General features: G+C 37.3%; 1 long non-coding RNA gene and 1 pseudogene across 1 annotated transcript; both read right to left on the reverse strand.

Annotated features, from left to right (window-relative positions):
- Positions 1 to 26641: 26641 nt before the first annotated feature.
- Positions 26642 to 94370, reverse strand: LOC143639202 (uncharacterized). The gene is made up of 2 exons (XR_013154670.1): positions 94249 to 94370; positions 26642 to 26783 (listed from the first exon to the last, which is right to left on the reverse strand). It is a non-coding gene; the product is annotated as an uncharacterized LOC143639202 (long non-coding RNA).
- LOC143638452 (mitochondrial nicotinamide adenine dinucleotide transporter SLC25A51-like) lies at positions 38995 to 39874 on the reverse strand (annotated as a pseudogene).
- Positions 94371 to 144179: the final 49809 nt, after the last annotated feature.

The following is a 144179-nucleotide window of genomic DNA, read 5'->3' on the forward strand; positions in this document are numbered from 1 at the left end:
AGCTGGTAGTCTGAAAGGGCGGTGAAACAGCTCAATGAGCATCTCCAATGAGCATCACCGCAGAGGAGCCAATCAGCTAGATGTTGCTGGGGCCGCTGTGAGCCAATCATCAGCTGGCAGTCTGAAAGTTTGCTGGGGCCCCTTCAGCTGTGGCTCTCAACAGGGAACATGGCATTGTTGTATTTTCTCCAAAGGACTTGTGTAGCTCCTCCTCTGAGGTCTTACAGGTAGTACTCCACATGCCCTCTGTATTGGCTTATCTCTGTTCAATTCTTATAGCTTTTCTTGGCTGACATTCTACAATGCTGGAATCTTATAAACTTGAGGAGTCTCCACTGCAACTTTGGTTTCTACCTCACATCTCCATGCATCACCCTTTCAGGGGTCAGCCTGTAGGGAATCTAATCCTGCATCAATTTGCCTGGTCTGTCCCCCTCTCTGAAATCTCAGTGAAAGCCACCATGGTACCCTGACTCCAGCATTCTGCAATCCTGCAGAACCAACACCACATGTTTGAAAGTAAGGTGTGCCACCATCTCAAGCAGTAGCAAGACCTCCTGGGACCACAACTACAGCAACCACTGAGTGCTTGGGTGGCTGAGCATGGTGAAAAAAATTCCTAGGCTCCCATTTGCAAGCAGCATATCCCACTCATCTCTTCTCAAAATAATTTTTACTTTTGCATCCTTGAGCCTGAGATGGGTGTGGTCTTGCCAGTTCTTGAGATTCCCTCAAGCCATCTTTGCTATTGTTTCTTTTGGAGCATCTCTTTGGTGGCTGTTTTCACCTTAACTACCACAGCTTTATTAGTCCCAGTTTTGCTCACAGCTTTCTGGATAAACTGCAAGTTTTTTCAAATCTTTGGTTCTACTTTCTGCTCTTGATTATCACAATAAACTTGGCTAAAGCCTGCCAGCAATATCTGTCTTGAGCTACCAATGGGCTGTGTGTGTGAGCTATGCTCATTTGAGCATATGAGGGGACTGATCTGCTGTTGCTCCCTGATTGGGCTGTATGACACAAAAGTGCCTTTCCTCTCACTCTGCCTGCAATCCCACAGAGCACCTGAGATGGGTGTAACTTGCCAAGATGTCAATCAATCTGCTGACTACAAGACACCATCAAGGAAGACTCCACCCTTTGAAACCCTACCCCTTGCCTTATTTGGGTGGAATATTCTATTTAATGTCTTCTCCCCTATAAGTAGGGGGGTTGGGGTGTGTTCACTCTTTTGCCTCCCTTGCTCCTCTTGCCCTATAGCACAGAAGCTGACCCCTGAGGTCACAGAGCCATCCCTGACTCCCGAAAAAGCTATGTTGTGTTTGTGTGGTCTTTTTTGTTGCCAGCCCAATTCACATGGGATGATCCTGATTTCATTGCCAAGGCAGGATGTGGGTGACAAATATCATGCTACCCCCTGAAGGCTATGCTGTCTTGAAATTTCTTCCACCAGATTAATTAATCTGTCACCTTTAATTTGTGCCTCACAGAAATTCTGAGGACATGGGCAAAACGTAAAAAACTTCTAAGCTAGAATGTAATATGAATGGCCTCCAGTCCAATTTCCAGTAGAGTCCTCCTTCTTTTCTGAAACTTCATGAGTCCAGTATGTACAATCAACAGTCCTCTTGGCATTCTGGCAGTCTAAAATTCCATCAGAATTGCCCATTAAGATCTACTTATAACAATCTAAAACTTTTCCAGATTGCAACTGTACTTTTTTTTTTCAAAATTTCTCCCACAAACTTCAAAAAGGTCCAAAAGCTTCTTAACCACTTAGTCAGGTTAGTCTCAGCAACCACCCCTTTTTGCAATGCCAGTTTGCTTTATTGGGCACTTTTGTTGCTGTGAACAGAAGATCCGATGAGAACAATTATCACAGGAAAAGTTTAGTTGAGGTCTCATGGTTTTGGTACTAGAGGTGATAAAAATCAATCAGGGCTGAGTTCCATTTCCTTAGATCTGAAAACTGAATATCCAAGAAACACCAAGATAAGCAAAGAATGCAAGTTTTATTTAAAGAAGAACAAAGATAGATTTCTCCACAGAGAAGGGGCCCCAGAGCTGGATATCCAAAGAAGTGGGGGCATCTTTGACCTTTTGAGGTTTTAGAATTTCTTTGTTCTCTGCTCTCCTTCTACCCTTACCTTGCCTTTCTCCTTTCCCCATCATGCCTATGTGACAAGTGACCCAAAAGGTGGGCCAAAAGGTAGAGTAAGCCAGGCAGGAAGGTAGAAGTCCAGTAGTCACTAATTAACAACTCTTACAACTCCCTGCATGGAGAAACAATCCCTGGAGCAGGTTACCTTGGCAACAACATTTGATTTCCTTTCCTTTGCAACCAACCTCCATCTTCCTGATTATACACAATTATTTATTATCTTCCTTTTGTCCTCTAGCTTCAGTTTCAGAGGTCTCAATCCATATATAGATTGATCTGGCCTGGAGAGGTGGCAAGCCATGATGGCAGAAGTGTGAGGTAAAGGAAAGTGGCTTAGGATATGGCCACCAGGAAGCAGAGAGAGAGAGAGAGAGAGTGCTATTCAAAAAAGACAAAATATATACCCCAAAGCCATACCCTCAGGGACCCACCTTGTCCAGCTACACCCCACCTGCCTTACAGTTAATCCCTATCAGAGGATTAATGCACTGATTAGATTAAAACTAATTTCACCTCTAAATGTTCTTAACACTGTCTCACACAAGAGTTTTTGGAGGAAACCTCATATGTAAACCATGATACACTCTGACAGTTGATTTATGAAAATTAAATGTTATCTCATCTGAATATATACTCAATTTCAGTATTGAACTGTTTATTCTTTAGCTTCTGTATTTTATTTATCACAATTATGGATTCACTCCATTTGTTTAATTTTTATTCTGCTTTCATATGTGCGGTTCTGTTGGTTTCATTCTAGGACTTAAAAATCAGTGACTCATAAATTACAGCATGACTGTGCAAACATTTAAAAGTAAGATGACTAAAGGACTGCCTCACCAACAAATAACAGAGCACCACTTCTTTTTTTTATTTTCAGAAGACACAAATACACACACACACACACACACACACACACACACTCATGCACATACCCCTGTCTTCCTCTATATATTATTAATTGTAGAAATATAACATTTTTCCACTGAGGCTGATCACTATCTGTAAAACTATATAGCGTAAGTGAATTTTGGCATTGTTGGATGCTGAAATAGTGATGCAAGTATATGTATGGTATACATAAGGAATACAGTTCTATCATTAAGAGCCTTTCTTTCTGTTGGGGAAGCCTCAAAAGGGAGCAGAAATACTAGTGTATCTGAATAATTATGCCCCAGGTAACTAGCTGTGATATAAATACTGGGGCCAGTTTTTAGTTCTAATCCATATTGGGACCTCAGTCTTATAGAGACTTAGTATAAATCAATTATATAAGTTGTGTACTATGAATGCAGACTACTTTAAAATTGGTCAGCTGGCTCATGGAAGTAATGCATACTAGTCACAAGGAGAACAGAGAGGAGAGTCCTTAGTTCAGGCCAACTCATCTTAAATAGGATAAAAAAATGACTACTTCTGAGTGAATTGCCTCATTTCTATTTATGAAAAAAAAATTATGTAAAAAATGATTAGTTGCTGGAAAATTAGGCAAAGATTTCCACAGAAACATTTTTGCCTTTTCATTTTCATTGAGAATTCTCCAATTCACAGAACAGCATTAAAAACTCAATTTTATAATAAAATTGCAAAATAATTGCTAAAATTTTTGAAATGTTAATAATGATGAAAATACCATTAACGGTTTATTTGTAACAATTCTGTATAATAGGAAAGGTTTCTATCTCCATAAGACACATACCAACTAATTACATGTGTTATACAACCTGTTTCTTTTTTTAATATTTTAAGTCGATTCTGCTGTTCAGTTAAGTAGCTTTATTTAATGTGACTTCTAATAACAAATAAACATATGCTTGCTTATTTTATCATTTTCTGCTACCTTGCTTTCACTTGCTGTTCATTTTTCTTGCTCTCAAGTGAGATGATGATCATTTAGCAAGCCCAACTGTAGAAATCCAGCTTCTTAACCTATTCAGATGTTCTTATCAATTTAACTAATTGACTCTGTATTAATTATTCCCTAATTACCACTACAGTCACATTGTTAAGGGAAAAACCAAGTAGAAAAGCAGCTTTTTAAATATTCATTTTAAACACTGAAATTGTCTTAAAAGGTGAGAAATATCTGAAAATTTTTATACTGTACTAAAATTATACTTTATAATATTGGTGGAATTAGATATATTAAGGATATGAACAAATTAAAGTATTTGATAGATAATATAGCACTTGCTTTTAAAAGCTGCTTTATTTTAAATTTTTCTTTCAGTGTGTTGGTTGCCCATTGAAACACTCGGAAGTTAATACAGTGTATATCTCAATAGCTTGACCAAGAAATAACTACTAAAATTTGCATGAAATATATTCATTTGTTTACATAGTCATTTATAAAATATTTGAAACATTTTCTTAAGTAGAATTTGCTTTAACACTTTAAAAATGGTTTGCAAATATTTTTATTAAATTTGTTCAGTGATGAGCTAGCTAGAAAGAAACCTTGTTACAGTTGCAGCATATCAAATCTGTGCACCATTTGCTGACATTAACTACCTTTTATCTTCCCCATTTCAGTGAGAAATGTGAAAACTAAACAGAATTTTTCTAGAAATTAATAGTTTACTCTATGAACCTGAAAACATGCTATATTATGCTCACTTTTTTAATATGACATTCCTCAAATGATTTTATTTGTAAGTATAATTCTGCAATAAAGGAAAAACTGGATTGATGGTGAAAGGAAATGAACTTTCAGGACTTGCCATAAAATTAATCTAATATTTCACCATAAAAAGCATAAAAAATGTAATCTCTCATTTACAGTTAGAAAAAAGAAAATGTTGATTACATTCATAAAAAATAATAAGAATGAAAAACTTTATTGCTGCAATGTATACTAATGAATATTAAATTGATATTCAGAATCCTTTACAAAAGTTATTTCTTTAGCTATCAAATTTCCATTTTATTTCTATATTATCAAAAATACTGAGGGTAGTATTAATTCTGGGATGTTTTAAAGGCATTTGTAATTCTTTATACTAACATTAAATTTATTTTTATGAGCTGACTTTCATTGTCTTTGGAGTATATTTTTAAAGATTACCATTTTTATGCAAATATAATGGAGTAAGGGTTGTGTTAGGGTGTTATAGGAAAAATATGAAAACTAATTTTCTATAAGATCAGATTTTGAAAGTATATAAAATAAATTATATATATATATATATATGTAAATACATATATGTTAAATTAATTAAACGAAAGCACAAATGAAATTTTCTGAGATACATAATCATTATTTATATTACTTCATTTAAAATTAAATGTTATATATTACAATATATGTTAGATATCTGCTTGACTATTTTTAATAAAAAATAAAAGCTAAATATAAGATACTATTCAATAATATGAATGGATTCCAGTCTTCATTTTGACATCCTAACATGTCTATTACTCCAAGATTTAATGGCATTTCTCTGAAAATATTAAACATGTTTGTCAGTTGAATAATTATTTTATGAAAATTATATACAGTAAGTTCATTTTATGAAAAAGAGAATGTAATAACTAGAAATGAAAGGAAACAGTGAGATAAATGATTTTAAAATGTTATATGTTAATTATTTTTCTGTAATTCACTTAGGCAAATTGCATAGCCTAATTTAGAAGGTATTGTAAGTTGTCTGCTTTAATTATTAGGATTTCTGTAAAAAAGGAAATTTCACTTCTTTCTAATTGTCCCTTTTTACCTGGGTACCCTACTGTCTAGCCAATTTCTTCAAAGATTTATGGAAACTTCTGAAATCTCAAAAAGCCTGCCTAGGTTAATAAATTTCTGATTTTGAATAATACTGGAAAATACATTCTCAGAACTATGAATAATGCTATCATTCTGTTCTTCTATTTGAACATACATATCTTTGAACATTTTCCATGTGTGCTGTTTAATTGTAAGTTAGTCAGCGCATAAAAAATTTTTCTCCAAATTTTTGCAACATCTTCATCAGACTGACATGGGCATATTTAATTGAAAATCAGACTTCTTGGCCAGTATCAGAGTCTACTGCTGGAGCTGGGATGTAGCTCAGTGATAGAGCATGTGCCTAGCATGCGTAAGGTCTTAGATTCTTCAATCCCTAGCATTAACACTAATGTTGCCCCCCACCCAAAAAAAAAGAAGAAAAAGGAAAAAAAAAGAAACCTGCTGAATGAAAATCTCTGTCTGGTGCTTTTCAAGAGTGTACAGTTTTAACAAGCTTCCTGAATAAGTCCAGTGAACAGTAAAATTCAGCATCAGTGAAGCTGTGTTTGATATGAACAGATCTGAGTTCTGTTTAACATGAGTGGTCCTTTTCCATGCCTGTAGTTTCTTATGCTTTGCTGAAAATAATCAAAATTGTATCCAATGTTTCTCTTAAAAAATAATATTTAACAAATTAAAATTTTAAAAATAAATTTTAAAAATTAGAAGGGCATTAGAAGCATTTATGTGTTCAAATGTATTATCAAAATGTAAATTCAATTTTAGTAGGAAAATAAAAGTTTATTTTGGATTCACACTTTTAGTAGTTCTTTCTATGGTTGGCCAACTCCATTGCTTGGACCTGAACTAAGGCAGAACACCATAATTCAAGGACAGTGGCATAAAAAAGCTGATTACCAAACAGGCCGCTCAGCGGCCCGCGGAGGGGCAGAGCCCAGAGCCGCAGCCCGCACCTGCAAGGTAGGCGGACCTGCGACCGCCAACAGAACAGCCCCAGCGGCCCACAGAGGGGCAGAGCCGCCCACCGCACCTGCAAGGTAGGCGGAACTGTGACTCACCGGCAGAACAGTCCCAGCGGCCAGCCAGCGTGGTAGACACATCTCCCCGGTTAGGAGAGAGGCAGAGCCGCCGCCCACGCCTGCAAGGTAGGCGAACCTGCAACTGACCTGCAGAACAGGCCCAGCGGCCTGCGGAGGGGCAGAGTTGCCGCCCGCGACTGCAAGGTAAGCGGACCTGCTACCGACCTGCAGAACAGGCCCAGCGGCCTGCCAGCGTGGTAGGCACATTGCCCCAATTGGAGGAGGGGCAGAGCCGCTGCCTGTGCCTGCGAGGGAGACTTTGCAACTATATAAGAGCACTATAAATAAATAGGGGGAAAATTCAATAACACAACAGTTTCACCAAGCAGAAAGAAACACGAGCAGTATGAAAAGACAAGGAAAGAAAGGACCACAAGCAATGCAGGTCAACTCAACATTAGAAGAGGTAATATCTGCAGCAGATGGAATGTCAGATAAAGAATTCAGGATATACATGCTTCAGATGATCTGGAGTCTCAAGGAAGACATTATACAGCAAAATCAGACAATGAAAGATCACTTTGACAATGAATTACATAAACAAATCCAAGAAGCAAAGATCAACTATACAGGGAGATAGAGGTTATAAAAAACAAACAAACAGAAATACTAGAAATGCAGGAAGCAATAAACCAACTTAAAAACTCAATTGAGAATACTACCAGCAGAGTAGAACACTTAGAAGATAGAACATCAGACAATGAAGACAAAGTATTTCAACTTGAAAAGAACATAGACAACTCAGCAAGACTGTTAAGAAACCATGAGCAAAACATCCAAGAAATATGGGATAACATAAAGAGACCAAACTTAAGAGTCATTGGGATACAGGAAGGTATAGAGGTCCAAACCAAAGGAATGAGCAATCTGTTCAATGAAATAATACGAGAAAACTTCCCAGACATGAAGAATGAGACAGAATCCCAAATCCTAGAAGCCTACAGGATGCCGAATGTGCAAAACCATAAGAGATCCACACCTAGACACATTATAATGAAGATTCCCAACATACAGAATAAGGAGAGAATTTTAAAAGCTACAAGAGAAAGGAAGCAGATTACATTTAGGGGTAAACCAATCAGGATAACAGCTGATCTTTCAACACAGACTCTGAAAGCTAGAAGATCCTGGAACAACATATTTCAAACACTGAAAGAAAATGGGTTCCAACCAAGAATTGTGTATCCAGCGAAATTAAGCTTCAGGATGGAAGATGAAATTAAAACCTTCCACGATAAACAAAAGTTAAAAAATTTGCAGCTTGAAAACCATCTCTTCAAAACATCCAGGGCAAAACATTACAGGAAGAGGAAATGGAAAATAACAATGAATACCAACAGTGGGAGGTTGTACAGTAAAGGGGAAAAAATAATCAAAGAGGAAAAACAAACCATGTTAAGCAACAAATAAACAAATATGGCTGGAAGAACAATCCATATCTCAATAATAACCCTAAATGTTAATGGCTTAAACTCACCAATTAAGAGACACAGGCTAGTAGAACAGATCACAAAAAAAGAGCCAACAATATGCTGCCTACAGGAGACACATTTGATGGGAAAAGACATACATAGACTGAAGGTGAAAGGTTGGGGAAAATCATTTCACTCATATGGACTTCGGAAACAAGCAGGAGTGTCCATACTCATATCAAATAAAATAGATTTCAAGCCAAAGTTAATCAAAAGGGATAAAGAGGAACACTACATACTGCTCAAGGGAACCATACACCAACAAGACATAACAATCATAAATATATATGCCCCAAACAATGGTGCAGCTATGTTCATCAAGCAAACTCTTCTCAAGTTCAAGAGTCTAATAGACCACCATACAATAATTATGGGAGACTTCAACACACCTCTCTCACCACTGGACAGATCTTCCAAACAAAAGTTGAATAAAGAAACTATAGAACTCAATAACACAATTAATAACCTAGACTTAATTGACATATATAGAATATACCACCCAACATCAAGCAATTACACTTTTTTCTCAGCAGCACATGGATCCTTCTCAAAAATAGATCATATATTATGTCACAGGGCAACTCTTAGACAGTATAAAGGAGTAGAGATAATACCATGCATCTTATCTGATCATAATGGAATGAAACTGAAAATCAACGATAAAAGAAGGAAGGAAAAATCATGCATCACTTGGAGAATGAACAATAGGTTACTGAATGATCAATGGGTTATAGAAGACATCAAGGAGGAAATTAAAAAATTCTTAGAAATAAATGAAAACACAGACACAACATATCGGAATCTATGGGACACATTGAAAGAAGTTCTAAGAGGAAAATTCATTGCTTGGAGTTCATTCCTTAAAAAAAGAAAAAACCAACAAATAAATGACCTCATACTTCATCTCAAAATCCTAGAAAATGAAGAGCAAAACAACAGCAAAAGAAGTAGAAGGCAAGAAATAATTAAAATCAGAGCTGAAATTAATGAAATCGAAACAAAAGAAACAATTGAAAAAATTGACAAAACTAAAAGTTGGTTCTTTGAAAAAATAAATAAGATTGACAGACCCTTAGGCATGCTAACGAAGAGAAGAAGAGAGAGAACTTAAAATACCATCATACGCGATGAAAAAGGCAATATCACAACAGACATTTCAGAAATACAGAAGATAATCAGAAATTATTTTGAATCCTTATACTCCAATAAAATAGAAGATAGTGAAGGCATCGATAAATTTCTTAAGTCATATGATCTGCCCAGATTGAGTCAGGAGGACATAGACAACCTAAACAGACCAATATCAATTGAGGAAATAGAAGAAACCATCAAAAGACTACCAACTAAGAAAAGCCCAGGACCGGATGGGTATACAGCAGAGTTTTACAAAACCTTTAAAGAGGAACTAATACCAATACTTTTCAAGCTATTTCAGGAAATAGAAAAAGAGGGAGAACTTCCAAATTCATTCTATGAGGCCAACATCACCCTGATTCCTAAACCAGACAAAGACACTTCAAAGAAAGAAAACTACAGACTAATATCTCTAATGAACCTAGATGCAAAAATCCTCAATAAAATTCTGGCGAATTGCATACAAAAACATATCAAAAAAATTGTGCACCATGATCAAGTAGGAGTCATCCCTGGGATGCAAGGCTGGTTCAATATACGGAAATCAATAAATGTTATTCACCACATCAATAGACTTAAAAATAAGAACCATATGATCATCTCGATAGATGCAGAAAAAGCATTCGACAAAGTACAGCATCCCTTTATGTTCAAAACTCTAGAAAAACTAGGGATATCAGGAACATACCTCAATATTGTCAAAGCAATCTATGCTAAGCCTCAGGCTAGCATCATTCTGAATGGAGAAAAATTGAAGGCATTCGCTCTAAAATCTGGAACAAGACAGGGCTGCCCTCTCTCACCACTTCTGTTCAACATAGTTCTCGAAACACTGGCCAGAGCAATTAGACAGACGAAAGAAATTAAAGGCATAAAAATAGGAAAAGAAGAACTTAAATTATCATTATTTGCAGATGACATGATTGTATACCTAGCAGACCCAAAAGGGTCTACAGCGAAACTATTAGAGCTAATAAATGAATTCAGCAAAGTGGCAGGATATAAAATCAACACGCATAAATCAAAGGCATTCCTGTATATCAGCGACAAACCCTCTGAAATGGAAATGAGGACAACCACTCCATTCACAATATCCTCAAAAAAAAAATAAAATAAAATACTTCGGAATCAACCTAACAAAAGACGTGAAAGACTTATACAATCAAAACTACAGAACCCTAAAGAGAGAAATAGAAGAAGATCTTAGAAGATGGAAAAATATACCCTGTTCATGGATAAGCAGAACTAACATCAAAATGGCGATATTACCAAAAGTTCTCTATAGGTTTAATGCAATGCCAATCAAAATCCCAATGGCATTTCTTGTAGAAATAGATAAAGCAATCATGAAATTCATATGGAAAAATAAAAGACCCAGAATAGCAAAAACAACTCTAAGCAGGAAGTGTGAATCAGGTGGTATAGCGATACCAGACCTCAAACTATACTACAGAGCAATAGTAACAAAAACAGCATGGTACTGGTACCAAAACAGGCGGGTGGACCAATAGTACAGAATAGAGGACACAGAAACCAATCCACAAAACTACAACTATCTTATATTTGATAAAGGGGCTAAAAGCATGCAATGGAGGAAGGATAGCATCTTCAACAAATGGTGCTGGGAAAACTGGAAATCCATATGCAACAAAATGAAACTGAATCCTTTTCTCTCGCCATGCACAAAAGTTAACTCAAAATGGATCAAGGAGCTTGATATTAAATCAGAGACACGGTGTCTGATAAAAGAAAAATTTGGTTACAATCTACATATTGTGGGGTCGGGCTCCAAATTCCTCAATAGGACACCCATAGCACAACAGTTAATAACTAGAATCAACAAATGGGACTTACTCAAACTAAAAAGTTTTTTCTCAGCAAAAGAAACAATAAGAGAGGTGAATAGGGAGCCTACGTCCTGGGAACAAATCTTTACTCCTCACACTTCAGACAGAGCCCTAATATCCAGAATATACAAAGAACTAAAAAAATTAGACAATGAGATAACGAATAACCCAATCAACAAATGGGCCAAGGACCTGAACAGAAATTTCTCAGAGGAGGACATACAATCAATCAACAAGTATATGAAAAAATGCTCACCATCTCTAGCAGTCAGAGAAATGCAAATCAAAACCACCCTAAGATACCATCTCACTCCAGTAAGATTGGCAGCCATTAAGAAGTCAAACAGCAACAAGTGCTGGCAAGGATGTGGGGAAAAGGGTACTCTTGTACATTGCTGGTGGGACTGCAAATTGGTGCGGCCAATTTGGAAAGCAGTATGGAGATTTCTTGGAAAGCTCGGAATGGAACCACCATTTGATCCAGCTATTCCCCTACTCGGTCTATTCCCTAAAGACCTAAAAAGAGCACACTATAGGGACACTGCTACATCCATGTTCATAGCAGCACAATTCACAATAGCAAGACTGTGGAACCAAACTAGATGCCCTTCAATAGACGAATGGATAAAAAAATTGTGGCATTTATACACAATGGAGTATTACTCTGCATTAAGAAATGACAAAATCATAGAATTTGGAGGGAAATGGATGGCATTAGAGCAGATTATGCTAAGTGAAGCTAGCCAATCCCTTAAAAACAAATGCCAAATGTCTTCTTTGATATAAGGAGAGTAACTAAGAACAGAGTAGGGACGAAGAGCATGAGAAGATTAACATTAAACAGGGATGAGAGGTGGGAGGGAAAGGGAGAGAGAAGGGAAATTGCATGTAAATGGAAGGAGACCCTCATGGTTATACAAAATTACATACAAGAGGAAGTGAGGGGAAAGGGGAAAAAAACTAGGGGGAGAAATGAATCACAGTAGATGGGGTAGAGAGAGAAGATGGGAGGGGAGGGGAGGGGATGGGGGATAGTAGAGGATAGGAAAGGCAGCAGAATACAACAGACACTAGTATAGCAATATGCAAAACAGTGGATGTGTAACCGATGTGATGCTGCAATCTGTATATGGGGTAAAAATGGGAGTTCATAACCCACTTGAATCAAAGTGTGAAATATGATATGTCAAGAACTATTTAATGTTTTGAACAACCAACAATAAAAATTTTTTAAAAATCCCTCAGCAAAAAAAAAAAAAAAAGAAAGAAAGAAAGAAAGCTGATTACCTCATGGCAGCCAGGAAGCAAAGCAAGAGGGGAAAGGGCCACAGGGAAGATGAACCCTTATGGGGCATGCTACCATTGACTAATATTCCCCAGCTATCCTATACCTACCTACAGTTACCAGCCAGTTAGTCTATTCAAACTAGGATCGACTGATTAGTTTGCAATGCTCTTAATCATTTCCTGTCCTGCATTTACATAGGATTCTAAGCAAAAGAAACAATCAATGAGGTGTAGAGAGGATACCTTATATCCAAACCAAAGAAAACACTCCAGAATGAAATAAAGTTAATAAACATGAATCCGCATGCATGGATGGAAAGACTTATTATTATTAAGGTGTTGAGTTTCCCAACTAGTAGATCTAGAGATTCAATATATCCCACTCAAAATTCTAAGCAAGTTATTCTTATGGATATTAACAATCTGATTCTAAATAGAGTTGAATTATGGGATAAAAGGACACACAACAGTCAGTACAGTATTAGTTGATAACAAAATTGGAGGAGTTATGCTATCTGACTTCCAAACTTTTTATGAAAACATGGAATTGATGAAGACATAAACAAATGGAAATGGAACAGAATAGAGAGCTCAGAAATGGGACACAAATATAATCAACTTAGCTTTGAAAAAGGAATTTTAAAAAAGGTGGAGGAAATACAGTCTTTTCCACAAATTATAAAACAACTAGTAAAAAAAAAACTTGAATCTAACCTTAGACTTTATATCTAAGACAAAAATTGACTATGGATTGACCATTAACCTAAAAGTAAAATTCAAAATTATAAATATCCTGGAAAAATAACATAAGAGAAAAACTATGAGTTTATGGTTACTTTAGTATCCTTAGGTTTATGATTGATTTATATATATAGCACTAAAACACAATCCATAAGTTTGATGAACTGGGGATTGGGGGAGACATCATGGCAGAGAAAAGAATTACCTTAGAGAATCTCATCAGCATCAGCATCAGCAAGAAGACGGTTTCTTGGCCAGGTGAACAACTAAAGTCTACTCACTGAAACTTAATACTGAGCTGGTTAAAAAGAAAGAAAGAAAGAAAGAAAATGCACAAAGTCAGAAACTTGACCATAAGAAATAATAAGAAAAACACCAGCTCAGGTGTCAATGAAGGGAAGGGACAGCACAAACAAAGAAAATTGCATGGCCAGTGGATAAAAATAAGTAAATAAATAATAATCACAAAAAGATTGGTTTGGAAAACTTGTATATTAGAGAGGAAGTCTGACTTAATAGAGTTGGTAAGGGTAGTGGCTAAATGTAAGCAATCCAAAATTAGTTCCCCTGGTTTGGCAAACACTCCAGGCATGGAAAATGTGCCTAAGCAGGGAAAGAGTACACAGGGCTCTGAGCACTAAATATGAAAGATGCCATGGCTGTAGCCAGACTCTACCCATGTGCCCAGTGAGGAAAGCACCTGCCCCAGTAACCACACTTCATGTAGGCCCCTATGGGGAAAACCACCACCTGCATCATCACTGGCATCTCTAGTGCAGTCCCTGTGAATACCGGACAGGAAAAACTGGCTCTGGTGTTGCTACACATCCAGCACAACTGCATTCAGTGACAGGAGATGTATCACAACCAGCTTTGTCTCCTAACCACAAGGGCAGGCAATAACCCCTGACCTAAAGGTTACAAAACCAAAAACAAATCAAATATTGAAATTCCTTCATAACCGGGCTGGGGATGTGGCTCAAGCGGTAGCGTGCTCACCTGGCATGTGTGCAGCCCAGATTCAATCCTCAGCACCACATACAAACAAAGATGTTATGTCCGCCGAAAACTAAAAAATAAATATTAAAATTCTCTCTCTCTCTCTCTCTCTCTTAAAAAAAAAGAAATTCCATCATAACCATCATCGGCATAAATGAGCTTGTTATTTCTCCACAGGATTTTTCCTCATTTTTCATTGTTTTATTTTTTCTTCTTTTCTCACTTTTCCTGTTCCTTTTGCCCATACTCCCATTTTTATTCTATTTTTTCTTCAGCTTTAAAAAATTTTAGCTATTTTAAAAAAATTGCAAACAACATTTCATCATATTGGCTTTTTTCTATTATGCATAATTTTGTGTATGTATATGTGGGTACATATGTGTGTGGGGGGTGTACTCACTGCATGGATAAATTTGAAAAAAATATATGTATTTTGTTTATAATTCTGCCTTCATATTAATTGCTCCCCTCTGCACTTGTTTATTATTTAGACTTGATTTGTCTTAAATGAGATGAAATACACATGGATTGGAGTTAATTTGATCTTACAGTTGTTAGTTTGCTCATACTTAAGTTCTGGCATCTTATCCCCATTCTTCACTCTCTTCCCCTACTAAGAGTCAAATATTTTTGTTCCCACTTCGTCTATTTCTTTATTTTATTACTTTTGGTTGATATTTTATTCCTTCTTATTTGTAGCCAACATCTGCTATCTACCTCCTGCCTCTCCTCTGATTGCTTTTTAATAACTGTTTCAAACTTTCTCTCACCTTCCAAACCTATCTTCTTTTTACTTAAGAAACTATAACTTCATTGAACAATAGAATTATATAATTCATACAATTCATACCCCTTTCATTTTTAGGTGATTATTACAGTGGATTACATAGTGGAAACTTGATATTGAATGACGGATTTTATTCACCATCATGTATTGCTAGTACTGATGTCAATTGCCGACCCCACCATTCCTATATAGATGACAATGAATATGTAAAATGTTATAGTGGACACTGGTCATTTGTCTTTACACATCACTCACTGATATTAGTGTTTTTCCTACCTTCCCTTCCAAGTGAGGCTGGAGAGTGATTGGGACACTTTAAGATTGGAGACCCTTCTGAGGATATATTCTTAAAACCTAGCCAAACAACAATGAATTGCATTCTTCACAAGATCTAACCACTCCTGAACCTAAACAAAACTCAAATAATTAAATTAGAAAGACCAAATCTTCCCGCCCCCACCCCAAAAAAAAACAGCTCTGAAGAATAACAAGAGAGGGGAACTTCAGGTTCTTCTTTGGCATCTACTTGTAAATCAAAACCAGAAAAATCCTAGAATTTTTTTTTTTAAATCTTCACATGTAAGGATAATGTATAAAAGAGAAAGGGGAATCCATCTAACTCAATGTGCAAGTACAGGTCCTCTGAAATAGGAGGAAACATGCAAAATATCTCCCTCACAAACTTACAATCCCTCAACAAAGGATCCCATAAACACAGATATGGATGAAACTCCAGAGGAAAGTTATAAGCAACTGATTATTAAAATGTTCAATGAACTAAAGGAAAATATAAGAAATAAATTAAGACAACAAATTCTGGAGATGAGAAACCATTTCAATTGTGTCCTTCATTGCCAGAACTCCTGGCAATGAAGGACACAATTAATCAAATTAAACATTCACTTGAAAGAGTCATCCACAGATTAGCTTGTATGGAAAATAGAACTTCAGTCTTTGAAGACAGAATCTCAGCCTTGAAGACAGGATATTTGAGTACATGAAATACAATAAAGGAAAAAATAAAAGCAAATGATCATAATAACGAAGATCTCTCGTACAACATCTGGAGACCAAACCTAAGAATCATTGGGATATAAGAGAACATAGAGATATAAGCTAAAGGTTATGAAAATCTTGGTTGGCACCCATTATCTTTCAAGGCTTTATATATGTTTTTCTAAGCTCTACTAGATGTTAGGGTCTGGACAGAGAGATATGTCAAAGGTCTAATTGTCTTAAGGTTTAATGTGACCTGTTGTCTCTCCCTATAGGCTTTTAAAATTTGATCTTTTTTTCCTGTATATTAGGCACTTTAATTATATTATTCCTTGGAGAGAATATTTTTTGATCTTGTTCATTTGGGGCTCTAAACACATCTTATAATTATATTTCCATCTCATTCCTAAGGTTTGGAATTTTTTCTATATTATTTTATTGAAAAGTTTCTGCTTTATTTAGTTTTTATTTCAATGCCTTCTTCCATGCTCATGATTCTTATATTTGGTCTCTTAATGTTACCCCAGACTTCCTGAATATTCTGTTCATGGTTTCTTTTTCTTTCTTTCTTTTTTAGTACTGCAGATTGAACCCAGGGGTGGTTTAACCACTGAGTCACATCCCAAACCCCATTTTTATATTTTATTAGAGACAGAGTCTCACTGAATTGCTTAGTGCTTCACTTTTGCTGAGCCTGGCTTTGAGCTTGCAATCCTCCTGCTTCAAACTCCCCAGCAACTGGGATTACAGGCTGGTCATGGTTTCTTAATACATTTTCTTTATTTTTTACTTTTTCAAAAAAACATATACTTTGTTTTTGAGGAGTGAGAATCTGTTCTCTCTGGGGTCTAATCTATTGGTAATGCTTTCAACTGAATTTTTAATTCTATTTATTGAATCATTCATTTTTAGTAATTGTTTGGTTCTTTTTTGGGGGGCGGGTAGTACTATGGATTGAACTCAAGGGCACTTGGCCACTGAGTTACATTCCCAGCCCTATTTTGTATTTTATTTAGAGACAGGATCTCACTGAGTTGCTTAGCACCTCTCTGCTCCTGAGGCTGGCTTTGAACTTGCTATCCTCTGGTCTCAGCCTCCCAAAACACTATTATAAGAGTGGAGATCAAGCCCAGGTCTGTTTGGTTCATTTAGAATATCTTTTTATGGAAATGATCTTTAACTTCCTCTGTTTTCAAACTTAGTTCATTCCTGGTAGTTCATTTTAGTCCATTGACCATTTTAACTATGACCTTTCTAAATTCTGTATTGAACTTTTCTGCCACCATGTTATCAATGAGATCAGTTGTTGAAGTGTTGTTGGCTGTTTGAGGTGGTTCTTTCCTTGCTTTTTTCATATTGTTTGTGTTTCTACCCATCTGCTGGCATGATTGTCTATTCTACTTTTATGCAAAATACTATTTAGTGAGCTTCTCTCTCTTCATTGCCCCAGGCTGAGAAAATATCCAATTATTGATAATCCTTCTTAATGTGTATCTTTTTCCATGCCTAGTGTCAGCACCATATTGAGGGAAGATACTAAACCCTATTAACTGCAGTCATTTCAGAACAAATCTATGTGCTAAAAAAACCTTAAACAAAGCTTATTGATAATGTTTACACTTACTCTAATTCAAATATAATTGTAGTAATGTTTTTCAATAGGTTGAGAAATTAATTATTAAATATAATATAATTACTGTTACACTATGCATGAGTTGCATAAGTTAGAAAAGAAGAAATGGCAAAGAAAAATAAAGGAAAAGGAAAACATAGATAAATAAAACAAACTAAGATAAAAATAAGAAAAATGGGGGAGTGTTTTGAGGCAAAAGTCAATAATGCAAGAGGGAAAAATAGAGAACCAAGTGTAAACTTGTGCTAGAAAAGCAAATATAGAAAGGATTATTCCTGCTAAAGCTTTAAAACATTAAAAAATATAGTCAATTGGTTTGAGTGCTCCAATGTCAAATAATAATATAATGTCTATCTATTCAATGTTTAAAGTGATATTGATAAAATCAAACTTTATGTTAAAGCTATTTATGATATTCAATTCTGAGTTGGATAGATTGGGTCTTCCTGATTTGGAGTTCATCAGTATACAGGACCTTTAGAAGATTCCCACTACTCCTTTGATTTTCTTCTACATTTCCCTGGATATGGAAGTAGTGATCACACCAGTACAACTCTGATACTATTGTATGAGGCCCCTCCAATCTGTTCAGGTACCTACTAGCTTTGTGTTAGGTCATAGGAAAGGGTCTCTAATTTTCTCTGACTTAGCAGCTCTTTTTTAATGAGTGCAGGCTTCTGTGCCCTCCTGAACAAAAGCTCTATGTAAGTACTATTGTCAAATCCAGTATGGGCTCCCCCATGTATATCTCATGGTGTGTTGGTGAGGTGGTTTAAGGTAGAGGTATTATAGTTTAGTTGATGTGGTGGTGGTGGCCTGTGGAGGATAAAAAGCTATTGCTCCCCTCTGGAGCACACAAGTTACAGTTTAGTGGGCTTGTACTTGGGTGTACAGGGAGATTGTTGGTGTCTTTGGAATGGTCCTCTGTAAGACCCTCTGTGGGGTGTACTGCTATTGTGTATGCACTGAGCTTCTCCAACAGCTTCCTAGGGTTATTATCAGAAAACACCTTCATGCATCTGAGTTAGAATTTTGATAACTGCAACTCTGGGACTTGTAACTGTGGATCATCATAGGGTTGCTGAGGACCAACAACAACTTCCCTTGTTGCTATAGTTTTCTCACATTCTGGTGTTTGTTTTTATTTTTCCTCTGGACCTAAGTGTACATGCTTGCAGAGTGCTTGTATCTGCTAACTGTTGCTGTGAGATATAGAGATGCAAGGTACAGGACTAAGGATTGTTCCTGACTATTGTGTAACACTGAGTGCCCACTCCCCTCTGCAAGGGCTACATTATAGTAGCATAGAACTTGGTAGCTGTCTACAATTATGGTGTCTATGATTGCAGACTCTCTGTGGGTGGTCTGTTCTATGGTAACTTCCAAACTGGCTGATGCATATCACCAAGGTATCATCCCTATGTCTGGGATAGAGTGTCCATTGACCTGCCTTCATCTGACCTCTTATGGCTGGCAGTTGTGAATTTCTGAGTGCCTATTCCTCTCCACTGGGGCATCTTTATGGTAGCACTACTCAAACCCTTGGTGACTATCTGAAACTTTGGGGCATATGGATGCAAGCTTTCTGTGGGCAGTCTCTTACACAGATGTCTCTAATCAGGCTACTGCAGATCACTAGGGTTTAACTGTAACTGAGTGGAGAAGCATGTCAATTGACCTAGTTTTTTCTGAGCTTCTGGGGAGGCTCTGGGAAGGGTTGGGGTGGGATTAGTGCTCCACTGAAGTGATTTATTCTTGGGTCATCCCTACCTCACTCTCCCTGTCTGTGGTTAGGAAGAAGTGGTTTCAGTAGCCTTTAGTTAGCAGTAATTCCCTATACAAGATCCTTCTAGAAGGATTAGTGAGAAAACCTGTCAGGTGCATTCTCTATGGATTTATTTATTGCCATACATAGGTGGGGAGAAACTACATTGATTTAATTTCTTCTATGGAGGCTGAAGAGTTGTGAACTCTATAAAATGACTGCCCAACCTGGCACAATTTCAGCTCACAATTTGCTTTAAACTCTGTTAACTCCTTCATCATGTTAGCATTCCTGTCCTTCTTTATTTAACATGGTTAGCTTTTCTTTCCAACTGTTGTTAAGGGAGTAAGTTTGTGAACTTTTCCACTCCCTTTTTCTCTCTTTGTTAGCTCTCTCCCCAGGCCTCATCTTGGTCAGGGTTTGGGGTCATAGAATTCTATCCTAATTTTCTTCTCCACTAACAAAATTCCAAGTCCCTCTAATTCTCAAACTCTCCATTATTCAGTTTTATAGTGTCTTTTTCTATCACCCACACCTCTGGTCAACTGTTATTTCACTGCCTTATTTCTGGACTATGGAAAAATTAAGGGTTGATTCCTAGATCTGCCCAACTATCTTCCAAGTCCCCAACTTTGTGTTTAGTTAATATAATTTTTAATATAATAAACACAGTACACATGTATATGTGTTAACATATACCACTCTATCATTGTTAATATTATGTATCAATTCGACTGGGACACATATGCCTAGATATTTAATCAAACCTATTTCAGATGAAATTAGCACTTGCATTGGTAGATAGAGTAAAGCAGATTCTGAGAGGATCTCAGGAAATTAGTTTAAGGACAAATTATAGCAACAGGGGAACTCTTCCTGCCTGATGGCCTTTAAGATGGGGCATTGTATTTTGCCTGATTTGTGACTCAATCTGAATTTGTCTCTTCCTGGGTTTTGAGTTTGCTTCGCTTTCCATTAGAAATAATCCATCACATTTCTTCTTTCTTTGGAATTTGGACTCAGACTGAGACTACACCATCAGTTTTCCAGAAACTGCAGATTGTTGACTATAGGCATTGTGATTTGTCAGCCCCGATATTCATGATAAATGTCTATTTATCATCTATAACCTATCCATCTTTCTTGTTTGTTTCTCTGAATAAACCTAACTCATACACCATAATAATAGATCTTAAATAGTAGAATCAGCAGATCATATATCATATTTGAACATTAAAATTCTTTACTGAAATTGGATTTTTTTTCATTTTCTTTCACATGTTCCATGATGTTATTTGAGCTCATAGAAGGCTTAATAGGCTTGATACAACTATTAATACTTTTGACATGAAACATGTTCTTAATTTGCTTGTTTACAACAGTTTCAATACCTTGCTAAATAATTCTAATAGACTCCCAATTTTCCATGGTAGGGTTTGTAGAACATTTCTTTTTGAATAGTATCCACTCCCTTTATATCTACAAAATCACTTTTTTGTTGACTTGCATATATGTGACAAAGGAACAACTCTTGTTCCTCATCTTTCCATTTGGTTCATCATTTTGGTGAATTATTAGAAGATGACTACTCTACTCAAAAGGTGAAATTCACATTAAATATATAGATGCAGATAGATAAAAGGGGAAATGGTGGAGAAAATATGCCAGACTAACAGTAATAAAAAGAAAGGTAAAGTAGCTGTGTTAATTTCAGACAACATAATTCAGAGTTAGGAAAATTATCAGGAATAAAGGTGAATACATATGAAATTGGAATCAGTTCTTCAAGAAGACAAATATCAATAATGTCTATGCACCTGAAAACACAGCATCAAAACATATGAAGCAAAAAATTCAAGGAGAAATAAACAAATCCATGATATTAGGTGGGTGTTTCAATATTTAATAATAATTGCCAGATTCAGCAGGCAGAAGACCAGTAAAGCGTTAGTTGTAGTCAGCAGCACCATTAGTCTCAAATGGACCTAATTGTCACTCATAGATTACTTCACCCAACAACTAAATACTATGTGTTCTAATCAAGCTCACATAGAACCTTCTCCAAAATGGACCAAATGCTGGACCATAAAATACATCTTGTCAAAATTTAAAAAAAAGCATAGACTCATTTAATATCTACTCTGAAATCATAATGTAATTAAATGAGAAATAATCACAGAAAGGTAGCTACAGAAATCCCCAAATACTTGAAATTAAACAAAATATTTCTAAATAACACATAGATTAAAAAATTATCTAACCACATCAATGTTTATAGCAGCACAATTCATAATAGGTAAACTGTGGAACCAACCTAGATGCCCCTCAGTAGGTGAATGGATTAAAAAAACTGTGGGAGATATACACAATGGGATATTACTCAGCCATAAAAGAGAATAAAATAGTGGCATTTGCAGGAAAATGGATGGAATTGGAGAAGATAATGCTAAGTGAAGTTAGCCAATCCCAAAAAAACAAATGCCAAATGTTTTCTCTGATATAAGGAGGCTGATTCATAGTGGGGTAGGGAGGGAGAGCATGGGAAGAATAGACAAACTCTAGATAGGGCAGAGGGGTTGGAGGGGAAGGGAGGTGGCAGGGGGTCAGCAATGATGATGGAATGTGATGGACATCATTATACAAATACATGTATGAAGACATGAATTGGTGTGAATAAACTTTGCATACAACCAGAGATATGAAAAATTGTGCTCTATATGTGTAATATGAATTTTAATGCATTCTGCTGTTATTTATTAAAAAATTAAAATATAAAAAAGAATTTATCTCATGAGAACTTTTTTAATTTTAATTAAATTATACTTAAAATGTACTAGAATGTGTGGAATGTAGTAAAAGTCATTCTTAGAAAATTCAAGGGGAAATAAACAAATCCATGATATTAGGTGGGCATTTCAATACTTAATAATATTGGGTGACTGTATTTGATTAAAATCAATAAGCCAAGATTTCTTCTAACAAAATTATAAAGAGAGTAAATTGAATCTAATGTAGCAGAATAAAAATATAATGACAATTAAAGAAGAAGTCAATTAAATTGAACATAGGAAACAGAAAAAAAAAGTTCATTCTTTGAAAACTTTAATAAATTTGCAAACCTCTATTTAGGCTAACAAAAAAAAATCCTAATTTCAGAAATGAAAGTGAGGCTCTTATCATTGAACCAATGAACATGAAAATTATAATAAATGAGTATTATTAGTAACTTGATGCCTAAATACTTGATAACCTAGATGAAATTGACCAACTCCTGGATGAATGCTATCTACCAATATTCATACATGAACAAATCTGTGTAGGTATAGATCTATTAAATAAATTGAATCAATAATTAATAACCTTCCCAAGAAGAATGTATCAGATATAGATAACTTCAATATGGGTTTTGCCAAATATTTAATTTTAAAAATACCAGTTCTCTATAACCTCTTCCAAAAAATTAAAATCAGGATGATAATTCCTAAATGATTCTTACAAGGACATTGCCTTAACCCTACAATCAGATAAAGATATTCAGAAACAAAAAGAAAAAAAGACTATAAACCTGAATATAAAAATCCTTAAAAACTATTAACAAATAGAATTTCACACAGCACAAATAATTATATATCACTGCCAAGTAGGATTTATTGGAAATATGCAAGGCTGATTCATTATTTCTAACTCATTAATGTAAATTGAATTGAAAATGCAAAGAATGCTGTGTGATCATAACAGCAGGTACATAAAAAGCTTTGGGAAATAGCTAACAACCTTTCATAATAGAAGCTTTCAGCAAACTGGCAGTGGTGAGAAATTCATTACTTTGAAAAATATTGTCATGATATGCTAGATTTTTCATGTAAGATGAACATCAAGGCAAGGTTATCCTGTCTCATCACTCTTTTGTAATATCATGCTAGAAGTCTTAGCTAATGCAGTAATACAAGAAAAAGAAATAGAAATACATTAATAGAAAAAGATAAAATATAACTGTATTTTCAGACAGATAATCTATGTGGAAAATACCAAAGAAGAAAGAACTCATGAAATTATATCAAGTTTATACATTATAAGACTGTCATATGAAATCCAATTACTTTCTTATATACCAACAATACACTACTAGAATTTGAAATGAAAAACATGCATCATTTATATTATCATTAAATATGAAGTATGCATAAATCTAACAAAAATATATATAAATTTATATCAGAAAAAGTACAAATCTCTGATTAAGTTAATCAAAGAATATCTAAAGGAAATAGTTAATATGAATGAACATGAAGACTCAGTATTATTAACATGTCAGTTCCACCCCACTTGATTTATATACTCAATATAATCCCAATTAAAATATTAGCAAGTTATTTTGTGGATATTAACAAAGAGAGTTGAAAGTTTATTTTGAAATGCCAAAGAACTTAGAGTAACCAATACAATAGTGAAGAAAATTAAAACATGACAGGATTAATCTTATCTATATCCACTTAAAGCTATGATAATCAAGAATCTGAGATATTAACAACAACAAAAATAGAAAAGTAGATCAATAAACAGAAAAGTTAGCCCAGAACTACACACACACAAATATAGTTAACTAATCTTTGACAAAATAGCAAAGGCATGGAAAAATGAAAATATTTTTGAGAAGGAGGGATCGTGTGGAAATAGAAAAGAAAGCAATAATATAGAGGAAGGGAATTGAGGGAGATGGAGGAGGCATAGGAAAAAGGAGGAATCGTGGAATGAAACTGATCAAGGTATCATATGTACATATATGAGTATACAACAGTGAATTTCACCTTTGAGTATATTTATAGTGCATTAATTTTAAAAATAACTATGTATAAATTGAAGAAAGACCAGTAGAGTAGAGGAAAGGGAACAAGTGGAAGGAGGAGGGGAGGGAAAAGGGAAGTACTGGGGACTAAAGTAAACTTTATTCCATGCTTATATAATTATGCAAAATGATCCTCAATATTATGCAGAACTATAATTACTAATAAAATTTAAAATATAGTGCAATTGGAAGTGAACAACTACATTAAAAACATATATATGAATATGCACATATATAGACAAAGATCTTACAATTTTTATAAAAAGTATTTAGAAAATGTATAGATGTACATGTAAAAAGAAAAAACTCTAAAACTCAATAATGTCCAAGATAATCTAAGTGATGATTTTGAAATGATTTTTAAAATACAACACTATAAGCAAACCCCCTAAAAGAAAAAGTAGAGTAGTGATGTTAATTAAAATTAAAATCTTCTATTTTGTGAATAACACTGCTAAAGGTCTAAAAAATCAATAATAAACCAGGAGATAATTTTTGTAAAATATACATCTGAGATTGGATTGATATCCAAAATATTCAAAGAAACTTTAAGATTGAAAAATAAGAAAAACTAATATGCTGATTAAAAAATGGGCAAATGGGAAGAAGACCTGAACAGATATCTCACCAATGGAAAAGCACAGATGAAAAATAACCATATGAAAAGATTCTCAGCACCATATGTCATTAGAGATTTGTTAATTAAAACAATAACAAGATGTTACCATATACCCATTGGGATAGCTAAAATTCTAAACAATGACACCATTAAGTAAATTGCAAGATTTTGGAATAATAGGTACTTTTATTCATTGTTTATGAGAATGCAAAATAACATAGTAGCTTTGAAAGACAGTTTTGACAGTTTCTAACAAAGCTAAAAAGAGAGAGAGACTTATTACATATCCAATGATTGCACATTATGATATTTAAACAAATAAGTTGAAAACTTAAACACAAAAACCTGCACACAAATATTTACAGCAGCTTTATTCATAATTACTGAACTTGTATGTAACCAAAATATTCTTCAGTTGGTGAATGAATAAACCAACCATGGTATAGGTATACAATATGCCACTGGAAAATCATTCAATGATAAAATCATGCCACAGAATAATATGGGGGAACCTTGGACTCATTGCCAGGTGAAAGATGACAGTGTGACAAGGGTATATACTGTATGATATTCTGAAAATTAATACATATAATACAGTATAAAGGCAATAAAAGTTAGTGATTGCAAGGAATTTGAGGGGAGGGACAGTTGAATAGCTGAAGCACAGAGTTTTTAAGGTCTACATAGCTATTATATATGGCACTATAATCATGGGTACATAAAACCATACAATATAAAGATTGTACTCTAAACTACGAACTATGGTTGAAAATAGAATGTAATATTGGTTGATTAGTTTCTAAAAATTCAGCATACTAATGCAAGATATAATAGAGGAAATGTGTGATGTGAAAGATATTAATCTGCATGAGCTACTATAACTATCACAGATTAGGTGACTTAATCAACATAAATATATTTCTCACATTCCTGGAGAACAGGAAATTCAAGATCAAAGGGTTGATTTGGTTTTTGGTAAGCACTCCCTTTCTATAAATGGTTGCTTTCTCCTTGCCTTTTCATATGATGGAAAGATGAGAGTGAAAAGGAAAGGGACAAAAACACCACACACACACACACACACACACACACACACACACACACCCTCACACACACCTATCCCTGGTGTTGCCTCCTATAAATATGTGAATGTATACTTTCAGATCAGATCCTTACCCTTGTGACTTTGTTAACTTAATTTTTTTCCGGATACTTCCTATCTTCAGAATCACAGGAAGGGTTAGGAAGTTTGGGGTTTGAAAAATTTTGTCTATAAAAAGGCATGTAAAAATTCTGTACTTTCTTTTTAATTTTTCTATGAATGTAAAACTACTGTAAAAGACTGTTAAATATACATATATAATATAAACATTTACATCTATAACAATGTAAACATGAATATATATCTGAGATTTGAAAAGGGAGCATATAATGATTATCTTAAAAAAATTCTATAATTCCTTTAAATCTCAATGCTTATAAGTAACCAGAGTGTTTTAGTCAGCTTTTTCGCTCCTTTGACTAAAAGATCTGACTAGAACAACGATAGAGGAGGAAAAGTTTATTGAAGGCTCATGGTTTCAAAGTTCTTAATCCATAAAAATCTGGCTCCATTCTTCAGGGCCTGAGGTCAGGTTTAACATCATGTCAGGAGAATGTGGCAGAGGGAAGCAGCTTACATCATGGTGACCTGGAAGCAGAGAGAGACAAAGACTTCACTTGTTGGATACAAATATATATCCCAAAGCCATGCCCCAATTTTTACCTCCTCTAGCCACACCCTATCAGTACAGTCATCACTTGGTTAATCCTATCAGGGATTAGTTTGCTGATTAGCTTAAGACTCAAAGAACCCAATCAGTTCTTCTCTGAACCTTCATGCATTGTCTCACATGTGAGCTTTTGGGGGACACCACATCTAAATAATAACACTGAGAAAATCCAAGTAATGTGGCTAGTATAATAGTCATGTGCTACAAATTAATCATGTATTTCAGCCTTTATTTCTCATGAAATAAAATACTTTTGAGACTGTCATTTCAGGTTCAAAATACATTTTTTCTATTTACATTTACTTGTATATAATCCCTATCTCCGTTATATCATCTTTATACTACTTGCACAGTTACACTTTGTCTTGGGTATGGAAGATATTTAATTTCAGATATTATTCTTTTTCCCAAAAACATAATGATTACTCTTTAGGACACAGTTAATTGATCATATTACTTAATTATTTGTTTGAATAAAGCTATGTTATTTAACCAGAGAAACTTTGATGGTTTATAAATACATTTATATAGATGGGAATCCCTCATTCTTTGTCATTTAGTGTGATAATAAAAAATAAAATTAAAAAATGCAACTTTTTCTTTATTCTTCTATTCAAAATATTTTTTTTAATTTACACAAAGCTCCAAACTAGAAAAATGTTTTCTCATTTTCAATGTTCTACATTGTTGCAATTAATAATTGCCAAGAAATATAAAATATTAGTCATAGCAGAAGCAATAGCAACAAATTTCTTTCCTGCATTTAGTAACAAGTTGCTGTGGAAGAAATGAGAATATTAATTTTAATAATATCAAATATTTATCTCATATTTATATAAAATGTTTAAACTTTTGCAACCTTAAAACATAACCCTATACAAAGAGAAACTCATCGAGGATAATGTTTCAAGCATTTGGTATATGTAATGAAACTTGAACTCTTGACAGTGAAATATGGCCAATACTTATTAAGCAAGTACTTAAGTCCCTTCAATGTGAACTTCCAAACAATTGTAATCACCTAACCTGTAATTCTCAGTACACACTTTCATACTTATTTATTTATCATAAATTAATGATTTATATATTTTGATCAAGGCAAATTATATAAATTTAGATATGAGTTGGCATTATATTTATATACTCTGTGGCCATATATAAATTGGTGTCTGTCACACCCCTCTAAAGTTCCCAAATGTCTGTCACACATTCCTTCCTACATTTAATAATGTGCACATAAAATATCTATACGCTATAGATATAGAAGTGAACATAGCAGATAAACATCCCTATCAATGGAACTTGCATTATAGTTGTTGAAGAGACTGATAATGAAAAGGTAAACAAGTAAAATACATTATATATTAACAATGATAAATTTCAAGGTGAAAAATAAATCAGGAAAGTGAAGTATGAAGTGGAAGATGTCAGTTTGAAATACCGGGGCATCAAGGAAATACCTTTTAAGAACAAAAATAATTGAATGAAGAGCTGAAGAAAGGGAATATTTGAGTCATGAGAATATCTAAAGGAAGATCATTCCAGGCAGAGAAAATAGAATATGGAAAGACTGAGTTAGAATTCAGTCTGATCTGTAATGAAACAACAAGGAAGCCAGTAACATTGAGTGGAGTGTGCAAAAGGGAGAGTTACAAAAGATAATGAGAGAAGTATTTTGTCTTGGTTTTTTGAGGGTAGGGGAATAGGTACATTACATAATGATTTATAGTTCATTATAAAGAATTTAGCTTTTAAGAAGCATGAGAAAATACCCAAGTGGAAGATTCCGAGCAATAGAGTCATGACCTGATTTACATTTTAATATGAGCAATTTGGTTAGTGCACTGAGAATGATTAGAATAAAGTGTAGTGTCAATGGATGATAGAAGGAATCCAGTTAGAAGTCTATTGCAATAATCAAGTTCATTTGCATTAAGATCATACCAGTAAAGATTGAAAGATGTGCCTCAATTCAAAATATATTTTGATAGCAGAGTCAACAAAATTTACTGACAAATTATATGCAGACTTTGGATAAGTAAGAGGAGTCAAGAAAAACACAAAGTATTTCTTCCTGAACAACTGGAAAACCACTACAAAATTACAGAGATGGTAAAGAAAATAAGAAGACAGTATGAGCTAACATTTGTACATGTTAGACTTCTGAATTGTGTTATATAATTAAATGGAGATGAGGAATAGGCAGTTGTGTACACAATCCTGAAGATTAAGGGCTAGATATGAGTTGGCATTATAATTTGGAGAGTCATCACCATATAGGTGATATATAATACTACGATAGTAGAAAAGGTTCCAAAAGAGTACCTGCAGTTCTGTAGAGAAGAGTTTCAAAGACAAAGCTCTAATATATTCCAACTTGTAGAATTTAGAATAAAGAGAAAACACTATCTTGTAGATTGAGAAGTGATTAGAGGTAAGAGGAAAATAAAAAAAAAAAACAGAAGATTCTTACATTCCAGTCACAAAAGTAAGGAAAAATATATTATTTATGCTTTATCAGTTTATTATTAGTTTTGCAACTAAAAACAAGTAACAATGTCTTATTAAAAGGAGAAATATAAATCATTATTATTAGTATGGTTTTTTGGCACTTTAATTTCAAAATAATAAATATAGGAAATGATTCTGGGTAACATTACTATACAGGTATTACTATATTGAACAGTAGCTGTAAACTGGGCATGTTGGCACATGTCTGTAATCCCAGCAGCTCAGGAGGCTGAGGCAAGGCTGTTCAAAAACAGCCTTGGCAATAATGAGGCACCAAGCAACTTGGTGAGATCCTGTCACTAAATAAAATATAAAATAGGGCTGGATATGTGGCTCAGTGGTTGAGTGCCCCTGAGTTCAATCCCTAGTACCCCAAAAAACAAAAACAAAAAAAAGTTGTAATTATCATTTTATCTGCTATCCTGCCCCAATGAAACCTGACTTGGAATAATATTACAACCTATTAATAGAACATAAAACTGCCTTCTAGATTCCAATTTCCTACATGGTAACAACTTAATTCACTTCACACAAAAATGAATATGAGCTTTAAGAAATCAATTGATATGGTTGACTTTAGGACTGTATGATGACTACCAAGAGAAAACATCTTCCATATTTATCCCTATTACTTCATAAATGTTTCTGACTTTCATTGAGTCCCTTATGATGTCTTATTAGCAACTACTTTACTGAATAGATGTTAACATTATGAAAAGAAACATGATATGATCGTGTGTGTGTCTATGTGTGCTTGTGTGTGTGTGTGTGGCATGTAATGGATTATAAGAATGTCATCTGTTATAAGATAGAAAACTAAAAGAAAGTAGGCTTACACCAGGGATTCATAGTTAGAGGACTCCCCTAGAGTACATGAGTAAGGTCATAGTAGTAAAATAGAATGGGAAACTCCATTACCTTTCCTATTAGAGCTTAAGGCTTGATTTACCATTTCTTCTTTTACTATTGGATTTGCCTCTAATATTGAGGGCCTGATATAAGGTGAATTCGATCCATTACCACTAATGAAAATTAAGCAGCTAATTTTCCATGCATCACACCAAATATTCTACTCCTTAATGTCATTTTAATGTGGTATTTATTTAGTGAGGCTTTTTTTTAATCAATGGTCTCTGAAATGTAATTTTGTTTACATGGTTACAGCTGAAGAAATGAATAGCTACCATTCAGAAAATTTACTTTACAAAAATGAATATGAGTTTTTTAGAAAACAATAGAGATGATTGATTGAGCATTAGTATCCTCTGGTGATGATCAGGGGAAAAAAATCTTCAAAAAGTTTTACTATTACTTAATTAATATTTCTGATTCTCAGAGTCCCTTACTACTTTATATTAGCACCTACTCTACTGAATTGATGCTGATTTACTCTAAATAGGATAAAAAATGTGCATTTGTGTGAATGTACATATGTGTTGTCTAGCTGATTTTCAGACAATATTACTAATTGAGGTATTTCTCAAATTTCAATCATGTGCTTATCATCTCCACATTTTTGGGGGTATCAGGAATGGAAGCCAGGCGTGGAAGCCAGAGGCACTTAACCACTAAGCCACATACCTAGCACTTCTTATTTTATTTTTTATTTTGAGACAGAGTCTTATCTAGAGCCTCACTAAATTGCTGAGGCTGGCTTTGAACTTATGAGAATCCTGCATCAGCCTCTCAAGTCGCTGAAATTACATGCATGTACCACTACTGTCAGTTCATCTTTGAAATGTTTACAGTACCTTGAATGTTACATTATTTGATACTCAATATTACCCTCAAGCTGACTCTTACAGTTTAAATACCTATATGAGCTTCACTCTCAAAAATAATGGGCATGAAATCAAATGTTTAAGGTGCTAAAGTTAGATCTATAAGTTTATCAATATGAATTAGTATCCATTATCAATTTTAAAAAATTAAAAATCTTCCAATTGGTTAATAAATCACTGTATCTTCAAGGCCCCTTAACACACACTCCTCCCTGTGTGATCCAACAACAAAAGGGTAAATGTGAATCATGAGATTTTGAGAATTTTCCTCTCTTTATCATTCATTCTTCTGATTGGTTGGTGCCAATCAGATTGTTGGTAATATTTAGCTGAACTCTTTGCTCAAGATTTTGATTAATAGCCCAATCTAATTACATTTTCATTTCATGCATTAAATTAATAATTAAAATTTAAAACTTTTATTTACAAAGTATCTAAAATCATCTTGCATATAATCAAGAGATATATGTGCTGCCCTGAATATGTTCCTGTCACTGGTGTGGTCAATTAGTCACTTGGCTACCTCAGTCATGGGGAGTAGACTGCAGAAGCTGGTGAGAAAACTGGCTGGTGACAAACCTCAGTCGACATCCAGTAGCTCAGTTTATTTTTGGAATTCACACAACTGTTATAGGGTTTGAGTGGGGCGTGCCTGTCAATCTACATAAGCAAGATAATATCCATAAGTCAATCATCCTCTGCCTAATGTAACCACACTGTGAGGAAACTCTAAATATTGCTGTCGTGGTGGAAAGCAGTCTGGAAGGGTCTTTGTCCCTAAGGGAGGGGGCTTACTGAGTCAGGGATTTCATGCCCCGAAGCCCCTGACTCTAGGTTGCCTGGCCCAGTAGTTTGGCATCGCTAACCACAAGTGCTGAGGATGTGGTTTCACTAAGGGCTAGCTAGAGCAGAGCACCCCATCCTGCAGGCATTCCTGTCAGGCCTGAATGCACGTGGATTCTTCAAGTACTCCGAGCTGCTAATAGCTGCTAACTGCAACTGAAAATTATTCTAACACTGCCCTTTGGAATGCCTGATCCATTTATAATACTTGTTACTGAAATTATATCATTTGTAATTTTTTTCAACATTCTTACCCTCAAGAAAGAGAAAATACTTTCTTTCTCAGAAGTGAAAATGAAGATGAGTCAAAATTACATAATTATTGATTGAAACAGATTCAAATGCCTCTCTTGTTTGGATTCTCATAGAATTGTAGACATGGAGGCCTGTAGAATTCATTTGCTTCTACATTCATAGCTCCCATATAAAATTTGTGTCTTAGATAGTAGTGACTTATTCAAGATCATACATTTAGTAGTTCTTAGGACTTGAATGATCCAAGTCCCTTGGAGGTCTACTCTACATCCTTCTATCTCAGAACAATAAATGTCCACTGATTCAAACTTGCCAAATTAGAGAATATGATAATGATTGTCTGAATATAAAGACAATGTTAAATAATTTTGTGTTGTTAATTATTCATTATTTCATAGCTGTTTCACTTTCAAAATTCTAAACTAAATTGATTTCGTATTCCATAAAGTGGTGATACTAGTTAGAGCTAATATTTGTTAGTGTGATTGACTCTGAAATTTAATCTATTAGGTTTAAAGCTTGGCTCTTACCATTCAGTGAAGATAGTAATTTAACCCCTCAGTGCATCAGCGTTATTTCCCTTATTTGTAAAATAAGGATAAAGCTAAGCCCTTAACTTTTAAGGTTGTTGTTAGGGTTAAATGTGTCCATTCATATGAAGTTATTATAACAGAACCTATTAATATTTTACTACAACCAGGCACGGTGGTGCACACCTGTAATCCTAGCAGCTTGGCTGAAACAGGAGAATTGTGTGTTTGAAGCCAGTCTCAGCAACAGAAAGGTGCTAAGCAACTCAATGAGACCCTGTCTCTAAATAAAATACAAAATTGGGCTGGGGATGTGACTCAGTGGTTGAGTGACCCTGAGTTCAATCCCTGGTACTCCTCCACACACACAAAAGTATCACAATTCTGGTGCTTTTTTTCTGTGATATAATTATATGAATTCACTTATCCCTTAAAATTCTGTTGTGTAGGTTCGGATAAGAAAACTGACGCTCAGAGGAAAAACATGTTCACAAATACACAATTGCTTAATGATTAAGCCAGGACTCATGTAAATGATATTTGCTTGAAATTCTGTGCTCTTAAACAATACTCAAACTTCCCATCATCAAGATTGGGAACTGTTGTCTGTTAACAGTAACACAGGAAAATTAGTCAGACCTCAGCTCCTTGATCTTAAATCCAATGAATGATTCACATATTAACTTCTCTAAATATGTTAATTTTTATGGAAAATATATTGCCAGTCTCTACATTTTGTTTATACTTATACTTGTTTATTCTTATTTTTTCTCTATTTCAGAAGCTCATCAGCGTTTTATTTTTGCTTATGTCACAGAAAAAGTGATGGTAGGATACTGAGATTGATTCTGGTAAAATAACTATCATTCAATTAAAAATTTTCTTTGTAAAGGAATAACAGTAAGAATATATTTGTAATATGTATGTATATTTATATGTATGCATATGCATAGGGGACAATAATTGGAATACTTCAGAGTCTTTGTTTAGTTATAATCACTCTATTCCTTCAATTGGAATACTATGGATTTTTTTCTTATTATTAAGAACTTGACATGAATGTTGTCTCCTCAGAGACACCTACCTTGATCATCGTATCTGAAGTAGGGCTTTCCTAATATTCTCCATCATAATAACCTAAATTTTTCCTATATAGCACATCAAACACTCTACAACCATCTTCTGTGTTCATTGTCCTCTGAATATATTAATTTTCAAGCCATATACACAAGACATAGTTGTTTTTCTGTCACTTAATCTCTCTTTACCATCTCCTAATGCTAGAATTTATAATTTCAATAATTTAAAAATTATATAATTTATTATATAATTATATATATAATTATTATATAATTTTTTGAGTTTTTTCCCCTAGTCATTTCCAGCTTAACATAAGAATTTTCACTTTTTACTCCATAATTAGAAGGTTGTTATACATTTGGTGGCCAGTATTCAGTGTTATTGAATGGATAAAGTGGAAATAGTTTAAAACTGACTTTTTTCTTATGCTGAAAATCACAAAGGTGTGCCTTCTCATTGCAATCTTTTATATTTTTTGAGTTGTAGATAGATTGTATGCCTGTATTTTATTTGTTTATTTTTATGTGGTGCTAGGGATCAAATCCAGTGCCTCACATGTGCTAGGCAAGTGCTCTGCCACTGAGATACAGCCCTAGCCTATCAACCTACTCTTAAATGTAGTTATTCATGAAGGTTGACATGATTTATTCCTTCTTGTATTATCTCTAGTTAGTGAGGTGTTTTAGTTCACTTTTGCATCTCTGTGTTCAAAATCCCTGACAAGAACAACTTAGAAGAGGGAAAGCTTATTTGGGGCTCAGGGTTTTAGAAGTCTCTGTTCATAGATGGCAGGTTCCATTGCTCTGGGCTGAAGGTGAGGCAGTACATCATGGGGAAATGGTGCAGTGACGGAGAATATGCTTCCCTGGTGTCTACAAGGAAGCTAATAGAGACACAAGAAAAGATGTCACAAGGAAAATGAAACCTTCCAGAGCATGCCCCCATTGACACACTTCCTCTAGCCATATCCCACCTGCCTATAGTTAACATCTTGTCAGTGTCTTAAAACTAGATTGGCCTAATCAGATTACAGCTCTCACAATCTAATAATTTCACATTCCTGCATTAAATAAGGAGCTTTTGGAAGACATGTCATATCCAAACCATAAGACAAGTGTAAAACATATTCTTTATTATACCCACTTTTATTACTCTAGATTCCCTTCTTCTATCACTTATTTTAAAAATTCTTGGGCTTATATGAGAGGGTTTCAGAGTCTTGACTTAACAGAGCATATGGGACATCATAACCTCTCTGACACATTCTATTTCCAATTCCATTGGTGGCATGCCAACATGGTGCAAAGACTCCTAGCAGATTGTTCAAATCCCTAGACTCATTCATTTTTTAGTAATAAATCTTCTATGCTTTTAAAACTTTCATATTTTATGGAGGTTTTATCAAAATTCTTTCTCTCATTTGGTGGAAAGCTCCAGGTCAGGGACACAGAATTCAGTCATTTCACAAAGATCCACCTATCTACCTGCCTTAAATATTTTTTACTTCTCTCAATTCTCTTTTCGTGCTCCATTATGCTGACCTGAGTTTGGAATAACTTTATTGTGCTAGCATTTGTAGGTAACAAATGAAGTGATAGAGACTGGCTTTCCCTGATCATTTATTCTTTGTGAGTAATGGTGGTGATTGTAATGAGTGTTATATTAAATTATGGCATCAATTTTTCTTATATCAGTCAACTTGAAACTCCATAATGGCAAGAATATTATTTTATATTCTCCATATTTTTCATAGTATCTGACTCAGTAAATATTGAATGTTTGTTTGTTGAATATATAAGTAACATATTATTTAATGTATATTGTGTATTGAATGTTATCCTGGGTAACAGAGTGAATTAAAAGCTGAATAACGTATGGTTGCAAATTTGAGGTAGACAGCTATTAAAGTGCCTTGAATGCTCTCTTAAGGTATTTGAATTAATTATATTAACAGTCTTCAACTGAAAGTATATATCAAATAATTTTGCTGATGTGACAAAGTGTGACAGAGTATAATACATTTTTATTTTGTTCTTTTTAAATGTACATGACAGGAGCTGGGAATATAGCTAAGTTGGTAGAGTGCTTGCCTCGCATGCACAAGGCCATGGGTTCAATTCCCAGAACCACAAAAATAAATGAATAAAATAAATAAATATAGGGCTGGGGATGTGGCTCAAGCGGTAACACACTCGCCTGGCATGCGTGAGGTGCTGGATTTGATCCTCAGCACCACATAAAAATAAAATTAAAATGTTGTGTCCACTGAAAGCTAAAAAATAAATATTAAAAAATTCTCTCTCTCTTTAAAAAAATAAAAATAAATATACATGACAGTTGAGTGTATTTTGACATATTATATATACATGGAGTATACCATTCTAATTAGGATCCCATCTACATGATGTGGAATTACCCAGGTTGTGTATTCATAATGAACATAGAAAAGTTATGTCCAATTCATTCTACTCTCTTTCCTATTCTCACTCTCTCTCCTTTCCCTTTATTCCTCTTTGTATAATCCAATGAACTTCTATTCTTTCCTCTACCATTTAATGTGTGTTGGCTTCCACATATCAGAGAAAATATTCAGCCTTTGGTTTCTTGGGACTGGCTTATTAGCAAGACAGTCTCCAATCCATCCACTTACTGGCAAATGCCATAATTTTATTCTTCTTTTTATGGTTGAGTTTAATTCCATTGTATATATATATATATATATATATATATATATATATATATATATATATATATATATATATCCTACATTTTCTTTATCCATTCATCTGTTGAAGGGTACCAAGGTTGGTTCCATAGCTTAGGCATTGTAAATTGAGTTGCTATAAACATTGATGTGGCCATGTCACTAAAGTATGCTGATTTTAAGTCCTTTGGGCATATACTGAGGGGTGGGATAAGTCGATCAAATGGTGGTTCCATTCCAAATTTTCTGAGGAATCTCCATACCGCTTTCCATGGTGGTTGCACCAATTTGCAGTCCTACCAGCAATGTATGAGTGAAACATTTCCCCGACATCATATTGTTGCTTAATTGTAGTCTTGATAATTGCCATTCTGACTGGAGTAAGGTAGAATCTCAGTATAGCTTTAATTTGCATTTCTCGAATTGCTGGGGATGTTTAACATTTATTCATGTATTTGTTGTTTTTAATAAAATCTATTTTGTAGAGAAATTTTAGGTTTTACACTCAAATGAGTAGAAACTGCAATGTTCCTATAAAACCCATCTATAGATATGCATAATATCCCACACTATCATCATCCATTATGAGAGTGGTATATTTATTTTAGTTGTTGAAACTACACTAACATATCTTTATCCCCCAAAGTTCATAGATTTCATTAGAGTTCACCCTTGGTATAGTACACTTGATGGGTTTCCAAAGATATAAGACAACATGTATCCACCAATGTAGCACCATATAGAGTGATTTCACTCATTGTATTCCACTGTGTACTGCCTGTTCCACTCTTCCTGTCTTATAATTTCTGGGTTTGAAATCAATACATTCAATTACTAATATAAATTTACGTTTCATATTTCATGGCTTGATACTCATTTCCTTTTAGAATCAATACTATTCTATTGTGTTGCTGTACCACAGTTTATTTAAGCAATTGTCTACTGAAGAACAATTTGCTTCCAAATATTAGCATTATCAAATAAAGTTTCTATAAATGTGTATAGGATTTTTGTGAGTAGATTTTCAACAGTTTTTCATAAGTTCTAAGGAGCATAATTATTGGTTGCTAACTAAGATATGTTTAGTTTTGAAATAAACTACTAAACTGTTTATGAATATGAGTTTACTTTTTGCATTCACACCAGAATGAATGAGAATTCTTGTTTGTGGGAAGCCACTCCTGAGCTATTTAGCGTCTTCACTTAGCCTTGAGCCTAGGAGATTTTAGTTTAGTATTTCAAGTTATTTTGTGGCTCCTTCCAATAATGGATTACACAATGAACATGACCTCAGTTTTCACTGGGCTAGGAAGGCTTCTCTCATAGCTCCAGAATTGAGCGTGACCCATTGGGCCTGGACAGCTCACTTCTACCTTATTTGGCAGAAGAACATTCTATGGAAAACCTTTGAAGTTTCCCCATATATAATAAAGCAAACACGGGCTATCGCCCTCTCTCTTCCCAGTGTGGAAGTTCAACCACTAAGGTTAAAGAACCATCCCACCCCCACTTTTCAAAATTGCTTTCTGTGTGGTGTGGTTTTTTCCACCTTCTTTTGTTAGCTTTATTTTGCAGCCAGCCCACTTCACACAGAGGACCCCAAATATCATTGCCTGTGTGGGAGGTGGGCAAGACTTGATGTCCACATCTCTACTAGGATGTGTTACTGTCAATACTCTGGGTATGGGCCATTTTAATATATTTGAAGAGATATCTTACAGTTGTTTTGATTTTGTATTAATTTGCATTTTATTGATGACATACAATGTAGAGCATATTTTCATATGCTTATTTGCCATATTTTTGGGGGGTTACTGGGTGCTGAACCCAGAGGTGCTTAACATCCAGTTACAACTGACATCCTCAGCCCTTTTTATTTTATTTTACTTTTATTTATAAAACAGGGTGTCAATAAGTTGCTTAGGGCCTCACTAAGTTGCTGAAGGTTACTTTGAACTTATAATCCTCTTGCTTTAGCTTCCTGAGCTGCTGGAATTATATTCATAAACCAACACTCCACCTGCATATCATCTTTTAAAAAAACATTGTAGTACTCTTTTATTTTCTTAGTTATATTTTTAACATTTTAATTAATAAACATAAATTATATATTTATATATACATTTATTGTATACAACATGGTTTTTGAGATATGTTAATGCTGAGGAATAGGTAAATAGAGCTAATTGACATGTGCATTATTTCACATATCATATTGGGGGTTAAGAACATGTAAAATCAACTTTCTTGGTGATTTTTTTTCCTACTAAAACTTTTTATTCTTTTTATTTTTGTTGTTGAGGCTTAAGGAAATTAACTTTGGCCATAATTCATGCAGCTTGGATTTAGTGACACCAACTTATATTTGAGCCAATTAAGAACAAGTTTATTTAGTTGATAAATGTCACTTCACCAATGACTTTTCTCATATAACCTTTAACAAGAACTCATAAGTAGCATTGATTATGCCCCAAGAGATGAGAGACAGATGGTAATTCAGATGGGTACCTCTGAAAAGATTTCTCAGTTTCCTGTCCCGTTCTAGTGACATTGTTTTGAAAACCTTGGAGAAAGACTGAAATTCCCCACAAAGTTGAGACTGTATGTGAATTTTAAAAACATTAACTGGAAAAAGCAAGAATCCCAACATGGCACCCAATAGACCTCCACAGATAAAGTCATTGACCAAATGAGCACTGTGAGTCACTGCAGTGGGCAGGTACTCATTAATAGGACCTTGGAGACCAAAGAAAAGGACAATGCTGAATCTATTACGGAAAAGAATGAGCATCAAACCTCAATAATACTCCAATTCCATGGCATTTCAGTGTGCTGAAAGCCTGATAAGTGTTTGTGAACTTTTCTTGATGGTTGTGGTGTTGAAGCAATGTATGAACTCTTTCCAATGGAGTGAAAATGGCTTCTGTTCTCCTTACAAGTACTGCTGCCGTGCCACATGTTGCAAACTCCAGGAGAACTGACATGCTTTTGGAAAAGGCAACAAAAATTCTTATAAAGCACAAACACAGGTGCCAAGGTGGTTGTTTTCTACATTAATGGTGGAAGGATTCCACAATACAAGTTTCTAAATCCATCCCTCCTCAACTGAAGCACTGCATTATGATTGTGATTCCATAAAGATGCTGCCAAGAAAAGATAATTGTGATGGCTACATTGTTGAAAACTGCACAGCAGCTGTACAAGTAATGCTTCATTCCACCAACATTTGTAATGTGAGGTGAGACATCTCGTTTTGAAGATGTAAAGATCAGTGGTCTCTTTTCATGAGCTTCTTAATCTATCATGTTGCTTAAGATCTTTCTTCTTCGTGAAAGATTTTTTTTTAACCTGTTATACCAGCTGAACATGGTGGTGAAGGAGATGATAGCTTTTTCCCAACTTTCCCAAATTCTTCCATTGTTACTGGTTTGTCAGTTTTTTTTCTTCTGGAGTCAATTTTGATAACTGGATTTCCAAGGCTGTAAGCACCTGGCCCCATTCCCTGAGCCCTTCCTTGATAATTTTTAAGAGTAAAATATATTGTTATGAAATATAGCTACCATAATGCACACTTGCTCTCTTGAATTTCTTCCTATTATATAACTGAAGTTTTGTATATTTTAACCAAAATCTTCCCAACCCTCTCTCTATCCCTCAGTAATCACTATTCTGTTCTCTACTTCTGACAGTTTAACTTCTTAGATTCCACATGAGTGAGGTCAAGTGATATTTGTCTTTTTGTGCTGGCTTATTTTACTAAATATAACATCCTCCATTTTCATCAGTGTTGTTTGTGATGACAGATTTTCTTCATTTCTAAGGCTGAATTCTATACTACTGTGTGTGGGGTGGGGGGGAACAGAGACAGACTTCTTTATCAATTGAAAGACACTAAGGTAAGACTGACACCATATGTTATCTTTTGTAAATAATGCTGCAATGAACTTGAAAGTACAAATGTCACTTCAGCATACTGATTCATTTCCTTTGGATATATACTAAGAAGTGGAATTGTGTGATCATGTTAGTTCTATTGTTGAATTTTCTGAGGAATATCCATACTTTTTCCAAAGTATCTGTTCTAATTGTTTGTTCCTTTGAGTTCATACTGAAAATATCATTGCTCACAACATCATGAAGATTTTTAATGATATTTTCTTCTTACATATTTGGAATTTCATTTCTTACATTTATCTCATATTCCATTTATATTAAGTTTATTAAATAGCATGACAATATCATGTTTCTTTCTTCTATATGTGGGTATCTAGTATTCACAACACTATTTATTGAAGAGGCTGTCCTTTCCCTGTTGTTTGTGCTTGACACCTTTGTTTAACATCAATTGACCATAGATATGTAGGTTTACTTTTAGGCTCACTATTTTGTTCAGGTATTCTGAAAGCATATTTTTATACCACCATCATGTTATTTTAATTACTATAATGTTATTAGTTTATTTTGAAATCCAATATTGTGATGCTTCCAGCTTCATTCTTTTTGCTCAATATTGCTTTAGCTGTTATGTCATTTGTAGTTACATGAAACTTTTAGGTCACTTTTACTATTTCTATGAAAAATGACATTAGAACTTTGATAAGGATTGCATTATATCTATATATAATCCATTGATAGATTCAAAATGTGATTAAATTATTAAAAGATGTTGGAAACTTTAGGAGTTTGGGCCTAGTCAGAGGAAGTGGGTCACTGACATATTCAACCTGGAAGGATATATATTGTCCCTGACCCCTTCTTTGGTATCTTTCTCTTTGTCTCTCTTTCTCTCTGTTACCTGGCTACAATTAGGTACACAGATTTGCTCTGCCATGCCATTCCACCATGATATACGACCTAACCACCGACCCAGAAACCATGGAGCTAGTCAACCATAGAGGAAACTTTTTCTAAAACCCTGAGACAAAATAAATATTCCTCCTCTATGCTGATTTTCATAGGTTTTTTTACAAGCAATTGAAAGTTGAATACTACGTCAACATTGCCATATCACATATCATTTTTTTCTAATATTCTTATTCATGTAAATCTTAGATTTTTAAATATGTAAGATAATTATAAACAGGCATGATAAATTTTTCACATTCCAATGTGGATCATTTTTGTTCTTTACTTGTGTAATTGCTCTACTAAAGTCTTCCAGTACTACATTGAATAAAATTGGTGAGAATGAGCACCTTTGTCTTGTTCCTAATCTTAGAAGAAAAGCTTTCAAATTTTCACTTTGCCATGATGTTAGCTGTGGACTTCTCTTGTTTTGACTTTTTGTATTGAGCTTCATTTTTTCTATATCTAATTTGTTGAGTGTTTTTAAATATGTTTTTAGTTGTTGATGAAACTTTATTTTATTATTTATTTATAGGTGGTGCTGAGAATTGAACCCAGTGCCTCACCCATGCTAGGCAAACGCTCTACCACTGAGCCACAACCCAGCCCCTAATTTGCTATTGTACCATAAATTTTGTCAAATGCTTTTATGCATATATAGAATTATTATGTAACTTTTATTCATAGTTCACTTAATATGCTGTATCATATTTGTGATTTGTATATTTTAACTCTTCATTGCATACTAGGAATATACCAATTTGTTATAGTATATGATCTTATTTATCATACCATTAAATTTTGTTTTCAGGAATTTTGCTGAGGATTTTTGCATCTATATGCATCATGGATATTGGCCTGTATTTTTATTCATATCTTTGTATGAATTTTATTCCAGGAGAATTATGGCCTTATGAGTTTAGAAGCACTCATTATTCAGCTTATGGAAACATTTGAGAAGTATTAATATTTGTTCTTTAAATGTTCTGTATGTAGTATTCAATAAACAATTCAATAGGATCTTGGTTTAATTGGAAAACTTGTATTAAATATTCAATCTGTTTATTACTTATTGATATGTTCAGATATTCTATTTCATTATGATTCTGTATTGATAGAATTTATGTGCCTAAGAGTGTATTTCTTTTATGTTATTCATTTTGTTGTCATATAATTGTTCATAATAACCTCTTATGATGCTTTGTATTCCTGTGATATTAGATGTTTTTATCTTTCACTTCTAATTTTATTTGACTCTTCTATTTTCTAAATTATCATAGCTGAATTTTTGTCAATTTTATTTATCTTTTCAATAAATGAACTCCTGGTTTCTTTGTTCTTTTCTGTTTTTTTAATATTTATTTTATTTATTTATGCTTTGATTTTATTATTCCTTTTATTATAATAACTTTGAGATTGGTTTATTCTTTTTTCTATATTTCCATGAAATGTGACATTAGGTGGTTTATTTGAAATCTTCCTTTTTGTTAGGCAGTTATTATTATAAAATTCCCTCTTAAAACTGCTTTTACTTCATCTCTTATGCTTTGGTGTGCTGTGTCCATTGTTGCTTTCTCAAGATATTATTAAATTTCCCATTTGCTTTCCTCATTCAACCATTGATTGTTTAGATGCATGCTATTTCAATTCTATATATTGCTGAGGATTTTTGCATCTATAGATCTGTTATTTACAGTTTCATTCCATTGTAGTTAGAAAAGATACTTTATATGATTTTGAAATTGATAAATTTGTTAAAACTTGTTTGGTAGACTTACATATGATCTATTTTGGAGAATATTTCATGAATGCTTTATAACAATGCATAATCTGTTAGAAAGGAGTTTCTATATATATTTGTATGTCCATATGATGTAAAGTATAATATAAATTTGATGGTTCCTCATAGATTCTTTCCAAATGGTTACTTAATGTAGGATACTGATATCTACTATACTTCTTACTATCTATCTTCTCTGAAATTTTTACATTTGTGTTATATATTTACATGTTTAGATGATCCAATGTTGGGTTCATATATTTGTAATTGTCATCTTCTCTTGCTTAGTTGATCAGTTTACCATGATACAAACACTTTCTTTTCTTCATTTTACACATTTTAAATTAAAGTTAATTTTATCTGATATAAATACAGTTATCCCTAATGATCTCATCACTTTCAACCTATGTTAGTGCTGAAAGGTGAACAGAGTTTTTTGTAGGCAATGTACAGTTAGGTCATATTTATTTTTATATTTAGCAATTATATACTTTTTGATTGAATAATCTTATGAGTTTGTGTTCACACTATTTGCTAATAAATAACAATTCACAACTGTCATTATTAATTGATTTCTGGTTATTTTGTATGTCCTTCATTTCTTTCTTCCTTTATTACTGTATTCCTTTGTGGAAGGTGATCTTCTCTAGTGACATGACTTGATTCTTATTTTTTTAGTTAGAACATTATATTTATATACAATATTTGAGTTCTTTTGACATAATTATACACACGGGGAATTTTATTTCAATCCCCATTGCCCCTCCATTTTTCCTCTGACTTCCCTCCCTTTTTTTCTCTTTTCTCTACTGATATTCCTTTCACTCTTTTTTATTTATTTTTGACTGGTAATTTCTCTTTGGTACATTTATATAATGTATATAACATGATTCTTTTAGATTCATTCCATATTTCTTTTCCTTTTCCTTTCCTTCCTCCCTCCCTCTCATTCCCTTAATTCTACTCCACTGGTCTTCCCTATAACTTTATGATATTTAATCTCCTCCCCCTGTTGAGAGCCACAGCCGAAGGGGCCCCAGCAAACTTCAAGCTGCCAGCAAACTTCTAGCTGCCAGCAAACTTCCAGCTGCCAGCTGATGATTGGCTCACAGCAGCCCCAGCAACTTCTAGCTGCCAACTGATTGGCTCCTCTGTGGTGATGCTCATTGGGCTGTTTCCCTGCCCTTTCAGACCACGGAGCTGCCCATTGGGGGACTTTTTTTGGCTCCGCCCATGTGACCCAGCCAATCGGCCTCAAGAGCAGGAGAAGTGGGGGAGGTTGAGAGGCTTGTGGGAAGCCAGTGGTGGCAGTTGGGCTCTGAAGGTTTTTCCTGAGGAGCTGTGTGGTTTGGTGTGTGTGTTCTAAAAATAAAGTTCGTTTCTTTTGACAAGTGGCTCCTGAATTGTGCCCAGCCAGACTGTGGCATTTGGTGGGCCGCACAGGGAACGACTGAGGGTAAGTGATAAGGTAAACTGCTCACCCCTGAGGGCAGGGCGAGAGGATGGGTAGCCATTTTAAGATTCTTCTTTTGTTTTGTTTCGCTTTTGTTTTAAGTTGCCTGTCCCTGGAGATGAGTGAGACGAAAGAAAAACCGCTCACATCTGAGGAAAAACTATTTGCCTCTGAGGAACAGATAGGGAGAAAGGACGGATGCACATGTCAGGAGGATAGAAAGGCTATAATGATTTTTTGTTGTTCCATTTTTGTTTCATTCTGTCTCGGTTTTGTTTGGCGTCATCTTGTTGGATTGTAATATAGTAGAAATACGGGATCAGAAATTAGTAAAAAACAAACCAAAAGAGTGTTAAGTAAATTGTTAGAGGAAAGAGGCATCTCAGTAAAATCAAGAACAGTCAGGGCATATGTTGATACAATACAAAAATGTAGCCCATGGCTTTTTAAGGAGGAGTTGTTAAGTATATCACAATGGAACCATCATGGTGAAGATTTAAAAAGAATAGAAAAGAACAGCCCAGGAACTCTGCCAGCTGGCACATTGACATTGTGGACGTTCGTATCTTGTTTGCTTAGTCCAAAGCCTTGAGTTCAGACAATGGTAGAGGAAGGAGAAGACACATTGATTCAAGTAAAAGAGAAGGGCTCTCGAGCTAGTCAGACAGAGGAAAAGATTCAAGTAAAAGAGAAGGTCTCTCGAACTAGTCAGACAGAGGAAGAAACTTTAGAGCAGAAAAAGCCATCAGGGTTTGAAAAGTTACAACAGGAGACTGCTACTAACACCTTTCTATCACCAGAGGGTGAAAGTGTCCAACCAACAGTGCCACCTCTACAGGAGACTGCTACTAGCACCTTTCTATCACCAGAGGGCATAAGTGTCCAATCAACAGCGCCACCTCCATATGCTGAAAGGCTCCCAACCCCCGCAGTTGATAGTTGGGATCCTGAGACAGGATCTCAAATATTAACATGCCGTGTATTTGAGGTAGGAGGGCAGCGAATTCACCATGCTTTAAATTTCAAAACAGTGAAGCAGGTAAAAGAGGCTGTAACAACCTATGGTTCTCAAGCACCCTTCACTGTAAGCATGGTTGAATCCATTACCAACTTGAACATGACGCCAGCAGATTGGCTAATATGTGTAAAGCTGTGCTAAATGGAGGACAATACCTGTTATGGAAGGTTGCCAATGAGGAATTTTGCAAGGAGTTGGCTAGGCAAAATGCAGCAGCTGGTTATCCTCATAGAAATCTAGATATGTTGTTAGGAAAGGGACCTTATGAGGATCAGCAGCAACAAATTGCATATGATCCTGGCGTATACATACAAATTGCTGTAGATGTGGTTAGGGCATGGAAGACTTTACAAGGACATGGAGGTCTACAAGGTCAATTATCTAAGGTAATACAAGGAGCTAATGAACCTTACACTAAATTTGTAGATAGGCTTATTCAAACAGCTACCAGAGTTTTGGGAATACAGAACAAGCAATGTCATTAATAAAACAACTGGCTTATGAGCAAGCGAATCCTTGGTGCAGAGAAGTCATTAGACCTTGGAAACATGAAGATTTAAACACATATATTAAATTATGTAGAGACATTAATGAACAAGAGCAAGTCATAGTAGCTGCAGTAAAACAGGCTTTAGATGCCAGAGACATTAATAAACAAGGGCAAATTGTGGCAGCTTCAGTAAAACAGGCTTTAGATGCCAGAGACATTAATGAACGAGGGCAAATAGTGGCAGCTGCAGTAAAACAGGCTTTAGATGCCAAGCCAAGAATATGCTACAATTGTGAACAAACAGGACATTTTAAAAGGAATTGCCCCATAGGAGGAGGGTTTAACAAAACTAGGTATCAAAGTATTAGAATACCAGGTATTTGACCACTATGCCATAGAGGGAGACATTGGGCTAATGAATGCTGTTCTCAAACCACCATAGAGGGTAATCCATTATCAAAAAATGAACAAGGACCAGGTGTTATCCACGATATCGTGGAGAAAGGCATCGGGCTCCATTGCGAAAAAATGGACAGGGGGGGCCCAATGCTCCGGGGCCCAAAACCACAAATATATGGAGCACTGGAGGAACCCAGCAATCCCATCAGGGTAGTGCCCAGGACACATTGTCCATTAGATCCCTCATGAGACAAACCAGAGAGAGCACAGGGTTGGACATCTGCGCCTCCGCCAGAACAGTACTAACTCCAGAGCTGGGAGTTCAAATCATTCCCACAGGGGTAAAAGGACCTCTTCCCAAAGAAACAGTAGGCTTATTATTCGGATGCAGTTCTTCTACTCTAAAAGGACTTATGATAAGTCCTGGGGTAATTGATCCCGATTATGAAGGTGAAATAAAAATTACAGCCAGTTCTCCAAAGGGTATATCAGTAATTTCACCAGGAGATAGAATAGCAGTTACTAATAATACCAAGCCTACATGATAAATTTTCCAGTCGTACTGTAGAAAGAGGTTCCAAGGGATTAGGCTCCACAGCTGTAGATTGGGCTATGCTGTCTTTAAATTTAGATTCTTGCCCCATGCTAAAACTAAATATTCAAGGACATAAATTTAATGGGCTAATGGATACAGGTGCAGACCTTAGCATCATCTCTTGTCAAGAATGGCCAAAACATTGGCCATTACAATAAGCCACTCAAACGCTTTGAGGCCTAGGAGTGGCAACTAATTCCCATAGAAGTGCAATGGTATTAGATTGGAAGGATCCTGAAGGATGTGAAGGAACTATACAACCATATGTATTGGATCATCTTCCCATAAATTTATGGGGACGAGATGTCCTAGATCAATTAGGTTTGATATTAACAAATAACATCAATCAAAATGCACCCACCATTATGACTAGACAAGGTTTTAGGAAAGGAAAAAGATTAGGAAAACAAGAACAAGCTATAGCAGCACCAATACAAATAGATCAAGGAACAGACAGACATGGGTTAGATTTTCAGAAGGGGCCACTGAGACAATAAAAATTACTTGGAAATCAGAAAGACCAGTATGGGTTCCTCAGTGGCCCCTGACTAAAGAAAAGATACAAGCAGCCCATGACCTGGTCAAACAACAACTAGCGTAAGGACATATACAACCTTCTGTATTTCCCCATACTACTCCCATTTTTGTCATCAAAAAGAAATCTGGTAAATGGAGATTATTGCAAGATTTAAGAGCCATTAATAATGAGATGGTTATTATGGGACATGCACAATCGGGGATTCCTCAATTGTCTGCTTTGCCAAAAACCTGGTATGTTTTAGTTATAGATATTAAAGATTTTTTTTTCAATTCCAATTCATCCTGAGGATAGTCCACGTTTTGCATTTACTATCCCAGCACTGAATCATGAAGGTCCTGATCAGAGATATGAATGGAAAGTACTCCCTCAAGGGATGGCTAAAAGCCCAACAATGTGTCAAATTTATGTTAACAAAGTAATCCAGCCACTTAGAAATCAAAATCCTGAACTACAAATATTTCGCTCTATGGATGATGTATTATTAGCACACAAAGATAAAAACACATTGATAGAATATTATGCCACACTTACAAATTTATTAAAAAATTATAATCTAGAGATAGCATAGATAAAGTACAATTAAATTTTCCAATTAATTATTTAGGAGTTCTATTATCCTCAACCATGGTGCATCCACCAAAAATTCAAATACAAGTAGATCACCTCAAATCACTTAACAACTTTCAAAAGTTATTAGGAGACATAAATTGGATAAGGCCTTATCTAGGTATACGAACAGGAGAGTTGGGACCTTTATTTGATATCCTAAAAGGTCCATTAGATCCAAATCACCCCGAATGTTAACACCTGAAGCAAGAAAGGCATTAAAAATCATTGAAACATATATGGAAAATATGCATTTGGATAGAATTGATATAAGTTTGCCTTTATTATTTATTGTACTACCAACAAAAAATATTCCTACAGGAGTATTTTGGCAAGAAGGTCCATTATTATGGATACATTTATCTTATTCTCCTAACACTATTCTTACTAGGTATCCTGAGGCTGTAGGACAATTAATACTCAAAGGAATAAAAGCAGCAAAGGGAGTGTTTGGAATTTCTCCCAATAAAATTATTACTCCATATACTATGAATCAAATTGATGAGTTAGCTAATGAGTTAAATACTTGGGCAATAATCATGTGCAAATCTAATGTTTCATTTGATAACCACTTACCATCTAATCCTTTATTGTCTTTTTGGTCATTGCATCCTGTAATTTTTCCAAAAATGACAAGAAAAACACCTATTGGTAATACTCCAAATATATTCACTGATGGGTCAAATAATGGTACAGCAGCAATAGTTATACATGATCAAAATTTTACATTTTTAGTACCCAAACAATCAGCTCAAAAGGTAGAGCTTAATGCAGTATTACAAGCTTTTGTGATGTTTAAAGATTCTGTATTTAATTTATTTTCCGATAGTCAGTATATAGTTAATGCTATAATATCCCTTGAAGATGCTGGTTGGATTTCCCCTCCCTCTACTGTTTTCTCTTTGCTTTTCACTATACAAAGTCTAATCTGGGACAGAAAAGATCCATTCTTTATAGGACATATCAGGGCACATACAGGATTGCCTGGAGCCCTTAGTTTGGGCAATGATTTAGCAGATAAAACTACACATGACATACATATTTTCTCTACACTAGAAGAAGCTACAAATTTTCATAAAAAGTTCCATGTCAATGCTAATACTTTACAAAAGTATTTTATAATAACTAAGGAACAAGCTAGGCAAATAATAAAACAATGTCAAAATTGTGTGACCTTTTTACCACAAGTTAATCTTGGAGTCAATCCTAGAGGACTGATACCTAACCATATTTGGCAGATGGACGTCACACACTTGCCAGAATTTGGAAAATTAAAATATTTGCATGTTACAGTTGATAGTTCTTCTGGATTTTTGATGGGTTCCCTTCATGCCGGAGAAAAAACTAAAGATATTATAGCTCATTGTTTACAAAATTTTGCCACTGTGGGCGTTCCAAAACAGTTAAAAACATATAATGCCCTTGGTTATACTTCTACCTCTTTTAAACAATTTTGCACATCATTTGGCATTACTCATATAACAGGAATCCCATACAATCCACAGAGACAAGGCATAGTTGAAAGAGCTCATCAAACTATTAAAATGTACTTATTAAAGCAAAAAGAGGGATTTGGGAAGGGGTATATATTCCCCAAAGATAAACTTAAAACAACCCTTTTTACTCTAAACTTTTTAAATTTGGATTCATCAGGGCTTAGTGCTGTGGAAAGGCATACGTGTCCAAAAAATGTACATAAGCCCAAGGTACTTTGGAAGGATATTCTAACAGGACAATGGAAAGGTCCTGACCCAGTAATTGTCTGAAGTCGGGGGTCTGTTTGTGTGTTTCCACAGGGAGAACAGCAGCAGATTTGGATTCCAGAGAGATTAACCAAGGTCCAAGGCCTTTACTATTATGTTATTTGTTGTACGTATTATATTATGTGTGCACACTTGTGTTTTATGTTGTATGTTTGTATGTATGTATGTCCATATATATGATGAGCGCTCATGAAAAAATGGATCCAAGTTTTTTTTTTTTTTTATTATTCATGTGATTTAAATGGTTTAATTTATATTGGGTAAACAGCTGTTGAGGATTGTTTTAAAATGTGAACAAAAAAGGAGGTTAACAGATCTGTTTGTTTACTTTCACCTTTCCTTTTCATTATATTTAATAATTCTCTTCAAGATAATGTAAATTGTTAAGAAAATTGTTTTCTTTTAGTGCCCTCTGGAATGTTACATAATTTTTTCTTTAGCCATTATTGCCAGAATTCCTATCTTCATACCAGTGCCAGTGAAGACAAAGGTAAAACCAATCTACAGCTTCTGCAATAGCCATCACTAAACTGCTTGCAGAACTTGCCTGGACTATGTATCACTTGTATGCATTGTGAACTCACTTGTATGCATTGTGAATTATCTGTTGGTGCAGCGACTTGTGGTAGTGTTGGGGTATTTTTGCTGATGGTGTCATGGGTGGTACAATTTTTCCAAAAGGAGCCGTCAATTGGCTTGGTGTTTCTTCCTCCCTTCTGCTTGTCATGGTCATTCAGCTAAAATTTTGGGGCCAACAGAGGTGAGGCAAAGAACCTCACCCCCCCACACTGGTACAAAGACCTATCCACAGGTGTGGCTGTATGCTGAACTGGTAGTCAATAACGGATAAGATCCAATTGCAATGGTACCAACCTAAGACAGGAGGCTGACGCCTTGAGGTCAGCTCATCTGATTACGGGTAAGGACCATATGTACTATTGGACAACCTAAGGGAGGCACAGTCCCTAAGCCACATGTTTGTTGTTTAAACAGAGAGAGGGAAATGTTGAGGGCCACAGATGAAGGGGCCCCAGCAAACTTCCAGCTGCCAGCAAACTTCCAGCTGCCAGCAAACTTCCAGCTGCCAGCTGATGATTGGCTCACAGCAGCCCCAGCAACTTCTAGCTGCCAACTGATTGGCTCCTCTGCGGTGATGCTCATTGGGCTGTTTCCCTGCCCTTTCAGACCACAGAGCTGCTCATTGGGGGACTTTTTTGGCTCCACCCATGCGACCCAGCCAATCAGCCTCAAGAGCAGGAGGAATGGGGGAGGTTGAGAGGCTTGTGGGAAGCCGGTGGTGGCAGTTGGGCTCATGGCAGCCAGGAAGCATTGAGAGACAGAGAGAGAGAGAGAGAGAGAGAGAGAGAGAGAGGAAAATAAAAATGGAAGGGGAAATATGAACCCTTCCAGCAAAAATAGGGGATGGCATTAAATCTGTAGAGTACTTTTGGTAATATGGCTTTTTTGACAATAAAATTCTTCTTATCAAAGAACATGGAAGACCTCTCCTTCTTCTTCAGTCTTCTTCAACTTAATTCTTCAGTGTTCTATAATTTTCATTTTAGATGTTTTCTACCTCTTTCATTAGATTTATTCCTATGTATTTAATACTTTTGAGGCTATTACACATAGAATTGCTTTCCTTAATTCTTTTAAAGCAGATTCGATATTGGTGTATAGAAATGCAATTTTTTGGTTTATTCTATGTCCTACTTTGCTGTATTTGTTTATGAACTCTAAATGTCTTATGGTACAGTGTTTTGGGGTCTTCTAAGTATTGGATCATATAGTCTGCAAACAGTGACAACTGACATCTTTTTTTTCCTATTTTGTATCCCTTTTGTTTTTTTCTCTTACTAATTGCTCTGGTTAAAATTAAGATAATATGAATAGAAATGGTGATAATGGATTAACTTGCCTTATTCCTGATTTTAGAGGAAATGCTTTTTGTTTTTGTCCACATTTAGTGTAATTTTGGCTTTGAGTTTGTCATATGTAGCCTTTATGATGTTTAAGTAAGCACCTTCTATCCTCAATTTCTTCATGATTTTAAATAAATGTATTTTGGAAATTCTCAAAAGATTTTTCTGATAATATACATGATTTCTGTGTTTACTTATATTTATTTAATGAATTATGTTTATTGATTTGCATATGTTGAAGCATCCTTGCATCTCTTAGGAAACAATGTGATAATCATGCCCAATCTTCATACTATGTTTTGTCTATAAATTGCTAATATTTCATTGAGGATTTTCATAAAGGTTCATCAGAGATATTGTTTTGTAGTTTTCTTTCCATGAGATATTAAGATGATACTGGTTTTATAGAATGAATTTGGAAGTATTATCACTTTCTACTTCGTGGAATAAATTAAGAAGCATTAGCATTATTTAGTCTTTAAAGTTCTAGTAGATTTCACCTGGGAATCCATCTTGTCTGAGGTTTTCTTTGTTGGAGGGCTTTTCATTATTTCATCAATATTGGATAAAAGTCTCTTGAATAGTCCCTTATATAGCATGATAACATTTTCTCCATTGCATATGATGACATTTCACTTTGTGAATTTTTTCCATTGTTGTGTTTTTATGTTTTTTAGTTTGATGTAGTCCCACTTCCTTATTGTTGCTTTTATTGCCTAAATACTTGGTGTTTTGTCCAGCAATTTTGAAGTTGATGTTTTTGAATCTGAACATTTTAAATAATTTATCCATCTCTCTTATTGTTTGGTTTCTGAGAACTCAGATATAATTCTTATATTTGATCCCCTGAGGTAATATGGCTTTCTTCCCCCTCTGTTTTCTATCAGAACTTTCTTTTTTTGTCTTTGATTAACTGTAGTTTGAGTGATACACATAAATTTAGAACTTATTTATCATTTATCCTGCTTGATATTCTCTGAGCTTCCTGGATCTGTCATTTGGTATCAAACACCAGTTTTGGAAAATGTTTTGTTGTTATGGCTTTTACTATCTATTTATTTCTGTTCCCTCTTTTTTTCTCCATGAATTCCCATTAAGTATATCTGATACTTTTGAAGTTGTGCAACCATTGCTAGACACTCGTCCAGATATATAGGTGTGTGTATATATATATGTATATATACAGTTATATTGTGTGTGTGTGTGTGTGTGTGTGTGTGTGTGTGTAGTACTGGAGGATTGAACTCAGGGGTGCTTTACTACCAAACCATATTCCAAGCCTTTTTATTTTTTAATTTGCACAGGGTCTAACTATGTTGTTGAGGGCCTCAATAAATTGCTGATGCTGGCTTCGAAAATGCACTCATCATGCCTCAGTCTCCACTGGGATTAAAGACGTGTGTCAACATGCCTGGTAACAGTGTGTATGTTTATATATATATATATATATATATATATATATATATATATACATACTCACACAGACACACACACAGACATACACATATTGGTAGTATATTTTCTCTATCATAAAAATCATAAGACACTGAAGAATGAAATTGAAGATCTCAGATGATGAAAAGTACTTCCATGTTCTTGGATGGGTGGAATTAATATTGTCAAAATGGCCATACTACCAAAAGCAATGTACAAATTCAATCCAATCCTCATCAAAATACCAATTACATTCTTAACAGAATAGAAGGGGGAAAAAGAGTCCTATAATTCATTTGAAGAATAAGAGACCCAGAGTAGCCAGAACAGTACTTAAACAAGAAAAGTGAAGCAGAAGGCATCACAATACCAGATCTGAAATTATACTACAGAGCTGTAGTAATAAAAACCGCATGGTATTGGCACAAAAAAAATAGACATAAAGACCAATAGAAAAAATAGAAGACACACAGACAAATTCACACTATATATATATATATATATATATATATATATATATATATATATATTGGAGAAAATATACCTTTTTTCACAAATGATTCTGGGAAAACTAGATAGCTATATGTAAAGAAATTAAGTTAGATAACTATATTTCACCTTGCATAAAACTCAAATGAAATTATGGTATTTGCTGGTAAATGGATCAAAATGGAGAATATCATGCTTAGTAAAATAAGCCCAACTCAGAAACTCAAAGGTTGAATGTTTTCTCTCATATGCAGAAGCTTGTATAAAATAAAGAAAAGGGTGAAGAAAAAGTAGGATTACATAAACAACCAGTCAAATACAAATTAATATATGAGCAAAGGAAGTCTAATAGAATAGAGGAAGAAGAAGGCAGGAAGGGCAGGAAGGAAGGGAGGAGGGAGAAGGGGGCTCATGAACTGATATTGATTTTCATGAATGTATGAGTTTATCAGGAAGAACCCAGCTACTATGTATAGTCATTAATCATTTGTTACTATTGCTCTGTAGTATAGAGCACTAATCTCTAGGATATATAAAGAACTCAAAAACCTTAACACCAAAAAATAAATAAATAACCCAATCAATAAATAGGCCAAGGAACTGAAAAGACACTTCTCAGAAGATGACATACAGTCAATAAACAAATATATGAAAAAAATGGTCAACATCTCTAGCAATTAGAGAAATGCAAATCAAAACTAAGATTTCATCTTACTCCAGTCACAATGACAGCTATTAAGAATACAAGCAACAATAATTGTTGGCAAGGATGTGGGGGACTGCAAATTGGTGCAACCAATATGGAAAGTAGTATGGAGATTCCTTGGAAAACTTGGAGTGGAATCACCATTTGACCCAGCTGTCCCACTCCCTGGTTTATAAACAAAGGACTTAAACATAGCATACTATAGTGATGCAGCCACAGCAAAGTTTATAGCAGCATAATTCACAATAGCTAAATTGTGGACCCAACCTAGATGCCCTTCAGTAGATGAATGGATAAAGAAACTGTGGTATCTATACACAATAGAATATTCCTCAGCTTTAAAAGAGAATAAAATTATGGCATTTTTAGGTAAATGGATGGAGTTGGAGAATATTATGTTAAGTAAGTCAATACCCCAAGAAACAAATGCCGAATGTTTTCTCTGATATATGGATGATGACCCAAAATGGGGATGGGAGAGGAGCATGGGAGGAATAGAGGACCTTTAGATAGGGCAAAGGGGAGGGAGGGAAAGGGAGGGGGGTATAGGGTTAGGAAAGATGATGGAATGAGATGGACTTCATTACCCAAAGTACATGAATGGTGTGACTCTACTTGAGTATAACCAGAGATACAAAAAACTGTACTGTATCTGTGTACTATGAATTGAAATGTATTCTGATCTCATCTATAACAAATTAGAATAAATAAATTTAAAAGTTTGCTCTACTACAGCTCCATACCCTCCTCCTTCTTTGTGTTATTATTTTCATATATATTTTGACTAGAAAGTATATAAAATCAACAATGTAGTATTATAATTATTGCTTTAAATATCCTTAAGCTGTTTGAATGAATAAATAAAAAGAGAAAGCAACATTTATAAAGATTTTATATCTAACTTCTTTCTGGCAATATTTATTTCTTCTTGTAGATTTGAGATACTATATGACATCACCTTTTTGCTCCACCATAGCTTCCCTACATTATGCTGTCATAGGGTATACCTATGAGCTATACCTATAACCCAATGAGCTGGGTACTATTTCAGGTTATTGTTTTAATTCAATTAAGTGAAGATAAGGATATATGTAATTATACTATTTTTACTGTTCCTACATAAATAATTACCTTTATTAGAACTTTGGAGTTTTTTTTTTCTTTTTTTAACATATGGATATGATTTACTCATGTTGTCATTTCTTTTAAGCCGACAAACTTATTTTGATATTTTTTGTAAAAAAAAAATGGCTGAAATCAACAAATTTTGTATATCTGTTTATATGAGAAGGTCTTTATTTTGCCTATAGTTTTGAAATGGTTTTTCCAGGTATAGGATCCTTGGTTGATTTCTTTTTCATTAAAGTACTTTGAACATGTCATCCCTTTTCCTTCTGATCTCCATTGCTTTTTTCTGATGAGGAAGCAGCTATTGATCTTATTGTGATTCACTTATATGTGATAAGTCTTCTATTTTTCTTACTTCACCCATGATTTTTGTCTTTGTCTTTGGCCTCCAACATTTTATCTATAATATGTCTAGGTGTAGATCTTTATGCCTTTATCCTTCTTGGAGTTCTTAATGTTTGAGGGTTTTGTTTGTTTGTGCTATTTTTTTTTCACTACTAAACTTGAACTCAGAGCTTTGTTCATGCCAGTCAATTTCTGAGGTTTTTTCATGCATACATTAATATGTTTTGTCATGTTTGAGACATATTTTCAGCCATTATGTCTTTGATTTTTTTCCTGCCCTGCCCATTTACTCTCTCTTCTTCTCTGGGACTCCATCATATGTATGTTGGAGCATTTAATGCTGTACCATAGGTTTCTGTGGCTCTATTCATCTTCTTTCTTTGTTCTTCAGGTTGTATAATGTCTAATTACCCATCTTCAAATTCACTAATCCTTTTTTCTTCCTGCCTAATTTGCATGCAGAGGCTCTCTAGTGAATTTTTTTCTCACTTCAATGGTACTTTCCAACTTCAGAATTTTCTTTTTTTTCATAATTTCTATCTCTATTGATATTTCCTCTTTGATATAATACTCTCTCGCTATCATATCTCTTTCTTTTAAATAAAGTCATTTAATAGCTTGGGAGGTTGAGGCAGAATGTCAGCTTCAGCAATTTAATGAGGTCCTAAGCAACTCAGCCAGACCCTGTCTCTAAATAAAATATAACAAAGGGCTGGGGATGTTGCTCAGTGGTTAAGCATCCCTAGATTCAATTCCTTGTACCAAAAAAAAATTTTTTTTGCTCTGTTCTTTTTTTTTGCAGTTAATTTTTTTTGTGCTGCTCCTTTATTTCATTGAAAATATTTGTACTGGCTCTTTGAAAATGTTTCTGTTGGACTGGGGATGTGGCTCAAGCGGTAGCGCGCTTGCCTGGCATGTGTGTGGCCAGGGTTCGATCCTCAGCACCACATACAAACAAAGATGTTGTGTTCGCCGAAAACTAAAAAATAAATATTAAAAAATTCTCTCTCTCTCTCTCTCTCTCTCTCTCTCTCTCTCTCACACACACACACACACACACACACACACACACTCTTTCTTAAAAAATGTTTCTGTTTGTCTGATAGGTGTATCATTTGTACCTTCCTTTCCAATGTTGTTTTTATTACTTGTTTTTATTAACTACAATGGTCATATTGTTCTGATACTTTGCATGTGTTACACTTTTTGTTTAAATGATAAATTGTAGAAACTCTAGATTCTCACTGGCCCCACCAGCCCCACCACAGTGCTTGCCTGGATTAAGTTTATAAACTCTAATTCCTCAGTATTGTGTAATCGTTAACATTACTGCTCAGTTTTTACACCTTGATTTCTTTCATTTTGTGTTGTTGTTGTTCCATTTTTTGTTTATTTATTTTTCCTACCTCAGAGTAGATCTTCAGTAAGCATAATTTAATGTTCAACTAGTAATTAGTTATAGGTTATTCTTATGCCTCCTAAACTCTAGGGCTTCAGAATTTGGTGATAGGTCTCTGTGGCTAAGGCAATGCTTTTAAATTATTTTCATTTTCAAGTAGTGACTAGTAGCTCTCAGGGACCCACCATGGTTGCTTTTGAGACAATGCAATGTGGCACATGTGCACACCTTCCTAACCCCAAGGATAAGTATGATCTTAACAGGGCTCTCTCCAGGGTTCCTCTTGCTAAACCTCTGGTTGGTCTACCCCTTCATTTTTTGTTTTTGTTGTTCCAAGTTTCATGGAACTATTAGTTTCCTACTAGTTACTCAATATGAAGATCTCTGTTATTTTTGACAATACCTTTAGGAATGAGTTCTATGCTGTTCCAAATAATGTCAGTTAGAAGGTAAAGAGGGTAGCTCCATCTTCTTGATATGCCCTTCCAAGTATAGAACTTCCAATATCCAAGTGAGGTCTTCAGTGTGGAGGGACCTTGAAAATGACAGCCCCAAATAGAGTCCCACAACATGAAGCTGAAAGTGGGAAAAGAATGATCTCAGCTGTCTGTCCCTCCCAAGGTGAAATTGTGGTCCTATGACTGGGAGCTGGGGGTAAAGCAAGCCCCATCTTCTTGGCTATACCTACCCAGAGTAAAGCTTCCACAATACAGAGGTGGGGTAAGGAAGAGATGATGACAACTACCTAGATTCGTATTATCTTTATTGAAATTTAGTAGATTTTCTTGAGTACATTATTCTCAATATATTGAATCCTTTAGATATATTTTCATAGACTTTAAATGATTGCTTTGAATAATTTTTTACAGTTAAGTTGTTGTTTCACAGGGAAAAGGATACATAAAGCTTTCCACACACCAATTCTGGCTCCCAAAGCACTGATTTTTAATTTCTTTTTTAACCAGGAATTGAACACTTAATGACAGTCATTCTTTGAATTTGGTCATCCTGCAGATGGCTTTATTTCATATATGTCCAAACAGTATCCATGAATCCAGAGATCTTTTTTTTTTTTTTGGTACCTTAATGCTTTGGTCAGCAACAAATAGTATATACACTATTAATTCAACTTTAATGGGTCCAATGATTCCCATATGCTGAGTATCTGAAATAAACATGCAGTTCAGGTTGATGGACAGGAAAAGGAAAGAACTCATGGAACCTCAGAGGCAAAACCCATTTTCAGAATCCAGATCTGCTGAGGTCTGGCACCAACAGTCTGGTAAACATTTATATGAATTAGGTTGGCAGATTGATAGATTTCTCATTACAGAGTTGGTTTTCTTGAACTCTCTGGAAACTGGAAGAGAATATTTGGACAACCATCATACCAACAGCAGTCCAGGAGGGTGAGCCTGAAGGAAATGTTGGCTGAGCCATTTCCTGAGCAGATCAGAAGGGAATGATTTCAATTATTGTCACACAATGGGCCAGATGCTCCCTCTTGCCCTAACCTAACTATTCTCCCAAAATAAAGAAGAAAGGAGGGAGGGAGAGAGGGAAAGAAGGAGAGAGGAGAAGAGAGGAGGAAAGGGGAGCTGGAGAAAGAAGAAGGGAGAGAAGCAGGAAGAAAGAAAGAAGGGAGGTGGAGAGGCATTACAATTAAGTCAAAGCAAAGATTAAGAACTGTAATAAATATAAAGGTTACTTTTGCATAAAATGAAAATAGAAAAGGTTGATTCAGGAAATGTTAACACACTAGCTCAGTTACTCTCAGCTCATAGGCCTGAGTCATTAGGCTTAGGAGGCCCATGGAATAGTTCCATAGCTTTGTGGCTTGTGCTTTTATGAGGCATATCTGTCCTGGTGGCAGCTAGCAGACTGGCAGGGCTACAAACTGGCATGCCCTAAGGTCATAAACTAATTATGGCACAATCATTCACTTGGTCTAGCCATTTTGCCAATTACTTCATGAATGGAGAGGGCCTGACCCTTGTCTAAGGCCAGCTCTGGAAATTAGACCTCCTGGGTCTAAGGCTTCCTTCCTGTGGAGTTACAGGAGAGTCTGCAGAGTCATGGGTCTCAATGAGACTAGCAGTCTGTCCTCCTACCTTAACAATCCACACAGCAATCACTATGGGTCTATGATATACAAGGCCCAGGGAGGAAATGTGACAATAAGGAAGAAAGGGGCTTAAAGTCCAATGGAGTTGGGGAAGATGGGAACCATTCAAAAGTTTTGTTTTCCTTAAGCCTACCTGCATGTCTCAAGCCCCCAATTTTTCTCAATAGTGGGGCTCTTCCTGAATCTAGAAACTACTTTAGTCCTCTGAGTACATCCTACTTATTCTGGAACAGAGGACTGAAGATGTTTCCTTTCAGGATCAGTGTAATCTTCCATCTTTTCCTTGATGATGCGGGATGAGTTTCCCCGTTCTCCAGAGCCACAATTCAATTAAGGGCTTACCAAAGCCTGCCTGTCACTGTCCTCCATCATCCCTCCCCTCCCCCCAGGTCTGCCCCACTACACTAACATTCAAGGGTCCTCACAAAGGACACACAGATGAGATGTGGCCCTTGATACTCCCATACTCACACAGCTGCAGACTTACAAATAGCCTCAGGAGCCAAGCATGTATATGCAGATATTCATGTAAACACAAGAAAAGGTATGCACATGGGTGGGGGCCAGGTGTGGGAATGCAAACAGACTGTGGGGGCCTGGAGGAAGGGAAAAGGCAGAGGGAGACTATATGACAATGGAGGGGGAACAGATGCCTGTGTGTTTTGCGAGGCTCCATCTTACAAAGGGTGCTCCTGGCAGGGATGTTTTCACTGATGTGTGTCTCAGGTGAAGTGATTGGATTATGAGTGCTGTCACCTAGTCAGTCCATCCTAGTTTGAAAGGACTGACTGGGTTTTGCCTCTGAGGTTCCATGAGTTCTTTCCTTTTCTTGCCCATCAACCTGCACTGCATGTTTATTTCAGATATTCAGCATATGGGTGGTAACTCTAGCCAGGTGGGGTATGGCTGGAGGAGGTGTGTCACTGGATTTATGCCCTGGAAGGGTGCATCTTCCCTGTGGCCCCTCCCCCTTCCTGTTGTATTCTTCACTATAACCTTCTACTATGATGTTCTGCCTCACCTTGGGCCAAAAGTAATGGAATTGACCCACCATGGACTAAATATCCGAGCCAAAATAAACTTTCCCTCATCTAAGCTGTTCTTGTCAGACATTTTGGTCATAATGAGGAAAAGCTGACTAATATAGATAGTAAAATAATTTTCTCTTGTCCCATCTTTGCCTCCAACCATTCAGAAGGCCCTCAGTAAGTGTTCATCAACAAAAAGTAATTTGAAAGACAATATTTAAATGTAACCATAATAAAACTGACTTAAGATAGCATAGTCAATAAGAATATGGAATCTGGAGCCTATCATCCTGAGATTAAAAATCAATTTCCAACACTTTCTAGCTGCCTGACTTTGCGCATGTAACTTAAATATGTGCCTCAATTTCCTCATATGTGAAATGGGTTTATTAATAATACCCACCTTAAAAGGCTGTTGTGAGAGTTAAATGAGTGAAGAGATGGGAAGCTCTTACAACAGCATCTAGCACAGTTATTACTATTTAAGTTTCAAGTGTTATTTCCTTAGAAGATAATTATAGGAAATATTTCTCAAAATTTAGGCCCTTAATAATGATGACTATGGAATTGCTTCCATGAAAGACTGTGTGATGAAAACTTAAGTAGTAGTCTTACTGAATTCTCATAGCTTCTTGGAGAAACTGATGGTAGTCTGGTTTACTTATGTTGTGGTGATGGGGATGGAACCCAAGCATCACACATGCTAGGCAAGTTTTCTATTACTAAGCTATGCCCTTAGCCTAGTTTTACTTTTACAGAAGGTGAAGTAGACAGCTAGACTTGAATTCAGGTCTAAAGGGCTCCAGTGTCCATGTTCTCTAATGGATATAAGAAAGGGGCATTACAGGCCCCAGAGAAAAGAAAGAGTTGATTTTAAGACATGATACAGAATCAAGTAAAAGTTGATGATTTGACTATTTTGGGTGTCCAGAGTTTAGAAATGCAGAGTGTGTCTTTGTAAGAGCTCACAAGCTGATACAATTACTAAAGTGGCATTATGAATATTGCATCCTGAGACCTAAACATGAAGTGAATAGTTAAAGAAGAGCAAGACAAGAATAATCACCTGGGCTTCTGGGACTTTCTCCTTCAGTACTCCAGGTCCAGAAATGGTTAATGGAAACTTCATTCCCAATTATCTAGACAGCCTCAGGACAGGAAATAGGCACAGATATTGCTATGCTGGGATCAGGAATGCTGGAACACACAGGAAGAAGGAGGAGAGTTCCACAATGTGCCTCCAACTTTCCTCTCCTGTACATACATTGCCATCTCTGTTTCTTCCTTCCTACCCCAGGGATTCACCCAGTCACCAGCATCACCACCACCAGTTAAGGAAAACCACACTCTGCTCTTAAGAGAATTCAGAGTGGAAAATTTCTTGGTTTTAGGGCCAGAACTAGGAAAACAGTTTAATGCCCCGTCTGCCATTGAAAAGACTGGGATAAGGATGGGGAATCTGAAAGCCCTTGGGAGTCTTTCAGACTCTTCACAATCAGTGGCAGAATCTAATGGAGAGAAATTGCTCTGGGTCCAGAGGCATATCTGGATTTCCCAACATTTGTTTGGTACACAATTGGGGACCTCCTTATATGGTTGTTAATTAATAAATCAGTTGGGTAAACAAGTAGCAAAAGAGTCTTAGCCCCATGTATGAAACCAAGGGCAGAAAAATGGGTTCAATTCTCTGTAGATACAAGTGAGAGATTTTAACCACCTAAACGAATATGATAATTTTTAGAAGTCAACCAAAAATAAGTAGAGATCAGAAGACCTAGAATCACTAATATGAGAATCAAGGAAAGGGCAAGAAAGTAAGAAAGGATAAAGATTGCATTGCAACCTCAAAGAATGCAGTTGAAAATGAATTGGTGATGGCTGTGATAAGATTTCACTTGAAAATTTGAATTTAAAGAGTTACAGAAACAAAATTAGAGTCGATCATTCAGATAGACATCATGAAAAATTCTATAACAGAAATCACATAGCATCTAAACACTGCATTTAGTCTCCAGGCTGATTAAATAAGAACCTGAACTCCATCTGCCAAGCCTCATGTTTCACACACTGTTGCATCCATCTGAAGAAAGCAGAGTCTTTCCAAAACGATGTACCTTTTGAGGTAGTGGCTGCTCATAGTCTGTGTCCTCAGAGAGTCTCATATTAAAAAAAAAACCAATATGGAAATAAATATTAAATTGTTTACCTCAAATAGATCCAAATATTTCATCTCTAACTCACTGGATTTTTTTTTCAAGAACATGCAGCTGAATATTATAAGAGTTTTATGTCATTACCTAAAAATCCAAAACTCTTTGCAGAGTTAAAATCTTTGGGTAGTCAAAGTTCTCCAGAGAAATGATTCTAATAGGATAGAGATAGATTCATAGATAGATAGATAGATTGATTGATTGATTATGAGGGCTTGGCACATGTGATCATAGAGGCTAATGAAGCCCCATGTTCTGCCATCTGCAAGGTGAAGGCCCAGGAAAGCTAGAGATACGGTTCCAGACTAATCCTGAAGGCCTGAGAATCAGAGGAGCTAATGGCACAAGTCTCAGTCTGATTCTAAAGGTCCAAGAAATAGAAGCATCTATGTCAAAGGCAGGAGAAGATGGATGCCCCAGATTAAGAAAAAAAGAGATAGAATTCTTCCTGCCCTCACTTTTCTGTTCTGTTTGGGTGGGCTGCATATGGATTCGATGATGTTTGCCCACATTGTATGAGGGTGGATCTGATTTTTTCAGCCTAAGGATTCAAATGCTAATCTCTTCCAGAAAAGCTTATATAGACAAACCCAGAAATGATGTTTTGCCAGCTATCTTGGCATCCCTTAGCCTAGTCAAGTTGCATAAAACTAAACATTACAACCACAATCCACCATATTTATTAGGCCCCATATGACATTCAGAAAAGGAAAACAAACATCAGTGTTAGATTTCCTAAGGGTCAATTAAAAACTCTTCACTCTGAAGATGGAGGAAATGAGACTTAGAGAATTATAGTAACTTTACCAAGGATAACAGACCATCGACATAACAATCTCAACTGTAGACTATAGGGTGTTTTATTTTATGTGAGTTAAAAACTGATGGGGAAGGGCTAGAGCAGGGTGAACTTCCCTGAAGTTGGAAACAATGTATCTTTTTCCAATTCTGTTTGCTAGAACTGAATTATCATCTCACATAGTCACTTTGCCAAGGGGAAAGTTTATAATAAATAAAATAAATCTTTATACAATTAGTAAACCTAAAGACCACGGCACCCCAAAGGCTTAGAACAGCCTGACTATATAAATATTTTTTTAAGTTTACAATGAATTTGTTGATGACAGAAATGAAATAAGAAATTAAAGTCAGTGGGACATTCCTCACTATGGATATTGTCTTTTTGAAATAGGAGGAAGGCCCAGAAGAAGAATGGTTAGGGGATATAGATTCTACCAGGTCCTTTACTGAGAACATCATCCATCTTATCTCATTTAATCCTCACCATAACTGTATGGTATATACTATTATGATCCCCATATACCTTATAAGTAAACAAAGGTTTAAGAGAAGTTACACAGTAGAAACAATTTCAGTGTCCCTCATCAGATAAATGGATAAAAATTTAATTATTCTATATACATACATAATAAATGGAATAGTATTCAGCCTTTAAAAAGAAGGAAATCATGCAATGACAACATGGAAGGACCTTAAAGACATTACATTTAATGAAATGTTAGTCACAGCAGGACAAATACTAAATGACTCTGCTTACTTGAAGTATTTAAAATAGTCAAACTAATAGAAGAAAAGAATAGAATAGTAGCTCTCAGGGCTTGGAAGGAGGGGGAAATAGGGAATTGCTAATTAACAGGTATAACATTTCAGTTTTGCAAGATAAACAAGTTCTAGAGATCTGCTGTACAACAATGTGTCCATAGATAACAATACTGTACTGTATACTTAAAAATGTTAAATGCGTAAATCTCATAAGTGTTCTTACCATATTACAATTTAATTAAAATAAAATAAAATGAGAAGTTTCAAAACATAAAATTATGCACTGCTCATGCAAATCAGGATGGAGTATATATTAGAAAGAAAGTGAAATCATCTTTATTTGTAGATGATATATGATCAGTTAGGTAGAAAACTCTAAGCAATCTACAAACAATTTACTAAAATTAATAAGTAAAATTAGCAAGGCTGCAGGACACAAAGTCAGTGTACTTAAATCAATCATATTTTATATAGCAGCAATAAATAACCAAAAAGTAAAATTTTAAAATATAGATCATTTATAATAGACCATTTCATAAATATGAAAGTATTTAGGAATTAATCTTGCAAAAGATGCACAAGACCAGTAGAGTGAAACTATAAAACATGGCTGAGATAAACTAAAGAAGATTTTAAAAACAAGAGATATAGACCTTGTTCTTTGATTGGAAGAATCAGTTCTATTAAAGTGTTAATTTTCTCCCAAATTGATCTATTGATATAGCTCCACCCAATAATAATGCCAACAGTCTTTCAAAATGGGAATTGACAAGTTGATTCTGCTTATAAATTTAACTAAGAAAAATGAAAGAATATGTTCACACACAGACTTCTCTGTGAATATTCATAACAGCTTTATTCACAATAGACAAAAACTATTTATAATAGCCAGAAACAATGCAAAACATTCAACAACAAGTGAATGGATAAACACACTATGATAGATCCACACAATGGAATTTTACTCAGCAATAAAAGGAAACAAACAGTTGCTATACACATATAACACGAACAGATATAATTATGCTGAGTGAAAGAAGGCCAACAAGAATATGCTATGTTATTCTATAGATATAAAATTCTTTAAAGTGCAAAGTAATATTGTGATAGAAAGCAGATTGGTAGTTGCCTGCAGTTGGGCAGGCTTGATTAGAAAGGGGCACAAGGAAATTTTGGGGTATGATAGATATGTTTCTTGTCTTAATTATGATAATGGTTTCACAGACATTGTCAAAGCTCATCAAATTGTATATGTACATGTATATGTACTGTACATACTTATTGTACATCAATTATAACTTATTACAGATGAAAAATTAAGTCAACTTTGTCTTAATAACATAGTGAATATACTTGTCAAATATGATAGATTTCCCAATCAAATAAAAGTCAGTATCCTGAGTGCTGTCAACAAGATGGCAGAATAGGTACTCTTCTACCTCAATGAAAACACCAATTCAACAGCAAAACATGAACTAATTTCCTTTGTAAAAATATTGTGATAAAATACACATAAAATACATTTTACCATTTCAACAATTTTTAAATGTATAATTCAATGACACTAAGTACATTAACGTGTTATACAACCATCACTATTGACCATTTCCAGAGTATATTTTATCTTGTAAACCCGAGACTCTACACCATTATATAATAATTCCTAATTTTCTCTTCCTCCTAACCCCTCACAGCCACTACTTTACTTTATGTCTCCATGAACTTAACTAGTCTAAGTAATTCATATAAATAGAATCATGAAATATTTGTCTTCTTGTAATTGGCTTATTTCACATTGTATAATGTACTCAAAGTTCATCCATGTTATAATATCAGAATTTCCTTCTTTATTAAGGCTGATTAATATTCCGTTGTGTATATACACCACAGTTTGTTTATCCATGCATCTGATGATGAAAATTTGGTTTGCTTCCACCTTTTGAGTATTGTGAATGATAATCTTATGAACATTTGTTTGTAAATATCTCTGTAAGATTAGGCTTTCAATGCTTTTGGTGCATACACAGAAGTAGAATTGTAGGAAGATCTTAGTAATTCTATTTTTCACTTTTTGAGGGACTGCTATAATATTTTCCATAGTAGCTGCAGTATTTTATATTCCTGCCAACATTGTGCAAGGGTTCCAATTTCTCCACATCATTGCCACTATTTATTTTTATAATAACCACCCCAATGGATATTAGGTGCTATCTTATTGTATTTAGTGATGTTGAACAACTTTTCATATGCTTATTGGACATTTGTATATTTTCATTTAATATATGTCTATCAAGTCCTTCATCAATTTTTAAATTGAGGAGTATTTTTGTGGATGGGTGTAGACATACTTTAGGCATTTCTTGTGATGATTTTAGAATACATACTTCCACTCAATAGTTTGTCTTGTCACTTTTTTGATAGTTTTATTTGAAGCACAAAAGTTTTACATACTTTAAATTTTTTTTATAGTTGTAGATGAACAGCATGGCTTTATTTTGTTTGTTTATTTTTATGTGGTGCTGAGAATCGAATCCAGTGCCTCACACATGCTAGGCAAGTGCTCTACCACTGTGCTACAGACCCAGTCCAAGTTTTACATTTTGATGAAGCCAAATTGATCCATTTTTTTTGTTGCCCATGAATTAGGTATTTTATTCAACAAATCATTGCTAATCTGGCCCCGGAAGAAATCAGAAATTACAGGAGAGACTATAGGTGAGTTTGAGACCAGTCACATCAAACTGGTAGAGAAATTTGAAACACCCTTTCACCATAATCCATGCCCACTGCACAATATATAATATGATTGGTAGGAAACCCCCAGATTGAAAGAGTTGGACTACATATCATCACTCTGACTTTCCCAGGGGCTGTCCAGACCCCCAGAGTGCATCTGTCTTGTTTGTCTTGGAATACTGATGGGACTGAGCATATTCCAGCCACCTCAGGAACAGTGAGATCAGACAGAGTAGTTTAGCCTGGCAGTCACTGTAGACTCTCCCCGCAGCTTAGCTCAGAGCCAGCAGATGAAAACCTCTAGCTCCTAGTTTCTCCCTAGGGAGTGAGAGTTGGACTACATATCCAATGTCCCAAACTTTTGGGGGGATAAACAAAGGACTGGCTTCTATCTTGTCTGTCTTGAAAGGCTGACAGAACCTGGCAAACTAACTGCTTTAAGACTAGTGTGATCACAGATGGTAATTTATGCTGGCAAGTTGCCCTAGCCCCGCTAACCGCCTCGGTACAGTATATGGGCAAAAAGCCTCAGATTCTGGCTTCTCTTTGGAGAGGGAAAGAGTTGGACAATATCTAACTATCCAACTTTTCCAGAGGCTCCCCAAGGGATTGGCATCAGTATCATTAGCTTTGAGCACTAATCAGACTTGGCATACATTTGATACCTAAAAGCCTCTAGGGGCAAAGAATGCAGGTTGGACTAGCATAAACATTTGAAAGGCCACTAAAACTCTCTAGCTGAGCTGATTGATGAGGGTCTTTTGTTTACTAGGAGAGGTATCTGTTTTGTCTGATGAGCAGACACTAACAGAAAGAGTCAAGGAAAGGAAAGTAATAGTAAAATAAATCCCAAGCAAAGAGACAAAATAAATCTCCTGAAACCATCCATAATGAAATGGACATATATGATTTACCTGACAGAATCAAAATAACCATCATAAATATTCTCAATGTGGTCAGGAGAACAATGCATGTGCAAAGTGGAAATTCCAACAAAGAGACAAATATAAAAATTACAGAAATATTAGGTCTAAAAAATAAGTAACTGAACTAAAAATTCACTAGAGGAGTCCAACAGCAGGACAGATCAAGCAGAAGAAGGGATCATCAAACTCAAAGATGAATTGAAATTATCCAGTAAGAGGAGCAAAAATTAAAGGAGAATGAAAAAGAACAAAGATGAAGAGATTTATGGAACACTATCAAAGGGACCAATATATACATCATGAGAGTTCAAGAAGGAGGAGAAAGTATTCCAGAAAACTTATTCAAAGAAATAATGACCCCCAGATTCCCAAATCTGGGAAAAGAAATAGACAGCTAGAACTAGGAGCCTCAATGAATGCCAAATAATATAAACTAAAAAAAAAACAAAAAACACTAAGACACATTATAACTGAACTTTCCTAAAGCAAAGACAAAGAGAGAATTTTTAAAATAGGAAAAGAAAAACAACATGTTGTATACCAGGTAACTTCAATAAGATTATCAGTGTATTTTTCAGTTGAAATCTTGCCGACCAGAAGGTAGTAGGACATATATTCAAAGTGCCAACCAAGAATACTATACTTATTAAAACTGTTCTTCAAAAATAAAGAACAGCCAGGTGAAGTGGCACACACCTGTAATCCCAATTGATTTGGGAGGATAACAAGTTCAAAGCCAGCCAGGGAAATTTACTGAGACCTTCCTTGAAAATAAAAAATAAAAAGTTGTGAGGATTTAGTTCAGCTGTAAAGCACCTCTAGGTTCAATCCTCAGTAGACAGATAGATAGATAGATAGATAGACAGACAGACAGACAGACAGACAAAAGACACTGCCAGACCAAAAAGGAAAAAAAAGAAAGCTAAGACAGTTCATCACCACCAGACTTGCCTTAAAATAAATGTTAAAAGGAACTCTTGAATTGAAATGAGAAGACATTAAATATAAATATAAAACATATGGAAGTATAAATGAATCAAATAATATCAATACAAAAAATCAATGAAACACAAAGGGAGACATAAAAAGAAACAACAGGACAAAGAAATATAAGGTAGAAAATAATGAACAAAAATCGCAATACTAAGTCTTTTTCTAGCAATAATTACTTTAAATGTAGATGTTTTAACTCTCAAAAAGATATTGAGAGATTAGATATGTATTCAAAAACAAAACAAAATTCAACTACGGATATCCCTTGACTTCCACAGGGAAGGTTCCTGAAGCCCCACGCATACCAAAATCTGCAGATGCTCAAGTATGTTATATAGAACAGCACACAATTTTTACATAATTTATGCACATCCTCCCACTTAAAATGAGCTCTAGATTATGTATAATACCTAACATGATGTAAATACCATGCAATTAGTTGTTATAATATTTAAGGTACAATGACAAGAAATAAAGTCTGTTCATGTTCAGCACAGATGACTTTTTTTGACTGTTTGCAATACATGCTTGGGTAAATTTGTGAGTGCAGAACCCATTGTTCTGGAGGGCTAACTGTAAATGCTGTGTACAGCGACTTACTTTAAGTTTAAGAACATACATAGTCTGAAAATCAAAGGGATGGAAAAAAGATATTCTATGCAAATGGTAAGCAGAAAACAGCAGGGTCGGTTATACTTTTATCAGACAAAATATGCTTTGGATCAAAATTGTCACAAGAGATAAAGATATTATGAAAATGACATAATGAAAAAAAATGGTCAATTCAACAGAATAATACAACAATAATAAATATATATGCACATAACAAGAGCCCACCTAGGGCTGGGGCTGTAGCTCAATGGGAGAGTGCTTGCCTTGCATGTGTGAGGCACTGGGTTCAATCCTCAGTACCACATAAAAATAGAAAAATAAAATAAAGTTATTGGGGCTGGGATTCTGGCTCAGTGGTAGAGTGCTCGCCTAGCACAGGTGAGACACTGGGTTTGATCCTCAGCACCACATAAAAATAAATAAATGAATATAAAGGCATTGTGTCCACCTACAACTAAAAAAATATTTTAAAAATAAATAAAGGTATTATGTCCATATACAACTAATTTTTAAAAAGAGCCCATATAACTATATAAGCATTGCCAGAATTAAAGGGAGAAATAGATACTATACTATAGCAATACTATACTTGTTAGAAGCTTCTATGCCCCATTTTCAATCTTGGATGGGATATTCAGATAGATAATCAAGAAGGAAAGAATGAACTTTCAACAGCTCTATAGACTAAATGGACATAATAGATATACAGAATATTGCACCTACCATGGCAGAATATACATGCTTCTCAGGTGCACATTCTCCAGGATTGATCATGAGTTTGGTTACAAAATGAGTAATACAAAGTGAAGAAGGCTGAAATCATATCAAGTATCTTTTTTAACCCAAATGAAATGAAATTAGAAATAAGTATCAGAAATAAAAATGGAAAATTCACACATTTGTTTGTAGAAATTAAACATATTCCTGAACATCTAATGGGTTAAAGAAGAAATAAAGTAAGTAATTAGAAAATATCTTAAACAAAATACAAATAAAACAGAATATAACAAAACTAGAGGATGCAGCAAAAACAGTAGTAAGAAGGAAGTTTATGGGATGGGTATATAGCTCAGTTGGTAGAGTACTTGCCTTGCATGCACAAGGCCCTGGGTTCAATCCCCAGCACCACAAAAAAGTAAAGGAAATTTATAGTAATAAATGCCTACATCAAAAACACTTCAAATAAATTACCCCACTTTATATTTCAAGGACTACAACAATATGAAAACAGCTAAATCCAAAGTTACTTAATGCGAAAGAAAGAAAAAAAAAGATTATAGCATAATGGAATAGACTAGAGAAACAATAGAAAATATTAGCAAAAATAAGAGTTTGTATTTCGAAGAGATAAAATTGATCATTCTTTAGCTAGAATAAAAAAAAAAGGCAAAGGCTCAAAAAAGCCTGAAAGATTTGCATTAATTCTTCTTTAAACATCTGGTAGAATTCACTAGTAAAATTATCTTATCTTGGACTTTTCTTGTGAGGTACTTTTTGGATGGGGAGATGGAGAGTTGATCTATAGACTGCCTTGCTCCCCATTTTGTTCATTTTTTGCAGGGGGTGGTACCAGGGATTGAACCCAGGGATGCTTCAGAACTGAGCCACATCCCCAGTCCTTTGTTATGTTTGATTTTGAGACAGGGTCTCACTGAGCTCCGTAGGGCCTCACGAAGCTGGAGGAGGAAACATTTCCAAACTTACTTTATGAGGCCAGAATTATGCTGATACCAATCAGACAACAATAACACAAACAAACAATAGCAAGAAAAGGCTACAGGTCAATTTCCCCAATTAAAAGAAATAAAAAACCCTCAAGAAAACATTACCAAACTGAAATCAACAGCATATTAAAATGATGCTACACCATGACCAGTGTGATGTATCATGGGATACAAGGATGTTTCAACATATGTCAATAAATTTGATACACACTTTAACAGAATGAAGGATAAAAAACATGATCATTTCAATAGATGCAAAATATTTGGCAAAATTCAATAGTCTTTCATGAGAAATGCTCTCACTCAACAAGCTTAGAAGGAAATTAAGAAAACAATTCTATTTTTTATATCCTCAAAACAAAAATAAAATATTTAGGAGTAAACATAACTAAGGAGGTGTAAAACTTGTACACTGATCACCAGAATCCTTTGAAGAAATAAGATATAAATAAATGACAAGACATCTCATGTTTTCAGATGAAGAACTTAATACTTTTTAAATGTCCATATTACTCAAAGCAATCTTGTAATCCCCATCAAATTACTAAAAATCCAAAATGACATGTTTTCATGGAAATTGAAACAAATATCTGTAGAATTCATAGGGATTTAAAATCACCCTGAAGAGCCAAAAATCTCGAGGAAGAAAAACAAAGGTAAAAGCATCACAAACCCTGATTTCTAATTATACTACAAAGCTATAGTAATCAAACAGCATGGTACTGGCATAAATTCAGACGTAAAAATCAACGGACCAGAATAGAAAACCCAGAAATAAAACCACCCATATAAAGGCCACCAGTGATTTTTGACAGGGGTACTAATGCTATATGATAGGAAAAGGATAGTCTTTTCAACAAATGGTACTTGGAAAACTGGATATCCACGTGCAAAAGAATTAAATTGGATCCCTTTCTTACACCATACATAAAAATCAACTCAATATGTATTAAAAATTAAACATGAGACTCAAAACTGCAAAAGTCCTAGAGGAAAGCTCCTTGACATTGATCTGGACAATTATTTTTGAATATGCCATGGAAAGCACAGACAACAAAAACAAATAATTAAATAAACAAACAAACAAATGAATAAGACTACATCAAACTTAAAAGCTATATAACAAAAGAAACAATTAATAGTGAAAAACTGATTTGGTGGTAAAATGTTTGCAAACCATTTATCCCTAAGGGGATAATACCTGAAATATAAAAGGAACTTATACAATTGAATAGTAATTCAAGCAAATATTCTGATTAAAAATGGGCAAAGGCCTTGAGTAGATGCTTCTCCAAAGAAGACATAGAGCTCTATGAAAAAAAAAGTTCAATGTCATTAATATTAGGGGAATGCAAATCAAAACCAGAATATGGTATCACCTCACACCTGTTATGGTAGCTATTATTTAAAAAGTAAGTTAAATATTGGTGAGGATTTAGAAAAATTAGAGAAATAAATTCCCACTGTTGATAAGAACAGTATAGCAACTATGGAAAACAGTACAGAAGTTCCTTACAATATTAGACTAAAACTACATATGATCCAGAAATCCCACTTCCAGATATTTATCTAAAAGAACTGAAATCAGGATATTAAATTTTTTTCAGTTATAGATGGACACAATACCTTTATTTTTTATTTTTGTGGGGTACTGAGGATTGAACCCAGTGCTTTACACATGCTGAGCCACAACCCTAGTCCCTGAAATCAAGATCTTTTTTTTTTTTTTTTTTTTTTTTTTTGGTATTGGGACATTTTATTACTGAGTCACATCCCCAGTCCTTGTTATCTTTGATTTTTTTAATTAATTTTTATTGTAGGTTGTTCAAAACATTACATAGTTCTTGATATATCATATTTCACACTTTGATTCAAGTGGGATATGAGCTCCCATTTTTACCCCATATACAGATTACAGAATCACATCAGTTGCAGAACCATTGATTTACATATTGCCATTCTGGTGTCTGTTGTATTCTGTTGCCTTTCCTATCCTCTACTATCCCCCATCCCCTCCCCTCCCCTCTTCTCTCTCTACTCCCTCTACTGTAATTCATTTCTCCCCCTTATATTTTCCTCCTTTCCCCTCACTTCCTCTTGTATGTAATTTTGTATACCCCTGAGGGTCTCCTTCCATTTACATGCAATTTCCCTTCTCTCTCCCTTTCCCTCCCACCTCTCATCCCTGTTTAATGTTAATCTTCTTCTCATGCTCTTCGTCCCTACTCTGTTCTTAGTTACTCTCCTTATATCAAAGAAGACATTTGGCATTTGTTTTTAAGGGATTGGCTAGCTTCACTTAGCATAATCTGCTCTAATGCCATCCATTTCCCTCCAAATTCTATGATTTTGTCATTTCTTAATGCAGAGTAATACTCCATTGTGTATAAATGCCACATTTTTTTTTTATCCATTCGTCTATTGAAGGGCATCTAGGTTGGTTCCACAGTCTTGCTATTGTGAATTGTGCTGCTATGAACATGGATGTAGCAGTGTCCCTATAGTGTGCTCTTTTTAGGTCTTTAGGGAATAGACCGAGTAGGGGAATAGCTGGATCAAATGGTGGTTCCATTCCGAGCTTTCCAAGAAATCTCCATACTGCTTTCCAAATTGGCCGCACCAATTTGCAGTCCCACCAGCAGTGTACAAGAGTACCCTTTTCCCCACATCCTCGCCAGCACTTGTTGCTGTTTGACTTCCTAATGGCTGCCAATCTTACTGGAGTGAGATGGTATCTTAGGGTGGTTTTGATTTGCATTTCTCTGACCGCTAGAGATGGTGAGCATTTTTTCATATACTTGTTGATTGATTGTATGTCCTCCTCTGAGAAATTTCTGTTCAGGTCCTTGGCCCATTTGTTGATTGGGTTATTCGTTATCTCATTGTCTAATTTTTTTAGTTCTTTGTATATTCTGGATATTAGGGCTCTGTCTTGAAATCAGGATCTTAAAAAGATATTTCCCCTTCCATGTTCACTGGAGCATTATTCATAATCACCAGATGCAAAAAACAACATAAATATTCCTCAATGGATGGATGAGGGAAGACGATTTGATATAATACACAATGGAATGTTATTCAGGAAGAAATTTTGCAATATAGATAAATCTGGAGGACCTTAGGCTAAGTGAAATAAGTCACTTAAGAAGAAATAGTGCAGGATTCCACTTACAGGAGATATATAACAGTCAAATTCGTCGAAGCAGAGAGTGGAATGGTGGCTGCCAGAGAGTGGAGGGAAAAGAAAAATAAGGAGTTGTTGTTCAATAGGCAAGACATTTTTTGGTTGTACAATATGAGTAAGTTCTAGAGATATGCTATACAACATCATTCCTATAATTAATGATACTGTGTTTTTACACTTAAAAATTTGTTAAAAGTATAGGTCTCATGTTAAATGTTCTCACTACAATAAAGAAGTAAGATGAATGTAAAATTTGAACAAGTCATATGATTACTGCCGTCATTTGGATCTTGAGTGTTCCTCATAGGCCCATGTGGTAAAGGCTTGGTCTCCAGCTTGGCACTACTGGGAGGTGGTGAAAACTTAAGAAGTGGGGCTTAGTGGGAGGTCTTTAGATCACTGGGGGTGGGCCCTCAAAGGGGATTTTAGGATGCTGGCTAGTTTCCTTCCTTTCCTTTCCTTTTTCCTTTCCTTTTTCCTTTCCTTTTTCCTTTCCCCTTTCCTTTCCCCTTTCCTTTCCCCTTTCCTTTCCCCTTTCCTTTCCCCTTTCCTTTCCCCTTTCCTTTCCCCTTTCCTTTCCCCTTTCCTTTCCCCTTTCCTTTCCTTTCCTTTCCTTTCCTTTCCTTTCCCTTCCTTTCCTTTCCTTTCCTTTCCTTTCCTTTCCTTTCCTTTCCTTTCCTTTCCTTTCCTTTCCTTTCCTTTCCTTCGTCTACCTCTCTGTCTCGATTTCTCATGTCCTGGCTATGGCCATGAGAGGAGTGGTTTTGCTCTACCAGGTACTCCTGCCATGCTTTGCTACCTAGGGCCCAATGCAATGGGGCAACCAATTATAGACTGAAACTTCTAAAATGGTAAGCCAAAATAAATATTTTCTCTTCAAAAGTTGATTATCTCAGGTATTACTTATGTTAACAGAAATCTGCCTACTCCAAATATACTTTTTCAGTTTTATTTATTTACTTATTTTTGTAGTATTAGAAATTGAACCCAGGGGCACTCTACTATTGAACTACATCCCTAGCACTTTTTACTTTTATTTTGAGACAGGGTCACTAAGTTGCAGAGGATGGTCTAGAACTTGTGATCCTCTTGTCTCAACTTCTTGAGTTGCTGAGATTACAGGTATGTGCCACTGCACCTGGATAATTTCTGAAATTGAAAATGAAAAGGTAAAGATTGGAAAAAAATCAGTATCCTTATTTTGTGTCAGACTTTATCCAGTAGGCACAATCCATTCGGGAACAGAGGAATATATTTATATTTTATATATCTATATCTATATCTATATATATCATATATATCACATACATATCTCTCTCACATATATATATTTCACATATATATACATATTATATACATATAAAATATATATATACATATATAAAACAAATAAATAACATATTATATATATTTACATTTATATATACATATTATATACATACGTATAATACAGAATGGAATGTTATTCAGGAACATTCCATTGTATATATATTATGTATATATACATGTATATAAGTGTATATATATGTATATATGTAAATCTCAGACCCCTCTAAGAGAGAATATTGTTAGAAAAAACAGTAAGGGGTCTTGAAGACTGCATACACTACAGTAGCTAGTATCACCCTTCTGAAGAAAAGATTTAAGCAGTTAGCTAAATGAAAAGAAGAGGGGTTACTAACTTTGGCTTTCTTGGATGATGAAATTAATGCAGGTCTACCTGGTCCTAAGTTCTTCAATAGTTAAAAACAAACCTTGGGTTTCTTTTTTATTTTTTTCTTTTCATTTAAGAAGTCATAAGCATTATTCAAGAGAGTAGAAGAAAAATAAGACATGTGGTTCCCATATGGTTCAGGAATAATCACAACCAGTCCAAGACTCCCTTAAAGAGTTTGATGAAATATGTGAAGAGAGAATAAAAGGGGGTCCTTTGAAAGTTGTATGGGGTGATGGTTTACAAAGATATTATGGGACCAGAGAAAGAAATCAAGAGCATATTTTTGCTTTGCAGAACAAAGTTAGAGACCCTTAGGTAGGTGGCTTATATTCATGTAAAGTGCCAGCCAATCCAACGGAAAATTTGTAAGTACCCAGTAGTGATTTATAGTTAATGCTCAGTGAACTGGAACACTGCAACTGGAACTACTTAAATTTTTCTGACTTATTAAATGTAATTAAATTGGTACACACAGGGAATTAACAACAATATCATGATCTTTTAGAGAATGATGTGTTACCCACTGAATTAGCCTGTCTGTCTGGGTAGTAAATCATGTTCTTGTCTAACATACTAGATAAGCATATCTCAGTCAACCTGAGAACTTGGCTAACCTCAGCTAGAAATCATTTATAACATACAAATGGGAAACCACAATCAGTATGAAATTACGGGAGGAAATACAGGGAGAGAAAGAAGACGGAGGAAGAGATGGAAGAGGAAGTTCTGTGGAATACAGTATTTTTAAGAGGCATGAGACAAGGATGTTTTCTGCTTCAAAAGAACTACCCCCATACCACATCTCTCCCTCTCTCCTGCCCCTTCTTTTTGTTCTCTCTCTCTCTCTCTCTCTCTCTCTCTCTCTCTCTCTCTCTCACACACACACACACACACACACACACACACACACACACCATTAAATTCAGTCTTTAGATTGAGTGATGAAGTACCTAGCTAAATGTTAAAAAAAGCAAAATTTGTACCAATTTTTCTAGAGCCTAGTAATAAATGTTAAGGAAAAGTGAGAGGGTAGATCAGACTGCAGATAAAGAATGTAATAAAGTTTCTACTTTTTATGTTGTTCCTCATTCACTCTGAGAGAGAGTCTGTGTGTGTGTGTGTGTGTGAGTGTGTGTGTGTGTGTGTGTGTGTGTGTGTGTGTGTGAGAGTGATGTGACTATGGATAACAACACCTGAACTGTTTTCTGGCCCTGTCACTTTTGGAACCTGGGAACCAATGTACAACTCACAGGGCAAGGACAGAAATGAATTTAGAACCTATAAAAGAAACCTTAGATTCAGAAAGAGGGATATTCATACAAACTTAAGACATGAAGTAATCTCAAGTCTTAACAGAAGTTCCTAAACCTTAACTCTACTAGTTAACTAGTTTTTGGAGCACATTTGGGGTAAAAAGTCTGATCCAGTGGTTTATATCAGGTATGGGCTCTTCCCTCAAAGGGCTGGCATATCTCATGTAGGATATGAAACAAGCAAACAAAAGTCACTAGAAAGAACAAGGTGTGAGCCTGGGGTGTGGCTCAGTGGTAGAGCATGTGTTCAGCATGCACGAAGCCTTGGGCTTGATCTCTGTACCAGCTTAAATAAACAAGAAGAGAGGCTAAAAAGGAACATGGTGAGCATCATAAGAGAAGTGGAGAAAGCTGTAAGGATGTTATGGAGGAAGAATTGAAGGAAAAATGGAGGGATGGAAAGTAGGGTAAAACATTATGCTATTTGTGATGGGCCTCAAAAAATATATAGACTTTAGCCAGATATAAAACACTAGAAATGTGTTTGAAAGACTATGAGCACTGAGTATGTTCAGGAAATAGCTGTTATGTTAGAGGTGGATACTGCATGACTGTGGTGATGAGCATGGACTCTGGAGATGGACTTTCTAGGTTAAAATCCTAGTTCTGCCATTGACTAACTGTAAGAGTCTAGGTAAGTCATTTGAATTTCCACATGCTTCATTTTTCTTCCTCTGTCAAATGGGGAAGGATAAGAAAAGCTTGTATGTAGTTGCTGTGTTGATTAAATAATACATGTACAATCACATAGAACAGTGTCTGGCATCTGATAAATATTCAACCAATATCAGCTGTTTTATTGGAATAAAGTGCAAAGAAAGTAACCAAGATGTAAGGCTGGAAGAAAGATAGGAGCCATACTATGAAGAACTTGGGATGCCAGCCTTCAGGGGTTTGAACTTAAACCAAGATAAAGGAGTTTCAAATAGGAGAGTATCATGAAGGCAAATCAATTGGTGTCCATTTGTGGGAAGAGATATATAACAAGTCACTACCTGACAATACAAAGGGTTGATTGTGAGAGTGCGTCCTGTCAATAGAAAGGTTCAAGCATATGTTGGTTGACCAAATTCTGAGTATTACAAATGGTGCTGACGAAGTGAGTCAGTGTAGGTCACTGTGGATGGCCTTTTTGTTTTAAGTTGATTTAAGATAAAGATTCTAGGAATAATATGGACAAAAGATTTGTGCAAGGCCCTAACTAGCAGAAGCATGGAGTCATACGAACCCTTCAAGTAAGAGAGGGCAGTTCAGGGAGCGGCAATAGCAATATCTGGGGGGCATGCTCTTTGAAAAGATTTCTGATCTAAAATGCCAGAAGTGATAAGAACTTCAGAGATCAACCAGTCGGTCCAGTTTTCTCATTGTACAGACAGAGAAACTCAAATTTTCAAATAGAGGAAGTGACTTACAGGATAAATGAAAAAGGGGTAAAAGCCTAGAAGCAGGGAAGCCAGCCAGGAATCCAGAAACCCAGACATAAAGTAATAAGGGCTTGGGAGAGAGTGGGAGTAGCAGGAAATTGGAAGGAATGGGGTGGATACCAGAGCTCTTCTGAAGAAAGGAAGACTAACAGGACGTGGTGATTGACCGGATATAGGGATGAATAAGCAGTGACTCCAAGATTTTGATCTCACTGAGTAGGAGGTGGGGAAGCCAAGAACACAGCCTATTTTACAAGGGGAAGATAACAAGTTATGTTTTAGACATACTGGAATTTAAAGTTTTAAAAAATGTTATTCAAGAAGACATTGTCCATCAGATGGCTAAGAAGGGTAAGAAGAGTGTTTATATGTAAAAGTGTAAGCCTTTGATGAATGGTAACTTTGATGTGTGTGTGTGTGTGTGTATGAGTTTATTACACACACATACACACACACACACACACACACACACACACACACACACATACAAAGAAAGAAAAACAGAGAAGAAAGCAAGCAAGAAGCTGAACTCTAAACCTTGGGAAATATTCACAGTATGGGGAGAAGAGAGGCAGCTGATTCACAAAAGGAAATGGAAAAACAGTGAGAGGGAGGGTGGAGAAACAAGACAGTTCAGTGTTATAGAAGCCATACTGGCAGCAGGTATTGGAGAACATCAAGTCAAAATGGTAATTGGAAGCAATGCCAATGATGAGCAACAGCAAGAACTGGTTAAATAATTAAATGTGATACAGCTATTTAAAAAATGGAAGTAGGTCCAAGTGCAATAGTGCATGCCTAAAATCCCAGCAGCTCAGGAGGCTGAGGCTGGAGGACCTCAATTTCAAAGCCAGCCTCAGCAACTTAGTGAGGCCCTAAGCAACTTAGCAAGACCCTATATCAAATTCAACGATAAAATAAAAAGGACTGGGGATGTTGCTCAGTGGTTAATCACTCCTGGGTTCAATTCCCAGTACCAAAAAAAAAAAGGAAAAAAAATGGAAAAAAACAAATTCCCTCTATATATTGACAGCGAAAGATACCTAAGTGGAAAATGTAAAAAAAAAAAAAAGTGAGGTGTGGAAGATATTTTTAGCATGCTACCTTTTATAAGAGGTGAAATAAAGATTCTATGTTGACACCAGTCATGGTGGCACTTGCCTGTAATCCCAGCAGCTCAGGAGGCTGACACAGGAGGATTGTGAGTTCAAAGCCAGCCTCAGCAGCTTAATGAGGCCCTAAGGAACTCAAAAAGACCCTGTCTCTAAATAAAATATAAAAAAGGGTTGTAGGCTGGGGTTGTAGCTCAGTGGTAGATTGCTTGCCTAGCATGTGTGAGGTAATGAGTTCAAACTTCAGCACCACATAAAAATAAACAAACAAATAAATAAAGGTATTGTGTCCATCTACAACTAAAAACCTTTTTTAAAAAAAGTGTTGGAGATGTGGCTTAGTGGTAAGCACCCCTGGGTTCAATCCCTGGTACAAAAAACAAAACAAAACAAAAAAAAAAACCTATGTTCACATTTGCTTGTGTATGTATACAGACTCTGGAATGGTGCTTAAAAAAATCCAAAGAAGGGAGTGCAACTAAGCAGATGAGAGACAATGATGTGCAAATAACTGCTGTCTGTTAATACTATGTGGCTTTTGAGCCATGTAAATAAATTAGCTGCTCAGCAAATAATTGGAAAAACTAACACAATTGTGCAGAGAAAACAAGAAGGAGAAAGGGAAAAGACTAGAAAGTCTAGCCTTCAGGAAGACCTCAGCAGAAGCCATATTGCACAAGATTAAGGAAGACACACGCCATGAGGAAAGAGAGTATGAGCACATATGTATGTGCATGAGCATACATGACATGCCTAAGTAAAATGCATAAATCAGCCTCTTTTTTGTTGTTTTGGTTTGGTTTGGTTTTGGCATGGTACTGTACTAGGGATTGAACTCAGGGGCACTTGACCACTGAGCTACACGCCCGGCCCGTTTTACTTTTTATTTTGAGATAGGGTCTAGCCAAGTTACACAGGCTAGCCTTGAACTTGTGATCCTCCTGCCTTGGCCTCCTTAGTGGCTGGGATTATAGGTGTGCACATTACACCTGACATCTTTGGAAGATTACAAGGAATTGGTAACAGTTGCTGCCTCTGGGAAGCGAACTTAGGTGGTTTAGGGTCAGGAACAAAGAAAGATGTGTCTGTTTATATATTTTTTAAATTTTTTTCCATGAACATTTATCACCTAGCCCCAAAATAACATTTTAAACAAGTAAATTGTTCTAGAAAGAGGAGAGGAGAGGGGAAAGGAAGGGGGATGGAAGACAGGGACTTACCCTTAACTTAAAATTTCTGGGCCAAGATAGGGAAGGTAAGAAGGATGGGTCAAACCCAGTGTTTTGTTTTTATTGCTTAATCTCTCGGCAGTTTGAGAAGCAACAGGGGCATTGGGAAGGACAGATTCTCTAAAAATCAGATAAACTGAATTTTAAATACCAGTTCTGCCAGTTATGATGTTGTCGAATGAATTTTGTCAAGTTACTCAACTGGCTTAGTCTCCATATCTGTATCTTAGAATAGGGACACTACTGAATGTCATTAATGCATTATATTATTGTACAATAATATAATATAATTTTTCTTGAGAGCCTAATCTCTGTCTATAACAAGCTTTCCAGGAAAGCTTCAAAATATTGGTCTGTGTAGACCCTCCTTTGTCCAATGCCATGACACCAAAAAAACATGGTCCCAGCAGTAGTTTGTAGTGGAATTAGAAAAATAATATGAGGCATAAAAAGGGATCTTTCAAACATAATTCCAAGGTATAATGAGGCAAACATACGATTTAGGGTCAGATAGAGCTGGATTCAAATCACAGCTTTACCCTTTACTGGCTGTGTTACTTTGAGTACATTATTTTCCCTTTACTTTTTTTTCATATGTAAAAGTAGGAATATATCAGGGCTGGGGTTGTGGCTCAGTGGTAGAGCGCTTGCCTAGTATGTGTGAGACCCTGGGTTCAATCCTCAGCACCACATATAAATAAATAAATAAAGATATTGTGTCCAACTAAAAAATAAATTTCTTTTTAAAATAGGAGTATATAATTTCACTTAGAGTAATGATGAAAAGATGAGAGATTGTGCACGTAAATTTCCCAGAAAATAATAAGCATTTAATTAATGGTAACTTTGATCATTCTCAGCTTGGAGTTAAGGCTTCTAAACACACAAAAACAGCAATGCCAATTTCCTATCATTCATTTCCATTCCCTTCCCCCTTAGAACCAGCCTTCAAAAAATGAAAGCACATCAGCTATCCCTTTGATTTTTCAAGCACCTATAAGGTCACCCAAAGAATTCCCTCCTGCCCTTTGAACCTTTAATTCCTTCTCAAATGATTTACTGGCTGCCTGGTCTCCAAATGACCATGCTAGCAGCCATGTCCTTCCTATCAGAGTCTTTGTCCCTTTGATAACAAGAGTGCCTCTGATGGGTTTTACCATTCTCACACTCTTGGAAGCATGCTTCTAACACAAAGTTTTCAGCTTTGGAAGGACTTTCATGGAAGCAGAATAAGAAGCAAGTTAACATTCTGCCTTCAAAGACAGAACCATCTCTTCTTTAAGATTGTCTCACTTCCTTTGTATTCCTTTCAGACTTATGTGATCCTAAAACAAACAGGCACTTTCTAGGGTCCTTTTCCAGGCCTGTTCCAAAATTTCTTTCCAGCAGTAGACTGGGCAGGAGGAAAATAAGACAAGCCCCCACAGTGTGTCTTCTAATCTGTCACAGTACTCCCAAAGTGAGTTTCAACATTATAAATCTCAACAGGTCCCTTTTAGTACCCTAACATAACTTAATTGACTGGTACAGAGACATTCAGCCATGAATGAGATTAGACCCCATTAAGAACAAGAACAGAATTAGTCCCTTTTGGCCCTTCTTGGCCCTCTCATCCTTGAGTAAAATAGTGAGTAGGGGAATGTCATGGTCAAATAATGAGGACACTTAAGGCATTAGGTATAAATACCAGACAGTGAGTCACATCCAAGGCCAGTCAGACAGAACACATTAGGGCTTGCTTAAGCAAAAAAAGTGAAAACACACACACACACACACACACATACACACACACGTGCATATGTTCACTTAAAGCTACCAGCTTTCAGTTGAAGCAGTGAAACACTTGAATCAGGCACAAGACTTACACTACATCCACCCCAAACACATAGCAACAAGTGGGGTGGCTGTTGTTTTAAAAGTCTCACAGCAACGCTTTCCACAGCATGGAGAATGTTGTAATCCCCTGCCAGAAGGCCTCTCTCACTTGCAAGCCTAGAGAACACAGCTCATGCCCACAAGCTGTAGCAGCCAGGCAGCCCCGGGAACAAGCAGGTAATCACCCCCATTCTCCACTGCTGCCATTACCTTTCCAATCCAGGGTTGCAGCTTTCAAGTTCTACCCCCACAATTATTTTTTCTGTGTTTCCTCTATCTTTAGCTCACATGTGGGTGCCATTCATGGCTTACCCCACTTATTAGAAGACACACAAAGACTGGGGAACTTGACTAGTAAGTTCAGATCTTCAAGTTACATCCTCTAATTTAGGGTTGGGAATTAAAAAATGAGAAAGATTACCCATTACTAGGTACAAATTTTTAAACCTTTATTTTTATTTATTTTTATATGGTGCTGAGGATTGAACCCACTGCTTCACATGTGCTAGGCAAGCGCTCCATCACTGAACTATAACCCCAGCCCTAGGTACAAAATTTTTGCTTCACTCTTTCTACATATTCTCTTAACCAGTGACCCATTCTGGAGAGCCTCCTTCATGCCAGTGCACAGATGCCAAGGATGGTGAAGACATAAAGAATGCAGCCATTGTCCAGCAAGCCAAACACATTATACATGTGCACATTACACCTGACATCTTTGGAAGAGTGCAAGGAATTGGTAACAGTTGCTGCCTCTGGGAAGCGAACTTAGGTGTTTTAGGGTCAGGAACAAAGAAAGATGTGTCTATTTATATATTTTTAATTTTGTTCCATGAACATTTATCACCTAGCCCATGGATCCAGAGATAGCTATTGGAAAATGAGAATTCTGGCATTCCAAAGAGGGAGCCATCACTTCCACCAGGAGGGGTCAGAGATGATGCTCTTGAGGCTTACGGCTGGGGCTTGAAGGCTAGGCTAAAGGGGAGCACTGAGAAGAAAAGTGATGGCCTTCCAAGGACACAGTATGCAACCCAGTCACTCAATCAAGGGATAGGAACATCAGAGGGTAGACTTTCCCAGGTGATTTTGGGGAGCATAGAGAAAATCTGGTTCCTGGAAGGAAAGCTAGGAAGTAAGACTAGAGCCAGATGGAGAATAGTCTGTAAACCAGGCTAAAGTACTTTTGGCTCCATCCTCCAAGCAACAAGGAGCCATTAAATAATTTGGGGGGGGGGGGTGGAGGGGACGATTAAAGGAAGGAAAACCATTGAGGAGATAACTACAGTAGTGTACCTGTTCCAGAAGGAGGCTTCTTCCTGCCTATTCCAGCTCTTGCAAGATCCTTTTTCAAAGCTGCCCTTTCCCATCTGAGCTCACCATCTTAGAGCTCATTACTATCCATCTCTTTTGAGTTGGAAGAGATATCAATGACATTTTTTATTCCGAATAAGACTCCCAATGTTGTGCTGCAGTTGGGTCAGGGAATTAAAAAAAAAAAAGGAGATGCTTCATGTGCATCTCCCAGTTTAGCTGGAAGTAAGTATGGTGTGTCATCTCCATCACTGCAATAGCATCAGTTGGCTTGGTCCCTGGGGGTCACTGATCTCTAAGATCCCAACAGAGCAGGAGGGAGAAAAGAAAAAGAAAGAACAACTGCCAGCATAGGGCAAAACCTGATTGTCAAGGGCTTTTCTGGGGCCTGTTCCAGATCACTGTAACTCTACAGGCTTAAACTAGAGCTTAGCCTTAAATTAGGCTCCAACCTTGGGGATGGGAGATGGAAGGGCCCCACCTGGGTCTTAGTAGTGGGAATTAACTCTCCCTGATCCTTAATTCTTTTGGCTTTTATTAGTGGCTAGAAGGGGAGAGGGATGTAAACCGAACCCTAATGCAGCTGAGAAGGGCTAAAAGCCAAAACCTTCCTTAAGCAGATACAGTATGTTCAGGGCCTGGGCAGGTTTCAGAACATTGCACATTTTTTGCAGCCAAAGGCGTGGGGAAAACTCAAAATTAAACATTGAGCCTTTTACATTCAAAGTGGGACAGTTATTACTCTCCCACCCAGGCTCACCCAGCAGAGAGAAGTTAGCAAGCTGGTTCTTAAAAAAGCCAGAGCCCTCAGATGATCTTTTTCACAAGAAAACCCCAGCATCTAAATATGCAAATCAATTTCAAATACAAATTGTTGGGTGCAGGACAGGCTGAGTAAGCTGTCTGCAGGGCATGCCAAACAAAGTTAGCTGCAGGATGACCTGGCTCCTCAAACCCTCTGTTTGGCTCTTTATCACCTGTTTGCTTCAAGCCCAAGCCCCCGCTCAAGGCTAAGCACTTCGGTTGAACACTTAACCCCCCTTGTGCCAACAAGGCAGCTTGCAGACCCAGAGACCCCATTAGATTTGGGCTATAAAAACTTCCTCCTGCCGGGCCTCTCTCTCTTGCTCTCTCTGTCTCTCTCTCTCTTGCTCTCTCTCTCTCTCTCTCTCTCTCTCTCTCTCTCTCTCTCTCTCTTCCTCTCTCTCTCTCTTCCTCCCCTTTTGCACTGCTGCAATAAAGATCTCTTGATTGCTCTGAGTGTTGTGGTCACTTCCTTTTCACAAATTACAAGTTATTTCAGTAGATCTGAGCGATCAGTAGGTAAATGAACCTGTGTGCCCATTAGCCTTCTAGTAAAAAGTTTTGTTTGGTCTACAAGGTTATAGGGAGTAAATTTAGACTAAGTTCCTAGCACAGGAGCCTTTACAGCATTCTGAATTTTAGTCCCTGCCCACCCTCCATGAGCCGCATAGAAAAACAGGTGATGCTGTACAGCAGTAGTAACAGATCTAGAAAGCCAATCCAAAAAAAGGAGGGGAAAAGAGAGGGATGGACTGCTCCTCAAATTGACAGGCCCATTTTCACACAAAGCAAACCTTTTCAGGCCTATGAAACTAGCACAGAGCTCCATAGATATCGCTTTTATTTGTTAATTCTTTTTTTTAATATATTTTTTAGTTGTAGTTGGACTCAATACTTTTATTTTATTTATTTATTTTTATGTGGTGCTGAGGATCAAACCCAGGGCCTTGCACGTGCTGGGTGAGCACTCTACACCAAGAGCCACAACCCCAGCCCCTTATTTGTTAATTCTAAAAAATAATTTTATAGTGTATATGATGGGCCAGACACTAATTTTCTAAATTTATATATGTATATACACTCATTTATTAACCCTCTTTTATAGATGAGGAAATTGAGGTATAGTGAGATTAGGTAACTTACCCAATGTCATCTTGCTTATGCAGCTGGATAGAAAAGTGAGTCAATGTTGTAGAATGATTGGATGCGGAGTTAGGTGAATTAAACTATGAATGGAGAACCCAGAAAACTGGGCTGTAGAATGGATGCAGGTTGGAAATAGGTAGCCCTTTTTGTTGTTTTGATAATTAACATATTAAAAATAAAGTACCTGTCATAATACCAGTCACATAAGTGCTTGAATGAGAAAAGATCTGAATTGAATAATGGATAGGAAGGGACAATGTGAAGGAATCAGTCGTCCTGAGAAAGTGCTGTCTTACTCTACATTAGTGAGTTACCAGAAGTGAGTGATAATATATACCACTGAATAAATGAAGAAGTAGGAATCAGAGATGAAGCCAATATTTTTAATCTAGAAGGCTCTGAGTGATGACGGGGGTTGGGAAGGGGAACCAGTTTTAGTTCAATTTTGGATCTTCTGAGACTGAGGTGTGTGTAGAACAATCAAGCTAGGCAGTTAGAGGCCTGGAGGAGAGGGTTTATGTTTGCTTACTTAAGGACACGGATCTGTTAAAACAACAAGCAGGCCTATTTCCCATGTCTTTGGGGCAGAAGATTGTCTGGCAATTAATTAATTTCCACAACAATCAATAGATTAGTAAATTGTGTGTGCTGACCATTATGTTCCTAAAAATAATGATTTGTTACTTACTGACTACATGATGATTCTCAGGTAAATCTGGATTTCAGTTTCTAGGGAAATGTAACCATGCAATACACATCTGGCTCCAGCATCAAAGATACGAGCACCTTGGGCACAGATAATAGTAAAAATCCCAAGCTGACCCAGATCTGTGTAATATAGCTATCTAGAGAATATGTGGTCTTTAACTTATGGATGGATTGTTTTCAAAGAATAACTTTTGGTAAATAAGCTTGGAGTACGAAAATTCTTTCTTGTAGACAGAATATTATAAATGATGGTTAGGTTGTATAATTTCATCAATTGTATCCTATGGATTAAATAGGACTCTCTAGAATTGTTCTGAAACTAGCCACTATAAACTACCATATGTCCATGGGAACTTGTTTCCTAGACTTCAACTCTGTCTCCCCTAGATTCCTCATCCTTCAAAAATACTTAGGATAAAGCCCTACTCCCATCCATTCCCTGATCAGGGCTTTAGTAGTAAAGAAAGGTATTTTCCCAGCTCAGGTGACAATTGGTACATGTGGGGACATGAACAGACAAGGATGTCTGTTCAAGACCTTCAGCAGTAATGCCTCTTGTGGGCATTCCAGATCCAGATGGGTAACCCCAGGATCTCAGGATTGCAGGAACCTTTGTAATTGCAGGAGCCAGTGGCAGTATACACAAAGACAAATACCTAACAGGGCATGGGGCAGACAGAGCTGTCTTCAAAAATCCTACATAGGGACTCTGTAATTTGGAGACTGCTTGTGTCACATATGGTTAGCATTTTCAATCTTGGAGACAACTATTTTTCCTAGAAGGGGAAAATTAAGTTCCGAGAGGTTAAAAAAAAAAAAAAATCTGGAATTCTGACTTTGACACTCTTCATTAAATGACACTTTCTTCTTTTATTTTACAAATTCCTCCTCTGTAACTTAATAACCTCTTTGTTTAAACCTATATGCTTATTGAAGTCAAGGCTTATGTCTTCTCTCTCATCTCACCTAGAATATCTTTCTGAAGGCTGGCCTGGGGTAAGAGATGGAAAAAATCTAAAATGTGACCCTCATGAAGCTATTATGTGGCAGCCCTCTAAGGCCTATGTAGAGTTCTCAGGCGAGTATGTCTTGGTGGCAGCATAGGTACTTTCACCAAAATGTTTTGTCTGGCACAGGACCCCCAGAAAGAGCCGAAATGATCTTCAGCTATATTTTTAACAAGAACATTCCAGGACTGGAGGTGTAGCTCAATGGTGGAATGCATGTTTAGTATGTATGAGGCCCTGGGTTTGATTTCCAGCATCAAAAATAAAGTAACTTTAGTCACTCTCCTTAGTTATTCCATTCTATTCTGTTGTAGACTCCATAATTTTAGAGGAGTATGGACAAACTAGAGTGAATCTAGGGAAGAAGAAATCAAGAGGCGAGGCTGAATCCCAGATCCCCTTAGAAACAGCTGAATAACTGGAGCTTTTAAGCCTAGAAAACTGAGATAACAGGACGTCATCTTTGTTTTTGGTTCTCCCAAGGATTGTCCTAAAAGAGAGAAAGTATCTTTGTTCTGTGTGGTTCCAAAAGGACTCATGAATGACAGGCAGAGAGCAAACGGCTTCAGTTCAACTGTTAGAAAAAAGACCACTGACTCCAATTAAAATCAAATTAAAGAAAGCTTATTATTTTGACTGGCCAGGCTGCCTCTCCCTCCCAAAATCGCGGGAACAAGACAGCAACCCCAGCTTTCCTGCAGCCCAGCTTTATAGCCCAGGAAGTTACACAAAGGGGGGTTACAGATAACAGAACTCTGACAAGCATCACACTAATGATAGTTTACATTTTTTTGCTGGCCCCAACATCAGAATTTATGAGGACCATTAGAGCCTCAAAGAGAGTCATTGTCTGGCCAGGGAAGGCCAGTACTTACGAGGTGTCACTAAAGTTTCAGAGAGGGCTGCTATCTGGTCAGAGAGCCAGGCATGGGTGAGTTCAAGGCACAGGCAGGCATTCCAAGCAGGTTCAGAATTTGCAGTAATTTATAGTAAAGCCGAAATTATCTTTTCATGGCTTTGTGGCGAGATGGCTCCCAATTTTAAGAAAAGATCAGGTTGGGTCTATCACAACCTAAGGAGGTCACCCAAAGCCAAGACTTTCTAACAATGAAATGGACATGCTTAGAAGGGAGCAAGTTCCCCTATGACCACTGGAAAACATACTTGGAATCACTATAGCACAGGTTCCTGAAATGGTCTTAAACTAGGTAACCCCAGAAAAGCTCTCCTCACTCTGAGCTTCTCCACCAAGAATAGCATTAGTGTGAGTTAGGTGTGTCCTTTGGCATTTTGGGGTGAAGGGCAGGCACTGAGAACAGCCCTTTCATGAAATTTCTGTGGTTCTTTAGTAACTTTTCAGATATGGGTCAGCATCTTTTCCCCTGTGGTACTTAAAGCCAAACTATAAAAACCATGATGTTCTCTTCAGTCAATCACTGCAGAACTACCAATCTCAAGATTGAGTATCTCTTTTCTCTTAAAAAAAATTCCTGGGGAGGGGGTTGGAAAGAGGAATAAGAGATTCATTTTAATATTTTAAAAATATTTTTTAGTTGTCAATGCACCTTTTTACTTTATTTATTGATAGGTGTGTTGAGAATTGAACCCAGTGCCTCACACATGCTAGGCAAGTGCTCTGCAGGTGAGCCACAACCCCAGCCCTCATTTTAATTATTTTAAGGGACAATGCTCGAGTGACTTCCAGCTGGAGCTGAATTATTTTCTTTGTCCTAGGTTTTAGAGAGGGAAAACCAAGTTTGACCTTTTTTTTCACTTCTGGGAGAAAAATGAGGATCTCAACAGGGTGCCAGGTGTATTATGCATAACAGGTCAATGGGGCCTAAAGTGATAGGTACCTAAAGGGGTAGCCAAACATATCACCCACTGTTCTGACATTCTGTGTCTCTCTCTGCATGGATTTCTTTTCCATGCCCCCAGACGCTCTCTACTTTCTAGGAGAAGGCAACAGTTGAGGAACTAAAGAAGTAGACATCTTTTCTGATTCTACAGGCAAAGATGATGAGGGGATTCAACTACCAGGCTGGATTAAGCTTCTGAGAAGTACATCCCATGAAGTTCCCTTTGTGAGTGTCCCGCCCTGGTCTGGGGTTTTGCCTGGTCTGTAACACAGCTAAGAAGGTCTCAAAGGAACTATCACTGCTCACAGAATACTATCTCTGCATCCAACAAGAACGCAAAGGCACTGCAAAATGTACTACTAGCCACAAGACAATCTCAATCTGATAGTTCAGATCCTCTTATGAAGCCTCTTTGGGAACTTCTAGAAATAAGGTCAGAGTGGGAAAGGGAGCAGGGCTTAAAAACAGCTTAAAGATCATGGCCTGCCATTGTCCTGGGCTAAGGGCAGCAAATAGTATTAGGGTCTGCCTAATTTGTTTTCACATCATCTGTGATAATAAAGATGGTGAAGATATGCTCACCTTCACTCTAAAAACAGACTTGGATGTAGAGTATGTAAAATGATACAGCAACTTCAGGGACATCAGGGCATATTTGGTAGAGGGAGGTGAAGCTTTTTTCCCCTCCTGGCTACTTCCCCACCCCACCCAATTATATTCCAGGGCAGTAACTAGCTCCCACTTGCTTCAGTGTGCCAGATGGAGACACCTACCAAAAATGGGCCAGGACAATGGCAACTGTGGAGGGTGGGCCCATCTTCTGTCCTGTCCTCCCCAATTTTCCTCCAACTCTTTTCCCTGTGTCCCCAACCTGGTTTCCACACTTTCTTGTCACCACCCTCAGTCAACCTTAGGACACATTTCTAAGAACTTGAAATGAATATAGGGACCCCATACTACAATTCAGCTACTCTGTCCATCTGTCCAGCTCTCGCTCACACACACACATACATAACATACATCACAGGACAATACCACCTGAGTCCCTGAGGCCTCTGAGAGGACCTATATGATGCAGAACCATTGGTTTCAGAACTTTGCAAAGTTCACGCATCCTCCAAGGAGTATCTTTATTCCAACACAGGGAGTCAACTTAATGGATGACTGTCTACCCTGTAGAGGAGGAACCCTAGGTAACAAAACATGATTAGAAGAGAATTTCCATTTCATCCAGACAGGCTCCCTGAGTTAATGAGGTAGTATATAATACTAAACAAATGAATTAATAATGCCAAGGTCATGGGCTCAATTCCTTTGTGGGTCATGTTTCTCATACTCATTAGCATGATCTCACTAGAAATGCAACATATGGAAAAATCATAACACCATCCTTTAACACTTATGATAATCAATATTATACTTTTAATATTTCCTTTCTTTGTCACTTAGTTTTCAGGAGACTATACAACTCTCCGTAAATCAGGCAGCAGAATGCCCCACATTTGGGGAAATCATAGGAGCTAGTAGAACAGATGATTCCCCCAACATGATCATATCCTGGTCCAAAGGTTCTCTCATGACAAATATGAGTACACACACCCCATGCTTTCTCTAACTAATCACATTTTCTCAAATTCCTACTCTCCAGATGTCTCTATCTCAAGTATTATACACTGTGCCAGACCCAAATCACTTTTGGTTTTTTCCCCATACACCAAAATAGATTTGCTGTCATTTTCTACCATGGCTCTTGCATCGTCTGTCTCTGCATGATCCATATGATATAGAGTCACCAAAATAGTCCTCTTCTCTCCCCTGAGTCCAGACTCCATCAAGATATACCCACACCTCAATCCTCACCTAGAAATACATGGAAGACATCACTGGGCTGGGAGGCTGATCTCATGGATATATCCCTGAATGTTTTTACCCCAAGCTCCCTCACACACTGCAGTCCTACCAGAAGAATCAAGAGACTCTCTGAGGGGAAGAAAACAAATGGACTTGGAGACTGCCATTGATTCACTGTATCATAGATCTAGGCAGCCTCAATCCCTGACTGCCTACACTGTGGCTCTAAGAGACCAAGGAAATAAGGACCTGGAATCACATTGCAAATAGTAACACTGTATGCAAATGAAACAAGTCACCTTCCTCAATCCTGGGAAGTATTTCTGGGGAAAAGAGGACCAGAGCTAGCATAATAAAAGTTTGGCTTTTAGACTGTGGGAGTATCATTTAAGGCCACCGATTTGAACTTCACTTTAGACCCGGGGCTGCTTAGGCCCAGGGAAGATAGATGATATACCCAGGATTTCAGAACTATAGAGTGACAGAGCAAGGATTAGAAGTCAAGTTTTCAATCTGCCAATCCATTTCTATTTCTATTCCCTTCCAGTCCATTCCTACCAGTATGTGCAGACTAAGAAGGCTATTTTCAGGGAGAAAGCTATATTGTTCTGGAGCATAAAGGGAAATAAAACTAAAGTGAAAAAACGGAAATGGGATTTATGAAATATGCCACAGTGTCTTGCCAAGAAAAAATTACAGGCACCCATTGCACTGAAAAAATACTTTACCCTTTTCTATAATTCTAGAGCCAGTTATTGATAGCTTTTACTTACAGTAAAGGCTTTTATTTACAGGAGTCAGGTTATATGGGAAGAATGGGAGAACTGATTTTACCTGCTGGATATCCAAATCCATGTAATAATGAGTCTTCACATAATAGGAGTCAACTCTACATTCAGCAGAAAGCAATCATAAAACACCCTGCCTCTCAACATATGAGGTACTTCCTCAACAGCTTGGCCAAGAAAACCCTCATCTATCCTCAAATAATCCCCCAGCCAGACCACAAGTTGCTGGCTGCCCCATACTTCATAACACCCCCTGCCATGCTCTTGCATGCTCATAATATAACCCTGGACCACAGCATCAAGCATGCTCTTCAGCTTCCCCTCAGACTGTGTCAGCCCTGGGCAGAATGGGAAAATGACCTTTCCAAGATAGGTCGTCTGTGGAAATTCTGTGGGTAGAGGGAGGAGGAAAAGAAAGGGAAGAACTGCCAGACCAAAGAGGGCTGCATATCCCATTGTGACCTTGGTGGAAAGAGAGGGGAGATAGTGATTAGAAGAAATTCCTGAAGACTAGGCTTTCCCTCTCCTAATGGTGTGTGTGTGTGTGTGTGTGTGTGTGTGTGTGTGGGCATTATTTTTTAAAACTGAATTACTCCAAAGAAGGATGAAAGGAGAATGAAAGAGTATGATGGTTGGTGACAAAGGCATTTCAGGCTGGTTAGAAATACACGACAATTATGAAGGAATGGGGATGAAGATCTGGGCTAGTAACAGCCCCAGCTGCTCCCACCCACTACCCTCACTCCTACTTGGGGCGGCTTGCTTTGAGGTTCCTCAGGCACTCAGGAGAGCTACTCTCTCCTGCCCACCGCTGCAACTTGGCTTCCAGCAGATCACTGCCTCCTAAAACAAACTCTGGCGACAGTGGCAGCGGCAGCTCCAGCACAGCTGAGCTCCAGGGCGCAAAAGTTTCCTCCACACTTCTCAACGCGCAGGAAATCTTGCCGGCGCTGGGACAGGACTCTGGAGTGAGGGAAAGGCGGAGCCCAAGCGACAGCAGCAACTCCCCGAGAGCTGAAAGGATCTGCGCGCATCCGGCTGAGAAGTGAAGCTGACACCGGATGCCTAGCCCTGCAACCTACCCTGGTGGGGCGGCCGGCGAGGGAACCAAGAGAGCTGCCAGGCTGCACTGCCGGTGCCTGCAGCCCCTCACTGTCCCGCAGGGGCCTCCAAGCAGAAACCCCCAACAGCCTCCACTTCCTCCCGCCCAAATCAGGGGAGTAGCCTCTCCGACGTGGGAGAGCAAAAGCTGCTCCAGCGCCCTCCGGAGGGAGAGTGTGTGCAAGCCTGTAGCTCCGGGCCAGCAGTGCTCTCCTCCCTTGCTCTGGCCACCTTCAGGGGATGTCTGCGCCTGGGCTGCTGGCACAACTCTCTGCTGCTCACGCCTTTCAGATGGGCTTTCACCCCCAGTCGGAGCCAAGTTTCACAGTAGATCTGAGGGCCCCATCCCGCGGCAGCCTGCGCATCCATTTGCCCATTCAAAGTTGGGCGCCGCTCGTGCAGAGCCGCAGTTCTTACCTTAGACACTGTGAGCGGCTCTCAGTGTCCCAGACTCCCTTAAGGGTGAAGCCCCAGGGCGCGCCCCCTTGCAATTGCACAGGGATGTACTGGAAGGACCTAGGCCGGTTCTCCATCCTCGGCTCTCCTCAAGCGCCGCCCCGCTCCTTTTCCACTGGGGGCTACTTTGCCTCCGTCCCCATCATCGCCCTCCAGCGCTACGCCACCCTGCACCGCCCTGTTCCGCCTACTTTCCCGGCTGGAGAGGCTCGCTCTCTGCCCGAGAGCAAGGAGGAAATGACAGGGAGCTGGAGCAAGGGGCGGGGGGGTGGAAGGAGAAGGGGGGGAAAAGAAAGAAGGAGAGGTGGAGGGATAACGCGTCAAGCACAAAAAAACGGGGCAATCGTGCGGGGCAGTCACCGGGATCTGCCTATAGGATCTCTTGGGAGTGGGGGCGAGGCGAGGCCTCACATCAACTGTTAAGTTGTTTTATTCAAGCAGCCCCCTCTTCGGTCCTCCTCTTTACTGCCGGTTCCCGCCCCTCCAGCCAGCCTAGGCGAGGGGAACTGAAAGTCTTCAGTGCGGATGGCCCGCACTAACTGAAACGCGGGTTTCCTGATTTGCGCGTTAGTGTTTCTCAGACTGCCTTTTTCTTCTGAAGGTCTGGAGAACTAGGTCCTAGGAGGGTTACATGGCTGCTAATTTGAGGATCTTGCCTAGAGCGGTGGAAAGGAAAGTAAGCAGGCCAGGGAATACAGTGGGGCTGTGTGTGTAGGCTGCACTGTGTGTACTCGCTAGGTGTGTGGGGGCATTAGGAAACATTGCCCGGGAGCATAGTTTAAATAAAGGAGCACTTTGAGAACGCTCCCTGCCTGGGCTCAAGGGCACCCTGGCTCAGCGCTGGCGTCTGTGGGTAGCACTGTGCTTGTGTATGTCCCAGTCTCTGGAGGTCCTGGCACAGCCTTGCACTCGCCCCACAGAATGACCAAGCCAGGAATCAGTAAACTTTATAACTAGCAGCATTGTCTCTAAACAAACCTACAGGAAAGAACATCTATTGATATGCTGGCCAATTAATAATGTTGTGCCTTTGCTAAGAATCAGCCTTTAGATAGGGTCCCAAATGTATCTGATCATCTGTTTGTTCAAGAGCCTGTTGTTTCTTAGCTGGGCTTTAGATCAGACCAAACAAAACAGCCACAATAACAGCCTCCAGAAGAGACTTTCTTACTGAATCTGATGCTAATTTCTCAACCTTGACCTGGGCAGGTCAATCTCCCCCTATGTATATTCTCTACAGCCACATGTGGGTGGTGAGTTTTTAAAGGACCTCACCCTAGCAGGAAAAGTGTTGTCAAGTCAGTTGTGACTCAATGGGACAGGACGTTCTCACTCTCTCTTGCTTGTTTAGTATCTTTCTGGGTTCTTGTGCTGCTTCTTCCTTGTGGCCAGCAAATACACACCTTTAGGGGATGTCTGCGCCTGGGCTGCTGGCACAACTCTGTGTGTGTGTGTGAGTATGTGTGTGTGTGTGTGTGTGTGAGTGTGTGTGTGTGTGTGTGTGTGTGTATATATATATATATATATATATATATATATATATATATATATATATATGGTGCTGGGATTGTAGCTCAATAGTAGAGCACTTGTCTAGCATGTGTAGCATGTGTGAGGCACTGGGTTTGATTCTCAGCACTGCATATAAATAAATAAATAAATAAATAAATAAATAATTAAAATACATCAACAACTAAAATATTTTAAAGATAATCACATTTAAGAAGCACAATTAATTAAAAATGCTATCTTATAATTAATGATTATTAATATTGACATTACCCTGAAAGGTAAGCTGGAAGTAGTATTAAACTTAAATATAAATATAAGCCAGGCATGTTGGCATGTGCTTTTCAACCCAATGACTCAGGAGCCTAAGGTAGGAGGATTACAAGTTCAAGGCCAGCCAGAGAAAATTAATGAGACCTGTCTCAAAATAAAAAATAAGAAGGACTTGGCATGTAACTCAGTGATAAAGCATACCTCGGTTCATCTCCCTATACTACAGTGATGCAGTTCCACAATATACAAATAGTTATCGTAAAAAAACATATTGCTAGCCCAGGAGAAGGTCAAAATTCCAAAGTTCAAAGTGAATGTCTTTCACTTTCATACCATTGTAAGTTGGGGACTCTCTATATTCTACTTGGGTAAGACAGAAAATAAGCATTGAACATTGTGACTAGGTAAATTACATAGTGTATTGGAATAAAAGTAATAGGTGCTATAGGAAAAAGTAGAGCTGGGCACATAATGCATAAGTGGTTTTTGCTGTTAGTTTACAATCTCAAGCAGTTTGCCAGGAGAGACATAATTGAGAAGGTGGCATTTGAGTAATTATTTGAAGAAGTTACAAAGGCCCCCAGGCTAAGGATCAGCAAAGAAGACATTAGGGCAGGAACAGGTGAGAAAGGGGAAGAGTGGTTGGGCAATGAGAACAGAGACGTAATAAGTTTGGCTGGGTTTTGTAGATTAAGGATGTCTCCAAGTCTTTGTATAAGGACTTGAAGTCCTAAATTAGATGGGACCATGTTGCCTTGTAATCAGAGGAGTGACATGACTTTGAAAGTGAAGATAAATTAAGCCTAGATTTCAGGGCTCACAGGTGGAAAGCAGGAACACAACAGTGGACCATTCCAGTAATATATCCAGACCACTCTGTTAGTGAAACAGATCTCGTTAGAAATAATATCAAAACATGTTATTATGTATTTTTATTGATTTTGGTGCTGGGAATGAACACCAGGGCTTTAGACATACTAAGAAGTGCCCAACCACTGAGCTACACCCCTAACCCCCGAAATGTTAGTTTTTAGTCTCCTCAATTGGATCTATCAGACTATTCTTGGATTTCTGGGGCTCCTGTTTCTCCCCTTCTCCATTTATTTCACCCTGCCCAACAATTATCTTGACTCTTCTGGATAAAATTTCTCATAGGGAAGAGATCTGGGGTAATGATAGTTGTTAGTGGAGAAGGAAATAAGAGTCTAACATTGCAGATTACATGAGAATAACAGCAATCTCCTCCTTCCCAAATACCTATGTATCTCAGAGTGTGTTGCAGGTGGTGGGGGTGCAGTAAAGTAGGATGGTCTCCTTGCAACCATCTTTATCTAATTCCTCGGAAATTTTGCCTAGGATGAAGGGACGATTTATGGTTAAGGACAGTTTCTTTTTTGTTATACATGACAGTAGAATCTATTTTGATATATTTATACAAGAATGAAATATATCTTTTTCTAATTAGGACTCTATTCTTGGGGATGTACATGAGAGTGGGATTCACTGTGGTGTATTCATATGTGTACATAGAAAAATTATGTCAGATTCATCCCACCATGTTTTCTTTCCCAACCTGCCCTCCCTTCCTTTCATTCCCTTTTGTTTAATCTACTGAACTTCTGTTGTTCCCCTCCCCACCTTTTATTGCAGGTAGCTTCCATATATCAGGAATGGAAACACAATTTGACCCAGCTATCCTGATCCTCAGTATATTTCCTATGGATGTAAAATGAGCATACTACAGCGACTTAACCACATCAATGTTTATAGCAGCTCAATTCACAATTGCCAAGCTATGGACTCAGCCTCGGTGCCCTTAAACAGATGAATGGATAAAGAAAGTGAGGATAGTTTCTTTTGCATTAAAGCTAGTATAACATTAGTTTGAAAAAATACTGTAGCTTGAATACTATTTTGGTGAAATAAGTTCTTACAAGTATATACTGCTGAAGAAATATGGACTGTATGTTTATCCTTGGGTAACTTTATGGAAATGATTTCTATTGCAGAAATATATCATTTAGATCGTCCTATGCTTTTACCCACTCAGAAAATACCCATTGTCTGTGGACTCTTAGGTTCCATGTCTTTCTAATTGGTGTGAAACTGTAGGTTCAGAATCTCAACATGCTCTTCATCCTTCTTGAGCTGAGAAATCTAGACACTGTGTGTGTGTGTGTTTGTGTGTGTGTGTGTGTGTGTGTGTGTGTGTGTGTGTAAGAGGCTGCTGTGTGTGATAATTGGTGCTCTCAGAGAAGGCTTGTTGGAACAGGTGTTTGTGTTCTAAGTTCACACTAGTGTCAGCTCAATTGGAAATCCTTGATTTGCCCTTGGGGATACCAATCCCTTGCTACACGTTCAGCTGAGCTGTGATGAATATTTGCCACCACTCTCATGCAGTTTCTGCCAGTGACTGACTCCTTCCTCATTAAGGATGTGAAAATTAGATAAACTTCTCAGATCCAATATGAGGGCTGGAAGATGGCCTCTTGGTGACTTCCTGTGAGCTTTATGTTCACCAATCTGTTCTGCTTCTCAAATGCTGTTTCTGGTCAGCCATTACTCCTTGGTAATTCATAAAAACTTTTTTGGTACATATTACACTTCTACCTTGACTCCTCCAGAGGTAGGAAAAAAGTCACACACACACACACACACACACACACACACACACACACACACTAGCCCTTTTCCTTTCAGAATGTTTCTGTCATGTTGCCCTACTATACTGGCAGAGAAGAACCACAAATTTATTAAACATTTGAACAAAATTCAAACATCATAGCATTTTTCGTTGAAGCTCTAGAGAAGTACAATGCTGATGGTCAAAAAATTATTTGTGGTGTTAGGGACACATACACACACAACACGTACACATACCATGCACATATCCAACAAGATGTAGAAAGTAAAAATGGGCACAGTGACATACAACTATAGTCCCAATTACTCCAAAGGTTAAGGCATTGAATCCCTTGAGTCCAGGAGTTGAGGCCATCCTTAGAAATGTAGTGAGACCCCATTTCAAAATACATGAATGAATGAATGAATGAATGAATAAATAAATAAATAAATAAATAATAAATAAAATGGGAGTTGAGATATGAGTGATGCCTGATAAATGGATAGGCAGATTAATGGAAAAAGAATGGGGAGCTTGAGGGTTTGTTTTACATACCTTGCCCTTTATTTGCCAGATATATGATAGATAGATAAATATAAAAATATTTTTCTGATACATTTTGATAGTTTGTTTTTATGCTGGACTAAGTAGAGATGAACGTACATGTTGGCTAAAGAGGAAGCCATTTGATCTTGCTTAAATCCAGAAAGTCCTAGCCCAATGAGAAAAGAATACCAAGCTGTATTTGTTCAGGAGTATGATGGGCTTCAGAAAAACATGACTTTCTCCAAATGTTTTCTTTGGGGGGAGGTGGTCACATACCTAGATGTGCATATATATATACCCCTCTGTCCATACAGATCAGTGGACAAACATGCACATAAGGTTTGTGTTCAAACTTGAGGATGTCTGGCTCCTTTTCTGAAGTCTGGCAGCTCACATTGCTAAAGAAAGAGGTTTCCAAATCCAAGAACAATTATCACAAATCTCCTTGGGATATTTCCTTGATGTTCTAATATATAGGGCAATTCTAGTGTCTTATTTTTCCCCATTGATTTACAGTAAACTTCAAAAACCTGCATATCATATTCTTTTTCTCTCCTTATATCACGAACAAATTTGCATAATAATCAAGTTCTGTCATTTCTAGTCCTAACTTGGTTCTCAGATCTATTAATTTCTTTGCATGCCTACTGTCACCCCATCATCCTTTCACATCTAGACCATTTGAACATCTTCCTAAACAGGTTACCTGAGCATGCAGTTCTGCCAAGATGCTTCTGATCCATTTTTCACTTTGCAGCAACAAAACTCTTTCTAAAGTGCAAACACTATATGTCACTTCCTTGTGCAAAATTTTGCAATGGCTCTTCATTGCTTACTAAATACAAAGACTCTTTCTATATGTCCAGCACTCATCCCTCATGCCACCACCAACCCTGTCCAAACTCCCCCTCTTGACACACACTTGCCTCTCTAGAAATGCCAAATTATGAGCAATTCCCCCAAGAACAACCTATTTTCTTGTACCTCTTGTGCTATGCAAGTGTTTTACCACTGAACTATACCCCCAGCCCTGTACCTCTATGCCTTTAATTTTTTTCTGTCTGGAATATTCTTCACTTTAACCGTATTCATCTGGTAAATCCCTACTCCTTTTTCAAGTCTGCACAAAGTTCACAGTTACAGAAGAAACCTTCTTTGTTGCCCTTAGACAGCCTTGGGCCATCCTTTTTTTATGCTCTCACTGAGTCCTTTATATGTCTCCATTGTGGCCCTGATCATATTTTATTGAAATTATCTCCCCATGTGCATGTGTGCATGTGCTCACATATACAGCTGGATGTTCCTTGAAGATGGAAGCCATGTCTGATTCTTCAATATGTTCCCCAGTGTCTAGCACAAGGAGACTGTTATGGTTTAGATGTGAGGTATCCCCCAAAAGCTCATATGTGAGACAATGCAAGAAGGTTCAGAGGAAGATTGATTGGGTTGTGAGTGTCTTAACCCAATCAGTGAACCCATGATAGGTATTAACTGAGTGGTAACTGAAGTGGTAGGGTGTGGTTGGAATGGGGTAGGGGTTGACATGTGGCTTTGGGGTTTATATTTGTATCTGGAAAGTGGAGTCTCTCTGCTTCCTGATCATCATATGAGCTGCTTTCTTCTGCCATACTCTTCCTCCATGATGTTCAGCCTCACCTTGAGCCCTGAGGAATGGAGTCTGCTATCTATGCATTGAGACCTCTGAAACTTTGAGCCCCACAATAAACTTTTCCTCCTCTCCAATTGTTCTGGTTGGGTCTTTTTAGGCACAGCAGTGAAACAGCTGACTAAAATAGAGACCTTAACATAGTTGTTACTCATTGAACACATGACCAGGGCTTAGAAGATCCAAAGCATTTTTAGTTAATTGAGAAGAAACTTCATGGATGGTGTGTTGATATATCTCTTAATCATGGATTGGAAGATGAGAATTTCCCCACCTATTATGGCCAACAAATAGGACACCTCAAAGAGGCTCCTCTAGTGACTCAGAACCCAAGAAAAGGACGCTGAGACTGGCCAAACTCCAGACATAGAAGACTTTCCACTTCCATGCTATTTACTGACACATGCTACTTGAGAACTAATAACAAAATGAAAACATGTAAAACATGAGCTGGTTTGTATAGAAGGACTATAGGGAATACTTATTGTAATCTGAGTATTTGTGTGTGTGTGTATGTGTGTGTGTGTGTGTGTGTGTGTGTGTGTGTGTGTTACTGGGGATTGAACCAGGGACATGCTACCACTGAGCTACATCCTCAGCATGTTTTATTTGGAGACAGGGTCTTGCTAAGTTGCTGAAGCTGGCCTCAAAAATTTGATCCTTCTGTCTTAGCCTCCCAAGTTGCTGGGATTATAGGCATGTACCACCAGCAATCTTCTTTTCTAAAAATAGTTTTGCATTTAATGCTTTGAAGCTTTTTTGTGCCTTCATGGTGCTGGTGATCAAACCCAGGGCTTGCAACATACTATGCATGCCCTCTGTCACTGAGCTATCCCCAGTCCACTGTCATCTTTTTAACAGCATTTTGGATACTCCAGAAATTGGCCACTGCCTGGCTTTCCAGCTTTGTGTCTCCCTGCTCTGACTCTCACTCAATTCTCTGCCTCTACCAAACAGCTTAGAGTATCCCTTATATTGTGATGTGTACTATGTTTCTGCTCATGCTCTCTGTCTGCCTTTGCTTAGGTAACTCTTACCAATACTTTAAGACTTAGCTCAGACCTTACTTCTTTTAGGAAACCTTCTCCAACTACACAACATGCACACATGCACACACATGCACACATATACATGAAGTCTAGATAGATATCTATATGAATCAGAACTCTTGGTTGCAAGTGACAGAAATACAACACAAATAAACTTAAGCCAAAAGAAAGGGGTTGATAAGAAAAGTTCAAGGCTAACTTTTGGTATGGCTGTATCCAGATGCTCAAATGATGTCATCAGCAATCTTTCTATCTCTTGGCTCCAGTTTCTTCTATTTTGACTCAATTCTCAGGCAAGCTCTCCCACATGATGGCTGAGATAGCCACCAAGAGCTATAAATATACATGTGGCTGAAAAACCAGCCTCTACCTCAGAGCAAAGCCTGTCCAAGGAAGGGACATGACCTTTGTCCTTGGAAAAACCCATAGAGCACTCCTAGGCACATTCCCACCCTGCTAAGTTGTTTATCTACAAATAACAGGAGAGATCTGCTGTGCCAGGTGTCCCTGACACAGTCAGGATAGGTGGGGAATCATAGCAACCCCCTAGCAGCCACCAATCAGCATGAGACAGGGAAATACCTGGGATGCCAGATGACCCTCCCAGTAGTTTATGGTGGTTGATAACATGTTGGGAAACCATGTAGTTCAGCACATACACCCCTCTTGGCTTAAACCAATCAGTTCAAATGAATACCCCTTTTGTACTGACCAATCACCCCTACCCAACTTGTTCCTGCCAGTGAATGCACTAATCATGTTTTAGAGTTGTTATTTGATTTTCCCGTGGTGTGTGATGATTTTCTAAGAGATGCTATGATGTATGTGAAGTCCCTGCCTTCCCCAAAGAATGTATAAAACTGCTGCAAACCCTGGGCTCTGGGCCTCTCAGCGTCACCAGTTGCTGTGTGCGCGTGGAGGACTGAGCTAGCTCTCAATAAACACCTCTTTGCTGCTTACATCAACCTTGGGTCTCTGGTGGTCTTTTGGGGGTCCCGAATTCGAGCATAACAAATGGGGGCTCACCCGGGATCCCCCTAATAAGCCTACCCAGACACCCCGATTGAGAGGTGATAAAAACCCGGCCGGTAAGTGAAGGCATTGCCGACGTGTAAGTTTCTGTACTCTGGTTGCATGCAGGTTCTGGTTCTGTGTTGTGTGGTCGGCAAAAAGTCCAGGTGGACTCACCGAAGGGCAACTGATGGGGTTTGTGGGAGACGTCCCCAGCCCCTTTCTGGGTTCTGAGTGGATTGCCTGTAGTAAAGTATTTTGTGAAGTATTTGGTAAAGTATTTTGTAGTTGACGGATCCTCCATCCGCCTGAGCCTTTAGTTTCTGGGTAGCAATCCACGAAGCGCTGCGAATTCTGTGGCCGCACTACGAATTTTGTGTTATGTGTGTTTGTTTCTATTGTCCTGTCTGTCTCCACCCCAACACCCTGGCAAGAGAACTAATCTCCCAGTCTGGGGTTGTCAGACCCAATCTGAGGGGGATGCTCCCCCAATCCGTTTGTCTGAAGGGAAGGCCCCAGTTGGCTTGGGGCCAGCACCCACTTTCGGTTTTTTGACAATCTGGAAAGGGAATCTATGTCTTTGTGTGTCTTTTTGTCTGTGTCTCTGTTAAGTGTGATGGCATTGTTTTACTTTGGGCAGATGCAGAGTCCCAAGTTCCAATCTGCCTACATCAGTGGCACCATAGATTTCCCCAGGAGTGGACCAGATGTTTTCACATAGGGGCAACCAGAAGTGTAAAATCAAGGGTCTCGTTGTGGTGACTTTACTGCATTCAGTGTCCCCTTCTTTTTAAGTAGACAGAGATGGAGCAATCCTTACAGTGCAGGGAAGAAATAAGGGAGGTTCCCCGAAGTGAAAGGGGCTTAGGCAGCTGCTGGGAGTCCCTCAGTCCCTCCTTTTGCTTATAGGATTAGCTCCTTTGGTTAGGTCTGATCCCAGGCACGCTGGCATATCTCCTAACTTTCCAGTAGTCAGCTCTCAAAAAGTTAATCCTCTGCTTGCAGTTGTGTTTTCATGAAATGGTAAACAGATGTGATTTTATATACAAAGGTTCATAAAAGATTTCTATATACAAAGGCTTCCCCAAGAAGGCAGAGTGGGGACTCCTCTAAAGTCCCCTCTGGGGTGCCAAAATTTGTGACTGAAAATTTAGTTCCTGTTCTCAAAGCCAATTAATGCCAATTTAATAATGAGGACAGTGTTTTGAGAAAAGTTAAAGTGAGATATCAAAGTTCTTAGACCCCAGCAGGCATTTCCCTCTGCAGTGGGTGCACTCAAGCCAACTACTGGAAGAAAAGAAAACGTTGCTTCCCTAATCTCGCTTAACAAAGGGGAGTAAAGTTTATCAAAGTTCTTTAAGTTGGTTATATTTGTAAGTTTTTTTGAGCAAGTAATCTTAAAGAAATTAAAAATTATACAACTATGGTTAAACAACAACTGTTATTTTTCAATATTGCAATATGTTATTTCTTTAAAAGCTAAACTTGGTTAATATAAAATCATCAATGTAATTGTGGTGCTATTAATGTGTTCATATCTTCCAGGTATACAAGTCTGTAAAGTAGAAGCTTTAAAAGAACATTATATCAAGCTGGTGTTCTAAAGTTGTATGGTAATTTTAGGCTTAAAAGAAAAACATGTTGGAGATTTATTTATATCATTTGTGTTCTATAACTGGACTTGTTATCAATAAGATATGTAAAGTTCTATGTTACTTTTTACACTGAGATACAATTTAAATGTATTTTGAAGTTAATGAGAGCCTAATCTGTGTGAAGGTTTTATTGTAAAACACAAAAGTACTTTGCTACTTTTCTACAAAAGGTTAAAAGCCTTCAGCCTTTCTTTAATTCATGTTTTAGGTGTGATATGATATTGTGTTAGCTAATATTCATGTGAACTTGAGCAACAATTTATGTAGGCTTTGTAAAGTGATGTTTAAAAAACAAAGATCAGTTTCAGAACTATAGTACTTAAGATTTATGAAGAACCCTGCCTTACCTGAGAAAAGGTTCTATGTCCCATCTCACTGCATGTGAAAGTGACTATGAAAGAAGTAGGCCAGATTTCAGTACATTTAAAGTTGTGTCCCAAAGTTGTTTTTTGTCAAGATTACTGGAATCTCAAACAGGGATTATGATGTATAACTCTGCCAAAATTCAAGGTAGCTATTACATGAACTAAATATGTTTTTACTCTTGTTAATTTTATTTTGTAGTTTTCTTATAAATGGTCTAAAGATTGCCTGTTAATGTTTTGCAGAGGTACTGCTTTAAGAACACACAACCTGGGTTAATTTAAGATAAGGAGTTATCACCTACAGGATAGAGAGATAGACATTAAAGCCCAGTACTCTTAATATAAGGCTGTTGAAATTTATTTGCTAGATGTTTAAGATTAAATTTTAAAATTAAAGTTAAATTAAAAGGGCCAAGAAAACCAATATTTGGCTCTTGCCCTCCGAGTCAGTCTGAATCCAGGGAACACGGGACATCTCTAAAGAGCTTTGCAACTCTAGGCCACATAGCCTCCCGATCAGGGAGATTAATGAGACCACTGGAGAACAGAAAGCCAATCAGTGCATTTGCTGTGAAGAGGAGGGTCATCAGAGAAGGGAGACATCCCTGATGCTTCCAAGGGAAGCCACATAGTCAAGTAAGGCCTGGACCCATACTAGCGCAAATGGCATTAGCGGATCTGAGAAGCTGCTGTAAAGTTCCCCCAGGACTCCCAGGGAAACACAGCTGACTGTTAACAATAGATAGAAACAAAAGTCAGTTTGACTGCTTCATCTTAAACACCTAGCAAAGACAGTTAAAACCAAAACACAGCTATTCCTGGGCATTTTAAATAATAATAATAGTTAAATGTAACTTCCAAGAATAAGTAAACTGTAGGCTACAAAAGAGATTCTTAGGCAGGAATGCCTGATAACTATCAAAAGAAACTGCCAGAGTAGTTTTTAGTTTAAGGCCTACAGCTATTCTGACCTACATAGGTAGGCTTGGTGTTTGCTAGTATGATTATCCAGCCCTAAGTAACAAAATTAAAGGTTTCTCTATTAGACAGAGAGGTCATACTAGTAAAAGGATTTTGCAAGATCAGATGACATTAAATTATTAAACTGTATCTTAAGGGGAAGGACATCTGTAACCCTAAAAGTTAAATGTTATATTTACAGTTCTAATAACTGGGGATGTTAAAGCCTGTTGAGGGAACTTCTATGCAGTGACATGTTCCAGCTGCTGCAACATTTATTCAGTACTCATGGTTTTCGTTTCTCTCATAGAAGCACCCATCCCCAGATGACAACCTGTTTTTCCCCAACCAGACTTCAAATGGAACTGACTTCTAAAAGGGAACTTACGTCCCCCACGTTGTCCCCCACGTGGTCCCCCATGATGTCCCCCACATTGTCCCCCATGTCGCCCCCCATGTCTTCAAGCCCCCTCATGTTCAACACCCCTTTTCAGCTCTGAAGCAGCCAGAATGAGCCATCACCCCTTCTCCTTACAGCAATAAAGAGTTCCTAAAATTAGGGGAAATAAAGCCAGAAATGGATAGGCAGTGTAGATAGGTAAATCGAGTCAGGTTGGATGGTTATAGGAGGCCCATTTTGAGTGAGTCTGGGAAGTTGAAGACGGTCCCCTGAGATTACTGTTTACCAAGATGTAGAGCCTGCCCAAATAGGCCCCCAACCAAGGGAACCATGATTGGTTCCCAAGTTTCCAGACAAAGGGGGGAATGAAAAACCAGCCTCTACCTCAGAGCAAAGCCTGTCCAAGGAAGGGACATGACCTTTGTCCTTGGAAAAACCCATAGAGCACTCCTAGGCACATTCCCACCCTGCTAAGTTGTTTATCTACAAATAACAGGAGAGATCTGCTGCGCCAGGTGTCCCTGACACAGTCAGGCTAGGTGGGGACCCATTAGTAACCCCCTAGCAACCACCAATTAGCATGAGACAGGGAAATACCTGGGATGCCAGATGACCCTCCCAGTAGTTTATGGTGTTGAGAAACCATGTAGTTCAGCACATACACCCCTCTTGGCTTAAACCAATCAGTTCAAATGAATACCCCTTTTGTACTGATCAATCACCCCTACCCAACTTGTTCCTGCCAGTGAATGCACTAATCATGTTTTAGAGTTGTTATTTGATTTTCCTGCAGTGTGTGATGATTTTCTAAGAGATGCTATGATGTATATGAAGTCCCTGCCCTCTCCAAAGAATGTATAAAATTGCTGCAAACCCTGGGCTCCGGGCCTCTCAGCGTCACCAGTTGCTGTGTGTGTGCACGGAGGACTGAGCTAGCTCTCAATAAACACCTCTTTGCTGCTTACATCGATCTTGGGTCTCTGGTGGTCTTTTGGGGGTCCCAAATTCGAGCATAACAGTGGCCACTTAGCAACCTCATTGGAAACACTGACACACTTTCTCAATAATCCTAGCAAAAGTTTCAAAATTGCATCTATCCATGAACCAACTACAATGGCCAGAGAAACAGATTCCTCTGATTGCTCATAGCTAGGTGATATAACCATGTAGGTGGGATGTTATCTGTTGTAAGAAGAAAACATGGTGGGCAACAAAAGCACTATACACTTATTCAATCCCATGTTCTTTTCTCTGATGAGACTGAATCATCAGAGTGTGTGTGTGTGTGTGTTTGTGTTGGTGGGGTATCCTCCAGTAGACTGAGTTCTTATACCTATTTATCCCTGTATTTCTAGAGAAAGTATAAGGGTTTGGCTTTTAGTTAAAGTTCTAAATCAGTGAAGGATGAATGAATGGCTCCGCTGTGCATTTTTAGCAGATGATTAAATTACAGAGAGCCATACTGAAGGTCAAGTCCAGGCAAATTTGATATTTAGACAAATTAATAACATGACTTCATTAGTTAAATGCACAATTGTTATGGGGTACCAAGGTAAAAAGGCTTAAATAGTGAATGGGTCATTCAGCATTTCAAAATTATGTAATAAATGCCTTCTATGTGTCAGGGGCTGTGGTGGACACTAAGATTAGTCTCTGCATATTAATTAATCCCTTCCCATTAATGAGAATCAGTATAGTATAGTTATTGTGTGTGTAGGCTCTAGGACCCTGAATTAAAATCCTAGCATCTGCATTTACTAGTTCAATGAACTTCAGCCAGTTACTTAACCACTGTTCTTAGTTTCCTCTTCTTCCAAATGGGAATAGTACCTTCCATAGAGTGTGTTGTGAGGATTAAATGTAGCAGTGGATGTGAAACATTGAAATATCAAATGCTTAACAAGTGTTAATTCTTATGATTAACTATGAATAGGAGCTCCTTTCTATCTAAGTATCATTCAACCTATTATACTTGACCTGAGGCAAGGCCCTGGGTCACGGACTTCAAATTGAGTTTAAATACAACTTCTGAGCTTCAAGAAAAAAAGCATAGAATAGAAAAGAATGGAAGCTTATCTGAGTCCGGAAAGGTCATATTTGAACATAGAACCTAGGATCTTGGCGCTCTTAGCATAAAATACTCATATTCGAGGACTGGAGGTGTAATCCCATGGCAGAGTGTTTGCCTAGCATGCAGGAGGCCCTGAGTTCCATCCCCAGAATTGATCTATATATCATATATAAGTGTGTGTATACATATATATGATCCTGATGTATGTATGTTATATATCTATATGATCATATATCTATGTATCTCTATCTATATATATCATGTACCAGTGGTCCAATAATCCAAAATTTAAAGGATACAGAGATGGAAGAAGTAGTCTTTTCTCACAAAGAAGTGTTGGCATTCCACAAGGGCTAGAAGATGACTTTCTTAAATCCCAACATTGCCACTGTTTGTGGCTCACTGTGATAACCAGAGTATAAGCAAATTATATGGCTGAACAGGTATTGCAACAATATATAATCATTCTAAATCAACCATTTGAGGTAATGGTGACAGGATGATGTTGGTAGGCCAGCAGGCCTTAGATGAAATCCAAGCTTTCCTCTTTACTGACTGTTGCATATTGGGTAATAATAATGGTCACAGCTCAGATCCTGAAGACTTACTGTATGCCAGCCACTGCTTAAAGCACTCTCATACATTATTTCCATAAGTTCTTGCAAACAATCTTACATGGTAAGTTTTTCTATTATCTTCTTTGAGTGGTGGAAGAAATGGAGGGCCAGAGAAATTAAGTGACTTGCCTGAGGTCACATAACCAGTGACTGGGGAGGTCGGATACCCAACACAGGCACTCTAGATCTAGAACTCATGCTTTTAACTACCACTTGTGTTGCCTGCCAGCTCTGACCCTTAGATTCCTCATCTGTAAAATTGACTTGATTGTATGTACCCACCTGATAGGGTTGATCTGTAGATTCAAGATAAGCTTGGGGAAGCATTGAGCACAATAAGGAAGACATGGAAGATGTTTTCTGAATAAGAGTTGTTATTTAGCCTCTCCATTGTCCCTAGGAGCATCAGGCCTGGAATTTCCTTTCTTTTTGCTGGTGCTACTTCCTGATTCTACTTAGTTTGAGTATAGTTTTTATGTGAGGGAGGGAGGGAGATACCCCAGGGTTAATTACAATAGATGAAACTTTGATGCTGAGCATATTTCCTAGCCCACCCTCAAACTGTGATTCTTCTGTTTTCACATTACACCGGCTACTCACCATGCTCCTCAACGCTGGCTCATATCCCTTAACCTTTCGACTGGGGCCCCAGCCAGGCTGGCCATATTTCTACCTGTCATTTCATTATGGAAAAGTGGATCTGAGAAGGGAATTTTAAATTGTGGCCACTTATTTCATTCTTTATTGATAATTTCTCTTTTCCTGACACCTTCCCACTATCTTGAGTGTATACCTAATCACAGAAACAGAATAATTAAAACTAAACTAAAAACTTAAAGAAACAGTGACTGAAAATCTTATTCACAGATGATGATCTTGCACTCTCAAAACTGCAATGCAAATACATCCAATCATATTGGAAAGCAGTTTGGTAATTTTGCATCAAAAGCCATAAGCATATTCCTGCCTTTTGACACTGCTATCTCTCTCTGGGGATTCTATCCAAAGGACAGATTTTAGCAGAAGAAAAATTTCTATAGACACATAGATTGTCAATGCAGTATTACTTTTACAAATGAGAAACTGGAAATAATCCAGATGTTAAGCAACTTGATATTTATAAGGGCTAATTGGTAAATGAAATAGGAAAGATAAAAGGTTTACTTTATAAAATTGTATGCATAAAGCAAAATGCAAAAGTGTCTTAAATGGCTACAATTTAGGAGTATAGAAAGTGAAAATTCTTGCTTACATTAGGAGAGTGAGTCAATGTCTTTAATTATTCAAGTCAGAATTAGAAATTTTAATATACATTTGGGTAAATGGTGAGGAGTGGGAAGAATCTGGAGAAGAAATTTTAGCTTTCAGTCCCTTGACTCTATTTCTTGACCATCATCTTACAATTACAGCCATCTAAGAAACTATCTTAATTTTGTCTTTAACCCAAAGATATATGGTAGCCATATCTTCTCAGTTAGGCTTCCACTCCCTAGACCTTCATTTCCCCCTTGCATTGTGGTAATGGAACAGGGCAGACGAGTAAATATACTTCCAAAGTCAATCTGCCACTGTCAGCTGTGTGACATTAAATAGGTTATTTTAACTCATCTAAACAAAGGCTAAGTTTGATTTTATTCGAATAATGGGGCTAACAATGGCACTTACATTTGGGGTTGTTGTGATAATTAAATAAGTTAAGGAATGCAAAGTCCTTAGCACCATATACTGTATACTGAATGTTTTCCCCCATCCCAATTCAGATGTTAAAACCTAATCCCCAATGTTAGGGTATTTTGAGGAGGCACTTTGGGGAGGTGATTAAGTCATGAGGATGGATCCATCATGAATAAGAATAGTGCTCCTATAAAACAAAGTAGGAAAGAGCTTGCTTCACCTTACTGTGTTCTCTGCCATGTAAGGACACAGCAAGAAGACGGTTATCAATGAACCAGGAGGTGGGTCTTCACCACACAGAGAATCTGTCAGCACCTTAATCCTGGACTCTCCAGTCTCCAGAACTGGGAGAAATAAATTTCTGTTGTTCATAAGCCATCCAGTCTATGATGTGTTTTATAGCACCCCAAACAAACACACAGTACATTGTACCATGTACTGGTTTGGCTACAAATTCAGAACAATACTAGCACTTACCTCATAGGGCTCACTGTGGTGAAGGGGGAAAATAAATGTCAAGTGCCTGGCCAAATAGATGCTAAATGTATGGTAGCTTGTAATCATCAAAATTGCTGCACTGTGAAGTCTCTTTCAGTAAAAAAAAAAAAATTAATGGATGAGCTGGGTTTGGTGGCAATTGTGTGTGGTCCCAAGCTACTCAAGAGACCGAGGTAGGAGGATTACAAGTTTGAGGCCAGCCTGGGCAACATAGTGAGACAAGCATCTCAAAAAATTAAAAAAAAAAAAGATGATAGAGGGGGCATTTGATGCTAATGTTGATACCAATCAGACTGATTCCTGAAGAGATGTACCTGGTAAAATTTTCTCAGCTGGGTGCTGCGGCATACGCCTGTAATCCCAGTGGCTTGGGAGGCTAGAAGTTCAAAGCCAGCCTCAGCAAAAGCAAGGTGCTAAGCAACTCAGTGAGACCTTTTCTCCAAATAAAATACAAAATAGGGCTGGGGATGTGGCTCAGTAGTTGAGTGCCCCTAAATTCAATCCCTGGTACCAAAAAAAGTATTGTTTATCTCTACAACTAAAATCTTAAAATTTAAAAAAAAAATTCTCTAAACAAGCAATACGAAATGTGGTGATCTGGGGTCAAGGGGTCCATGAGATAGTAACTTGGAAGGGAAAACACACAGAATAAAGCCAAAGCTCTTATCAAAATTATGAAGAAACTCTATGTAAGTAGGATGACTATTGCAGATTATAAAAATTCATGGGGCAGATCCCAAAGGAGTATACTGAAAGGTCAGAGACAAATCAGCTAGAAAATATTTTAAGCAATCTTGAGGGAGCCAGGTGAAAGTGGGAGCTGTGATCTGATACAGAAGAGAGAGACTAAAGATGATAGCTAATTTCTAGTCTATAGTTAGAACTTACTATGTGTCAAGAATTGTGCTAAATGATTCATGTACATTATTGAACTTTCTCTTCCTTATTGTCCTTTGATGTTCATTCTTATTATTATCCCTATATTGTGGTCTGGGCCGAGGTGTACATGATTGTAAAACCATAAATCATACCAAGTCCCAAAATAGTGGCTCCTGGAAATAAGTCAATGAATCAGGTTTAGTGTATCCAAAATGGAATTCATCATCTTTTCCCAAGGAATCCATCGTTCATTCTGTGTACTGTGCGATCAGAACACTACCAACTACCAAGTTATCTAAGTAAAAAATATGGGATTCAATCTTGAATTTTTATTCTTTTATTGAATCAGTCACTAAGGGGTTATAATTTTGCTCTTTAAACATTTCTCAAATCCTTCTTTCCCTTTTTATTTCCTGTAATCCAGGTTCTCATCTTCCCTCACCTGGACCTATTCTAGCAGCGTACTGTCTGGATTCTCCACCTCTAATTTTTTTTTTTTCTTTTTTCTTATTTGCTCTTTTTAGTTATACATGACAGTAGAATGTATTTTCACATATCATATATGCATGTTGTATAACTTCCCATTTTTGTGGTTGTAGACGATGTGGAGTTACACTGGTCATGTATTCGTATATGAACATAGGAAACATATGTCCAATTCATTCTTTCCCATTCCCCCCAGTCCCTTTCTCCACCCTGTACAATCTGGTTAACCACTCCCCCACCCCCACCCTGGCCTTCTGTGAGTCATCATCGTATATCACAGAGAACATTTGGCCTTTGTTTTTTTGGAACTGGCTTATTTCACATAGCCTGATAGTCTCCAATTCCATCCATTTACCTTCAAATGCTATAATTTCATTCTTCTTTATGTCTGCCTCTAGTATGAATTTCTTCTAATTATCCTAAAACTGTAGTAGCATAATTTCTGTCTTCTTTTTTTCCAACAACAAAAAAAAAAACCTTTCTAAGATGCAATCTGATCATATCATTTCCCTCCTGAGAACTTTGCTATGCCATAATTATACTCTGAGTGATGTCAGTGATCTGACTTTCCATTACCTAACTGGGACTACTTGTCTGATTTTACTTCCTGCCATTCTTCAGCCCCTGAATTCATGAAGTTCCTTCTTACACACCTCAGTAGTTCATGGTCTTGTGACTTTGTGTCTTTGCTTCTGCCAAGGTCATTGCGCTCATGTCCTTTCCTCTCAGCTGCTGAGTCACAGCTTATGCATCACCACCTCCAGAAAGGCTTCTCCAATCCTTGTCTTTGCTAAGTGACACTTCTTTACCCTCTGCACCCCTACCCCATATCTTATCTCTTACTACAATAGATTGAAAAGATCCTTGTGGCCATGGGTCATGCCTCATTCATTTCTACACTTCTCAAAACCTAACAAGTTCTTGATACATATTTAGGTCTATGCATCTACTATGTGGTGATATGTAATTCTTGAATAGTACTCACTAGCCCCTACTCTGTCTTGTTTTTCTCCATAGCACTTATTGTCATCTGTCATATTTCACATTTTACTCATTGTTTGTCAGACATCCTTCACTACATTTTCAACTCCATAAAAGTAGGGATGTTTGTCTTTTGTCATTGATAAATCCTCAGTGCAAGCAGAAGGGCCTGACACATAATAGATTACCAGCAAATAGTTTTGTTTGTTTGTTTGTTTAGGGATTGCAAATTGAACTCAGGGGCACTCGACCACTGATCCACATCTTCAACACTATTTTGTATTTTATTTAGAAACAGAGTCACACTGAGTTGCTTAGTGCCTCACTTTTGCTGAAGCTGGCTTTGAACTCGTGATCCTCCTACATCAGCCTCCTGAGCTGTTGGGATTACAGGTATGTGCTACCATGCCTGGCTAGCAAATAGTTTTTGAACAAATGGGATATATATGCACTTTCAGTGTATAATCTTATTTAGTCCTTACAACAATCCTGCAAGGTAAGTACTAATAGTATTCAAGTTTTTACTTTATAGGTAAGCAAAGCGAAGCTCCTCATCACTGTGCAGATTTATAAAGATTTTGAGTAACATGTATTGATCCTATAGGATCAAAGATGATTGACTCAGATCAGAGTTGAAAGATCATGCCTAGTTTTGCCTTGTGTCATGCAACAAAAATTTCAGCCCAATCAAATTACCAATTAATAAGTTAATCTTGGTCAAGCTCAAAAGAATAGAATGACTATGAACTCCCTCCCCAGATATGACACACATTCTACAGATAGAATCAGTTTTACAACCTTAATAGCTTATTCTGTATCTACTGTTCTAAGGAATATTTGGGGGACTTCAGAGGTTTTTCATAGGAAAATTCTGAGGCATGGCCATTGCAGAAAGGGTACCATTTTTGTAGACTAGCCCTTAAGGATTTGTTTTCAAGTCACTCTAGACTAACTACATTTAGTCTAGATAAACTAGAAGGAGAGGAAAACATAGGCTTTGGACAGGTAGCAATGCTCCTAAGTACTCTTGCTTCTTTTATTTCTTCAGGGTGGAAAACTTTCTTGAAATTTTCTAAAATATGACAAAATAATTTTTTTTCTGCATTCATTCCTCTCCCCCCAAAAATATCTGATATCTGGCCAAGTATGGTGGCACTCGTCTATAATCCCAGAGATCTGGGAGGCTGAGGCAGGAAGATCGTGTGTTCAAAGCCAGCCTAAGCAAAAGTGAAGCACTAAGCAATTCTGTAAGATCCTGTATCTAAATAAAATACAAAATAGGGCTGGGAATATGGCTCAGTGGTCATTTGCCTCTGAATTCAATCCCCAGTACCCCCCCAAAAAAAAAATATATATATATATATATATGTATGTATATATATATATATATATATATTAGATTTTATACTTTGTTGAGTGCTTTTCATTTACATAGGACAGTTTAATAAACAATCTCTCTTTTTTTTTTTGGTACCATGGAGTGAACCCAGAGGTGATTAACCAGTGAGCCACATCCACAGGGTCTCACTAAGTTGCTTAGGGCCTCTCTAAGTTGCTGAGGCTAGCTTTGAATTTGCAATCCCCCTACCTTAGCCTCCTGAGTCAATGGGATTACAGGGGGTACACCACTACACCTATCTCAATGATCATTTTATAATGGAGAAAATGGTACAAGGGCATATAGTTGGTTGAAGACCATGCAGGTAGAATTTTCTTTGTGAGCTTTAAGCAAATCCAAGTTTTGTTTATCTTTCCTTTTATTAGACATCTCTACTTGGATATCCCACAGGCCCTTGAGGCTTACAGTGGCTAAAACTCGATTCATTGCCTATGCCCCTCCACTAAAACCTATTCTCTATCTCAGAGGATGGAGCCCTTGTACCTACTGGTGTTCAAGTCAGTCACCTGAGATTTAACCTTGACTTCTACTCCCCTAATGTCTCTTGAATATTGTTCTCTCCTTAGTAACCACTCTGAAGCATCACACTGTGCCAGACTCTCATTTCCTCTCATATTAACTGATATGCAGACATCTTTGCTAGCTCCACAACCACCATTCTTATCTTACTTCATTCTCTGAGCCATGGGGACATTTATAAATCACAAATAAGATAAAGTCATTAAAATTTTTTCAATAAATTCAATGCCTTTAGCCTAAATTACAAATTCTTTAGCTTGGCATTATATTCTCCTTCCCTTCCCTTCTGGTCTCTGCCACAGATCCTATATGTTGCTGACTGAAATTTTGAGTTTCCTGAAAGGAATATGAACTGTGGTAATATTTACTGGGCACCTATTATGTGCCAAGTGGTAGACTTAACATATCCTTTCTTGTAATTTAGTCATCATCAACTATCCTATGTGGTAGTGGATGTCATCATCCCAGTGTGACAGATGAGGAAACTGAGATAGAGATTAGCTAACTTATCCAAGGTCATGCAGTTAGTAAGTGGCAGATTTGGGATTTGAGCCCAGGCAGTCTGGTTCCAGAGCCTGTGTTCTTTACAAATACCCTACTTCTCTCTTTCCTTTCTCTCTGCCAAGAGTGTCCTTTCTTCCTTCCCATTGTTCCATAGGTTAAACCCTTCAGGGTTTAACTCAAGAGTCTTGAAAATGATCTCTGAACTGTCCACATTCTTTTGCTACCTCTGATCCCCACCTTTGACTGAATAAGGTAGCTCCCATCTGGCATCTACTGGAACCTATGCAACTGATAGCACTTGACACACAGCTTACATGTCTGTTGGGGAACTCCTGGAGGTCCAGGGACTTGTCTTAGTTGTCTTTTATCCCAGCATGTATGTAGCACAGTTCCTGTCATAGAGTAAATGCTCATTGGCTAATTTTTCTTCTGGAAGATCTCTCACAAATAATTGGAGTGGATTCATATTTGCCAAAACACAAATCCACAAGTGAAATCATTCATTATTCTGGAGCCCTGAGAGTCTCCACAAAACCAAGCAGGAAGGCCATCCAAATAGGATAGAAAAGATTATGAGCTGTATTTTTTATTGTGTATTCACTCATTAATGGATGAAATATTCTATATATGTCAGATAAGTTCAAATTATTGATTGTGTTCTTGAGTTCTATAGTTTCCTTGTTTAGTTTTTCTTTGTAAGATCTACCCAGTGGTGAGAGAAGTGTATTAAAGTCACCTAACATTGTTGTGTTGTGGTCTATTTGGTTTGAGAAGGGTTGTTTGATATATATAGATGCCCCATTGTTTGGGGTATAGATATTTATAATTGTTGTGTCTAGTTGAAGTATGAATCTCTTAAGCAGTATGAAATGTCCTTTATCCCTTTTCACTAGCTTTCATTTGAAGTTTACATTATCTGATGTGAGGATGGAAACCCCTGCTTGCTTACGTGGTCTGTGTGACTGGTATGTTTTTTTCCCACCCTTTCACCTTCAGTCTGTGGGTGCCTTTTCCTGTGAGATGAGTCTCTTGAAGGCAACACATAGTTGGGTCTTTTTTAAATCCAATCTGTCAATCTATGTCTTTTACTTGATGAGTTAGGCCATTCACATTCAGGGTTATTATTGAAATATGATTTGTATTCCTGAACATTTTGGTTTATTTTTGGTTTTTTACTTGACTTGGTTTCTCCACTGACTGGCCATTCCTTTAGTGTAGTTTCTCTCTTTACTGATTTTCATTGTTGCTTTGCATTTCCTCCTCCTGGATATATTTTTCTGAGGATGCTCCATAATACAGGCTTTCTCACTGTAAATTCTTTTAACTTTTGTTTATCATGAAATGTTTTTATTTTGTCATCAAATCTGAAGCATAATTGTGCTGGATATAATATTCTTGGTCATTATCAAGAGTCAGAGCTTGTATATGTTGTTCCAGGATCTCCTGGCTTTGAGAGTTTGGGTTAAAAAATCTGCTGAGATACAAATCAGTCTTCCCTTGTATATGATATGATTCCTTTCTCTTGAGGCCTTTAAGATTGTCTCCTTATTCTGTATGCTAGGCATTTTCATTATAATGTGCCTTGGTGTAGATCTGTTGTAATTTTGTACATTTGGTGTACTATAAACCTCTTGTATTTGGTTTTTCCAATTCATTTCTCATGTTTGGGAAATTTTCTGATATTATCTCATTGAAGAGATTGGGCATTCCTTTGGTTTAAACTCTGTGCCTTCCTCTATCCCATTAACTCTTAGATTTGGTCTTTTGATTCTATTCCATAATTCTTGGATATTCTGTTCATGGTTTCTTACCATCTTTCCTGTGTGGTCACCTTTATTTTCCAGATTGTATACTTTATCTTTGTTATCTGAAATTCTGTCTTTAAAGTGATCTAGTCTGTTCGTTATGCTTTCTATTGAGTTTTATGTTTGGTTTATTGTTTTCTTCATTTCAAGGATTTCTGATTTTTTTTCTGAATCTCTCTCTTTCTTGAAGTAATCTTTTCCTTCCTGTATTTGCTCCTTTTTCTCTTTGTTGGCATGATCAATTGTTGCCTGTATTTTCTCTCTTTTCTCTTTGTTGGAATGATCAATTTTTGCCTGTATTTACTCATATAGGTCATTGTTTAGTTCACAGATCATTCGAATTATATATATTTTGAAATCCTTTTCAAACATTTAATCAACTGTGCTGTCCAGGGATTCTGTTATTGTAGTATCCTGGTTTGTTTAGGGCAATTTCTTCCCTTGTTTTTGCATGTTGTCTATGTGTCTTCCTTTCTTGCAGTGTGGATCTGAGGTATTACAGTTTCTACACTATAATCTTGTTGTATCCATGAACATTATCTGTACCTCACCTTGGTGTTGGGCTTCCAGACTCTGCCAGTGTCCCCTGATGGATGCTACTGCAACTAACAAAGGTGGCTGCTATAGCAGAGTTAACTTGAGATAGCAGGGGTGTCCCAAGATGGATGCAACTACTTTCAGAGATGGGGCTGAGAGTGTGGGCCTTCCAAGATGCAGCTGCTTCTAGGCCCTATCTGTTGTCCCAATATGGAGGCTACAGCATGAGGAGTGCTATAGCTGCAGTGTCCCAAGATGGGAGTGGGTTAAGCCTGGGCTCCTAGGTGGACCTGGACCTACCCTGGGCCTGGGCTCCCATGCAGGTTGGTGGAGGCAGTCTTAGATCCGGACCTGGAACTAGCATAGATCAGCAGGTCAGCAGAGGCAGTCCTGGGCCTAACCTGGGCCTGGGCTCCTGCATGGATGGTGAGAATGGTACTGGGCTTGGACCTGACCTCCGGCATAGGTCAGCAGGTCAGTGGGGGCCAGTCCTGATGAGCTGTATTTTTAATGTTTTATTTATTTGGATAGATTTTCAATTGTACAGAGAAGTTGTAAGAATAAGAATTGTAGGAAGAACACGTATGCCTACCCAGATTCATCAATTGGTTAACATTTTATCCATTGCTTTATTTATTTGTTTATACATTCATGGATTTACTTTTAATTAGTGCATTATAGTTATGCATAACAGTTGGGTTCATTTTGACATATTCATAAATGCATATAACATAGTTTTTCTTAAAATTTCAATCCTCAGTACTTTCTCTTTTCCTTTTTTCTTACCTTCCCCAATCTCCTTTCTCTACTTTATTGGTTTTACTTCTATTTATTTTTTAAATTTGTACATTATAGTCTATATAAAATTGGAATGCATTGTGATATAGTCCTATAGTCACATAGCATAATCTGGTCAGTTTCATTCCCTAGTTGTTCCCCTTTCCCTCTCCTCCTCCTTCCCCTTGGTTCCTGCCTCTACTCTTCTGATCTCCTTTCTATTTTTGCAAGATCATATTTTTTAATTCCCCTTTTTCTCTCTGGCTTCAACATATGAGAGAAAGTATTTGACCCTTACTTTCTGAGACTGGCTTATTTTACTTAGCATGATGTTCTCCAATTCTGTCCATTTTCCAGCAAATGACATGATTCATTGTTCTTTATAGTTGAATAGAACTCTATTGTTGATAAATTTGCTCAGGGTGTGGTGCCACACACCTGTAATCCCCACAGCTCTTGAGGGTGAGGTGGAGATCACAAGTTTGAAACCAGTATTAGTTCAATCCCCAATCCCCTGCCAACAAAACTATTTTCTCACTCTTTCAATATATCAATTTATCATCTATTCACACACATATAATAGTTGATTCTTCCTGAACCATTTGGAAGTCTGTTGTATGTATCATGGTATTTTTATGTATGAATACCTCACTATTTTCTTATATAACCTCAGTATATTTATTACCATCATTAACATTGATATGATATTTGAATATAATCTACTTTCTACATTTCATAAAATAAATATTTTATATTCCAATTGTGGCAATTAACTGTCCTTTATAGCATTTTTATTCATTTGTTCTTGCCAATAAAGGATCCAGGTTAGGATAAGGTATTGAATTGTGCTATTATATATCCATTTCCTCCTCTGATATAGAAGATTTCCATAGCATTTATTTATCTTCCATGATATTGACATTCATTGCAGAATAAATCTTCCCCACTGCCTATAAAAAATATAATGTTCTTCATTTGTATTTGTCTGATGTATCCTTTGTGTTAGTTTTAGGTTGTGTGTTCCAGGCTAGATTGCCACAAAGATGATGTTATTGTCCATTTTAGGGGATTATACATGGAGTTCCATAATGTCTACGTGCCCCTCATTGTTTATATTAATTTTATTGATCCAGCCAATGTGTTACCCAATCACTTCACTGAATAGTTACTATCGTGTCTCTTGTTCTATAGGAAGTCACACAAAGAACTGGCAAATAACCTTATCCTTACTAGATGACCCTAGATTTAGTATCCACTGGTCCTTGCCAGAAATAATCTTTACCATGATGGTTGCAAAATGATTTTTCAACTCTAGCACACCCTCCATGTTTACCAGTCAGCCCTTGGTATTCTACCCTTCCTTCCTCCTTCTTTATTTATCTATTTATTACCATCATGAACTAATGGATTCCTATTTTTATCAATGATGTATAATTTGAAACTTTTATTTAACTATTTTGATACTCAGATTGTTCCAATTTGGATACTGGGAGCCCCCATAATCTGGTTCCTGTGTCTTTGTGCCATGTCCCAATCATGGCATAAGTATATATATTCTCACTTTTTACCATCATGCTCCAACTATGAAAGCAGTCATTTCTCTTAAAGAGCCCTGACTTCTTTTACTGGAAAATAGCATTAGAGACCAAAATCTGGTGGGCACTAGGTTTGTTAAGCTTCACTTTTAAGAATAGTGGATAGCACCTGTGGAAACTGGCCAGATAGACAAAAGTTGTCCTACCCATGGGGGAAAGAGAGGAGCATAGGGGTTAAAGGATGTTCTCAAGAACATGCCCAGCTACTTTTGCAAACACTGGTGGTTGCTCATATGACAGTTTTACATGTTTCTCCTCATGCTAAAAGAAGAAACAGGAATTGTTTCTGCCCAGCCCTGAAAAGTTAACTATTTTTGGTTTAAACCAATTCTGGTAATCTCATTCCCATCCTCCTAGTAGGGTCTGCTCCTAAACAAGTGATCAGAAGTGATTAGTGAAACCTTAGGGAAAGCCTATTGTAAGGTTTCAAGAAAGATTGTATTCTTTGAGGAATGTGCAAGCTTTAGAATAAAATAGTGACTTTTATCTATGTGCCTTTTATGCTTCTTGATTGTTGTCATTGTAGGATGTGAGGTTTAGTGCTGCAATGGAAATCTTCATTCACTCAATTCATTCATTCACTCAATAATTATTTATTAGGTGCATACTATGTATCAGGTAGTGTTCTAGGTACTGAAAAAAAAACAGGAGTTAACAATGCAGATGTAAGTCTCTGTCTTTGTGGAGTTTTCATTCTAGTAGGAAGGAGGAAACAAAACAAGTTATATATATATATATATATATATATATATATATATATATATATACACACACACACACACACACACACACACACACATATATATATATATATATATATATATATATGGAGATATTTGAGAAAATATGGAATGCTTCATAATTCAGATATCATTTTCATAGAAGGTTATGGTAATCTTTTCTATGATGTATCAATTTTAGGGGATATATACCATTTAAGAAAGGGAAGACATTGCTACATCCCTAGTAGAGAAACAGAGCAGAAAAAAGGAAATGGCCAAGTCTTTGATGACATCATCGAACTGCTGCATTAAGCAACCCTGGAATTGAATTGCTTCCATACTTCTTGCTATGTGAGATCATGGAATGTCTTCATTGTCTAAGTGAGAATTAGTGAGTTATATATAGTCACAGCCCAAAGCACTGTAATTGATACAGGGGTCATTAAGTTGGCTCAGGATGTGAATATGGGGCCAGCTTTGTGATTTCAGTTGCACAGGATTTGGAAGATGGAAATCATGAAGTTGAAACAAAAATCATCATTTTGCGGCCATCATGGTAAAGATGGGTTCATCCAAGAATCAATGAACACTAAATCTAAAGTACATTTTAATGAAGAGCAGATTATAGAGGGGCAAAGCTAAAGCACAGATGCTGCCAGTGGTCCCAGGAAGAAAATAACCTATCTAGAATGTCGAAGAGAAAACATAAAGATAGGACATAATAAAGGTACCAGAAGAAGGGAGATTATTTGGAAGATGAGAAAGCACATGAGGTAGGAAGGCATAGCCTTCAGGATGAGAGGCTTGGGACTGTGGTTCTGATTTTTATGGCAGGGTCACTTTGGATGAGTAACTATCTCTGAGATTCAATTTCCTGTTTTCAAAATAAGGGAGATGATTCATGCCTTCAGAGACGTTAGAGGATTAAATAAGCTAATTTATAGGATGATGCCTTGGCATATAGCAGGTGCACATAGAACATCCTTTCTTAGTAGTAGTAGGGCCTGATCAACCAAATAATAGTGAAAAGAATATCAAATGGTGGATGGACTTGTGGACTCTGAGGTCACACTGCCTCATTTTCCTCAGTTTCCAACCCAGCTCAGCCACTTACCAGTTACATGATGTAACCGAGGTAAGTAATCTCTAGGTTTTAAGTCCCTTCATATCAAATAGTGAGAGTAGTGTGTCTACCTCAGTTGTATTAAGTTACACTCTACAGGTTAGGTGCTTATAATAGTGTCTGGTTGTGTAAGTATTCGTATATGTTAGCTGTTAGCATTAAATGTGACAGATATTTAAAGAAAATTATGAAAAACTGATGTTGACTGCTGTTCCCAGAACTATCTCAGGAGCAATAACAATAATTAACAAATCCCAATTTAAAGATTTAAAGAAAACCCTTTTTGCTTTTCATTAGAAACTCTTGGAAAATATTAATTAGCTTTATAATACTAAATCTACTTTGTTGAGTTAACTTTTGTGCATGGCGAGAGAAAGGGATTCAGTTTCATTTTGTTGCATATGGATTTCCAGTTTTCCCAACACCATTTGTTGAAGATGCTATCCTTCCTCCATTGCATGCTTTTAGCCCCTTTATCAAATATAAGAAAGTTGTAGTTTTGTGGATTGGTCTTTGTGTCCTCTATTCTGTACCATTGGTCCACCCACCTGTTTTGGTACCAGTACCATGCTGTTTTTGTAACTATTGCTCTGTAATACAGTTTGAAATCTGGTATCGCTACACTGCCTGATTCACACTTCCTGCTTAGAATTGGTTTTGCTATTCTGGGTCTTTTGTTTTTCCATATGAATTTCATGATTGCTTTATCTATATCTACAAGAAATGCCATTGGGATTTTGATTGGCATTGCATTAAACCTATAGAGAACTTTGGGTAATATCGCCATTTTGATGATGTTAGTTCTTCCTATCCATGAACAGGGTATATTTTTCCATCTTCTAAGGTCTTCTTCTATTTCTCTCTTTAGGGTTCTGTAGTTTTCATTGGATAAATCTTTCACCTCTTTTGTTAGGTTGATTCCCAAGTATTTTATTTTATTTTTTTGAGGATATTGTGAATGGGGTGATTGTCCTCATTTCCATTTCAGAAAATTTGTCACTGATATACAGGAATGCCTTTGATTTATGCATGTTAATTTTATATCCTGCCACTTTGCTGAATTCATTTATTAGCTCTAGTAGTTTCTTTGTAGACCCTTTTGGGTCTGTTAGATATAGTATCATATCATCCTCAAATAGTGTTAATTTAAGAGCTTGATATCAAATCAGAGACTCTGCGCCTGATAGAAGAAAAGTTGGCTCCGATCTACACATTGTGGGGTCGGGCTCCAAATTCCTTAATAGGACGCCCATAGCACAAGATTTAATAAATAGAATCAACAAATGGGACTTACTCAAACTAAAAAGTTTTTTCTAAGCAAGAGAAACAATAAAAGAGGTAAATAGGGAGCCTACATCATGGGAACAAATTTTTACTCCTCACACTTCAGATAGAGCCCTAATATCCAGAGTATACAAAGAACTCAAAAAATTAAACAATAAGATAATAACCCAATCAACAAATGGGCCAAAGACCTGAACAGACACTTCTCAGAGGAGGACATACAATCAATCAACAAGTACATAAAAAAATGCTCATCATCTCTAGCAGTCAGAGAAATGCAAATCAAAACCACCCTAAGATACCATCTCACTCCAGTAAGATTAGCAGCCATTATGAAGTCAGAAAACAACAAGTGCTGGGGAGGATGCAGGGAAAGGGGTACTCTTGTACATTGCTGGTGGGACTGCCAATTGGTGCGGCCAATTTGGAAAGCAGTATGGAGATTCCTGGGAAAGCTGGGAATGGAACCACCATTTGACCCAACTATTTCCCTTCTCGGACTATTCCCTGAAGACCTTAAAAGAGCGTACTACAGGGATACTGCCACATCGATGTTCATAGCAGCACAATTCACAATAGCTAGACTGTGGAACCAACCCAGATGCCCTTCAATAGATAAGTGGATAAAAAAATGTGGCATTTATACACCATGTGCTGGGAGCCATCAGCCAAGTAGGTATGACAATTTCCTTGCCAGCGTACCCCCATGTTTCTTTAGTGGAAGGACTCATGGAAATAGGACATTTTGCAGCGACATTGCATGTAAGGTGACCTTGCTCAAGGACCAGGGCGGATCCGTGTTTAGGGTGTTCCTGGTTTAGGATAATCGAGTTTAGGGCGCTAAAAAATGACAAAATCATGGAATTTGTAGGGAAATGGATGGCATTAGAGCAGATTATGCTAAGTGAAGCTAGTCAATTCCTAAAGAACAAATGCCAAATGTCTTCTTTGTTATAATGAGAGCAACTAAGAACAGAGCAGGGAGGAAGAGCAGGAGGAAAAGATTAACATTGAACAGAGACATGAGGTGGGAGGGAAAGGGAGAGAAAATGGAAATTGCATGGAAATGGAAGGAGACCCTCATTGTTATACAAAATTACATATAAGAGGTTGTGAGGGGAAACGGAAAAAAAAAAAACAAGGGAGAGAATTAAATTAGAGCAGATGGGGTAGAGAGAGAAGATGGGAGTGAAGGGGAGGGGGGTTAGTAGAGGATAGGAAAGGTAGCAGAATACAACTGTTACCAATATGGCATTATGTAAAAATGTGGATATGTGACTGATGTGATTCTGCAATCTGTATACGGGGTAAAAATGGGAGTTCATAACCCACTTGAATCTAAAAAGTATGAAATATGATATGTCAAGAGCTATGTAATGTTTTAAACAACCAATAAAAATAAATAAATCTACTTTGTTATAAAAATCTTACCTCAGTCATGTTTTGGAAATTAGAATCTAGCTCTTCACTTATTTTTTCTCCTGATTTTACATTTCATCATATTTCCCACCTATGTATAATACACTAGAATTATTCTAAAATTGAAGTGCTTTACCTGAAGTCTCTTGTCTCCTTTCCCAGACAAAAGATCTAAGACTAATCAAGGTTTCATTCAGACTTGTAAAACTTTGGCTAAGTTTTGCAGGATTCCACTTGCTAGAACGTTCTTCCTGCTGGTGAGCCAAGCCTGCCTTCCTATGATTTCCTCCTATTCACCCAAGTTCTGCCCTCAGGACCACCACCCAGACAGGATGGCTCCTTCTTCTTGGCAGTTTCCTTCACCTACATGAATACAGCTTACTTTGCTGCTCCTTACTCCACATGACAGGTTTCTTATTCCTTATACCTTCATCTCTTTCAGTCAGTTCTTATTGATGCCAAAGACAATGCTTATCCTGGTGCCTGAGAAGTATTATAATGAGGCAACTTAGCTTTCACTCAGAGTTATAATACCTTGGCTGGGTCATTTTGCCTCTCTAAGACTCAGTTTCTATGTGTGTGTGTGTGTGCGCACACACACACACACACACACTGCTTTTCTTTCTGATAATAGAGAGTATTTACATTCTGTGCCAAAATTTGGGGGACTGAGTTAAATCTGAATAATTTTGATTTTTTTCTAGAAATCTCAAAGTGTCAATAATAGGTGTGGTTATGCATACACTACAAAGAGTATATTGGGTATATATACAAAGGAATTGAAATAAGTATGTTGAAGATGTATTTGCTCTCCCATTCAAGAAGCACTATTCACAATAGCTAAAATATGGGAACAACCTAAGTGTCCATCAACAGATGACTGGTTATAGAAACTATGGCATGTATACATAATGGAATAACATTTATTCTTTTTAAAAAAGGAAATCCTGGGATTTGCAACAACATGAATTCATCCAAAGGACATTATGATAAGTGAAATAAATAAGCCAGCTACAGAATGACAAATAGTGTATGGCCTTGACTTTATTAGTTGTTGTTGTTGTTCTTATTATTACTATTACTATAGTACTGGGAATTGACCCAGGGACATTCTACCACTCAACTACTTCCCCAACTCTTTCAACTTTTTAATTTCTCACTAAATTGCCCAGATTGGTCCCTTAAATTTGTGACCCTCCTGCCTCGGCCTCCCAAGTTGCTGGAATTACAAGCATGTGGCACAACACCTAGCATGACCTCACTTTTATGTGAATTCTTAAAAAGACAAACTCATAGACAAAGAAAATAGAATGGGGGTTGCCAGGGTCTAAGGTGTATGAATGGAGAAAGGGGAGGTGTTGGTAAGAGGGTAAAAAGTTTTAATTAGGAAGAAAAACTTGTGGTCATCTAATATATAGCATGGTAACTTTAATCAATAAAAGCATGTTGTATATTTCAAAATTGCTAAAAGAATAGATTTTAAATGTTCTCACCACAATGTCATAAGTACATGAGATAATGGATATGATTGATTCATCTTAGCTAACATTTAGCTAACAAGATATATATATATATATATATATATATATATATATATATATATATATATATATAAAATGCCATTTTTCTTGTCATTGATTATATTCTTAATTTTGCATGTTTCATGGTTACTATTTTATCCTTAATTCACAAAATGTATCAATGGCTCAACTGTAGTTCATTGAAATATAAATACAGTGATTAAAATTAATAGCAACTGAAGGTGACATTTTAAAACATGGATAGTGAACTTGCCTTTGAGGTAAATATGGAATGCAAAGATACATGCATTTGGACAAGTAAATGTGTGTATATGATGATTGAAAACAGGAATAAGAAACCATCCAGAAACTAATTAAGAGGAATTAAAGCAATGAATATCGGAATACTGATTTATTTGGTAATCATAGTGTGCTATGCATTCAACAATGCCTCTGTAGGTTTAACCTTTTCATACAAAGCACAGAGATATCTCTGTCATTCAGCCTAGTGTCTATAGAAAAAAGAACGTACTCTTTTCCATACCAAATTGATGAACATTATTATTACAGGGAGATAACAGGCTTAACCTACAATGACATCCAAAAAAAACTACTTTTTCTTTTCTTTTTTTTTTTTTTTTTTTTTTTGCAGAACTGGAGATGGAACTCAGGAGTACATTACCACTGAGCTATATACCTAGATCAGTTTTAATTTTTTTTTTAATTTTGAGACAAGATCTCCCTAAGGTGCTTAGGACCTCACTAAACTTCTGAGGCTGGCCTTGAACTTGTGATCATCCTGCCTCAGCCTTTGTAGTCCCTGGAATTACAGGTGTGCACCACAACAAGCAGCTTCTAACACTATTTCTACAAATCTATAACTAACTATGAAGTTGTGGTAACTATTACATTAAGAAAAAGTTCAGCATGCACTTTTGGCACAATTTCTTTATTACTGTCATATTGTATAATACCATTGGATGACACAGTACAAGAACAGTTTATAAAACTTGAACATGCTATGGCATTTTTCAGTTGAAATATCCGATACACATATGGAAGAGAATCGCTACTGAACCTTTATTCCATTGTTATGGAAAGACCAGCCTACAAAAGAATACAACACCCAGCTATTTAAAGACCATTTTGTAAAACTTGATAAAAATCAGAAAAAAAAAATCAAGGTGAAATCAGCCTGACAAAGCAACAGCTATTCATGTAACAAGGAAGGATGCTAAAGTCCCATGAATAAAAGATGTTGTGCTGAATGTCAGTTTATACTTAGTTGTCTTCAAAGAAACATGGGTAGTCCATAAGATCTCTCATGACTTTGATTCACTGTTCAAGAAGAGGCAGATTGGGGTTATGATAATACAACTTCCATTTGAGTGTTCATCTTTTCATGATGTCAAATGAAGACATCAGCAGTGAAGAACAAGTCTATCTTTCTACACTGATTTATGAGGACTAGCAAAGGAAAGATATTCCCCCAGGTTTTTTGACTGTGGAACATAAAGCATTTCTTCATAACAGTGATAACACCAGAAAAAAAAAATCATCGGTAAAAATTCAATTGAATTGCTCAAGAGGTATTTTGGCAATATATTCTACATTTCAAACAACCTGAGCTTATCACTTCAGGACTTAAATATTAAATGATATGAGGACTTCTTTGGGTGACTTAAACAAATGGTTGAATCACCAAGAGTTTGGCTTGGTGATTTTTTTCCCTTATCAGAGAAAAAAATAGCATATTTTAAAACCACACCATGTGCTAAAATGAAATGGAAAAAAAATACCTTTCAGAGCTGAATACAACCAAAGAAAATATTAGATCCATTTGCTAGCATCTTCCAAATTGAAACATTTCAACCTTTCAGCTTGTAAGTGTGAAATGTTTATCATCTTCATATCCAACAAAGTGTCGAAACTAATCTTTAGTGAAAATTGTTCCACAATTTCTAGTTAATGTTCTATTTGAATATACATATCCAAGACTATCTACCAAAGCCACCAAATCCTTTCTGCCATTCCCAACAACTTAAATTTGTGAATTTGGACTTTCTCTTATGGTGAAAGTAACAGAGAGTCTACAGAATCATGGCTGGAATTATAGGTATGTGCACACACACATCCATTAAAAGCTATAACTAAAAACAAGGAGGCTGACATTTTACAAATGTGGTGATATATTACAAATAAATTATTATTATTAGCACTACAAAATGATGATTGACATTGATTGAATTTGGGTCTGGGAAACTTTTAATCCAGCTGAATCCTCCCATGCCTGAATTGTGGCTTAAAAATTTCCTTTAATTTTTTCAAATCATAAATCAATCCCCAGTACTTCCCCTTTTTTTTCCTATTCCCTCTCCCGATACTCTTCATCTACTCTATGTCATTCCTTCTATTTATTTATTGTTGTTGAAATTGGTGCATTAGAGTTATACTTAAAAATAGAATTCATTGTGACATATTCATACAAGCACATATCATATTATGTTAAATGCATTTATGAATATATAAAAATGAACTCTACCATTATGTAGGACTATAATGCACTAATAAAAAACTTGCAATCAAAATAAAAATCACATTCACAGTTAACATATTCAACTTGTATAAGTTATCAATGCCTTACTGCATTATATCTTTTCCCAAGTAATTGATAGATAAGTATACATTTTTATAGGAGAATGGGAGCAGTTGGGGAAGATAGGCCCAGAGAATAGGAATGAAGTCTCCATCTAGGAAGCTATGAAGCAATATTGATGCCCAAGCCCCTTCCTAGACAATTGATTTTTCAAAGTCCCTAGAGGATTCCATCAGGGAGCCAGGGTTTAACACTAGTGGCCACTGGTCTACATGCCTCCAGCCAGTTTTGTTTTATGTTAGGGTGGGAGTATGGAGGACCAGGGCACCCAGTAGGGCTGCAGAAGGGAAAGATACTGGGCAACAGAAAAGGGGAGATGCTGGAAATAAAAGAAATACTAATAAAAGGGAAGGTAGAGGGGCTCTGTAGTAAAACTAGTTGAATATTCAGTTTAAATTTTATCCAAATTATTTAGTTCAAATGGGATACATATGGTTTCTTTCAATGTTCTGGAGCAGTTTGTAAGTATGTCAGTTCTTAAGGGCTTTCTAGGGGAAACTAGGTAAGAAATTGAGCAGTAAACTCAGAAATGTACGTAAGCAATTCCCTGCTTGAGGCACTCTTGTGGATGGATGTAATGCAGAGTGAACTCCAATAGGTAAAGATGGGGGGGGACGCACACACAAGAAAAACCATCCAAACTGGGTATGGTGGTGCATGCCTGTAATCCCAACAACTCGGGAGACTGAAGCAGGAGGGTCAAAAGTTTGAGGCCAGCCTCAGCAACTTAGCAAGACCCTGTCTCAAAATAAAATAAATAAAAAATAAAAAGGGCTGGGGATGGGGCTCAGTGGTTAAGTACCCCTGGGTTCCATCCCTGGTACCAAAAACAAAACAACAACAAACTATGAAGACAAATGGCTATAAAATTTTGTATGATTAGCATAAACCTAGTAAGTGGGGTATTTTGTCTTTCACTCATGGAAAGGAAGAAGGGAGAAACCTTAGGGAGATCATCACCAGTCTTTTTCTCCCCTACTCCCTTGCCTTCACTTAAGGTGTTCATTGGTAAGAGATGGATAGGAAACAGGAAGGTGAGTAGTATCTGATGCCCGGGATGAAAGCTGAAAAGGTTTTGATGCTGAATGAGAAGTGTGGGCTAACTTTCCAGAAAAGGGTTTCCTTCTCAAAGTATGGCAAGGAAAAGTAAAGAAGGATATGAGAAAGGGAACAAAGATATCTAAATGTATCCGATGATTTGCTTTAAAATTTGACTTAGCCATGTGTAGTGTGGTATGTGCCTCTGGCCCTGGGTACTCAGGAGCTAAGGAAGAAGGGTCATTTGAGCTCAGGAGTTTGAGGACAGCTTGGGCAAACAGAGCAAAACCCTATCTCAGAAGAAAAGAAAAAAATGTTTCCCTAAAGTATCAGCTTTAAAGCAGAAATATTTATTCTAAGTTCTCTTAAGATAAGCCATATGTTTGATATAAGGAGGTGGGGCCATGAATTGTGCTTTTAAATCTCACTGAGTTCAGAATTTCCAAGTGACTCTCCAAGAACTGGATATTGAGGACCAAAGACCAAGCTGTTCATTGAACAAATTTCAGAGAACAGAGCTCTCAACATAGCTCTATAAATACAGGGCAGTCCAGGGATAGTCAATGGATGCTTTTAACAGAAGTTGTTTTTCTCACAATCAATCTCAATTTCCAAGACAATTTCCAGAAATGGGAATTATTACATAACAAATCTGAAATGTTCTATGTTAGAACTATCTAGTACTTAAAACTACCAAGTATAGTTTCTTTCCTGGGAACCATGTCACCTAGCAGACCTGGATGCTCTGTGGATTATATTACACTAAAATTGACCAGTAATCCTTATCTCACTTTGGTATACCTCTACCTCTGTGGGCTGATCCTGATTCCACAGATAGCCCAGGGATAGGGCTGCCTACACTGATATACTACTGGCTCTCACCCACTCTCAAGAGCTCATAATTAAATTTTTAGGAAGTTTGCAAGGAAGGTGTTGAACAGGACCAAAATGAACATATATAAACTTACAATTAAATTAAGGTAATTATTACTTATCATTTTTTGTTTTAATACACTATTACATATCATTTGAAATTATCTCTGTTTATTATCCTAGATTATAGTATAGTACAGAGCGTCTCTTCTTAACTCTGCATTCAGTAATACCACATTGGTAGCTTGAAATTGGCCATGGTGGGATTACTTACAAAAAGTAAAGGGGAAATTTTTACAAATTAAGGCCTTCCCTTTAGAGGGGAACAACCTGCCCCAAAGAGCTGATTGTCAAATATTTACTAATATACCACTGGACTCACTTTGCTTACATCTCTAAGGAATCTCTCTCCATATCTCTACGCTCCAGATGGTATTTCCTTGTACAGCTCTGTAATTGGCTGTTACTCCTCCTGACTGCTTTATATTCTGTTTTCTCCCTTCCATACTTTCTTCTAGTTTCTATTCTGTCTTTATAAAATATCTCTTTATACTCCTTCTTATTGAGGGCATATGTTGGATTTATTTCTATCCTTTAAGTGTGTATGACCATGAGCTCTGAACTCTTTTAAGTACCAGGAAGGAAAGAACTTTAGTTTTCACTATAATTAAGTGAAAATATGCTGGTAGGGCTATCAATTCCTGCATTCATGTAATTTTTTTTGGGGGGGGGGGTACTTGGGATTGAACTCGGGGGCACTCAACCACTAAGTCACATTCCCAGCCCTTTTTGTATTTTATTTAGAAACAGGGTCTCACAGAATTGCTTAGTGCCTCACTTTTGCTGAGGCCGGCTTTGAACTTGCAATCCTCCTGCCTCAGCCTACCAAGCTGTTGGGATTACAGGCATGCACCACTACACCTGGCTCATATGAATGCTTTTTAAATCAAGTATTCATTATGGGCCAAGATGCTAGGTACTGAGAATCCAGAGAGAAAATAAGACATGGCTCTACCCTCAAGGACCTCACATTCTAGAAGGGAGAAAGACAAGTAATGGATAAGCAGATATTATGATAAGCACTGAAAGAGAGACATTATGTAGTATTATGGGAAGCCAGAGGAGATAAGCAACTGAATTTTCTTGGTGAGGAAGGGGATTGGGAAGTTTCACAGAAGACTTAACACTTGGATTTGGTATTGAAGGATGAGTACACATTCTTAATGCCAAGGAGGCATGGAAGGTGGATGTTTTGAGGATTGGAAACAAAGATTTGGTGTATGGGGGGATGGTAGGCATTGTAGTTAAAAACTGTAGACTTAAGTAAACTTGGCTGAATAAAGGAATTTAATGGAAGTATTAAAAGAGACTTTGGGGAAGAATTAAATAAGAACTGGAGTATTTCTGAGAATCTGGGTATAGGAATGGAGTGCATGATCTTTTCAAGGTACCACAATGTAGCTGAAACAGTTCAACTATTTTCTGTCTTTGTGCTCCAGATTCAAATTCCTGAGAAAGGATGTGTTTGGCATACTAAGTATTACCTGCCTACCCATGACCTGGTTAGGATTGGCTAAAGCATCTTGATTGACAGTACCACCAATTTGTACCAAATGGAAAAGGAGCAAATCCCTAGAAAAGAAAATCACAGTGTAGGAATGGATGCTGGCTGGACAACTACAAAAGATATCTAGCACTGTCCTTTAATTCAAGTGGCATCTCTAATTGGACACCCTCCTACGTTCTAGCTTCTTCTAAATAAGCCCTCCTTCCAATATATGCCCTCTACCTGGCAGCCTGTAAGATGAAATTGGCACCTGAACTACAATAACATTACCTCCTCCGTGTCTTCTCACAGCCCTTAGGGGTGTCTACTATTGCTAACCTCTGGGTGCCCTCACTTTTTCCTGTTTGGTCTTTTGACTCTCCCAACTTGTTCCCCCTATTAAATCGCAGCTCTGGCCAGGTATGGTGCCAGATGTCTATAATCCCAGTTACTTGGGACACAGGAGGATTCCAAGTTCAAGAACTTAGCAACAACCTGTCTCAAAAATAAGGAGAGCTGGGATATAGCTCATTGATAGAGCACCCCTGGGTTTGATCCCCAGTAGCAAAATAAAACAAACAAACAACAAAAAAAAAAAAACACTGGAAGTAGCCCAGTGGTAAAGCGCCCCTGGGTTCAATCCCCAGTATCACACATACATAAAATTTCATCTATGGACACTTGAAAAAGGTTGTGTTTTCTTAACTGGCATAGTTCCTACTCCCCTTGCAAGGGTAACTGCTGACAAAAATCAACACAGAGGTTCACTGGGCTCATAAGAGCCCACATATCAAGGTGCAAATAGGCCCAATCCACTCACATATTTGGACTTTAATCTTTGTACCACTAGTGCTGAGCAAGATTGGCAAAGGAGGCTGAAAAATCACAGTAGTATATCAAGTAGTGTATCAAGTACTAAAAATCAAGTAGTGTACCACATAAGTAGCTATAAACTGTAACCAAACATTTACCAAGTTGTTGTTTTGTCCTAAAAACTTCATTTTAAAAATGACTTTTTCATAGATTTAGTTAACTATTTAGTAGGCCTTTTCTTGTGACCTTGTCCCTTTTGGGGAAATAAATGCTTTGCTGCTGTTGTTTTAAAGTAGAACCATGCTACATTTTGGCCCACAGCATGTGTGTGTGGAGAGTGTGGTATGTGGGCTCTCAGGGGACCATGGGAGTGCAGGGGGCTGGGTGTGCATGCCTATAGATCTGGTGACTGCAGTTTAGACTTTTCATCTCTAACACTTATAAAGGAGAATCCTGTCTCTGGACAGCGAAGCTGGAGAGTTTTGCTGACTCATAGAACTTATCCTTTCAAGCCCATCAAGCCCATTTATGCAGATCATTAGTCATTATTGGCCAAGAGAACTAAGGGCCAGCCAGAGTTCAGAAACGTGGATTCACATTAGGGGAGAGCTGGGGCTTTAAACTCCACATAATCTCCACTAGTCACTGGCAAAATCCCCATGAAAGCATATGACCTGATTCAAAAGAGTATGATTGCCATGCAAATGGGGTGTCCCAACAGATCCCCAGTTTGCACTCACCCTGGTCATTTACAAACTGCACAATTATCAGAACTTCTCCTACTAGGAGAAACTTATTTCTACTATGCAAGAAAATTATTTCTTTGGGATTCACTTGAATTTCCTTCAGTCTTCGAATTTGGCATCTATGTACTTTTACATGGATAATAAGACTAGTAACCCTGGGCTGGGGATGTGGCTCAAGCAGTAGCGCACTTGCCTGGCATGCGTGCGGCCCAGGGTTCGATCCTCAGCACCACATACAAACAAAGATGTTGTGTCCGCCGAAAAAAAAAACTAAAAATAAATATTTAAAATTTCTCTTTTCTCTCTCTCTCTCTCTCTCTCTCTCTCTCTCTCTCTCTCTCTCTCTCTCTCTCTCTCTTTAAAAAAAAAAAAAAGACTAGTAACCCTCTCTCTGAAGAATGGGATTAAGCCAAGATCTGTGTCCAGCCATACCTCTTTGGTTTTACTTAGACTGAGATTCACTTAGGTCAAAGTTCACTGGTATAAGGGGTGTGTATGTCTGTTAAGTCTAAATTATTGTTTATATTATTCAGTTCTAGAGTTTCTTTGTTTCATTTTTGTTTGGAAGATCTATCTAGTAGTGAGCAAGGTGTGTTATAGTCACCCAGTATTATTGTGTTGTAGTCTATTTGATTCTTGAAGTTGAGAAGTGTTTGTTTGATGTATGTGGATGCTCCATTGTTTGGGGCATAAAAATTTATGATTGTCTTATTGATGTATAATTCCCCTAAGCACTATGGAATGTCCTTAGTCCCTTCTGATTATATTTGGCTTGAAGCCCACTTCATCTGATGTGATGATGGAAATCTCTGCTTGTTTATGCAATCCATGTGAGTGATATGTACTTTTCTCAGCCTTTCTGCTTCAGTCTGTGGGCATCTTTGCCTATGAGGTGAGTCTGTTGGAGACAGCATATTGTTGGGTCTTGTTTTTTAATCCTTTTGATTGTTGAGTTTGGGCCATTAATTTTCAAGGTTATTATTGAGATATGATTTGTATTCCCAGGCATTTTGTTTTATTTCTAGTTTTTAATTTGGATTAGTTTCTCCTTTGAGTAACTTTTCCTTTAGTGTAGTTCCTCCTCTCACTGGTTTTTACTTTTTTTCTGCATTTCACCTTCATGGAATATTTTGTTCAGAATATTCTAAAGTGCAAGCTTCTGGTTGTAAATTCTTTTAACTTTTGTTTACCATGAAAGGTTTTTATTTCATCTTTAAATCTGAAGCTTACTTTTGCTGGATATAGGATTCTTGGTTGGCATCCATTTTCTTTTTTTTTTTTTTTTTCTTTTTGGTACTGAGGATTGAACTCAGGGGCTGAGTTGCATCCCCAGCCCTATTTTGTTTGTATGTGGTGCTGAGGATTGAACCCGGGCCGCACGCATGCCAGGCAAGCGTGCTACCGCTTGAGCCACATCCCCAGCCCCCCCCCCCAGCCCTATTTTGAGTTTTATTTAGAGACAGGGTCTCACTGAGTTGCTTAGAACCTTGCGGTTGCTGAGGCTGACTTTGAACTCAAAAATCCTCCTGCCTTGGCCTCCTGAGCTGCTGGGATTACAGGTGTGCACCACCACACCTGGCTTGGCATTCCAGAGCTTGGTATATGTTATTACAGGACCTCCTAGATTAGGGAGATTAGGGAGAGGATAGGGAGGAGCAAGGAGAGAAAAAGAAATGAAATGTGTTCTTTTTAGAAATAAGCTGCAGTGGCAGAGCAGCAAGGGCTATGTTCAAAATATAAAGTGGACCACTGCTACAGTAAGAGTGGGCAACCTTGTCTCAGTCTTGATCTTATATGAATACATATCCCCCTTTATCTCGGTATGATGTTAGCTGTTGAATTGCCAAATGTGTGGAGGTACATTTCTCCTATACCAAATTTGTTAATTTTTTTAACATAAATTCATGTTGTATTTTATCAAATGCTTTTTCTCTATTTATTGAGATGATCATATGATTTTTGTCCTTTATTTTGCTAATGGGGTTTGCCACAGTTACAGATTTGCTTATGTTGAAGCATTCCTGCATTGTGGGGATAAATCCCATTTGATCATGATCTTTTTAGTGTGGTTTGAAGTCAATTTCCAGTACATTGTTGAGGACTTTGCCTCTAAATTCATCTGGAATATTGACTTGTAGCTTGCTTGCTTGCTTCCTTCTTTCCCCCATTCTTGATCTGGATTTGATACAGGTTCATGCTGGCCATGTAGAATGAGTTTGAAAAAAATCCTTCCTCTTCAATTTTTGGATGTTTGAGACACATTGGTATTATATCTTCTTTAAATATTTGATATTGTGATGCCTCCATTTCCTTCAGTCTTCGAATTTGGCATCTATGTACTTTTACATGGCTAATAAGACTAGTAACCCTAGAATAGTTTCGGCTATTCTGGGTCTCTTTTTTTTCCAAATAAGTTTCAGAACTCCATTTTCGAGCTGTGTGAAGAATGTCCATATTTTGTAGAATCCAGCTGTGAAGCTCTTGGATCCTGGACTTTTCTCTGATGGGAGTCTTTTTATTACTAATTCAATCTTCTTCCTTGTTATTGTTCTGTTCAGATTTTCTGTTTCTCCTGATTCAGTCTCAGTAAGCTGTGTGTCTCTCCAAATTTTTGTATTTCTTCTAGCTCATTTAATTTGTTGGTATATAATTGTGTGATTGTCTCGTATGGACCTTTGTGTTTCTGTGCTGCCAGCTGCAATGCCTCCATATTAATTTTGAATTTTATTTGAGTCTTCTTTTTTAAAATCAAGTAAAGACTTACCAGTTTTATCTCATCACCCAAGTTTGTGTACCTTACTAATCCTGTACATACATTTTTTAAAGAGTAAGAAATTAAAGTTTCCAATGTATAACAGAAAACCCACCAACTCTTAGTTTGGTTAATCCTTTCTGTTGTTTTTCTAGTCTATATTTTATTTATTCCTTCTGTGATCTTTATTACAAATTTTCTTCTATAACTTTGGTTTTAGTTTGCTCTTTTTTCCTAGATCTTCGAGCTGTGATATTAGGATTTTTATTTGAGAACGTTCTTATTTTTTGATGTGGGAATTTATTGCCCTTAGAACTGATTTTGCTATATTTCATAAGTGTTGGCACATTGTATGTTCATTTTCATTTGTCTCAAGATATTTTTAAATTTCCCTTTTAATTTCTTCATTGACCTCCTGGTTGTTGTCGAAATTTCCATGTACGTGTATTATCTGCTGACAGCTTTCCCTTCCCTTTCCCTTCCCCCTTGCCATCCCATGGCAGCCATGGGCCAGGACTTTTCACCTGGCTGAAGTGACCGGCCCCTAAACTCTGCTTGGCCAACCCGCTAAGGGTAGTAACAACGCAGTTGGCCTAGCCCTCCTTCCTCTAGTGACCTAACTGGGTATGGTTCTGCCTGAGCACTCACGACTTCCCCTCATTCGTTCATTGACCAGTGAACCTGGACCCGGAGCGCCTCCCCCTTCCCAGTAAAACTCCTTTGAATGCCTTATTCTTGTTCTGTGGTTCCTGGCCTTGCGCCTTTTTCTGCTTTAGTGTAAAATTGCTAAAGTTTTTCCTGTTCTAGTTTCATGGCATTGTGCTCAGAAAAAACACTTGGTGTGATTTTGATTTTTTTTTTTAATTTGTTGAGAGTGTTTTGAGATCTACCACATGGTTTATCCTAGAGAATGGTCTATGTGTATATTCTGCTGCCTTGAGATGGAAGGTCCTATATAGGTCTGTTAAGTCCATTTGGTCTAGGGTGAAGTGTAAGTCCAATTTTTCTCATCATGTCTCTCTTTGAATGATCCTTCCACTGCTGAAAGTACATTAAAAGGGTATTGAAGTCCCCTACTATTACTATATTTCAGTCTGACTCTTCCTTCGGACCCATTAACATTTGTCGTGTATTTTTAGGTGCTCTGACGTTTGTGCACATGTGTTTACAATTGTTATGTAATCTTTCTGAATTGACCCCTTTATCATTTTATAAAGACCTTATTTGTCTTGTTTTACTTTTTTTTAATTGCAGTCTACTTTGATCTGATTTAAACATAGCTACTCCTGTTCTCTTTTGGTAGCTGAGTCAGCCAGTGGGTGGACCTGGAGCCTGGATCTACTGGACTGGAGCTTTTTTTTGCATCTGCTTTGGGTAGGCTTAGATCCTGTATCTCTTGGAGACATTCTTAAGCATGGGTCCATAGGGCCTTGCTTCACACTAGGATAGTCCTTGAACTTGTGTCTTCAGGGCCTATCCAGGCACTACATTGGTCTTGAGTCTAAGTCTTTGAGGCCAAGCCTGGGTCCTATGTTCACAGAGTTGAATTTAGACCTTGGATTTATGTGGGTGGCCCTAGCGTTTCAGTCCATGGAGGCTAGCCTGGCATCAAGGTCTACTGGGATGAACTTGTACCCTGGGTCTACTGGAACTGGCCTGGACCCTGAGACCCCTGTAGCCTGGAGTCAGCTTGGTGCTGAGGCAAGTATAGAGCCTAAGGCTGACCTGTAGCCTGAGATCACATGTGATGTGCCAGTGCTTATGGCCATGGGGTCTGTCATTAGGGGGATGACATGGAGTTTGTGTCCATAGAGGCCAGGCTGAAAGCAAAGTATACTGGAGGCTAGGTTTATAAGGGCTAGCCTGGGTCCTGGGGCTTTAGGGGCTAGCTTCGAGGGTATTAGGGCTATAGGGAACATTACAACAGGGCAGGTGTAGATATTGTATCCCTGGGTTTTGGCCTAGCTCTTGAGAGCAGATATGCTTATATGACACAAGAGCAGGCCTGCAGCCCAGGGCTCTGTGGGCCGACTTGGTTCTGGGCTAATTGGTAATCTGAGGTGGACCAGGAGCCTGGAGCTAAAAGGCCTCACCCGCCCCGAGGCCGAGTCCATGGGTGGTAGGCTGATGACTAGGGCTGTAAGACGTGGCCTGATACTGGGGTGATGGGTGTCAGGTGCTGAGGGTGGTGTGTATCCTGGGGCTGCTGAGTGAGGCTAGCCTGGCTCTGGGGTGGCCTGGAGACTGAGGCTGTGGGGACTTGCTTGGTGCTGTTCTGGGCCTAAAGCCTGGAACACCAGCACTGATGTAGGATTAAGAGTGATCTAGAACCTGGGGTTATTGAGGTCAGCCCAGCAGTGAAGAGATAGTTAGGTGTTCAGGCCTAGAGCGAGGGATTGTGGCATCTAGCCTGCTACTAGGACAGGCTGAGAGCATGACTCTCTTGTCTACCCAAAGCACCAGGGACTTGCCTGATGCTGGGTTTTACAGTATTAGATTTCAAAGCAAAGTCAGTGCTTGGTCCCCTCTCCTATACAAGTAGAGGATGTCTTTCTCTACACTGTGCAGTCTCCTGTTATGTGGGGAGGCATGATACAGGAAATATAAAATCATCCTTCATGCCCTCTTCAATGTGTTTTTTTTTAAATTTCTGTGCTATACTCATGTATCATGATCTCTTACCTGTTTTCCTTAACTCTTGTAAAATTATTTTGTGTGTGAATCATTTTCAAATTGATATTTCTACAGAAGGATGATTCCTGAAAAGTCCTATCCACCATTTTGCTAAGCATCTCTCTCAACCCTTTGTACCATCTGCTCAATTTTCCTATAAACCTAAGACTGCTGTAAAAATAAAGGATTAAAACCCAAAAGGCTTTTTGTATGGAGCAAGTTCTGATACAGATCAAATAAAGATGAATCATATGAGTAGGCACTGCCAAGAAACTTCTCCACAGGTCAGATAGTGATAATTTTCTGAAAATGGGACTTTTTTGGGATCTCCAACTCAGCCTCTCCCTCTAGGGACTGCTAGGCTACTGATTTTCACAATTACTGTAGTTGTCCGTACTACTACAAGCTACTGTAGAGCTGGGAATACGGGGATTGGAATAGGACAACTGAAAATTTCACAAAGATCACAATTCTTATAAAGGTTCAGTCATTTTGAACAAATGCTCCTTGGTCTGTCCAAAGCCTTTGATTAATTGCAGAGTTCTAAAAATGTCAATTTGGACAAATTATTATTGATGCTCTTATTTTTATTGGGGAGCATATTTTTGGAGGTCCTTGCTCCACCATTCCTGTACTATTTCACCTTTAGTCCCTTTTCACTGAGGCTTGTCTCACAGAGCCATAGCTCTATGTCCTCTGTACTCATTCATTTGTTCAAATGATGTAAGTGAATTTGCCCAGGAAAAAGTCTAGTTCTCATCCCAAGAAATATTAAATAGCCTTAGAAACCAGAATGTATATATACTTAAATACATATATGCATACAAACACATATACCCTCAGCCCCATGCCAATATATCTATCTATTACATGTATAATTCCACTTGCAAGTAGAGTAAGTTACTAGCGTTAATGTGGAAGGAAAAGATCTTGCCCCCATTGTATTCTTCCCAATTCAGATGCTTTTATCAGTTTCTCATCCTTATACATTTGGGTGACTTTATGTTCAAAAGAAGAAAACAGACCTTGACTTTAGTCTCCCAGAAGGGCCAATAGAAAAATATCAGAGAAAACAAGAAGGGAGGGACAGAGGAAAAGGCATTTCCACACACCAAAAATGTACCAGATACTTGAACAATGTCTATTAGGTAGGAAGAACAATCTCAAGAGTGGGTGTAGGTGTTGGGCAACAGAGTATAAGGAGGCTCAGTAACTGCCGCGTCCGGCTACGGAAGCTGAGTCCCGGCGAGGGACGGTGAGGTTAAGAAATACACAGGACACCAAGGTTCTTCATCCAGGAGGAAGCGTGCACTTTTTTTATTGCCAAATTTGTTCTCCTTATATATCTTTTGAAACAGCTGGGGAAATGACTCAAAAGTGAGGAGGGAAGAGTAATAACTGCGTCCTTGGGTTACCATCATCGTCCCCTATCAGGAGGCTCCGAACAGGTCAAGATGTTCCCAAAGAGGCACATATGTCTGGGGCAGATAAACGGGAAACCGCAAACCTGCGTCACGACCCTGTGAGCTGGCCACTTTGACATGCAGAACAAGGAACTGGGGGCTGGGCCCCGGGGGCCAGGGCGGGCCTGCTACCAGCAAGTAACTGTACTACCTTTCACTGAGATGATACAAGATCAGCTGATACCTGCTTGCTGCACTTACTGGAGTCATGCCATGTTTTCCTGATGCTGCTAATGTCTAGCTGTAAGTCTGAAAAAACCCTCACAATGTTAAGGATTGGGAGGTAGGTAAGATGGGAGCTGAACATGAAATTGACTCTGCTTTTGCCCTTTTCCATTTTTTTCAGACCTTGACATATTCAAGTAAAGATACCCATGTCTTTGAAGCTATGAATAAGGCTTTAGGTGGTGAAATCATTCGGTGGAATGAGAGTCTCAAGAAGTTCTAGGTAGCATTCTCTAGGATAGAGAATATTCGATAGCAAACCTTTTCAGGTTCCTGCATTTGTAACATAGAGTGTGTAACCAAATACTGCAGTTAAGAATCTATCTCAGTCTTTGTTTCTCTGGTTACTCATAGCTAAAGTGCCTAACTCCAGGATTTCCAGATTTCACATAATATCCTGCTTTGTCTTTTTTGAATGGATATTATGTATTCAAATATATAGCTGTTGAGACTATGGGGAAAGTAGGCACAGAGCCATGAAGGTATATACACCACTGGTGCTGAGAATTGCACTTATTCTCCCTTGTTTTTGTGTCACTAGGCCTACATAATTCCTAGCAGAATTGATTTTTGTTGGATACAGCGTATTTTATAGACATCACTGGCAGGATATATACTTTATAACAGGCTGGGTATGGCTGGGAATGGTATGAGGGTGGGGGAGAGACCAAACCACTAGTCCTTATTACTCTGTGTCCATTGTGCCTTGGGAAGTCCTGGTTATTTCTTAGCAATGGTGGAGACCTGTTAAGACAGCATTGCAATAAGTGGTGGATTTCTTTTCCTCAGAAAATGTCTCTGAGTTTGGGGATAGTTCAGTGTAAAAAGGCAGAAGGAATTCTGTTTTCCCCTCCATTCCACCTCCCCACCCAATACACATACATGTGCATTTTATCTATCAGCAGTTGAACAGTGCCGAAAAGAAGGCAGTCAGTGATTCCTATGGAAATTCCCTAGTCCTGGTACTCTTAACATTAGGACACTAATTTCCCCATTCCATAGCAAATGAGGCTTCTGCATCATGTGCCACATCTGTCTGCCTGTCTCTATTCACCTCCGCTAAAGACTTATGTCCTCCACTGTGATGAGTGCTTTCCCCTTCTCGATTGTACACACATTGCTGTTTCTCATCTTCCACACCTCCTCATAAACCAGAAGTGAGTACATTTTTTTTATTATTCTTATGTGTGAATTTACCCTTTTGCTCTCTCCTGAAATCCATTGGTCTGAAACTCTCAATAGAATCAGGTGGAAGGCGGATGTCAAGTGGAGAGAGTCCTGTGAGCCCCTATTAGTATTTTGCTCCTTCTCCTTGGATGGAGCCAGAAGGATGCCACAGATTTAGGACAGCAGAGGCTGCTGAGTCTGGTTGGGAGGGCTGCCAGGATCAGGGGCTCTGGGCTGTCATTTTCCTTAAGCTTGAGGACACTGCTCGGCCCTGATCATTGCTATGAAGCAAGGAAGCCTGCAAACTTGGAGACAGACTTTAGGCCCTGAGTTTTAAAATTTTGTTCTGATTAGTTATATGTGACAGAATGCATTTGACACGTCATACACAAATGGACTATAACTTCTCATTCGTCTGGTTGCACATGTCGTAGATTCACACCGCTCATGTAATCATATATGCACATCAGGTAATCATGTCCAGTTGATTCCACTGTCCTTCCTACTCTCAGACCCCCTCCCCTCCCTTCTCTAGGCCCTGATTTTAATACCATAGCAGCTCTCTCTTTTTCAAAATAAAAATACATTTTTCTCCCTATGATAAATTAAATAGTATGGTTTTAGAAATCAAATACATAGTATAATAAACAATGAGTAGTAAATGCCTCCTTTCCCTCACCCTGACCTCTTTCTCTCAATCTTAAACACTTTTGTATATGCTTTCTGGAATTTTATATTCCTGTAAAGTATCTATTCATGCATTCTTTTTCTTTTCTTCTGGTTGTATACAAAGTATATTCACACTGTTCTCCTGTGTGTACTCTGCTGCACATTGCTTTTTACAAATTATATATGTAGAACATGTTTCATATTGGGACATGGAGATCAGATTCACTTGTGTTAGCCTTAAAATAAATCTGGTTTAAAAATTATAAAATTAATGCAAATGTCTAGATATATGTCCCAACAGTCCTGAAGAATAGAAATAAGTAAGTCACACAAAATACAGAGGCAGTCTCTATTACCAATTTATTTTGTATTCTTTCAGAAGCTGTTGTATAAATTTATAGATAAACAGAACTTGTTCTTTAAACAAATGGGATCATCCATTCTGCTCTGAATAGTATTTTTTTAAAACTCAATTTATTCATTAACAACATAATTACTACATACAAGTCCACCTCATTCTATGACTGTTTTCTTGACTGCTTTCCTGAGACCTACACAGAGAAGATAGCTGGAATTAGGCCTCAGTTTCCTCATGCATATAATGTGGAAAATAACATGTCTTAAGCTTCTTAATAATACTGTTAATGAAAACTAAGAGAAACAATGCATATAAGGTATTTAGAATGGTGCCTGGTACGTAGTGTAAAGTACTGGCTGTTAATGTGACTCCCAAAGTCCATGGAATGAGACTACCCCACATGTTAATCTTGAGTCTAATCCAGATATCATAATAATACCATAATA

This window comes from Callospermophilus lateralis, chromosome X (genome assembly GCF_048772815.1).
Source record: "Callospermophilus lateralis isolate mCalLat2 chromosome X, mCalLat2.hap1, whole genome shotgun sequence".
NCBI classification, from domain to species: Eukaryota; Metazoa; Chordata; class Mammalia; order Rodentia; family Sciuridae; genus Callospermophilus; species Callospermophilus lateralis.